At 29.6% G+C, this 112,043-nt stretch overlaps 2 protein-coding genes across 4 annotated transcripts; one reads left to right on the top strand and one right to left on the bottom strand.

The window, feature by feature from the left end:
- Window positions 1–1,945: 1,945 nt before the first annotated feature.
- Window positions 1,946–67,748, bottom strand: Cdk5 (Cyclin-dependent kinase 5). Its single transcript, XM_067282438.1, has 11 exons — window positions 67,610–67,748; window positions 52,461–52,549; window positions 50,573–50,640; window positions 44,229–44,346; window positions 36,990–37,085; window positions 36,833–36,907; window positions 36,654–36,750; window positions 35,268–35,337; window positions 20,008–20,068; window positions 3,711–3,791; window positions 1,946–2,164 (listed from the first exon to the last, which is right to left on the bottom strand). The coding sequence occupies exons 1-11, from the start codon at window positions 67,647–67,649 to the stop codon at window positions 2,066–2,068; spliced, it is 894 nt and encodes a 297-aa protein (XP_067138539.1). The 5' UTR covers window positions 67,650–67,748; the 3' UTR covers window positions 1,946–2,065.
- An 834-nt stretch (window positions 67,749–68,582) lies between these two features.
- Window positions 68,583–98,458, top strand: Bap60 (Brahma-associated protein 60). 3 transcript variants are annotated; one of them, XM_067282451.1, is made up of 13 exons: window positions 68,583–68,955; window positions 83,471–83,742; window positions 88,993–89,228; window positions 89,830–90,052; window positions 90,134–90,259; window positions 90,334–90,444; window positions 96,045–96,146; window positions 96,228–96,389; window positions 97,527–97,624; window positions 97,698–97,752; window positions 97,833–97,913; window positions 97,984–98,106; window positions 98,182–98,458. In XM_067282451.1, exons 2-13 carry the CDS (start codon window positions 83,473–83,475, stop codon window positions 98,335–98,337), a joined length of 1,743 nt encoding a protein of 580 aa, XP_067138552.1. In that variant the 5' UTR covers window positions 68,583–68,955; window positions 83,471–83,472; the 3' UTR covers window positions 98,338–98,458. The 3 variants fall into 3 exon arrangements, with proteins under 3 accessions (XP_067138552.1, XP_067138551.1, XP_067138550.1); XM_067282450.1 differs by having other exon boundaries at window positions 90,334–90,450; window positions 97,698–97,749; XM_067282449.1 differs by having other exon boundaries at window positions 90,334–90,450.
- Window positions 98,459–112,043: the final 13,585 nt, after the last annotated feature.

Below are 112,043 nucleotides of genomic sequence, written 5' to 3'. Positions count from 1 at the left end.
GCTTGGCCATTATCTTAAATAAAACATATTCAAAAATACTGGTGCAGAATTTTAAAGCATTAGTAGAGCTAACATTTTTCTATATTAAACAATACATTTTAAATATTTATTCGTAAATTATAGTTTTTCGTAGATTTTTTAAGAGCTTTTAATAAAACTGTTAATAATTAATTTCATAAATTGGCATAATACATGAACAGGCTTCTGTATAGTCATGAAGTGTATGTACAGTTCATTGTAATAAAAATTTAAAATAAAATAGTTTTTACAGTTATAAAGAAAAAAAAAACTTTAAATTATTTTAACAAATTCTAGCAATTTTTTTTATTTTTTATAAAACTTATTTAAAATGCATTTGCAATTTTTATCTGAAATGATCTTTAAACTATTAAATTTGTATAAAAAATAATTCAAATTTATAATTTAAAAAAAAATCAGTAATAACCTTTTATTGATTTTTATATATAATTATTTTTTTTTCATAATTTTAACAAATAAAATATTTAATAAATCTATTTTTACTAAAAATGATCTTCCTTTTTTTTTCTGTTTTCAATTAGAAAAGTATTCAATGTAAGAATTTTAAAATGGAATTTATATATTTGTTAGTTTCATTACTTATCAAAGTTTAAATCATTCAAAGTGTGCAATAAATTACAAAAAATTTTCATTTTCATATTTATATATTTTTTAAAAAACAAAGATTAATATCTCAAACAAAATCAGAATGGGTAGAATCTTCTCAACTTGTTAAATGTATTTATTTAAAAAAATTTTACATCAAAGAAAATTCTAGGCAATCATTAATTAGTTTCTAGATCTACTCCTTTTGTTTGTGACAGTTAGTTTCTTGATTTCCAATCATTAAACACGGCATAATTATAAATCTGCTATTTGCACGCAGCGTCATGTTATCCTTTAATTTTATTCTCTAACGTTCAGTCTTAACAAGTTCCTTGTTCCAAATATTAAATATTGATGATAGAGGGGATAATTAATGAGAATATTTTTTTAAACATGCTAATTTTAACTGCCTAATTCAAAAATATGCAAATCGAGTGTGTAATTGAGTATCCGATGATTACTTGAAGGGATTGATTGTCAATATAGTCCAACAATTATTTAAATTCCACTAGATATGTTCAAACTTTATTATTAAATAATTTTAGAACAAATTTATTTGCATAATTTTCTTAATTTATAAATTAGCATGTTAATTTATAAATAATTCATCTGTCTTATTAAATAATATAAAAAATTGTAAATAATTTATCATGATTTAATTTCAATTTTCTTCATTTCTTTATCACTTAGCATTTCTTTCTTTCTTTCTTTTTTTTTTGAAACAGGAATCAAAATGCCATAAACATGATAATAAATCACTGTATATTAATTATGAAAATTTGTACACATACAGCATCTTTTAATAATCTGAAAAACATTACCAAATGGGAGAAATATTGATGTTTTAGGATAAAACAATTTAATTATAAATTGTTTAATACCAATTTAATAAGAAATATTTAAAATAAATTCACATTTTAAAAATTAAACTATGAAGAAATACATCTTATCAATTATTTCCACTTTAATTTTTTTCAAACAAATGCAACTTTTTATTAATTTAAATTTTAGATTTTTATTATACTTAGAAAAAACAAATAGTTTTTGACAAAAAGTCGATAATTTATACAGCATAAATCTATATTAAATTATCAAAAAAATAAAAATAAAAAATTTACATTTTACTTTATGCTTTTTTATCCATAACAAATATTTATTATTATGAAAATTTACTTTACTGTTTATTGCTTTATAGGGTTTTGAAAGCTAAATAATAACTGTCAAGCTTTCTTACTTTATGCTCAAATGTTATTTATTTTTTTTAAATCCTAACTAAACAAATTTGTTTTAAAATCAGATCAAGAAAATTAAATCTTCCATATTGAATTCTTGTAAATTGCAAAAGTATGCATAATTTATTTTTGTAGAGTAACAGACAGAAACTAATGGCAAAAATTTACAATTAATATTTACATAATTATAATAATATACAATACTTATATTATCCATTTTTAATAGCTGGTGGGAGATCGTGGAAGTAAGAATGTTGCATGGCTTCGTCGGCAGATATCCTCATGGCTGGATTACACACGAGTAGTTTCTGCAATGGACGATCGACGATTATCGAGCGAAATAATTTAAATGACAAATATTATGCTTTTACTGAACTTAACAGCAAAATACTAAAAGTAGAAATTGCAAATTATATTTGCAAGATAAGTAATATGGTAGAAGTTAATTTTTTTAATTTAAAAATTCATTAAAAACCAAAAATAACAAGCAATTATGAAATTTAATCAATCACTATAATTATATTTATCAGAAAATGAGTCAAAATTACATTAGGACAGGAACATTATCAAATTAGACTGCCTATGATTGACAAGTTGTCTTCAATTTTGTGATATTGTTCCAAAAACATTATAATTTTAATTTATTTTTTGTATGTTTGATGCCAGATTATTTGATGAGTCTTATTTCAATTTTATCATCATTTTAAATAAATGTTTAGTTAAATAATTAATGTTTTCAAGATAAAATTAAATTTTTTAATGTATTTTTAAAATAAACTACGAAATATATACATTTACTATCTATTCCAGATGCTTTACCATATATACTGCGTATTTTTAATAAAAGTAAAACAGATATTTAAAGTTATATTATCAATATATTATTTAATCTCAAAATCCAAAATGTAATTTAAGTATAAATTAATAAATATAATAAATAATAATTAGATTTCTAAAATAAATACAGTATAGCAAGTTCCTTGAAAAAGATTTAAATGTAACTGATACAATTTAATTAATGTATCTAATAATATATAATTTAGAGGAGCAAACATTTTCGCAAGTTGACATTTTATTAAAAATTTATTAGTCAATATAGATACCTCTTTGATTACTAATTTTCCTACATTAAATTCGGCAATAAAATTAATATTTCAATTTACCTTAATTAATAAACACCAATTTAATAAATAATTCTAACCTTCATTATTTCTATTTTATTAACCAAATAATATCTGTTTTAACAGCTGATTTACAGCTACAATTAATAAAATTTTTCTTCTTTTTTACAAATTTAGATATTATTTTGGGGCATGCAATTAATATATAATAATACATTATAAATATATATTTTTTTTTTACTCTTCCCACTCTGTGGGCACTAAGAGGATTTTTCTACAAAAATCTAGCTATTAATTTTAGACTAAAAATTTTTATTATAATAGGTTTGTATACTATAGAGATAGCAGAATGTCTAAATGTTTACAGATTATAATTATAATAATTTTGAGTTTAATAAATAATACAATGAATTTTAAGTACCGGTACATTATATATTTTAATGAAGCCACAAACAATTGTTATGTTTCTAACAGGTGCTGAATGTTTACACTCAAAACCAAGGTCGCATAAATGTAACTTAAAAAGGCAGAAGTGCATTTTGTGCATAAAAAATAACTATTCTAATCATCTTATTCAAATTATTTATTTATTTTAAAAACTAATCTAAATTCATATAATTTTATTAATGTCTCATAAAAACATCTCAATACCAGTAATAAAATTTCATAGGAATTTTTATGATCCTAATACCAAAAATTAATTAATCTTCTAAAATGTATAAACAACTTTTACCTGTAAAAGGTCTCTCCCTTTGGTGTTCAGTTTTGGTACGACTTGAGAAAAACTTGTTGTTGGATGATAAAGTGGAAATGGCTATAAAAAGATAGAATTTAGTTAATTAAAATAATTCATGAACATGTAATTATTTACATTTTTGGAAATATAATAATTTTTGAAATATTTAAAATTTATGATGTAAAAACTATTCTATTTTTTTAAAAATTTCTATAAATAATATTCTTTTATTATGAATTATTAAAACCAAACAAATTTTTAATTCAGATTCTTTCTATTGATTTTTTTTTTCTGAATTATGTACTCCATGTATTCTAAATTATTCAATTTCCTTCGGAGAATATGATTGCTAGAAAGTCTGTAGCATGTAGTAAAAATTTTTCTTTAACTTGTTTGTTAATGCAACAATCTACTCTTGGTAAAAAACAAGTTCCGAGATCGAAACTTTACAGTAAACCTTATCAATCTTATTCCAGATTAAAGTATTTTTATTTTCAATTCTGAAATTCCTAAATAAAATTTTTATGTATAAAAAGTATTATTACTATTGTTATTGTGTTTAAAAACCTGAAAACTATTTTAATTTGTTATGTTCTTAAATTTTCTATTTAATATTTAAAATTAACTGAGTTATAATTTTTAATCTATCATCAACATTTATGTAAAAATAAAAAATAATAATAATAATAGTTTATATATAATATTTAAAATTTAAATGTTTTAATTATTAAAAAATAACTGACAAAATTAAGTTTGATTATCTGAGGTGAATCGGGAAGAGCACTTTGCCAATGAAGACAATAGAATGTAATACAGCATAGTTTGTTTCGTGAAGCTGGGAAATGTATGATATCAAGAGAAATTCTAGTTTTATAAGGATTTTACTCTGATAATTTCTCACAACAATACAAATTTTAAAGATTTAAAAAATTATACTGGTAATCGTAATTGTACATTTACATTTGCTTTAAATTAAAAGTGTTTTATTGTATAATTTAAAAGACATTATATTTAATAAGCAAATTTAACTTAAAAAAATCTAAATATGTTTATTTAATAATTTATCAAACATTCCATGTTATCCAAGATATTGAGAGAATTTTGGATACAAAAAAACTTGGATAACTTTTGATAAATTACTAAATAAATATTTCACAATTCACACAACCCACATTATCTTGGATAATCAAAATTCTAATGTATATGAACAGTTATAAATCATTTTAAGTTTATTAAAAATTTCAGTTAAAATATAAATCTTAACATTCATTAGTATTGAATGATATAATAAATACTCAAACAGTTCAATTAAAATGCATTTTTATATTCTTTAGTATATAATACAACAACAAATTTACTTGTTTATTTATTATTCTGTAAGGTATTTCTAAGGCTAGTAATTACTTTCTCTACTTAAGATTAACTCAATTACTATTAACACAATAACAAACACAACAAATTAAAAGCATAAGCATAAAATATATAAAATCTGATCCATAGACTGATAAAATATTCATTTAAGCATAGAACTTTAACTAATAAATCACAATTATAACTAACTTTAATTTTATATTTCTAAAGATGAATTATAATTAAAAGTTTAAAAAAATAAAATCATTAATTTAGAAATTTCAATGTATAAATGATATAAAGCTGCTGTCAATTTTACTTCAACTTTTAAACAGTTATTATTTATGTTTTTCCAAAACCTACAAATTAGAAACTTTAGATTCAAAATGATTGTAATTATGATTCTGTAAACTGAGTAACAAGCTCATTAATATTTCAATTTTTAGCACTTTTAATAATAATAATATTTAGTTAATTAGTCAGAAATGAATCTATATCATTAACTATTTTTAATGAAAGTATAAAAAAATTTTTTTGTTAAAAAATAATAATTATTCTGATAAAAATGCTGATTCTTTTACTTAAAAAGATTTTCTTATTATAATTACAATGTTTCTATTCTTAAAATAAAACTAAAATCTTTAAATCTACTATATACTGTATTATTAATTTAAAAACTTCTTTTTCAAACCATCCATTTGCCTTTGTACTCAATTTTTAGCTTTGTAATATATACTTAGATGTCATCTCTCTGATAATTCACTAAATTTCTTACTGGGATGAAATTTATTACATAAAAAAATTATCTAATCCAAAGTTTCCATTAAAACGCCATAATTTCCTCCTATCCATCCATCTGCTATCACTTCTGAGTAAATTATCTACCTAATGGGTGTAGGAGAACATAAATAAATACAGCTGACAAATTTTCAGCTGAAACAAACCCCTACTCCTTCAAGATCAATAAGTATCAGGTTACAAATTGTCTCATGTTTCACCTCAGATTGAGTTACAGTTGTAAATTTTGTTTTAAATGAAAGATAGCAGATAACAGTTATCAGAAAAAATGCTTTATATATATCTTTAAACTTTTTACTAAATCTACAATACTGTTCTGAACAATGTTATATTCACTTTAACACTAACAAGCACTTCATTTAATCAATAATAACCTCTTTAAAATGAGATTTTTGAAATAAACAAATTCAAAATAATCAATAAATGAACAATACTTTTTAAAGCTTGAAAAATTAAAGCATCTTTTCAATAACATTTTTATATTTTTAGAAAGAGAATCATTATTCAACAATGATTTAATTATTTTCACTTCTTAATTAAGAATTAACTTTTAAATATAATTAAAGCTAATTTAAAACTGCCTATCTCACAAAAACTGTACTCATTTTTCTGTCCATAATCTAAAAATAACTTTAATTCAGTTGCTATATTTTAATTAAATAATTTTTTTAATATTAATAAAAATAAAATAATTCTGAATTCTTAAGAAAATATTCAAAATTTTAAAATGCTTTTTGTTTTTATATTTTAAAAAATGCATTTAATGCCTTTTTAAAATAAAATAAAAATTAATAATTCAGGTCATACTTAAATATTAAAATATTTATGCAAATATGCTTTAAATTAATTTTAGAACACTGCAATTTTTTTAATAAATATTTTACAATAGAATTTGAATTAAGTTGACAAGTCTAATTAATTTATCACATTAATTTAGTTAAGGTTTCACACTTCTCTACTAGATGCTTTATAGGGCTGCAAACCAAACAAATAGGATATTGGTAAACATTATCAGGAAAGAAGCCTTTAGAACTTGGGCATTTTTAGAAATCTGAACCCAATAAAAATAATGAAATTAACTGAACTTGATTATAGACACTTCTCAAACAAAAATAAATAAAAACATTTTATTCTAAATCAGAAAATAACAATAAAAAATCTTAAAATGAAATATTATAAAATTATGTCCATACAATATTATTACAATACAATCAAACTGAACTATGTAAATATTTAATTAACATTATTTTTTACATTATGAAATATTTTATTTTAAAAATAATACTATAAAATTATTAACTCATTAATTATATATTTTTAATCTTTTTAAAAATATATACAGATCAAATATAATTACAAAAAATTAAAATTAAATATATGTCTTTTATTTTAATTTTATTTCAATTTAGTATCAATGATTCTATAATATCATTAAAAATAAATCATTCATAGATTATTATATTAAATTTTAACTGTCAGCAGATTGATAGCTTTTAACAATTAATTTTTATATCTTTCAATTCTTTAATATTATAATAGTAATATTGAAGAATTGTCAAATTTTATACAATTGAGAATTGCCAATATTGTGTTATACAAATTATATAAAAAAATAATATCAAACCCAACAGCATTCTTTCATTAGTAACTTTAGTTAAATTTCTATCATTGATAACTCCTTCTTTAATATAAATTATCTCAATAAATAATGTCCATAAATAAATTTTCTGTCATAATATAGTTTCTCATTCATAAAATTTCTGTAATTCAGCATTAATTTGTATTTGTCTTAAAAGAAAAAAATTCAGCATCATTTATATTGTTAATTAGTTTTAGAATTATAGAATTAATTTAAAAAAAAATGCTTTACATTGTCATGAAGCAATTAATGTCAGATGATTTCTAATAAAAAAAATTATTAAACTTATTATATATTTTGGAATCTCTCAAATATTAATGTAAAAGAATATATAAATAAAAATTAGTTTTCTTTATTAAACATTTCTAAAGAAGAACAAAATCTCAAGTGGGAAAACATCTAAAATTGGTGTGATTCAACCTGATTGGTTGAGTTTACTGTCATAAAGTTTACAACTAGAAATGAAATAATGGTATATGCTATCTTTTCTACAGAATATGAAAAATTTTCTTGAAATATTAATTTGTTACTGATGTATTATATATTACTGATTAGTAATAAACTTTGCAAAGTTTTTAAAAAAAATTATATAATAAGTCTTTCTTGGATAGAAATAGATTAACAACATAAATTAAAAATTCAGTTTAAACATATATTTAAATTACAAAACTGTAATCAATGGCAATCATTTCTCTTAATATTTTTAAATTTACATTTAAATTTATTTGAATTGAAGAGACATATACTTGTAAATTTAAAGTTACAAATATATGTTTCTTCAAAAATTTACATTGAAGGATGTAAGAAAACTACATTATCAAATTTTATATTAACATTTTCAAAAATTAGTTTCTAAAGATTACAGCAGAAAGGTTTCTGCTAAATTCATATTTCAATAATAATGTTAAAAATAATTTAATTTCGAAAAACCTTTAAAAAATTTAATATACATCAATTATTATTTGTGTAATGTATAAAAGTATTATATTAATTTAATTTTAATTCAGCTAAAATACTAACACTGAATTGTTTCTTTGACAATCTTAGATGGCTTCTGTTGTTTTTGTTAATATATTGGTATTTATTTTCTCTTAGCATAAAAGATTAATCTAAACAAATATTAAAAAATGTCTATGTAATATATTTTCTTATGAGTCACAACTGAAAATATTTCCACTAGACAGGCATTTTTTAACTTTCAAATAAAGAAATGATCTTTAGCTAAACCATGATGTTTTGTATGAATGTGAGTAATAATAATAATATAAAAAAAATCACTACTTACAATTGATTCATAAATATATTAAATAAACAAGCATATAAATATTTAAAATATTATTATTAAATTGTATTTTGGAGTAACTTTCAGAGTAACCATTTCATCTAAGAATAAATATATTTCATTGTGTCATTCTCCAGTTTAAAAAATGATAAAATGATGATTCTTCATAAGATGAGACTTTGGACTAGAATCTGGATAACAGTTTGCATTTGCAAATACTTAGAATTACTTCAGAAGAATGGAATGAATAATGATAAGAACTATTCACCAAGAGATTTAAACAGGAAACATATGCAAAAAAGGTTAAATCAAACATGTAATATAAAGTATATTTAGTTCATGATAATATTAATATAAAAATGCTTATAAATATAACAAGAAGTGAAATGAATGAATGATTTTAATCATTTTTATTTTACTAAAAAATAAATAAATTCAATTCATACTATTCTTCAGTTTGTGCAATTGGGAATTTTAAATTTAATGTTTATGTCAATGTTATATTTATAAGGATAGGTATGTTTTAATTAAATCATTTATAAAAAAATATTTGAAAAGTTAAATAATATCACTTTAACATCTATGCATATACATTAAATTGGAAAAGAATTTTTCAATTATCAATTGCAACTAATTAAATAAATCCAGAATTTGAAATTTCCAATTTCTTAATCCTATTTGGAATATAGGTATTCTGTTTAAATTAATTTTCATATTTTATATAAACTCTACTTATATATTTTATTTTTTCCTTATATATATATAATTAACATACTTTTTCATTTTTGTACAAATTGAAAAGATTAAATTCATATAATAAATTTTTCAACCAAGTGCATTAATAAAAACTAAACTACTACTAAATATTTCAAAGTTTCAAGATATAAATTATATATTATTCATAAGGTTGCATCTTAATTATTTAACCAAAAATACATTAACTTTTATTGAAATGTATAATCACAATTATTATTATTATTATCATGTCTTCTATAATTATAAATGTTTATAAAAAATTAGTACTAGTTGAATAAATAAAAACTAATGTTTCTCTCATTGCATTTAACTAATCAAATTCAAATTCTTTAAATGGGATTGATTATTATTAAATGAAAAATTTATATTTATTTATATTTTTCCAATGTATTACATAGAAAGAGAAGAAAAAAATTGTTTTAACTGAATTTACATAATAATCAAATCATTTATGAGCAGTAAGTTAAGAAAACTGTTACAAGGGGAATATACATCAGTTATTAAGAATTTTTAATAAAACTATTATCTCATTTGTTCAGATTATTTATTGTATTCAGATTATTTATCATTCATATTATGTACTCAATATATATATGTAATTAATTTACAAAACAAAATATTCATTTATTGAACTTTCATCTGTGATTAATTCAAATGCAAAAGTGAAATAAATATCAACTCTCAGACAAGTGAATACATCATTTAGAATCATGTGACTAACATCTCTATGAATTTTTATTCCAAAATATATAATCCATTGATTTCTGTTAAATGTTTCTATTTAAAAAAAAAAAAAAAAAATTCAAAATAAAAGAAAATTAAAAATGATGTATTATAATTAATTTTTTAATATGTAGCTAAAATACATCAACATTAATGACTGAAGCAAAATCTGATTTAATTATTTTGTTTTTATATTTATATTGTATTTTATATTATATTTAATTATTATGTTTTATCATCCATGATTTTATTTTCATTCTTTCATAATTTACCAAGTTTTTAAAATAAATTTTAAATTTACATTTAAATTTATTTGAATTGAAGAGACATATACTTGTAAATTTATTTACAAGTATTAAGTATTTTTAATATCTGCTTTTACACAAATGATTACTCTAGATATGGGCAAAGAAATTTATTGGTAAAATTTTAATTTTTGATATAACTACAAATAGTTTACAAAAAATAAGGATAGATATGAAAATGCTTCTTGACTAGAAAATAGAAAATATGTTTTATAGAATATAAGAATGTATAGCAAAAAGAGAGGAGGGGAGAAAAAAACAAAGTAAGAAGTCTCTTAGCTCAAATTGAATCCCAAGGTTATAATAAAATTTCAAAGTTTGAAAAAACTTTTGAGCTTTTCAGAAAGATAGCTACATATTTGACAACATACTTTATCTTTAATAAATATGAGAATATAATTTTATAATAAAAAAAATGAATAAATATGTTTTAAACATTGAACAGAAATGTACTCAGCAAATTAATTAATCAAGTAACCAACACCTTATTCGTTGCTGAGAAAGTTTATTAAAAAAACGAACCATAAGACAAAAAACACCTTGATGCTGAGAACGTTTAAATTTAATCAAAAACAAACGTTTTCGGCCCACTCCATGAGCCATCGTCAGGCTAACTACATTCGAATACAATTTCGAACAAGCAATTTCAAATTGAAATAAACTACAAAAGAACTCACGCGCTACGCTGGATAACGTAAACTAAAACTAATATAAACAACATAGAAAATAATAAAATAAAATATGTCAATGTTACATGTGTACATTGTAAAAATCTATAGTCTATAGTTCTCTAGGCAATCCTTTTGCCGTATCTAATGTATTCCTGTGACTTTTTTAATTAAAAACTTCCAAGCTGATGGTAAAATCGCCGCATCCTTGTAATTTAAGCATTTTTTGGTTAAGCCGGACTTATAAATTTCACATTTTTCGGTTGTAGCCGCAAGTGTCGGCGAATGTATCGGTGTTAAGATCCTGGCTTCATCCCATTTCACCACGGACCCCTCAGTCTGCGCCATTTTTGCTAACGTTGTTGTGCATTTACCCTTCGCCACGTCATATCTGTGTTCCTTAATCCTTTTACTTAGGCTTCTCGTCGTGACCCCGATGTATTCTTTATCAATCTTTAACTGGTCGTTGCTGTACGGTATCGAGTACACACCTGGTTGTTCACTCGGTCTAATTGCATCTTTGTCGTTCCTTAGTAGCCTATATATCGAGGGAGCTCTTTTGTATACAATAGTGCTGTTCATGCGGCCCGCAATACCTTCCATGACCGATGATAGACGTTTATTATACGTGAATTTCGTGATACCGTTTGTCAGATCCCGTTTTTTCTTGTTTACTTTAGGATTCCTGTAAGCGGCAATCAAACGTTCAACAGTTCTTGGACCAAATCCCAACACCTTAGCCACTTGCCTGATTCTATCCAGCTCTCGCATCGTATCGAGTATGTTAGAGCAATACTGAAACGCTCTTCTAATTAAAGCTCTAAACGCTGAGAGCTTATAAGTAATAGGATCATTCGATGTTGACGTATATACAGCGGGTTGTGTTTGACATTAGTATTGCATTTAGGAACGGGTCAATAGATACGAAGGTGTATATCAAACCTACACACGACCCGCTGTATATACCGTCAACATCGAATGATCCTATTACTTATAAGCTCTCAGCGTTTAGAGCTTTAATTAGAAGAGCGTTTCAGTATTGCTCTAACATACTCGATACGATGCGAGAGCTGGATAGAATCAGGCAAGTGGCTAAGGTGTTGGGATTTGGTCCAAGAACTGTTGAACGTTTGATTGCCGCTTACAGGAATCCTAAAGTAAACAAGAAAAAACGGGATCTGACAAACGGTATCACGAAATTCACGTATAATAAACGTCTATCATCGGTCATGGAAGGTATTGCGGGCCGCATGAACAGCACTATTGTATACAAAAGAGCTCCCTCGATATATAGGCTACTAAGGAACGACAAAGATGCAATTAGACCGAGTGAACAACCAGGTGTGTACTCGATACCGTACAGCAACGACCAGTTAAAGATTGATAAAGAATACATCGGGGTCACGACGAGAAGCCTAAGTAAAAGGATTAAGGAACACAGATATGACGTGGCGAAGGGTAAATGCACAACAACGTTAGCAAAAATGGCGCAGACTGAGGGGTCCGTGGTGAAATGGGATGAAGCCAGGATCTTAACACCGATACATTCGCCGACACTTGCGGCTACAACCGAAAAATGTGAAATTTATAAGTCCGGCTTAACCAAAAAATGCTTAAATTACAAGGATGCGGCGATTTTACCATCAGCTTGGAAGTTTTTAATTAAAAAAGTCACAGGAATACATTAGATACGGCAAAAGGATTGCCTAGAGAACTATAGACTATAGATTTTTACAATGTACACATGTAACATTGACATATTTTATTTTATTATTTTCTATGTTGTTTATATTAGTTTTAGTTTACGTTATCCAGCGTAGCGCGTGAGTTCTTTTTTGTAGTTTATTTCAATTTGAAATTGCTTGTTCGAAATTGTATTCGAATGTAGTTAGCCTGACGATGGCTCATGGAGTGGGCCGAAAACGTTTGTTTTTGATTAAATTTAAACGTTCTCAGCATCAAGGTGTTTTTTGTCTTATGATTTAATAGAGTCTGAGTGAAGTTAGACGAATAAAAAAACGAACATTTTCGATCTACTCCATAGATCATCTTCAGGTTGAAACGAATATGGAATAACTACCATTTGGTAGTTAATTGAATATGGAATAATGGAAGTTATTCCATATTTAATTATTATGCCTTTGTGTCCTTTTTTAACTTAATTTAAAATTTATTTTGTATATAGAAAGTACTAGTATATAAAATAAATTTTAAATTATTCCATATTCGTTTCAACCTGAAGATGATCTATGGAGTAGATCGAAAACGTTCGTTTTTTAATAAACTCCCTCGGCAACAAATAAGGTGTTGGTTACTTGATTATGTTTTAAACATAAATCTAGTTGTTTGAAAAGTTAGCGAAAAGCTTCGTCAAGTCTTGAAATTTAATAATTTTCAGTGTTTCAATTTAGAATTAGAATTTGATATTATGGACAATATAAATCTTTAAAGTATAATTTTCAAGATTATTACATAATAAATAATAACAATTATAATAAAATAAATAAGCTATAATAGTATAAAAAATTACATTTTAAAAAAATCTTTAAAATGAGATGTTCATTTTTTCAGCTCATAAGAATTTTTTTTTCCATCCAGTATTTAAAATCATGAATTAATATGACAAAAACAGTGAAGAAAGATTTTATATTTTTTAAATCATACATTTAAAAACTTCATTATACAGTAATGGTTATGTTACTAATCAAATTATAAAAATTTTTAAAAATAACTTTGATATTGAATATTTGAATATGATATTCTATTCTATATATACTATTTCACTTGAGTTTCATTTAATATTAAATTACAATTATCTTTAATAACTTTCTCAAAACAAAAATTTCTTCTTTTTTTAACTTAAATATTTACTTGTAAAATTTTTTTAAAGTTTTCTGAGAAATCTTAAATTTTTAATTATGTATACAAATTAATTATCAAAATATCTATCCAAGAACTATTAGTCTTTCTATAAATAAAACATTACTTTTTCTTAATATATTTACTTATGTATGGTTTGATTTACATAATATTTCTAGAAATAAGTTAAACTACAAAAATCTCTGTTCCAATTATTTTTCATTTTATTGTTAATATTAATTCAATAATTTCATTTTATTAAAAAGAAATTTGCATTTAAATTCTTTATCATACTGTAAATTACAATTCCTTTTTATAAAATTATAAGAATTTTTTTCTTTGAAATTATATATTGAATAAACATCATTTTTATCCCAGAAACACGTTACAAAATACTTATTACATATAATGGAATTTCAAAATTAAACAATCAAAATTACCAAATATATTTATCTGTTAAATTTCTTAAAAAATAAAAATTTTTCTCCTGATATTTTAAAAATAACTACCATACATATTAACATTGGAATGAAGCTGATTGAATGACAAAATGATAATATAAAATAATTCTAAAAAATAGTGCAATTTCATTTATAACATAAGCATTATAACAACAAAAGTCTGCTCTGAAACATATGAAATATAATCTATGAAAAAAAAAAAGAAATCCATTGTTTTCGTCATTATATATACAAGGTATTAAGTAAAAAAAAAAAAAAAAAAAAAAAATATATATATATATATATATACACAAATAAAGACTAACAAATCTAAAAATGATATTAAAAATTTTCAAATTCAAATTTATATCAAGCTGCTGTAAGTTACAAATAAATTTTCCATATAAAATCATAAGTTAGTTATGTATGTGTGGCTTTATATAAAACTATTATTAACTTTCTTATATTATCTGGTTTTGATGATAATGTAGAACATCTCAATTAGATCACTTCTCTTGATAATTACAGATATATACATATAAAGAATTTACAGATTTGTAACTATAAACAAAACACTATGAAAGAATGCATAAAAAAGGAAAAACTAATACAGTAGAGCGCCGATAAGTGGAACGTCGGTAAGTGGAATGGCCGGAAAGTGGAACGATATTCAGTCGGAACTGTGTCGTGCTGAATCGAATGTTTTTGATACTAAATTTACTTCTAAAGTATAATTTTCATGTTTTTTATATTCTTTAATATATTTATTTTGTTTGTACAAAAATGCAGAAATAATTTTTAACGATACGATAGCCTCGATGATTATTATAAAAATTTTCGTTAGGCTTAAAATCGACGAAAATTCAACACGAAGCGACACGCAACGGAGAAAAATTCAACAGAAGCGATACGCAACGGAGAAAAATTTGAACATCGGACAGGTTAATGTATTTTTTCGTACAAAGTCGGAAACTGGAACAAATCATTAACTGGAAGGACCCCAGTCCCCAATTGGTTCCACTTTTCGACGCTCTACTGTAATATTCATTGTGTATTGTGTATAATATTCATTGTATTTTCTATATTGAGATGACAATATGAATGAGAAATTATGATTTAAAACTTCCTGTGAAAAAATCCAAATGTCTGAACAAGATCTTTATGGAATCTTCATACTACAACTAATAGTCTCTTTACAAAGCATTAAAGAATTCTACTTGAAAAGATATTTTACATAAAACAGTCTTTGTAAGAATATGACAGTTTCATTAATATACAAATAAAATAGCTGTTTCTTAACAATATAAAATGTTTTTAAGTTGTACACATATAAACATCTCAATACCCGATGTTATTAGTTAATTCCAAACAATACTGTAATGCATTGGGCTATTAAATTTAATAAGAGATGGCACCTAAAGTCTACCTCTTGTAACAAATTACTTAAAATTAATTAATAATGTAGCTGAAAAATAGCCTGATGCATTATGATATTGTTTAACAAGTTTTTAAGTTTATTACAATACTTGCAACAAGATCATTAAGTAATCAAAGTAAAGATAAAAAAAACTGATTTTTGTTTTGTAGCCAATCTTCATGCAATTACTGATCTTGTCCAATCTCACAGATAATCACAAACTACCTATTATAATGAAAGTGTGTGGAAAGTTTTTTTTTAAAAGAATGCAGAGCATATTGTTAGACTAACTGACTAAACATTAACTAAAATATTTTAATTAAATTCAAACAGATTTATTTGTGTATATGCAGTGCATGTACACCAGCTAAGTGAAAGATGTAAGTACATATGTATACGTACACACACACACACACACACACACACACAAGAGTTTTTGCAGTTATGATAGTTAAATTAAAGATTGGGAGACAAAAAATAAGTTTTTGATATTAATGTCAATTGCAGTGTAACATAAAATCAAAATCTTATAAATAGGGCAAGGTTGATTTTGATTGTAAGTGTCAATTAAGTTATTTACTGATATAAAAAGTAACTAATATAAAATGAGATAAGTAAACATGTAAGTTAGCAGAAATTTCTTTATTTAATGATAAAAACAAAAATCAATTGAGACAGTAAAGCAAGCAGAATATAAGTAAAATAGAGTAAAATAAAACTGTTTTCTAAGTAATGTAATTGTAATCATCAATAGAAGGATTTGTAATGTAGAAATAAAAGTTTATTAAACTGCACAATTGTGTTAGAACAAATAACACTACACCTAGAGAATGAAGGCATAATGTGAATGAAACAAAGAAAAATACAGACTGGAATCCACAAGCCATCTAATCAGAGCATGTGAGAATTTCAATCTGGTCACATCTGTGATTAAAATATTTTGTTCTCTTAAAATAGCAGTTAGCACTCATTGTATGAAGTACTTCATCTAATAAATTGGAGATAAAAGATAACAGCTCACTGTTTCAAATTCTCACAAATCAAGTCATACTGCACTTTTTTTCCATGTACTTTTACCATTAGACAATATAATGGCTCTAACATTAAAGAATACGCATTACTATTTATTATTGGTGTTAGAATTAGCTGTTGAATACTAATTTAGTTTTAAACTTGATTGAAACAACTTTCTGTGGTTTAATTTTGTAGTATTTGCATTTACTGTAATATTTTCAAACTTTTCCCATTCAGTTACAAACTTTTAAAATTTAATTGCTTCAGTTTTCTCCTTAAGCTAGTTTTTGCTGGTCAAATGACCAGCTAAATATTTTTTTACTTTATTTCATTTTATTTACTATTACCATTTTTGAAGAAAACCATACTATGGTGTGTTATATAGTACAAATATAGTTTTGTTGTCATTAACTGAGATTTGTAAGGAAATTTGTAGATAATAATAGCCAGCTAACATATAAATCAATGATCTATAATTTTTTCCTGGAAATAACAATATGTACTATTAGTATAAACTGTTATTTACAGTAATAGTTTTAAAGGTAGATTTTTTTAAATAATTTCTGTTTGTATTAATTAGTTACAACAATGAGATAATTTGATAATAGCTGTTTTAAACTTAAAAACTACAATGAAATTATTAAAAGAAATCAATAATAAAAAAATTAATATAAAAATATTAATTAGAAGAGACATGCATTCAAAAAAAAGAGAAATCCTTTATTTCTTTTGGCTAAAGATTAAGTTTTTACTTATAGAAATTTATTCATTTTATCATAATATCCATAAAGAAATAAATATTCTAAACTCTTTTTTTTATTTCTATTAAAGAAGTCCCCAAAGATCAAAGTAATGGAAGTATTGATAAGGAAGTAATTCTTCAGAACAATCCCAGCACATGAGCTTATTTGACTATGGAAATTATCTGTAAATTTAAATAGAATAATTTATCACACTCCCAGTAGCCTTGATTTATCATCCTGTTATTTTAAATTCTTCAGTAAAGTTTAAAAGGGTGCTATTTTTAATCAAAGAGACTATACAAGCATCATAGATATGGTTTTGTAATCAATTTTGCATTTTCTTTCAAAACGATATAATTTTTTTATTTAATTGCTTTGAAAAAGTTTTTTAAAATATTGTTTTTGTTGTTTTCATTGATTTTTCTTTATATATATATATATATATATATTTATCTTTAAATGTTATAATTTATTAAAATATTAAGTAAATGCTATTATTTAACTTGAAAGATAGTTATGGTAATATAATAGACAACTATAAATACAAAATCATGAGTTCCCAGCATTAGAAATTATAAAATTCATAATGGAAATATTATTACTAATTTTAATTATCATAGAATACCATTTGAATTTGACTGCATTTGCCATAATTACTAATAATAAGTTTGTAATCTGTTCTTGCTTATGTTTGCCTTGTAAAGTATGAAATAAAAAAATTATAACAAATTTTGTATTTCCATAAATATATAAGAAAAAGACAATGATGAATTTCTTTTATGTATTATTTTACCAAAAGAACTGAAACTATAAATTGAGATATACATGATTGACAACTGAATGAATTATGAATTACAAGTCTATATTTATAAACAAATGTCATCTTGCAGATCTTATAAAAAAAAGCAAATCATTTTTAATAAACAAATATTTTAAAACATATGGGCTTCATCATCAGATATATAGTTTATATAGTCCAGAGTTTTCAATCACTATAGATTTTTTACAGTTTCTATGGGAAGCTGTGTGTAAATTACAGACTTACTGATAACTCTCTAAAAACTATGGAATGATTCTGTACATTCTCAAATAAGCATGCTAATGCAACAAGCCACAGCAAGGCATGTAGGCGTTAGTTAATACTTTGTCCACACTGAATCACTAGTATGCCATATCTCAAACTAATCAGCACATAACAACAATGTACAGTGAATGCTTCCAGTTTGACATTAACTAATCAAGAATCTGTCTAAAAATTGTCCCTACGATTGATGTATATGATTGAGCCATACAGTTGCACTAAAACCTGTCCAAAAATGGCTTACGCTAATGTCTAAAAATGATGCATTGCTTTTCTAACACCACAATCAGGCATTCCAAAAAAGCCCAAGCAAAGAAAGAGATCATGTATGTGCATGATGTAGAGAAAAATGGCAGATTCTGTCAATTTTATAAGAATTTATTCTATTAAATGAGAAATATCAATTTGAATTTATTTTTAAAATCTATTATAAAATAATTTATTAATAAATATTCAAAATTGTAAGAATTTTACATAAAGTGGATTTTTTATTTATGTATTACTTAATATAACTAAATTTATAAAATTTAATTATACAGTATTAAGTAGCATTATAATTGTATAATTTTTTTCAGATGATAATTTGAAAACATTCAAACTTATTTTAGAGTAAAACTAAGATAGTTTATGAATATCTTAAAGTTGAAGCAATGACATCACATTGGAAGCAGGTGCATGGTGGAATTCTCCTCCATCCACCTCAGTTTCCAACCATGTCATGTCAACCATATGATCCTGTGATACTGATGGCCCTCTTCTCAGGTTGGTATCTCTGTATAGTCTGTATATATATTTTATCTTTTATTGCATATTTTATTCCTAAATATATTTTTAGAAGAAACTTAAATACAGAAATAAATTATTATTTTAAGATTAAATATAAAACTAACCATTCCTTATTAATATATACTATGAATAAGTAATACGATAGTGTTTAAAAAATCATTTTCAAAAATTCAATTCATCTTAATAAAGAAAAAAAAAAAGTGCTTAAAGATAAACTAAATCCCAGTTATCATAATCATGAAAAATTAATCAAGAAATCAATTTCTAAATTCTTTCTTATTTAAAATTTAAGACTGCAGATAAAGGTAATTCCAAATTTATCTGCATTCTTCATAATTTAAGATTGTATTTATCTGTAAATTATATATGAAATTTTTGAAAACTAGCTGATAAGTGAATAATCAAAATATGAATAAATAAGTTTTTTATTTACCTTATAATCTGGAAGCTGTGTCATTCCTGTCCATGTTTCCTCTGTTGGTGTTCCCAATAATGTAATTAATATTAAAGAATTATAAAAAAAACAAAATATTTCTTGATAAAACTAGATATAGAACTATGCAAATATAAATAAATAAACTTATTATCTACAAAGTATAATTATTTTATACATTTTACTTATAATTAGATGTAAATTACTATACAAATTATAATTTGAGTTAATCACACACTACAATTATAAACTTGATTCTATAAAAAAAAATAATTGAAACAAGTTTAAAATGTAAATAACACTATGTAATCTTTTATTAATATTATAATTATTAATATTTATTAAAAAAGTTAATATAAACAATATATATCATAGGTGTATATTACTGAATAAAATTAATAAATTAGAATTAATTTAATTAAGTATTAAAATTTAAATTAAGATATTCTGAATTCTAATAAATAAATAAATCAATTTATAGAGAAGTTCTTCCAAGACTGCAAAATTACTAAGTTGGAGCTATAAAATCATTCATTAAAAATATTACAATGTAGTATCTTCATTGATATATATATATCAATGAAGATACTTTATTAGATAGTTTATTTTAATATATATATATATTTTAAAATAAACTAAATATATTGTAAAATATTTTAAAAATTAGTTGAAGAAAGTATGATATCATTTCAATTACAATTAATTTATAATTATATAATAACCATGACATGCTTTGACATTAATGGCTTGAATACTTAAAATATCTTTTTGATAAATGAAGATACAACAAAGAGTCAATAACAAAAACTAGATGAATAACATTCCAAGAGTGAGTTTTTGTATAACATAGTATTCTTTATTATTTCCTTTAAGATATCCTTGAAATGAACAATTATAAATACCTGTAAATCCAGTTTATTAGGTCAGAAACACTTTCAGCTACTGCTAGGTTTAATCATCACCATTTATACAGAGTAACTATGAAAGGTTAAATTAAGAGGACAGAAGTGATTTCAAAATAACACTTTAAAATAAATTTAAATCAGAGCTTTCTTTCAATTTTAAATATTTACCTTTATTTGTAATTTTATATGTGAATTTAAACAGAATTATTATTTTAAAATATTTGAGAAATTTCAAAATGTTCTCAATTTATATAATTGTTCCTTTTTTTTTTTATAAATAACATAATTCTGATTATGTTGCATTTATAATTTCATTTTGTCAGAAAATTATATATAATTTATCAGAGTACATTAAATTATTCCTCTTTAATTATTTTATTATTATTTATATTCAATAAATAATACAAAAAATTAAAATGTAGGAAATTTTTGGAAAAATATATTAAAATATATGGTGAAGCTTTTTGTCCTAAAATTTATTTCTTTATATCCAATAATAATGTGGTTATATTTAAAGGACAATCAAATCACTGGTCGCCGGTTGACAGAGGAGAAATTAGAAGAATAAAATAAGATATATCACCAGCAACCTGTAATTTGATTGTTCTTTAACCACATTATTATTGAATATTAAAATATATTAAAAACTTAAAGAAAAAAGAAAAGGAGAGAGAGAAAGAGATATTTCAACAGAAATTACAAAAATATATTTATTCAAAAATCTTCAATAAAACTACATAACACATAATATTTGTAAAAAATGTAATAATGTAAGTAAAATCTCCTAATTAAATTATATTCTTGTGTTATTTAATATATAATTTTATTAATAATTATTTTAAAAAAGTAATTCCAAGAGAATTATTAAGAAAATATTTAATATAAACTAGAATTATAAGGAATAATATTTATTATAACACAAAAACTGATAGAACTTTATCACACAATTTGTGAAAATGTGCTTCATGCTTTAAACCTATCAGTTTTTGTTTTTCCTTTCATTTTGGAATTTCATTTTATTCGTTTAACTTTACATATTCTGAATTACAGTAAAAAAATACAGAATTGAAGAAAATTATATCTTTCTATATCAGATTAAAAAAATATATAATTTCAAGAAATTTATTGAAAATTAATAAAGTGAACTTTTTAGGAATGTTTCAATAAAAAGAATTTATTAAAACAAAATTATTCTTAAAACTGGAACTACAAAATAAGTGACAACAAACTGACTTTTTGTGTGTTTCCAACAGTGACAGCATTGTAAAAAATAATGCAAATATTCAGGAGCCAGAAACACTGCTGTCAATTGCTGAAAATGTATGAAAGGTTAGTTTGTCATTACTTATTTATTAAAACATAAATAAAAAGCAGATTAACAAAATGCTTTTCAAAATATCAGTGTATGAATCAAAGAATATCATCAAAACAAACAGTATCAATCTTCAACAATTAACTAAAAGGTGAGAGTGCACATCGTTAACAGGTAGAGCATTTTAGTTAATACAATCTGGTGTTGAGTCAGTGATATGTAGCTTCAACAATTATCTATTTATTAGAGGAGGCAAAATGATTAGAAATTTCTGTGTCAACATTCACTTATTAGCTTTGTTTTCATCTACTATATCCAAAAATATGTACAACTTGACATTATTATTAAACCTATCTATATATCAGATTGCATCTCTCACCACCTGGCTGCCCCATTGTGGACCAATATGCAATGGCTGGATGGCCGAGCGGATCAAGGTGATGCCTACCATTCTGGGGACCTGGGTTCGAATCCAGATGGGTCAATAAATCCCCAGGAATTTTTCGGGGTGGTCCATCCGAATATGTCAGGCCCCATCCCTTACAATCCAGTCACTCCATTGTGCCTGGCCAAACCCATAATAAGTATGCTAAAAGAGGCCCTCTTACAGTGCCGTCTTTAGAACGTAAGGAGCCCTGGGCCAGAAGAATGTTGGGGGCCCCCATGAAGAAACAGAATTAATACTAGATTACAGACCTAGGGGTCACTGGTGTAGCTAGCACGGGCGAGACCAGTTACGGATATTGTGCTATCACCCTTTTAACAAATCCCAGAAAATCTGTTGACCTTTTTTTTCTTTTTTACCCAGTGAGATTTTTCACCCTGTACTCAACATTTCACACTACGTGTTGGAGAAGTAATTTCAATCATATTATTAATGGTTTCTTCATTTCAAGTAACCTATCTGTTTTCTTTGCAACTTTATTACTTTCAGATTCAGGGGCCCCTATGACCTCAGGGCCTAGGCCCGGGCCCCACAGGCCCTCCCCTAAAGACGGCACTGCCCTCTTAGCAGTGCCGTAACTAGCCATTCCTGTGCCCTGTGCAAGAATTTGCATTTAGGCCCCTTAACTAATTAGGTTTGGGAAATTAATAAAACAAATACAGTCAAACCTGTTTTTATGCGGCGGATAGAGACCGCATAAAAAAATGCATTAAAAAAAAATTGCACGAAACTTCACGAGTGGCTATAAAAAATAGTTTTTGCAACAGAATTAAAAACCTGTTTCATCTGCCTAGTTACGGCACTGCCTCTTAGTACCCACAGGGCAGAAAGAGTAAAAAAAAAAACCCATGATATGCTGGAAAAACACCTTTTTAGTGTCTACAAGGCAGAAAACATGAAAGACTAAAACAAAAAACTAATAATATTGTTTGATGTGATCTTAAGATATCTTTTAATGATAGAAGACAGTCTCTGTTTATGTTATATAGTCAAATTTTGATACTGTGTTTATCAATATAATGGTAAATTCCTCTAAAACAATAAGAAATATAAATTCCTGCACAGTTTGTATTAGTTTAATGTAAACCTTCTCTTTACTGAATGATATCTTCTACTGCATTAAATATCTGTTTGGCAATGCATTTTTTTTAATCATACCCATAAAATACATATTATTTTCCTTTCTTTACAATGATAATAATGCATTAAATTAAATTTTAATTAATTTTGGTCATTAGGCACCAGTACAGATGAGAGCAATTTGCCAGATTTAGTATTTTTGGTATTTTAGTGCCTTAACTCATTTAACATAATAAAATTCTCTTAGAAAGTATACATGGATGTTTTAGTATTTCAAATTACATTTATTAAAAATAATTAAACAAAGCATTATCCTTAAAAAATTATATTTTATAGCTAGTTTTACTTAGATCATTTTTGAGAAGGAAGATTCAGGTTATGATTGATTTTGGATTTTGATATTTAATATATACTATAGAAATTATGTGCAATAAAATCAGTTAAATCTTGTACTGGAAGAGACTAATAATACTACACTGTTTTCTGTTCTAGCAATAACTAACTTTGTACAAATGACCCTAATTTGCAGTCTGAAAAAATTAAACAAGGAAAGAATACTTTTTAAAATCTCTCATTGTAACATTAAATCTCTACAATAATATTATTTTCCCAGTTCTGTTATATATAACATAGGGAAAGTACGGTGATCAGTCAGAAAATGATCCCTCCAAGATTTTTACATTTTTGGACTCAGAACCTTGAAACATGGAAAAATGCAAAAATTTTGGATTTTTTTCCATATGTATGGATGTTATTTTACTGTGCGTAGAGCACAAATTTGTTCACCCTCTTTGACGCTTAATAAGTCCTGTGCTTTTTGTCAAAAATTTCTGAAATTTTAGGGGAGATTTGTGTATTAGGGAATTGATGCTATTAAATTTGGTGGTTAAAGGTCAATGGGGTGGAGAGATAAAGGGAGGTCATGTGTCATATCTCAAGTAGGATCTGACTTAGTAACAATTTTACTAGTTATAAGCATTTACAATTTTTTATAAAACCCATCTCTACCCTCAAAATTAACCTTTCTGCTATTTTATAATAATTAAAAACATGTAAAAAGGTTATTTTAGTAAAATATCACAACAGATGGAGCCATCAAAATTTTAAATGTTGCTGGATTTTTTTTTTCCTGTTCCACTAAATATCACTGCAGAGAAATTTGATTGTATATAATAATAATAAAATATGTAATTTTAAATTTTAATGTAATTTAAAAATAATGGAACTATAGGATATTTGATGTTAAATTTTTAAAATTCATAAAATATGATTTTAATCAAAGCCAAACAATTGCTGTAATGCATAAGGCTATTTTTTGCTACTATTAATAATTATATTTAAAATAATTCAATATTAGAGGTACAAATTAAATGCCATCTCTTATTGAAATTAATAATTATAATAGTTTAATATACTACATAATATATAATTATAATATATTACCAATATGTTACAGCAATCATTTGACTTTGATTAATAGCATCAGGTTTTGAGATGTTTATATGATACAATTTTTCATTATCTCCAAACACTTATGAAGCACATTTCTCACTATACATTTTATAATAATAATTATAATTATATTTAAAATTAAGGTATATGCATATTGATAGGCAAATATACAATGATATAGACAATAACTATATTTGTGTAAAATGCTTTTGTGTACTATTCTTTTTATTATGTAAAACTAATTTAAAAAATGTTATAAAGTACAGGATATTGATACAAATTTAATTATTATTTCTAGAACATGATTATCATAAATTAAAATATATTTAATGTTTGATATAAGACTGAAAATATATTTAAATTCTATTATAAACATTTAGAAAGCTGTAATGATAAAAAAATAGGCTGTGATGACAAAGTAAATTACAAAAGAAATAAGGAATATGCAACATACTAAATCTTCAACAAACAGGATAAGAAAAACATAAAAAATGGATCATTATGAATAGCAAAAAAATAATTATCTTTAATAGATTATTCAAGATTAATTCATTATTATGATTCCATCCTTCTATTCATTACCGTGACTATTTTATAATGTTTAAATTTTAATTCTTTAAATCTTTAACTTAATATTCCAAGTTTAATTTTTTCAAAAAGCTTGTTATTTTTTATGTTGATGACTCTAACAACAGTTTACAACTGAAATGAAACTGTAAACATTAGTTATTAAAATAAAAATATTTGTTAACACAGCTTTAATTCTATAAAAATATTTACATTTTCTACAAATTCCTACAAAAAAATAATTCTGATTATTAAAATTGGGAAAATCAATTTTAAAATATAAAAAAGTTTTTCAAGGAGAATGATCTAAAAAATTTAAATGATAAAAATAATTAAAAGAAATAATGCTACAAATTTATGGCAATATCAGAAACTTTGTTCAATTTCTGACTATTAGATGTATTAGAATAATTTGTTATTTCTTTTCTCAGTTTAGAATTAAATATTCAAACAGCTTTTAAAGTTGATACAGCAGTGAAGAAAAATATACTACCAAAAATTGAAAAATAAACAAAATAGACATAACAGTGATTTTATAAAAGTTTATAATTTGTCTATTAATTGCTGGACCCTATACTTTATATTAGCATTTAAAAAAGTATTGAAAACTAATTCTTTGCATACGTTTAATGCAAGCAAAAGATTAGCTTGCAATTTTTTAAAATGCATTCTTAATCAGTTTTTAGATTTCTGTTAGTGTAATGTAATAATATAAGTTATGTTTGCTTTATAAGATAAAGCAATGCTATACAAGGGCAATCTCTCAAGAAAATATGAACAGGACTTACTATGGGGAAACTGAGATTTATTTAGATCTTAAACACAATGAAAACACAGAAAACTAAACACAATCATCCCACTGGTCAGATGTAAACCCAGGGACAACCAATGTTCAACAGTTTTATCCACTCAACTAGTGGTGAGCACAATAATGTAATGAGAGAGATATTATAACCCCCCTTTGTATTATTATTTTCTTATGCCAAAACAGAAATCAGTTTAAAAACAGGAATTATTTACATCCATTTTATTAATATTTTATTTTTGCAAATACTAGTCATCATATCATTTAAACATTAAGCAATCATTCTCATAATTTAATAAATTAATAAAAGGAATTAATAAATTCAAATTATTATTACCTCTTACGTACAGAACAGTCATTGATTTTCATTGTGCATAGTGATACTTTAAATATAATGTTAATTGTAATTTTTATCATATATTAAAGATTCTGTAAAATTCTAAATATCATTTCTTTTTTAGATATTAAAATCCAAGAGCAGAAAAAAATAAAACGAAAAAATATGCTAATATACAATAAAATATAAGGAAGTATTAATTAGCATTCAATTGCAATTATTAAACAAACTGAAATACATAATGATTATCTAAGTTATCAGAGGTGACACAACTCAAGCCACATGCAGTATTTTGACATATAATTTGTGGCTCTGGAAATACATTGGCTGAGCTCATGTTTTGCATCATAACTAATATAAAAGGTGGACTTAACAACATATCAGTTGGATTTTCAACATCTCACAACACAGATGGAGATTCACATGAACTCTACTAGTAGTAAAAAGCATGACATTTGTAGCAATGTCTGTGTAATAAAAATATTGTAACAGCACTATAATTTTGTCAGGTAGTATCTGATTAAAATATCTGTAATTTTATTGGTTTACATGTTGTCTTCCACGTTTTGATCAGATATTTACTAAGACAAATAAATAATATTAAAAAATCTGTTTTGATTCCTTTTCTTTTTCTTTTTGATAGTCTGATTCAATGTTAATAAAATATAAATTTGTATGTTTTTATTGTTCATTAGTGTATTAAATATGCTCAATATAGTTAAAACAATAATCAATAAGGATTTTGAAAATATTGGATATAGTGTGTAAAGTTTTGATTTTTGCAATTTTTGAAACTAATACAAGTTATTCATATTTGAAACTAATATAAGTTAGCAGTTTAAAAACTGCTAACTTATATTAGTTTCAAATATGAATAAATAATATTAGATACACGAACAGGTGTTAATATTTATATAAAATTTTTGTAACAAAATATGCATATAACAATAAAAACATGTAAGTAATATTTATTTATGTCTTGTGACTCTCAAACATCTGAAGTTTATCATGTGATTTTTACATTAAGGAAGTTTGGCCACTCTTCTGTTGTAATTCAGGTATATAAGTATATAATTTAGAATAAAACACTTGAAAGTAAATATTTAAAATATCTGCCTGTTAAACAGTATAGCTTTAGTCATACACTGCTGATAGATCTGTAAAGATAAAATATATTTATTACTTTTACTTTAATAATAAAGTTATTATATGAAATCACATGATTTGATACAAAAATATCAATTTCTGTATCTTCATTGCTATAACAGATTATTATACAACATTTTTATATACAAATTTTTTATAGTTATCAGAACATGCTAATAAATTATGTATTTGTGTTTGTTTACATGTATACACATATTAAAAAAATTCATTAATTTATTTTATTATGGCAAACACAATTTAAGTATTGTCATGTCACAATGGGTTAAGTTTTTTAAATCAGCAGCCACAGCATTTTAGCTAAAATGTATTCATGTAGCTATTAAAGAAATATTTGTATAGAAATTCAACAATACAAAATTATTTTTAAATTCAAATATATATTATATTTAAAGTGTTATTTTAAAATGCTTTTTTTATATATTTATTTTCTACTTTTTACTTACACTATATGTATGTAACACTGAACTATTGAAATTCTTCTTAATTTAGCATTTAATTTTATGTATATTGTTCTCTGTGAGATTGGTTTCAATTCAAAAAACAGCTTTAAGTTGTTTAAATTTGATGTAGTGAGTGATTAGTCCTCTCAATTACTTTGGTGATAGAATGCTACCTTGAACTTGACAGTGTCCATGGCCTGCAAAATTGCTGATAAGGTGGTTAACATAGTGAAGACTAATATCTTTTATGTATATTTTTTATATTTTCTTAAAGATTAAAGATGTACTTTAGCTATTTGGCAGGATAACCATACTTTTTATCTTCACATTTGTTTCCACTTGTAAGATGGCAAATAACAGTCATGTGTTGTAGTGCCATCTGTTATTCAGATTTTATTTACAAATTTTAATTATTCACTAATTTTTTGCTAATTGTTAAAAATGTTTGCAAACTATTAAAAAATGTACTGTCATTGGCAATACACATGTGCAAAATTTCAACTAGATCAGAAATTGGGAAGTAGATGAATTGCAACTTTTTACCTGGACAGATGGACAGAGTAAGTTAATAAAAAGCTTTAAAAACAAAATTTTATACCTTTAAAAATGAGTTGGACCTCCTTTTGCCCTGATTACAGCTCCTAAATGACTAGGAATTGATTCAACCAAATTTTTGTAATACTTTTGTGTATTAAATTCCAAATGCCAATGATGACGTTTTTAAGATCAGTTTTATTTGTAACTAAACTTTACCAACCTTCAATATGCAGTCTATTTTATTAATGTAATCTAACATTTTCTGAATTTTTACCTTTGTTTTAATTTGGATGTTTTATTGTGTTTTTTTTAAAGGAACTATTTTAACCCGGCGGCCTAGCAGCCTCGAAGGAAAGGTCCGGTCGTCAAAGGGTGTTCTAGAACACAGTTAAGAAATAAATGGTGGACCCAAAAATTACTTTTTGAACAGACTACGTCTTCTTGAATCGACTAAAAAATTATCTAACGACGAAATTTAATAATCAAAAATTTTAAAGTTAATTCGTCACCAGAGGGACACCAGAAATCTGCATTAAACAGCGCTTCTCAAGTGGATATAAAAGTCTGGAAATCTGCCACTGGATAGATTAAAATTGAAGATGTCTGTAAGATCCGCCAATTTCTGAATTTTTACCTTTGTTTTAATTTGGATGTTTTATTGTGTTTTTTTTAAAGGAACTATTTTAACCCGGCGGCCTAGCAGCCTCGAAGGAAAGGTCCGGTCGTCAAAGGGTGTTCTAGAACACAGTTAAGAAATAAATGGTGGACCCAAAAATTACTTTTTGAACAGACTACGTCTTCTTGAATCGACTAACATTTTCAGTCAATTAATTGACCTTCATCAGGATCGAACAGTTTCTCGATTTATGACAAACGAAACCGATTATAGAACATTTTTAACTTTCTATAATCTTTTTATAATTCTAACTTAAATTTTATTTGTTAGTGATTGTTCTGATGGTCTGTTCAATGTGATCTCATAAATGCTCAATCGGATTGAGGTCGGGTGACTGTGAAGGTCAGGGAAGTACTTTTATACAGTGCACATTAAGACTCTCTTTGACTAATTTCAAAGTATGCTTCAGATTGCTGTCATACTAAAAAACAAACCCTCACCCTAACTTTAATTTTCTTACTGATTTCTAAACATTTTCATTTAAAATCTGTTTATAACACATGTTGAATCATTATTCCATCAACAGATTCCCAAGTTCCAGCACCATTTGAAGACATACAATCCCAAACTAGCACTTCCATATTTCACTGTAGGATTCAGATTTTTCATTTTAAAAGATTCTCCAGATTTTCTCCATACTTTTAGAAAATCATCTGAATCAAAGACATTGAATTTGGATTTGTCCAACCATAAAAATGAGTTCCAAAATATTATTGGTTTTGCATAAAAGTCTTTTGCACACTTTAACCTTTGCTGATTTTTTTTTTTTTTGCTAATAAATGGCTTTTTTCTTAGCTACACAACTCTTATAATCACTATTTCTTAAAATTCGTCTCACAGATTTTGCAGATGTTTGTATTCCAAATTATACAGAAGTCTCAGAAGCAAGCTTAAGAGACCTTATTTGTGGATTTTTCTTCACTTTCTTGATGATGGCACATTTCTGTCTCAAGTAAATATTTCAGGAGATCCAGTTTAAGCCTTATTTACCACACTGCTTGTTGTTCTAAATTTCATAATTATATCTTGTATTGTGGACTTTGGAATGTGGAACTGTTTTGACAGATTTCATACAGATTTTCCCTTTTGCCATTCCTTAATAATGAGTTCTTTAACAAGATTGGTTAACTTTTTTGTTTTCATTATTTACAACAAGAAAAGAAAATAGTTGAAGTATCAAATGAATACTTTAACTAACTTGCTGACACAAATTGTTGAAGTCACGGTTTTATGCAAATGATGTGACACTTTCTATCATTTATTTCCTCTGTCCAGATAATTGTGGGATGTGAAAATTTTTTTCAGTTGGAAAAAAATTATATTTCTCTTTTTGATTAACATTTTTTATATATTTAAATATTTTTTCTAGGGTAAAAAGGTCTGAGGATTTTAAATCTCTCATTATTTTTTTTATCCTACTTCATATGAAAAATGAGTTATAACTAAAAACTCTTACATTTTATAGGTGTCTGGATACTTTTGTGACCTAGTGTATATTCAAGCTAAATCCCACAGAGAGAACAAAGTGATCATATATATATATATATATATATATATAGTCTGTAAGTTGCATGGCCTAATATAATACCATACACCTTTCATTACACAATTAAACAAATTGTATAACAAACACTCATTTATAACTTCTGAGGATCCAAGATCACTTATTACTGTATCTTCAAATATTCACATGGTGATTTGAATTAAAATTTCTATCTCTTTCTACAGCACACCAAATGCCCTAGAACATTTGGCTGAATTGAAAATGGGCATTTCATCAAAACAACAAGCCAAATGATGATGATAACAGAAAAAAAATTCAATTACACTGGAAAATACACACAGTCATTTTACTGTATTCCATTACTGTTTCATTAAGAAAGTTAAACAAACACAATAAATGAACAATAATTGACAACAATTATATTTTATCAACTCAAGTTACACTTGTATTTATACAATTCAACTGTTGTCAATTATTGTTTCACTCTACCAAATCATTTACTTATTTAAGTTAGATATCATTTGTGTTTTTGCTTTATAATAAATATTTATAAAGTTATATTAATCATAAACACTGATAGATAGTTTAAAATAATATATTTGACAATACTGTTAACAATTCATGTTTGTAAAATAATGTACCTATATCTAAAACAACAACAATAATAATAATAGACAGAATCTTCTAAAGCTGAAACTTCTACATATTAACATGCAATAACTTTATATATTTTTTAAGCAGGAAAATGTTTTTAATTTCAAATATACAATAGCAAATGTTTTTGGCCTCTTTCAGGCTTACATGGAAAAAAACAAAAATGCATGCTGATATTCTAATTTTAGAATGTTTTTCTTCTAAAATTAGAATATAAGGTTGCATTTTTTCCCCTAGGTAAGCCTGAAGCAGGTCCCTAAAAAAAGCCAAAAACATTTGCTATTGTTTTTTTGAAATTAAAAACATTCTGCTGGAAAAGTGTATAAGGTTATTATATGTTAATATTAGAGAGATGATTCATTTATCTTTCCATTTAAGCTAATAATCATACTCATTTATTAATAATACTAACTATTATAATAAGCAATGTTGCTTGAGTAGCATAGAAAGGATTGAGAGAAGTGATAAGAACTAGATAATCACAGAGAAGTTTTACTAGCAATGTATGAGGCCAGAAGATAAGTGGCAAAATTAAACCAATAAATTTGTAATGATTTACATCTAGAACATATAAATAAAATTTTGTAATGATATTATTAAAAATATTAAGCTTAACAAAAAGACTAATAGTAAGGGGCTGTCCATAAATTATGTAAAGGCGATTTCAGCCATTCTAGACCCCCACTCACCCGTGTAAGAAACCGTAATACTTTCTTTGATCCCCCTTCCTTATCTTGCGTAATATTTAGGCATGATTTTATAGAAAGATTTAAAAAAAAAAATTTTTTTTATGAAACCCTAAAAACCTTAGATCCAAAATATATAATTATTAATTAGTTAATTAATATGTACTATTATTTATAAAAGACTATGTGAACAAATTTAAAAATATAAAAATTTGATAAATTCAAATGAACAATTTATTTTAAGAACTTTATTTTTTAATTATTAACAATCTTTTTATTATAATCATCATTAATCAACGTCATAACATTCATTTTTATATTAATTTTCACAAAAGAACAGAAAAAACTTTGACAGATTGATTAGCTAGTGCATGTGTAAACAAAAACGTCATACGAAATAAAACAAGAGAGAATAGAGAGAAACAACATCCGTTACCATATTGATTACATCTTGGCTAAGGCCAAGAAAATAAACTACATGCTGCTAAAATGTACTAGGTGCACCTGGGGACTAAATCATAAAGCTTGTAAAACTCTATATAATGGGGCAATACAACCAATGCTACTTTATGCAGCCTCTAGCTGGGATCATGTAACTAGTAAAAATTCAGTAGTAAGTAAATTACTCTCTTTTCAAAGACAGTTTGCCATCAGAATTTCAAAGTGCTGCAGAACTGTTTCTACTAATGCCTCTCTGATACTAGCAGAGCTCTTTCCTTTGCCACATGTATTATAGAAAGGTTCTAAACTACTACATCAGAACTATAAACATCAAGGCTCAACAACAGTCTCTACTCCTATCTATGGCTGTTCATATGCTACCACATTGCAATTACACTACTATCTCTGATTATCACCCTGTAAACAAGGTTATCCCCAGGGTACATTTGGTGTCATCTGATTCCTCCATGGATAACCATGCAGACATTAATATCTACACAGACATATCTACATCTGTGTAGATATTAAGCCCCCTTCATGTCGGCTCAAATATCTGTATCTTCCTCCAAACTGACATATTTTACCCAAAATATGTTAGAAGATACAGATACCCCCCTACATACCTCCATCTATAAAGCTGAAGATGCTGTCTACCGCTGTTCAATGGGCCACTTCACTACCAAACAAAACTCTGCCTATCAACATTTACAGTGATTCTTAGTCCATCCTAAAAGCTCTATTAAATCTCAATTACAATAGCAATAAAATCACATATATCCAGCATCATATTAAAAATCTTGTAAATAAGATAATTTTTATGTTTGTTCATGGCCATACTGGCATACTAGGAAATGAAAAAGCTGACTTTGAGGCTAAGCCAGCTGAAAAGGACACTGACTTGGACTATACTCTCATCCCTCTCTCACATAGCAGCCTTAAAAATTATATTCATGTCAACGCTATGCAGAAGTGGAACCAACAATGGTTGAGCAGTAAAACTGGTAGAATAACAAGACTTTATTTTCCTAGTGTTGATAGCAGATTCTCATCACCCCTTAGAGATTTAACGTTTGCTACTGCTCAACTATTTACTGAGCATGGTAATTTTAGAAGCTATGTGGCGATGTATAACCGGGCAGAAACTGCCTCTTGCTTTTGCTCTACAGAAAACCTAGACACCATCAACCATATGATCTATCATTGTCCAATTTACAATCAAGATAGACTTATTCTGAAATTAGAAATTTTCATGCATGGTTTCAGATGGCCATGTTCACTCGACGTCCTTGTTCAGAAGCCACTGTTTGATGCTTTTTACAATTAAGTTCAAAATATATGGAAGAAAAGACTATAATTTCTAATTTCTAGTTTTACATTTTAGTTTTCACTAAAAGCCAAATACTAATTTTATGTTTACTTTGTATCATGTATTTTGGTTTATGTATTCTTAGTGTTATACACCCATAGAAGTGGTTTACTTATTCTAATAAAAAAAAAAGAGAGAGAGAGAGAGAAACCACCACACGACCTTTCTCCCATGATAAAAAATGTGTAGAGCATGAGTCTGCTAGCATTATTATTCTAGCATGTCACATGAGATGGCATTAGTACAATGAGCATTCTTAATAGAAAATGCCATATTACAGCCAAATTCAAAATTCCACCACTCAACGAGATTAAAAAATAAAAGTAAGAATTCTGCGTAAGAAATCCTTGATCCCCACCCACCCCAAAATACCTTACATAATTTATGGATGGCCCCTAATATATGTTTGAGAGTGATAGAACTTTTCCACATATTTCAATATAAGATAATTATACATTTGTACTTGTTATTTTTAAAATCCATCCAATGAATGATAAATTTAAGAACTTGTAAATTCAATAGATATTTATATACATGATTTTTTAAAATAAAATTTAAAGAAATGGACATATTCATCCTAGTTTCATTAATTTATAATTAAAAGTAAATATTCTGTAGTAAAATATTGTAACATAGACAAAATAATATTAATTCTTTACAATGGAAATATTGGTTTAATTGATATAAACATTACATATTAATGAAAGAGTATGAATTATTTCACATTCATACTAGACAGATCAAGTTATAAACAATTCAATTAATCTAGTTTTAAAACTTTATCAATTATAAAATATTTCATCTTAACAATTAACATTACATTTAAAAGTGAAAATATCCAAATTAAAATATTTATTAGCTATACTAATATTTATTTAAAGGATATTTGAATATTCTTTTTAATTGATCATCAACATCACTTCCAGGAAATAGTGGTCTACCAGCATTTGCCAATTCTGAAATATATAAATACTGTATTCAAAATCTCCATAAAAAGTCTGAAGAAACCATTAAAGTTAAATTATATAGAAATTAATTTAAGAATAGGAGAGTGACTTCCACATCTAATTAAAACTGTATTTACACTTCAAAAATTGCTTGCTAAACACTAACTGAAGCATCCTGTATTTGTGACTTTATGTGAAAATATAAATAAAAATTAACTTTTACATTTATCCATTTTATATACAGTCAAACCTGTTTTTATGCGCTCTTTTTATGTGCGATTTTTTTAATGCAAATTTTTAATTTGTGCGGTATAGTTGGCGACTAGTCTCGTGCGATTCGTCATGTCTTACGTGGACTTATTATAGCTAAATAAACTTATTATAGCATAAATGCACTTATTATAGTAATATTATTGCATGAATATGCGAAAAATGAAATAATTTACTTTTTAAGTCAACAAAACACCACCTGGACAAAAATATGTAAAACAGACGATAGACCAGACGATGCAGTCAAGTGCTGACATCTGTTGTCAATAAATTCTATTTCGTACGGTTTTGAGTTATTTTCTATGTGAGACTTTTTTTATGCGGTCCCTGTTGACCGCATAAAAAAAAAATATTTTTTAATTGTGTCGCGAAAACTATTATTTACAGCCATTCGTGAAGTTTCGTGAGATTTTTTTATGCGTTTTTTTTAATGCGGTCCCTATCCCCGCATAAAAACAGGTTTGACTGTATTTTATAATTACTTTTATCTTAATTAAAATTTTTTCTAACATTTTCTAATTTTGTAAAAAATAACTTTAAGAAAGAAAGCAAATAAAAATTTTATCATCAGTTACATTTTCAATTAAGTATTATATATATTTTTTTGCACAGTTATTATATATTACAGTTAAATTTTTAAAATAACTTTTTAAATAAATATACAATATCATATACTAAAACTTTAAAGTTAACTATTATATTATTAATGCTAGATTTTGCTAAACTTTATTATCTTATTTAGACAGTTAAAAAACTCAATAAAAAGCTACAATATCTTATAATAATAAATGTAAAATTACTACTAACATTTTAATATATTATCAATTTCAAAGATATTAAAACTTGTGAAATTGATGATGATTAAGTAAGAGTTAAATCAATTTATTTTTTTTACGACTAATAATGGAATATGTTTAAAAAAACAAAATCAATGTCATAATTCTGCTCTCTTTTAAATAATTCATCAGAAAAATTAATTTTTCTTAATAAGTATAGACATTGATATTTCAGTCCTTTAATTAATATATTAGAAACTTACATTCATTAATACTAACCAGCAAATATACATCCTGCTGACCACATATCAATCGAAGTTGTATAAAGTTTTGCTCCAAATAAAACATCAGGCGGGCGATACCAAAGAGTTACTACCTATAAAATTTAACTGATTTAAACATATATTTTAATAATACTAATAATATAAATGTTAACATTTATTTATGTGAAATGTTACCTCAGCAGAATAACAACGAACAGGAATACCAAAAGCTCGGGCAAGACCAAAATCTGCTAATTTCAATTCTCCATTCTAGTTAAAAAATATATTTTAAAATCCACATTAAGTGTATATTTAAAACAAGTTTTATATTTTGTTACAAAATCATCATTACCTTATTTATCAGGAGATTTTGAGGTTTGAGATCACGATGCAGGACATTATGATTGTGACAAAATGCAAGCCCTCTCAGTAATTGGAACATGAATGACTAAAAACATTATAATAAAGAGGTATATACAGTACACAGCATTTTCTGTAACAAAGTTCAAAGTATATAATTCTGTAATAAAATTCAAACTATAACAAATAAAGTGTGATTCGAAATTAATGTAATTGAAACTATTATATGTAGAACCTGACATGATAATTTGTAATTAAATTAATCAATACTGAGGACAGTTTGAATAAAATAAGCATATATTGTTAAAGATTTCACAAATACAATTTAATTTTTACATTAATGTTTGATGCTTTAATGTTTTTAATTCTATTGTTAATAATTTTGTTGTACTGATGATAATATTTTCATTCTAGTATGTCAATTTAAATACATGAAACTGTAATTTTCATTGAATACTGTATTTAAAAAGGGTTTGAAGATCAACTAAACTGCTACTTTATGTGAAAAGTTTATAATGATTTAAATTTTAAAAAATATAATTAGAAAATAATTTATCAAATTCATTCTATTAAAACAATATTTAATTTGAATGTCTTTTTTGATTTTTGAAAACTAAAATTGAATATTAATTGCATATTACTCAACAAAAATTAATTGATATTGTTTCAAATTATTTATGATATGTGCTATTTTTTAAATAGTAGAATGCATATACATCAGAGTTAGAAACATATTTAGAGCCCAGAAAAAGTAACAAAAATATCTAACTATTGAGAAAAGTCACATAAAATGAATAAAAGCAGTAAAAAATTAGCCATAGTAAAGAAAGAAAATCTTGATTTTTGTACACTTCTATTGATTTTTAAAAAGAATTTCTTATCATCGAGACTGTTAATTTAAAATTTAATATCAGAAAAAGATAGTACTATCATTGAAAAAAATCACTGACTCAAAAATTTTTAATTAGATGGGATTTGGCCAATACCCATTTCCACATTTCTGGATTATATTTCCACACATAATAAATAATGTATAGACTAATACATATTTTAACTGGATGAAAATAACTATAGACTATTACTATAGAAAACACCTATCACAAACTTTTCACAAAATAATTTAAGCCTAACATAAATCCTACATGATCATGAATACTGATTGTTATCACATGTACTGATTATTTTTTTATTCAGTCATATACTGTTCATTATGAAAGCTGATACAAACAAAACACAGACTACTTTTATTTATTGCTTAGGAATTTTGGTAAAGAATAATGACATTAATGTAGATTTACAATGTTCTGCTTGTTTTTGGCACTTGTCAACTTCTTTCTTCTGAATTTTTTCTTCATTTATTGCACATTTTGCTCCTTCAAGCACAGCATGTGCAAGGTTTGCAAGATCAAGGTAATATGTAACTGTTTTAGCTTATCAATTGCTGCCATTCTTGTTTTTTTCTTCTCCTTGACATCTTTTTCTATTGAATAATGTTTTTCTTTTCTTGGAACAGTACATCCTCATTCTTTTTCTGTTCTTTTCTGTGAATTATTCTTTCTTACTCTTCTTGTTACTGCAACTGTTTTTTTTCTCTCTCACGCTTCCAAGTAATTGCAATTTTTATAAGCAATAACATTATACAATGTTTGCTAATCAACTTCCTAGTAATTGGAACCAAATATGGACAATTATATATTTTTAATGAATCTTTAACAAAAATGTAGCATTTAATGTCTTCTCCAACATAAAAGATCTGTAATTCTACAATGTATGCAATGAAACAAAGAATGCCATTCTATGTCAAAAATGCACAGAAATCAGACATTTCTGTGCGATAAACTCAGTGATGACTAGCCATCTTTAAGTACCTTGAAATAACAGTGTCTTTCATGTCTAACCAAAATTGAATATAAATCTGAAAACAGTCTTTATAGTAGAGATTAGCTCTGTAATTGTAGATTTATCCTTTCCTGAATACTATTGGATGGTGTTCATTTTTTCAAATTTATCTGATGTAGTCTGCAATTCAACAATGTCACAAGATGTATATACAGTTTAAGTTAAATGTATTTGACACAGATGAAATAAATCCTTGAACTTTTGTTTATGCTTCCATGTTTCAAAAAGGTATGTTAGAGACTGACAACCTTGATGACAGATTGATATACTTTGCAAAATGTTTCTTCTTGTGATTTCTGGAGACACCACAGCTCAATAATATCTCTATTTCCATCCTTCTTTAATAAGTCCTTCTTAACCTTACACTTTCCTGTGTTCATAAAAAATGTTGCCTCAGTTCACACACTAAGGAAAAAAAGGAAACAAGAGTATGTTAAAATGTTAAAATCTAATGTAAGCAAACTATTGTAATGCAGCATTTGAAGCAACAAGAAGCTAATAAACCAAAACTTGTATCAAACATTATATTAGCTTACACTACACATTACTTCATTCTGTATCTAAATTTCATCATTATTTGTGCCAGCAATGACAGATCAGATTTTTTGCATTCTTCATCAAAATTACCTATACAACACAACATATTGGGCATTGGTTTTTAGCATTTTATTATTATTTTAAATATATTGTAAAATTTATAGAGGTTTGTGTGAGTGTTGTAACATTATTAAGTAATCTCTGACTTATATGAGGGTGATTCAAAAAGTAAGGTAACAAGAGCTCTCCTGTACAAATTTTATTTCACAGGCAGATATAGTGATACAGATTATTATTGTACTGGTACATATTATTTTTCAACATAGTCACCATGGTTGTCCAAACATTTATTCCAACAATATACAAAGGCATCAATGCCAGCAGAGAAGAAATCTGCATCAAATCCCTTCAGCCATGCCATGATGGCTTGCTGAACTTCCATATCAGTTTGGAATCACCTACCACCCAGATGCTTCTTCAATGATTTGAATAGATGGAAAGCACAGGGTGCTAGGTTGGGGCTATAGGGAGGATGTTCCAGTACCTTCCACTTGAGGCACCATAACAATTCAGTTTGCTCAGTTTGCACATCTGTCCTGCCTTTATTGAACTCAGTGCACCAAACCCACTCCTGTTTTTGTGACATTACATTACCACTGTACACCTCAACAAGTTGACGATGAATTTCTACTGGCGAGTTGTCCTTCAGACCGAATCACACTATGCACTTTCACGTTTGACCATGTTTCCATGAGTGCAGCCATCTTCAAAATGATATTGCAAGAGTCTGACGGAACATTTTCACCATCTAATGCATGGGTGATAAAGCTGTGGTCTTCTGCTACTGCCCTAATGGGAAATTCAAACAACAGAAGGAATATGACACCCGTGAGAGCTCTTGTTACCTTAATTTTTGAATCACCCTCATATATTTTATATGATTACCTAACTGATGAAGACCATTTAACACCAGGGGCCAAAATACATTTTAGGCCGCATATAAGGCAGTAACAATTTCAATTGCGTGATAACCCTTCAATAAAATTATTTACTACATATTTGTATAAAGTATATTGCATTAAATATAAAGGAATTAAAAGCTAATTAAATTAAATATATGAGGGTGTTATTTTTCAAGCTTTTATGGTCCATAAAACAAAGACAATTGTAAATAACAAAATGAATTTATTACCAAAAGTTAGGTACAAACATGGTAGGTACTTTTTGACATAATCACTGTGAAGATCAAGGAATTTGTCTATCTGTGGACAAGCTTTGAAATCCCCTCTTTGTAGAATGTTGCCGTCAAAGACTCAAGATGGGCCTTAACGTTGTTTTGAAGATCGTTATTAGTCTCAAACCTCTACCCTCCTAGCCACGTTTTCAGTTCAGGAAAGAGGTGGAAGTCTTCACACATTAAAAACTTTCAAGCTGGATGGAAGTCTTCACCACCTTTAAACATCCAGTGCATGGCCCCAATTTAGCACCAAGCAACTTCCACCTCTTTCCTAAACAGAAAAAGTGGCTAGAAGGGCAGAGATTCGAGACTAATGATGATCTTCAAAATAACGTTAAGGCCCATTTGGAGTCATCGGCGGCAACATTCTATGACAAGGGGATGGAAAAGCTTATCCACAGATATGACAAATGCTTCAATCTTCATGGTGGTTATGTTGAAAAGTAACCATGTTTGTACCTAACTTTTAGTTTGTTTGTTTGTTTAGTCATAGCAATGCAACACTTGGGTGATCTGTCTAAGGGGGTACCTTCCAGGAGGTCTTTTTAAGGGAAACTGGCCCCTATTTAGACGTTATGGACGTGGAGAAAACCCAGAAAACTCCACTTGGCCAGCCCATCCGAACAAGGCGTGAACTCACAACAGAACTCCCAGTGTTCAGGGAATGAAGACCGCTTGGCCACTGATGAGCCCCTAACTTTTGGTAATAAATTCATTTTATTATTTACACTTGTCTTTTTTTTATGGACCATCAGAGCTTGAGAAAAAAAGCCTACATAATTTAAAGGTAATAATCTTTTATATTGCATTTTAAATAATAAAAATATTAGGAAAGAATTAAAAATTATTTTTCAATTTTTTAGTTTTAAACAGAAAATCACATGCAATTGTACACACAACTAATTTGTAATATAATACATACATCAGAAAACTTTAATTTTTTAATCTATTACATAAGGATTTTCTGATATAATTAAACTCTAATGTGTAATTATTTATTTATGCTTTGATTAGTTATTCTATTGCATTGAGGATTTTTTACTCTCATTTTTGTTTAAAATAAATTAAAGCATTAAAGCTGATCATTTTAATTTAATAGTATTTGACAATTTTATAGAATTTTCAATCTATCATTTTTGGTATCAAGTAATAGTTTCATAGCAGCAAATTAATTGAATTTATGCATTACAAACAATCAATCAAAATATAGTATATGACTTTACTCTGCTTTAATTATGAAAGTATTATCAAAATTTTAAGATTAAAAAATTGTAGTAACTGAATAAGAAAAAATAACTGTAAAACTAATTATATAAAGTTCCTAGTTTACACTAGTAACTTTTCATAACTAATGCAAGGAAAAAAACTATTTACTAAAGAATGACTATGATTTGAGCTTCCATCCATAATAATAATTCCTATGGTCACAATTATTTGAATATATACAAAAGTACAATCAACTTCTAAAGTCTCCTATTTTATTTCTCAAAAAATGGTAAACATAAAGACATGAAACATGAATCATTTTTCAATGAGTCCCTTTGCAACATCACAGGTTTTTCACTCTGGAATGCTGCTACAAAGGATTCTTCAAAGGTATACATACTGAAAGACAGTGGATGCTATTGCAGTACAAGATAAAAATGTTTGTCCACAAATGGTATCCTTCAGATTTAGAAATAGCCAAAAATCACTCAGAGAATGGTTAGGAGAGTAGGCAGCATGAGAAATTACTTCGATTTTATTCCTTTTGAATAAGTTCTGCAACAAGTAGGAACAATGGGCTGCTGCATTGTCCTGATAAAAGCAAGGCTTTTTGGAGATGTTTTTGATGCATATAAAGCAGAAATTTTTTCTCTAGGACATTTTTGTGTGTCCTTTCTGTTAATTGTCATACCCTTTGAAACACAACATAAGAATAATCTCTTCATCATCTTAATAAACAGAAATCAACACTTTTTCAGTACAGACCAGTGCATAAAATTTTTTGATGGGAAAGAGCCGTTGTTTTCATTGGGATGATTGTCACTTAATCTATGGATTGAAGAATGAGATAAATGTTTCATCCATGGTCACAATGGATGGAAGAAATTCACCATTCATTGCAGTGCTTGACAAACAGTCACATGATTATCTCCAAGCTCTGGAATCTACTGTCAAGTTAGCCCACCAAGATGATACCATTGCTATTTTCAAATCAGTACATAGAATGTGTTAGAAAAAACCCAAATAGATACTAACCGTATCTGCAAAGTATTCAAATAGTTATAATCAATCATTTTAACCACTATTTCCACTTGAGCAGCTCTGTCCTTGGACTGGCTGTTTCAAAATATTTTCACATAAAAAATGCCCTTCTTATAACTTTCTCACTCATAAACATAAATTTTTCACATCCATAATGCTATTTCCACATGTCTCTCTCATCTGGTGATGAATCTGAATGGGTTTTAGACCACAAAAAGAAGAAACTTGATGATTATATGCTGTTCTTGGAGTGTGAATGCCATCATGTCCAAAACACACATATAAACTAGTAGTGCTACATTACACTGCTGTAATTGGTTTGTTACGGCAGCAGTTATTTTTACTATCATTAACCATTCTTGAGAAATATAATAGAAGACACAACTTAAACAGGAAACTTAAACATGAAAAGCTTTTCCATTCCCTTGTCATAGAATGTTGCTGCTAATGACTTGAGATGGGCTTTAACATTGTTTTGAAAATCATCATTAGTCTCGACATTAACTTAGTACATAACAGGGAAAAAATTTTCCTGTTATGTACAATTTGGTATCCTTGCAAGTGTATCCTTGAGTATCCTTGTCTTTGGTTTTTTTTCCCCTTCTTGTTTTGAAGTTGTTATAGATTGCATCATTACTTGGATTTACTAGCTTAAGAATTATGTTTTTTATTTTAATGTTGTTGTTATAATATGTAATAAATTTGTAAGTTTAGTTTTGAATAAACTGAGATGCTTAAATTCAGTAACAAAAATAAAATTGTATGAGATAAAATGCCATCAATAATAAAAAATTTTTAAGATATAAAATGAGATATGTTGATGAATACTTCATTAATCCTTTAAAGCTGCATATCTTGTATGATGTGTATCTTAGGAAGCCATAACCAATTTATTGTTAACAGTAAAAATAATCCAAAGACCATCTAACTACAGTTAATAACACACATTATGAAAAAAGTAAAGATAATAGTGCTTACATATTAAATGTCTAAATTTTCTTCAAAAGTTGTTTATGTTAGTTTAATAAAATTTGATGTTTTAAAAAATTTATTTTGTTACAAATTTTCATGATTTTCAGAATTTATGATTTAACTTTTAGAACTATTAGAAAATAATAATAAATAATTGTGTTTTTAGTACAGAAAGAACAAGTTTATAAAGACATGAATGAAATAAATAATGAAATGTGATGTAAAACCAACAAATTATTTGAAATAAATACACTATATAAAGTAAACAAGCACTTTAATTTTAAAAATTAATAAAATAAGATGTAATCTATAAAAATATTTTTCTTGTTAAAAACTTACTTTAACAACATCAGGATCAATTTCTCCATTCAAGCTATCAAAGTACTTTTTAAGGTCTTGATCACAATGTTCAAACACTAATGTTAATTTCTTTTCACTATGTAAAACATCATGTAATCTAAATTGAAAAAATATTAATTTACATAAAATTATTGTTTCCACTTTAAAAATTTTAAAAAAATATTAAAGGAAAATGAATAGAATATTAATTAATGCTTTTCTTTCTAGTAAATAAACATTGCTTAAAACCCACAAAATTTCTTAGTAAAATAAAAATATTTTCAATACAAATATTAAAATCACAAACCTGAAAGAGTTATAATTATAATTACATTAATTTTTAAAAATAATTTCAAAACAAAGTACAGTAAAATCTGTGCAAACTAGAATTGCATGGTACCAAGTATTTTTTCTGGTTTGGCAGGTATTCATTTTTAGCAGGTTTCAGTGTTCGTATTATTTTTAATCTATAAACTACATCAGATAAATGTCATACATTTACATTCACTGGGCTCCAATTTTCAAATTGCAGACCTGTCCATCCACCTGCCTGTCCTTCGTTAATCTAGAGAATGAAGTTAGATTGATAAAAATCGAGATCAAATATGAAACGTATAAGGATTTGAGACCCCAATTAATTACATGAACTTATGATCGGGACCAGAAGTCACATGATTTCAATTCAAAATCTTCTCAAGAACAGAGTTAGATAGGTGACCAGCATGACTCAGTTGTTATCAGGAAAAGTATGATGTACAGGGGCAAGATTACTAAAATCAAAACAAGATTTGGAAGGCTTAGGGGGCCAGAGACCCCAATTAACTACATACTAACTTCCAGCTTGACTGGAAGTCACATAATTTTTTTAAATTAAAAGATTTTTAAAAAATTGCAGCTCAGCATCGTGGCAATGCCACAATAAATAACTTCTCATTTTTTTTAATAGTAAAATCACTTTTACATATGTAAGAACATTTTATCACTAGGCTTAATTCAAAGTGATTCCAACTAAAGATGGATGTATTCTAATGCAAGAATCAAGAACTATTCAACTGAAAAAGTTTTCAGTTTCCAAGAAATTGTTTTAAGTACTCAAATACTTCTTGGATGTGATCCTTATGAGCTCACACAACTTGAACTTTTTGGTACTTGAACAAGCCAATTCAAGTACCAAAAACTAGCATCTTGCTTTGCCATCACAACTTCATCATTATAGTAATACAAGTTATTCTGTGATCTGGCTTCTTGAAAAATTTTAATAGTCTAATTAATTGTATACTTCAATCTCTGTAATAACCAATATGTTAATCAACTTTTTTTAAATATTTGGTACTAGTTAGTTACCAATTAATCCATAAAAGACAAATTGGTAGCATTGGGTTACCTTGTTTTCATTATTTTTAAGAATCACATTCATTATTTGTTCTTGAGAACTTAATTCTTAGAAAGTCATTCCATTCTCAGTAATATTTGATTTCACCCCCTGGTTAATTTCAGCAAAAACAAATATTAACAAAAACCTTGTGTCCATATGTCTCCTTGTCATGTAATCTTCATTTCTGACAACATTTGAAATTGTTCTTAGAACATAATTTGTCATATGGTAACTGTTATACCTTGAAGGTGTGATTTTACTTATTTGTCTACAAGTGGAATCTTATATTCTACTACTTTATTCACATAATATTAGGTTCTTCATACCCATTTCTACAATAAGCCATAAACCTGTCCATTGTGGAAATGGGTATGAAGAACCTAACATTATGTGTATAAAGTAGTAGAATATAAGATTCCACTTGTAGACAAATAAGTAGATAATTAAACAGTTTTAACATTTTTAATACTTATTCGAGTCACTTAACTGATAGGATGATAATTAAATATCGTAACTTATCCAAAACAGAACCTGAATGAAATGGGAAACCTGCCTGAATGGAAAAAATTTCTTTGTTCCAAAGAATTTTTCCATTTAAACAACATAAAAAACTACAGTTAATGAATGAAAATTTCAAGTAATAATTGCCAATTTGAATAATTTTCATTAAATTTCTGAAAATACATAAATGATTCCAAAGCCAAATAACAATTTTCTAAAATGAAATATACAGTGGAACCTCGCTTAACGAGCAAAATAAATTGTGAAAAAATGACTCGCTTAATAAGCAGATTTTCTCATAATGAGTGGCTAGGAGAGAGGAAGTCCCTGATTGTGCTCCCGCATGCTCCATGTAGCACTCGTTCAGCTAGCATCTTAGTGTTGCTTATGATCACACATTTTTCCAAACTTTTTCCAACACATATTACGTATAAACACCAACAACCATAGCCCGTTATATAATAAACATGCCAGACAATATGCCAAATTCTTGGGCTACATAAAGGCTATAATTAAATATTAGAAATTAATTAATTTGACTAGAAGTAGGCTGTTATACTGCCATCTCGTATTAAATTTAATGACCAATTCCAAATTAAATTTTAGAAACGTCTGAATTAAAAATTATTTATTTATAATTATTAAATTTAATATGAGATGGAAGCATAACTGCCTACCTGTAGTCAGATTAATTAATTTCTATTATTTAAGTATAGCCTTTACAAAGCCCAAGAATTTGGCATATCATTTGGTGTGTTTATCAAACATATTATCTGTGATTTTTTTCGTTTTCTGCAAATTGAATTTGCATTTCAGATTGGTTCATTCCGCGCTAGAAGAAAAGATGATGATTCATGCTCCTTAATAATGTTTATTGTATAATTTTCTTTGAATAAACATTATACATAAAATATTTGAGTATATTTTTCAGCGTGGAATGCATTATTGTATTTTACATTAATTTCTATGGGAAAAATTGTTTCACTTAACAAGTGTTTCGCATTAAGAGTAAGACTCTGGAACGAATTATGCTCGTTAAGCGAAGTTCCACTGCATAATAATCATGAAAATTCTATTTTAATATATGAATAAAAATTTAAACATTGAATAATTTGAAAAAGACAAATAAGAAAAATTTCTTTTTCTTTTACAGTCTATAGTAAGAATATAATTAGTTTTTGACTTATATAAACTAAGTTATGTAATTTCAGAATTTTATAAAAATATCATTGATTTGGATCAGCATATTAAAATAATAAGCATTTACAAAAACAGTCAAATGTTAACAATAGACTTTCTTTTCTTATGTGCTACTCTGCTTCGCTACTATCTCTAAGATTTTTAACTTTTATGATATATAGCTATTTTTTATATTAAACAACCCAAAACCCGATATATATATATAGATACATAGCCAAACGATCGCCTTAAATACTTGGGCTATAAATCTGCTAAGCTTAGCAGATTTATAGCCCAAGTATTTAAGGCAATCGTTTGGCTATGTAGCTATTTTTCTTCCTTTTTTTTCCAGGACATTATGTAGTTTTTGTAATTTTGAAGTATCAGAGATACATATGTAGAAGCAACATTTTATTAGTTATTTCCAACTTGCATCAAAAGTTATCTTGCAGAAGTCTGAAAGGTATCTCTTGCATTTGTCAGGGAATGACTATATGCATTTCTATTAAATACAAGAAAAAAAATTATTCTGATATTCAAAATGTGGTTTGTTTAATTCCAGCTAAAACAATTTACATAAAAACTATATAACATGCTATAATTTGCTTAAAATAGCAATGATAAAATTATACATAATTAATATTGTAATTTTGGCAATAAATAGAATTTAACCATTCAAATTGTGAGAAATTATGATGTTTAGTCCTAATTTGTAGAGTTGAAATCAATCACACATCTAAATTTGTGTATTAGTAAGTTAATATTTAATGTATACATCTAGTGTTAAGTCATATAATTTAGTTTGTAAAAATGAGCAAAAGAATCTCATCAATTTAGAAAAGGAACAAATTTTGGCTAGGCATAAAGAAGGTATCAATTTTATGAAAAATGAAAGGTGATTAAGTCATAACAGATACATTATAGTATAGTTCATAAAATAGATTTGAAATGAGACTGAAAGACAGAAGTAAAAAAACAGAAAAATTTGACATCACACTCAGAACAAGATTTTTCATTTGGATACAAATGAAAACTTGTCACAGAAAAATAAAAGTAATGCTAAGACTCCCTTCTAGAAAAACAGACTTAAAACTCATAACAAGAATGAAAATATCAACTATACAAATACAAGAGTTAGCCTCAGCTTAAACAAAAGTATATTAGTAAGTGTTGAGATGGGCTAAGGGCAAGGCAAACTTAGGATTCAGACTAGAGTAAAACTTTTTTTTTTTTTTTGGACCAAAGAAGAATTTAATTTGGATCTAACATCTAAACCCTAATAATCATTTCATGCCCTCTAATAATCTAATAATCATTTCATACCATCAATGTCTAAAACCATTTGGATGGATAATCCAAATGGTTTTAGACGTTGATGGTATGAAATGATTATTGAAACACTTTCAAAGTATAATAATTTGTAATGCAATTAGTGTTAAAGAAAAGTAACATAACATTTTTCCACCATGTATGAAGTCTAAAGAATACCAAGAAATATTCAAAGTTAATTTGGAACAATTAGCATAATTTAAAAATAGCAGAAACAATCTTTCAACAAGCTAAAATATCCACTCACATCAAGATCATTGAAAACTTGGTTCACAGAAGAAATATTATGTTTGTAAACTGAGAAACTAATAGTCTGAACTTAAATATTGGCTTTACGGTATGCTCCATCTATACAAATGGAAGGCAAATATCTTTGATGGAAAAGCTTAAGTACAATCATCTAAATATGGAAAAATCTTAATCTAGACAATCTTCAAAAACTGATATTTTCAATGAAACAGAATTTATTAGATAACTAAACACTAGAGTGGTTAAGCAATTAGTTTTCTTTTTTAAAATAAATTTCTTAATACCAGGATAATTTTTTTGCTTCATTTTTTCATGAAAATATCTAAACTCTTTTTAGATGTAATACTGATAAATTTTTGTATACATTTATTTTTTTTATTTTTAGCAAAATTAGTATTAGTATACTCTTAGGCTATCAGTAAAAATTTAAGATGCAAATTCTTAAAAATTCTAACTAGAATAAATTTTTGTCTTATATCTTAGTGTTAATTTTATGGAATGCATTAATAAGTGGACAGCATTATATTATTAAAGATTTTAAGTGTTTTCATTTTTAGCTTATTATAAAATTAATAATTTAAAATTTTTACAATATAAATATATTTAAAACATATTTAAAATATTTTTATAATTTTTATACATTACACTTTAAGATTTAAATTAATAACATTTCTTCTTAATTCTTTCAATGATTAACAATAAGAGCTTAAAGTAATTTTCTCATCTTGTTAAAAGTTACAATCCTATTTGAAAATACAGTGGAATCTGGTTAATATTATCAATTGGCTATTGTTATCATAAACAGTCATTAAAAAATCATTTACATAAACAGTCAGTCCCAAGACATTTTATATAAAATTAGTTAAAAATAATCCTCCTATTATAATCAAACTTCAGCTATTGTTATCAATTGTGATAATTATACTTGGGGCAAAGAAAATTCATAATAAGGTTAATGTTACCTTAGGTAGCCAAGATGGTGGCTCGTCTCTAATTCCAGCAAGGAAGCAGTGGGATGCACGTTCTAACCTAACCTAACCTATTCTAATAATTTGGTTGCTAATAATTATGGTAATTTATTAGAATAGGTTAGGTTAGGTTAGAACATGCATCCCACTGTTTCCTTGCTGGAATTAGAAACAAACTGCCATCTTGGCTACCTAAGGTAACATTAACCCATAATAAATAGATCTTTTCTTTAAAACTGACTTTTAACTAAAGCATACCTTTTATCATACATACTAAGCTGTAAGGACAAGACATTAATCCTCAGAAAATACACATATTGTAGATTTTTACTTACAGTGTATCTTTCAGGATGAATACTTTTGCAATTTCTGTAGTTTAATTTTGTAATCTGTTATGACAAAAACAGTTGTTTATAAGAAATATAGCACACATGAATGTGTAATGTTGTAATAAGTGTACAGTTTGTGATGAATATAAATTGTACACATTTATACTATAATTGTAATAAATTTAGTTCAATAAAATTTTTTATCCTCTGTTTAATGTTATCAGCTAGTTATTGTTATAAAGCTGCAAGTCCCAAATAATTATAATAAGCAGATTCCATTGTATTTCTATTAATACATTAAAAATTATTTTTATGACAAATATTATGTCATTGTACTTCATAAAAACTTACAGAATATAGATTTTTAAAATTAATAGTTAGATAAAATAATATTGGATAAAGTAAATTTTTTACCTCACAATATTCTTGTGTTTTAACTCCTTCAGCAAACATATTTCTCTTAATGCAGAACTTGGAACTCCCTGAACAGAATAATAAATATTTTTTATAAAACTATTTATTTTGCTTTGACTGCTAAGAATTTTTTCAGAAAAGCTTTAAAAATTATTAAAAGTATATAACATATTATAATAAGATTTTGAAGATCAATCAGAATGTAAAATAAATAAAATCATGTACAAAGTGAACATCTATTCCTCACTATTTACCATATTTACTTGTGTATAAGACAATCTCACATATAGGATAAGGTGCGACTTTAAAGATCAAAATAAAGAAAATTAAATTTATTAACACAATTCTAATTTTATTTTGTTTAATCACAAATAAAATATCAAATGCACGTAAATGCACACATTATCTCGCAAAAGTTATTGCCATTTAAACTTTAATAAGAAAAAATCTTGTAAAATCGACAACATAATTTGTTCACGTAAAGCTGGATAATCGGGAACCTTTTTTGCCAATCCTTAACAGTTAAATCCACTCTCTGTTGATTGCACTTATGAGTTTCTCCAAATTCTGATTTCTGAATAATCATCTGTTTTCACACGGGAATGGATTAAAATGTATATTGGGCTCCCATGTGATTTTGGAATTTCAATTTGTCATTCAATTCAAAAGCTTTGCTTTTCCTATTACTATTCGTCTTTACTCCTAACAACACACAAAAATGATTCAAACGACCCAGATAAAATACTTTTGTTTTTAGACACCAGAGGGTGAGCATTAGGTAAAAACTGCAAATACATGGTTCACTAAACTTATTGTAAAAACGCAAAGAATCCTTCATTTGCATGTATAGGATGACCTAGGTTTTTGAAGCAGTGAGAAATGAATAAAAACCTCATCTTATATGTGAGTAAATATGGTAAGTAGAAAATCAAAATGTATTTAGATCTGATTATTAAATATTTCACTCTTTTCAATCCTTTTTAATCAGTCAACATCAAAATTTATTTACCGTTACCTTTAGCAATTCATGTGGACTTTGATATATATATATATATATATAATATTATCTAAATAAACATTTATATTTATAAAACAATCTCTGAATAAATAATGTATCAAAAAACACTTGTAAAATGCTCTAATGGAACAAATATCTTTTTTAATTGTACAAAGCTTTTAGGTTATTTTTTGAATATACATCACCTACTATTTAAATAAATAATTCTACACAAATCATAAACAAAATATCTTTTTTTTTTTATTCTTTCCATCCTGTGGGCACTTAGCAAGCCCATTATGGGTTCAGCCAGGCTCACAATGGGGAAGCTGGGTAGTGAAAGACAGGGCCTGACATATCCAGTCAAACCACATCCCGAAAAATTCCTGGGGATTTTTCAACCCATCTGGATTCAATCCCAGGTCCCCCAGAGCAGTAGGCTGCCACCTTGACTGCTCAGTCATCCAGCCGTAAAACAGAATATCAAAAGAAAGTATATCAAATAATTCAAACCCTTACTAACCAGTGTAAATTTTAATGTAAAACCTTTCAAAAGGCCATTGCCAAGTTTTCATGTTTTAATCTGTATGGATTTGTATAAATTTGTATTTTAGTAAAAGTTTTGATTATTTAAATATAATTTTCTACTTTTAGAACAGTATAAGCATTTCTGAAGGAGATAAAATTGCCTAAAATAAAACTACTTTTAATTTTAAAAATTAAAAGTGTTTTCATTTTTTTATTGAAATATTATATATATATATATATATATATGTATTAGAAAAATGTATAAAATATCAACCAAAATTATACTTATGGAAAATTTTAAAATTTATAAAAATATAAAAAGTTATAATTTTAACCAGGTAAGAAAAAAAAATTGCTATTTACCTCATCATCATCATCTAGTCTAACTCTCTTCAATGCCACGATTTCTTGTGTTTCTCTATTTTTAGCTTTGAAGACGGTTCCATAAGTTCCTTAAAGAAAAAAAAAAACATTTTTTTAAAAAATACTATTAATGAAATTATTTTATTTGTAAACAAGAAATTTGTAACTGTTATTTATACTTCTTATTCAATATTTATTGTTTAAAAAGTAAACTATAACATAATTTTGGAAATCTATCTTTAAATTCCTTTAAGTTAATACTTAGACAATAGATTATTAATCATTAATTCATAAACATTTTGGAGAATTTTTCTCAAACTTCAGATAATAATTTTTATAAAAAGTTTTTGATTGAAATGTTTTGAACATTTCAATCAAAAACTTTGTCTGCTGTCATGATGATAGTTTGATGCATACATGCAAATTTTGACAAGTATATTGGTTTAAAGTGTATATTATTAAATTAACTTTGTTCTTGAATAATATATTGCTTTATTGTTATTATTATGCATTAAAACAAATTCTTTTTTGATTTGTATAATATGTTCTTTCAAAAATGTTTATAAATTGAAAATTCTCTCTATAAAAAAAGATATAGTTTGTTTTGTCTTAATAGTCATTAATTAGCTAATAACTGAAATTACTTTTATATCTTTTCATCTTTGAAAACTTTTTCTATAGATACATCAAAAGGAGACAGAAAATATTTTCTCAGAGCCGTGGTGTAAACAAAAGCATCTGTCATAGTCTGGAAGTAAAAGCTGAATGCATACTCCCAAACATATGCAACAACATATAGATTACAGGATTTGGATGCAGTCATAGACATATGGCATCTACCGTCTTGACCAAACACTCATTCTGCATTACATTCTAAATGGAAACAAACATACACAGAAATAATTATAATATATTTTGCATGCAGTTATTTCAGCAATGAGGACATTCAGAGATGGATGATATGGAGAGTCTGTTAGGAGGAAATGGCAGAAATTGAACAATGTAAAACCAGGGCAAAGTATCACATACAACAACCCAATGAGTGAAGATATTAGAATCAATATCACCAGAAAAGATAAAAATGAAGAATTTCACAGAATCCTGTAGAAAGTGTTGCTGAAAATGACAATGTTGATACCACTAGTACCATGAATGATGAAGAACATGCTTAATCACTCCCAGTACTAGTAATATCAGCCCACCACCAATGCTTCTGATGAAGACCCGGAAGTGGGTGGAAGAGAAATACCAGTACCAAATATGAGAGAATAAACAAATGAAGCTAGTATTGATGACTGAATCATCATCTGACTCTTCAGAAAATGGGTTGTCTGTCATTTCATTGGGAAGGTGACATCTGTGAATCCACAAAATAGGTACAGTACAATTTAAGTTATACAGAAACTACTTTTTCTTTCAGAAAATTAATATGGATTCTTGTAATAAAATATACTTACATTTGCCAAAAAAGTCACTATATTGCATTCAGAAGATGAATAATGTAATAAAGCAAAGTATTTGGCAGAGGTAAAAGGCAATGAAACTTTTTAAAAGCTGGATTTGATCAAATAAGTCCCTATAAATGTATTTCATTGGGCCATAAGCAAAAACAACATGGTGATCTAAGTAGCCTCTCTTCTAGGGGCTACTTTGATCACCAAGATGGACAGTTCTGTTGTTTATTTGAGCAAGGCTAAGGCCATTAGAAATATACAAGATATCCAATCCATGCAAATATAACAAAAAAAGGAGTATTTAGAAGTAGAATTTAGTAGGAAATGTCTAAACATCAGAAACTGTAATTCTCTTCTATTATCTTGGAGATTCATCTTGCAATCTAAAATACTGCACAGTACAAACTCAATTTAATATTTTTCAAGGAACCAATGAAAAACATGTTAAATTGCAAAATGCCTAAAATCCAAACATTCTTAAAAAACATCCCAGAACGTATAAATTCATGTGTATATGCATTCAGAATGAAGAAAAAACACATATTACCATTATAAATGCTTCCCTGAAAGCCTTTATTTCATAAGTTACAATATAATGTAAAACAATTAAACTTCTAGACATCTTTTACATGTCTATAATAAACTGTTAAGTTAGTTTTTGAAAGTAACATATTTGTTTCCTGTTGACGATTTAGTGTGTCTTTATTACTGCAGTTTCTAAGATTGAAACATAAAAAACAAACTTTTGTTAATATCATCTCCACAATTGTGGCAAACACACTAAAAAGCATTGACAGCATCACTGAATTGCAGAACTGGCAATCCATCATTCTCTACTTTTTCAACATCTACATGAGTTGTCATGATTTACTCCATTATTTTGTACGTCCTCAATTTCTTACAATTCACATGTATGTTATCTAAAAATATTGTATAATATGAAAGTGCAATTGCATTTTCACTAGTGGCAATTTTCCAATCTTCATCATCATCTTCAATGTCTTTATTGTTGACAACTAATTCAATGCCAGATACTGAGATTATGTGTTGAAAAATCCTACCTTCTTGAGTTTTCAATGATTTAAGCATCATAAAATTCCATGCATCTTGGAGAATACAAACAGTATTGAAGATATTTAATTTCAAGTTATCAGCAACAATGATCCACGCTAGTTCAATAAGTGTTACTAATTCCTTCACAATTCATTTTCTATATCATTGTTTGAAAGAATAGATATTGCCTAAATCCAAGGGCTGTAGTTCTCTTGTGCAATTTAGAGAGAAAAATTCCATTTATATGCTTTTCAATTGAGCAAAATTCAGATGTGCAGGACACTGATCAATGAACAGCAAAATTTCCCTGTTCTTGTGACTTATTTTTACATCAAGAACAAATAATTCTAGAATAATTCCAAGTTCACTTTTCATTCATGCTTTCCAGTTAAAAGTGTAATTTGTCAGCAATGCATGGATATTTTTGAAGCATCAGGTCTTCTTGTTCTTTCCTATGAACAAGAGCAGTCAGTAATTTCATCTTTCTTGCTTCTCTTACCACCATGACTCTTTTCATTGCAATGTGCAATGGTTTTGCTTGGAAGTATGTTGTAAAACAGTCTTGTTTCATCTCTATTAAGAATATCTTTTTTATTTTCATATCCTGCAATGAATCATAGCAAAACATTTTCCTTCCAATGTTAAACTGTTTCTGGAGAAACACTAATCATTTCTCCAGCTGTACAATTGATAATAATATTATGTCACAGTTTACACTTTGTGAGGATTATATTTCATATAAATTAATTATCCCCAAATTGTTCTTCAAGTGTAGGAAGTAATTTATTGTTTAAAATATCAATGTATGCTTCAGCATTTACTGTTCCATTATAGATGGACATTTTTCCTCTCATATATGACAAGCACCCCCATATTATCACAGATAATGCAAATTTCATACCCTTCCAGAGACATTCATTTTTAAATTTCATGTCACAGATGTGGCAGTGTAACATCCTGGATGCATGCTAATCATATTTCGTGTTTGGACTGACCTACAAATAGCCCTGACCTTAACCCAATTGAAAACCTACAGGGTATTTTGAAGAAAAAGAGTCAGAAAAGCTGCTGCTGTACTAAAAAGGAATTGAAAAATGAATTTAATAATACTGGTCTGAAATATCTCCTGAAATATGCCAACATTTAATTCAACAAACGCCACTACAGATCAAGGCTGTTTTGAAAGCAAAAGGAAGTCCAACCAGATTTTAGACAAGATGGTTTAATAATTAAATCTTTACTTAGGAAGATCTAATAACTGTCTTTGATTTGTTTTTGCTTTTCATTTTTTTGTAAGGAAACATGCAACAAGCAATGCATTAAAATATTGAAAAAATCTCTGTAGACATTATTGAATCATTGTGTATTATATTTTTTTTTTACTTGTTTTCACTTAGTGTATTTAGGCTTAAAAAAAATTGTGTGTTACATTTCAATTGGGGATGGTTTAATACTTTTGTCTTGGTGTTGTAGAATAGGAATATAGTTGGCCATTTATCAGGATGAGGATTGCACACTGTTAATCAAACCATTGCATCAAACATTCTTCCAGTTCCAAATATAAACTTGCTTTGATTTGTTTTCAGTTCTTCACACCAATTCTGCACTCTCTTGCTGTCTTTTCAATGCTATCCCTGCTTATTACTATACTATGTAGAGTTGTTACTTTAATGTTGAGTTTCTTTGCCAAGTTGACACAAGATCCAATATCATTGTTGACTTCATAGAGAATCTCTTTTAATTCCTTGAGAGATAAAGATTTTCTATTGATTTTTTTATATATGTTGCCATAATATCCAATATGGTTTCCAAGTACAGAAATAGCTGCCAAGGAGTAAAAACTTTAAAAAATGTTCTCTTACTATCATAAGGTAGTCAAATGAGCTCAATAATTCACTGAATTATTAAAACATTCCTGACCATCCGAATTATGAAATACATATTTAAAAAAAAAAAAACATTTGAGGTAAAACTTTATATCTGGAGATTAAGTTTTTGAAACATTAAACCCCAAAAATATGCAAAATTGAAAGATACTAAATGCAATTGCAATAACATTTGAAGGAACCAGTAAAAAATACATTAAATGTAAAAATATTTTAAATTGGAAAATGTTAAATCAAGTTTCTACTGTAGTCTGAAAATGTTTCTTGACTATTAAAGTTTTTGGTTACCCTTAATTTAGCTATACTTTTATATTTCATGACAAGTTTAAGATATGGTGCCAACTTTTAAAGAATTTCATGATATACAGTGTAACCCTGATTTATGAACACACTTCATTCCTGAAAACTTCATATAAATCAAAATATCATAAATAGGGATAAACTTTTCCATTATTTTTTATGGTCAAAATCTGCACTTCAACCCACCATAATCAAGTCATCCTACCCAAGTTTCCCAAATAACATTAAAAAAATAACTCTACAAAAAGATATCAATCATATAAACAATTCATTTTAATTACTAAACCTTTTAATAAACCCTATCAAAACAAAAGTATGTTTTTTAGCCTTGTAAGAAATCCTCTCAGTAATAAATTTTTTCTTAATAACCAGTGCCTGTGATCTCGGTATCATACTCGATAACAAACTTTCTTTTAACCTATATATAGAAAACCTAATCAAAAAGATATCCATCTGTTATGAAATGTTTCAGCAAAACTTTAAAAACATTTCAAATAAAAACACATTCTGTACTATTTTTTCACTAATATTCAATCTTTAATTGATTATCCATTACCCTTATGGGCTTTGGCTCCTGCATCTGCATTAAATAAACTTAATCTAGAGCTAAACAATATTTTTTTTTACCCTCAATAAATATGATATTTGCATCTGCCATCTACTAACTCATCTGATGTTGTCCAAATCCATCTCAGCCTTCCAATGTATATATTATTTCAATCGTATCTATACATACATCCCGTCCCAAAGGTCCCACCGCCACCCCTTGCTGTACCTGCGTGAGCGTACCAGCAAGTCCCTTAGACTTATAACACCATCTGCTATCTACTAGTCCTATGCACCATACACATAAGGTCACCTATGTAGATTTTTATTGGCATAGTATGGTCATGCCAACACCATGTATGCACCATATAAGTAGTTAGAAGTGCAGCAGGATGTTTATGGACACCACTGCTGGTACCATACCACGTGCCTTCCCCGAGCAGGAGGGGAACCCTTTTCCATTCTACTACCTGTAAATAACCTGTAAATAACCATTCCAACTACCTGTAAATAAAATATATATATATAAAAGCATAAAAACAATATAAATAAAAACTATATATAATAAAATACCACTTATATACTAATATAAAACCTTAAAATACCCCATATAACATATATAAACCCCGATAAAATATATATATATACATGTATCTATACATACAAATATTTTAACAGTCTTCTTCCTGCTCATCATACCGTTATTCATATTCTTACATTCAATAGCAGATTATCAACCTTTATTCATATGCCCTACTGCCGCCTCAATGTAACAATTAGATCTTTCTTCTACTGCTAACAAAAAACTGCTATCAAAATTGAAGACAAATGTTCCTTGACTTTTATAAATTTAAAACGATTGTAAAAAAATACTATACTCCAAATAATTTTTTAAAATATTTGTTTTATTATTCTCACATTTTTTTTTTTCACTTTGGTTTTACCACATATTGTTTTTTTAATTAATTGAGATTGTAATAGGGGTGGCAAATATTGTCCGTGAGACATCACCAAATTTAATGTAATAAATAAATAAATAAAATAGAGTGTATCTGAGAGACTTGGCAGCTACACAACGCCAGTAGTGTCTTTATCGCCGAAGCAATTGGCATTCAGAGAGTGATCAAGTTCAGCGCCCCAAAAGACAGGCCAACTGCCATTTTTACGGATAGCTGAGCAATGTTGCTGGCCAATGCCAACGTATCACTCACATCATTGGAGATCATCTTGGACTTAGCGGCAGCAGGCAGTACATTCCCAGTCCCACTGGAACTCATTTGGACCCCCGATCACTCGGGCATCCCGATCAATGAGGAAGCCGACAAGACCGCTAGTCATACCCAACTCACAGGCTCATGGAGACAGTCCTTAACGCCGAAAGAGATTCATCACCTCTATCGGGATAACCTAATTCACACCATCACGGAATCCTGGTCAGAATCCCACAGGCTTAAGGGGAGAGCCTATCTCCGCCCATTTGCACCCTGGCCATACCACCTTGCTTCTTCGCGAAGTGTGAAGCCACTGCTGGCCAGGCCGAGAACAAACACGGCCCCACTGAACTTCTTTTTGCACTCTTGGAACCTACTCCAATCGCCGGACTGCCAACACTGCGGTGCAGAGGAGACTACTGTCCACTTTTGGCTGGTATGCCCAGCGTTCGCAGTGGCTCGCAGGGACTTGAATCGCACCCTTTCACTAGACCTAAATCTGGTACATACTCTGGACCAACTACACTGGCTGAATGCAGGGATCAACCCTCACACCCACATCTCACTCTTGAAAAATACATACATAACACTAGATGTTTTGCCTAGTCACCAGGCGGTGCTCTTCGAAGGAAAAGCCGAGTTGCAGCTGCAACCTCCATAAACCCCATAAACAGAAGAAGAAGAATAAAATAGAGTAAAATAAAATCGTAAACAGTGATAGAATTTATGATATAGAGATGTGCTAAACTATACAACTAATACTAACAAATTAATACATAACATGAATGAAACAGTGAAAATGGAGCAAGAACTTATGAACTAGCCAATTGGAATATGTCAGAATTTCAATCTTGTAATATTCATGATTAGAATGTTTTATTCTTGTAAGTATTAATTAGCACTCATTATATCAAATATTTCATCTCATAAATAGAAAGGAAAGATAAAATAACACAGTTTGTTGTATCAAGTTCTTGTATAGAGTATTCATAAAATGGATTCCCACTGTATTATTATAACACATTCTTAACTCTCAATTTACACAGTACATTGGTTTCAAGTAAATAAACATAATGTAAATTGAGACTGACATTTATATAGTAAATGAATAAATATAGCCTATTCTAAACTTTTAGTTTTGATTAATCTATATAAAATAAAGAATTTAATTTTATCATTTATATATAATTTATGTGTATGGAGCAGTCTAAAGCTTTATTAACACAAAAACATATAATATAAAATTAATAAAAACAAAATTTTTTAAATCTGCAATTGTTGATAAAAAATTCTCTGCACTCAAAGCTAGAACTACTTAAAATCAGTAACACAAAAAACCTTTCACACTTTGTTTCTAGCGGTTTAATCACTAAGTACAAATGTTTTCGGCCGTTTTGATTGGCCTTCTTCAGGTACAATAAGGTCGGTTGAAACATCAGTTAGCAGATATTTAAATGACGTCACTGTTTATAAAGGTTTCTTCTTACTAGTGACTTCATTGTTTGTACTTAGTGATTAAACCGCTAGAAACAAAGTGTGAAAGGTTTTTTGTGTTACTGGTTGATAAAAAAACTTTTTTAAGTTAAAAAATCTTACATCACTTTTATTACTAACGTCTACAGTCCCAGTTTGTTTTTAAATTCATTTATCAATGTGAAGCCAAGATAAGTAAAAAATGGGGAATCTTATCTTTCTGAACACAAGTTAAAAACAGTTGCAATGCAACTGCAATGTTAAAATAGTATGCTTAGATCTAAACATTAATTTTATCAATGAAAATACTTAATTTTAAAATAAAATACTGAAAAATATTTTAAAATATTTGTTAATTTTCGTCCGATGGCGATAATTATGTTTAATTAATTTTCTGAAGACAAAGTCCTTTCCCGGAACATGGGACCACCATTTTTAAGTTCCAAACATTACACTTTTGGCGACTGACCTTTCCTTTTAGGCTACTGGCCGCCAAACAGTCCTTTAAAAACACAAACATATATCTAATTAAAAATATTAACATTTGTAAAGAAGCAGGAACTGGTAAAGTACGGACGTCTTCTATTCTCCATCATGCCTTCTTGCAGTTGGTTCGGCTTTTATCTACAACGAAACAGGCGCTGGTAAAATGTAGATGAAAAAAGCTACCCCCTGGCGACGATATTTTAAAATTATATTTGTTAATTTTCGTCTGATGGCGATAATTATGTTTAATTAATTTTCTGAAGACAAAGTGGTGGTCCCATGTTCCGGGAAAGACTTTATCTTCAGAAAATTAATTAAAATTTTAAAATATGTTAAACGAAAGCTTATTTCTATATATACATATATAATGCAAAATAAAATTTTTTCATATTTTTTCAATTATATTAAATTGAAATCATGTTATTGAAGTATGGTGTAAATTAAAGATTAAGTACATCTTATAACTTATAATAATTAATTAACTTGAAATTTGTTATAGATATTATATTATAGCTATCAAAATTTAATTTTAAAATCTTGTAAATGAGAAGTGAGTGACCTATATACATCACATTTGCAGTTTTTGTTTTTTAATAAAAACGTCTGAAAATTTTGTTTATGCTATCAAAAGAAACAAAAATATGTAAATTTATATATGATAATAGAAAAGTTTAGCTGATTACGTTGAAAATAATCTGTTTTATTGTTTCGAATTAGTGGTTTCAATCGAGATAAAAATAAAATTAAAAAATCTGCAAATTAAGTCTATTTACAAGAAAAAACAATGCAAAAATATGTTTTAAAGAAGAATTCTCTAGTAAAGCATATTTTGGTATAATTAAAACTTATAAACTGCAAGTAAATAAAAATAAAATAAATTATCTCATACTAAAAATTAGTAATAAAAAAAATTGAAAATATTCTTAAAAATTGCTCCAATGTTACAGGAAATACTGTAACATAAAAGACTTTTTTAAGGTAATGAAGAAAAATAAATTGCATAAAAATCTATATAATTCAATAAAAAACTAATTATCTAACATACTTCATACTTAATTTTAATGTTGCAAGTATTTTGTTAAACCAATAAAATAAATATCTATTTATTAGTAAAATAACAAATCATATATCAATAAATAATTATTATACTTTTAGTTCTTTTACCATAGAAAATTTTTGCTAATCGACATCCTGATGAAAGTACAGATTAATGGTTATATTCCTACTTTGCTGAAAGAAGAGGGATTACTTGGCTAAGTTCAAGGTCTATAAAGCTAATGTATCAAGATGCAAAAAAGGTTCCAAGTACATATGTATGTATGCATATAAAAAGCTGTAGCAGATTGAAAAATTATCAAAGAAATTGTTTAGCAGAAAAATGAAATTAGACTGTACAAATGTAAATAAAGTATTCTGGCAGGCCATCTGTGACTTTCATGGGAGAAAAAAGAATACTTCTCACTCAACAAAAAAGTGTTCCTTACTCATGATAAAGACATTATCAACAGATGGAAAGATTAATGATCTCTTAAACCCAGTAGAAGCTTCAGTGACTGACATGGGTAGAGCATGTTTTGGTATGGAGTCTTACCATGATAGACATCAGAAAGGCAATAAAATCACTTATATCTGGGAAGAAAAAGTGATAATGAAATCCAATCTATAATGTTAAAATCAAAAGCCTTGAATGCTGATGGCATGCATATCTTGGTTAACTTGTATATCTTGTCAGATAGCATTGGCTTCTAGAAAAACATCAAAGAAATGATAGACTGGGATTATAAACCTCACCTTAAAGAAAAAAAATGAGTGAATGCTTTAACCATTGAAAATCTCTGCTCAGTCTCTGTAGAAAGATCTATACTAACAAGTAAGTGCTTAAAAAGGAGATACAGATAGATAGTCAAGGCATCATTCTAATATGAGCAATGTGGTTTTTGATTTGTCAAAAGTAATACAAACAAAATCTTTATTCTCCAACAAGTGTTTTAGAAATCTTGGGAATATAAAAAAAAAAATGATGATCATATGCCTTTTCAAGATATGTGAAGCTTGCTTCACATATCTTCAGAAGGTATATGACATGATCCTTAGGGTGCATCCTACATGGCAGCATCCAGCGATCGTGAGCATGAATGTACTTCCAAGCAGAGCAAACAAACTGGTTCAAGCAAATGTGTGTGTCCGGAGTAACCGTGTTTAGCATGCAGCGACCACCAGATGACGCTTCTACATGTAGCGTCATCTTGTGTAGCCACCTGTTGTGTAGAAGTAGGAGAACGCACTGGTAACAGGTTTGAAGAGTTTGTTAATGATTCCTATATTAGTTAAGATCATGTTATGCTAGTCTGCAAATTGGATAAAGTTAACTGGCCAAGTCTTTGGTTAGAGAAAGAAACAATCCAATAATTTGAACTTTATCCATGTAGAGCATGTTTTATCCAGATCACAAGTAATCCAAAAATGTATGGATGAAACAAGAACAAAACTTAAAATTCAGACTTTACCTACCTTATTCTGGTTAAAACAAACAAAAAAAAATTTAATTTTACTGGAATTTGAAGTATAAGCAATATTCTTATTTCTTTCTTGATTCGTAAACCAAAAAAACTTTTGGTATAATATTCTATGCCAAATTTCAATTGTATGGAATAGCAGTGACTAAATTAACAATGCAAGTATTTGTAACAATATTTATTCATACTGTAGTTATACTTATAGTGTGAGTAAATAATGTTACAAATGTTAGACAACTGAAATTCAGCATAGAATATTGCACCAAAAATTTTTTGGTTTATGAATCATGAAAAAAGTAAGATGAAAAAATTTAGGTTTCATCTAGTTGGATAATCTGCAATAATTCCAATTCAGATTGGATGAAAAAAGAAAAAAATTTGTTTTTTAAATCTGCTAGAAATTCCTTCTCTAGGTAGAAAAAATGAAGCAAATGAAAAAATTTTGGCAATTATTTCACCAAAATAACACCAGATTTAGCTAAAAAGATGATATCTTTAAAGCTAAAAATTGTAGATATAGCTTTAAAGTAATAAAAAGAAATATTTTAATTTATAGATAGAATACTGATATATACAATAGATGTTAAATGGCATATGTCAGGGGTTAATTACAGAAATAAATACAATTAAAAAAGAATAAAAAAATCTGGTGAAGTTTTTAACATTTTTACATTTTTTGTAGCACTTAGCCTCAAATAAAGATAGTGTCACAGCATGTTTTTACATGATCTTGTGTGTTTGAAAAAACTTTTAAGACAGTTTTTGCTTGTCTTCAATTCATATATTTTGAACTAACTGGAGAGATAAATCACAAAAAAATCACACCTTTAAACTACAGCAATGAATTTGATAAAATAAGAATGTTTTCGATCAGTTTCATTGACCACTTTCAGTTACAATACAATTGTAACTGAAAGTAGTTTTTGTATAAAATATTTTGTCTTCAATTCTATTTATTAATATAATGCAGCGCTGAAAGATTGACAAGTGTTTTTTAAGTTTATCAAATGCGTGGAAAAAATCACCAGATTCAAAAATTGTCACCAATTGCCAACTGGCTCAAAATCTGGTGATAAATTGTTAGACCTGGTAACATTGCCGTTCCCACTATCCACATAGTGGCTAGAAAACAAAATGTCCATGTTTATAAAAATGCAGCATCTATATTCAACTCTACATTTGACATTATTTGGATGAAGCCTGAATTTTAAATTCTGTTCTTGCTTCATCCATCTATTTATTTTTGGATAATGTCAGCTTTATACACCTGTGACATGGATAAAAATGTGCTTATATAGATAAAGTTTGAAATAAATACATTGTTATTTGTTTAAGCAGGTAACAATGTATTCAAGCTTTATCCAATTCACAAGCTTTAGCCATAACAATTATGTTAGTCAAACATTAATTTTTATAATATAAATAAAAGACCATATTATTAATACAATATGGTATTAATCAACCAATTAACAAATTCAGTAAACTCATCATCTACTTATATGAAAGCAATAAGTAATTTCCAATTTTATTTCTATTGAGCTTGACAATTTTTATAGATCAGTTATTCAACTTTAGTTTTAAACTCTATTTTGATTTTATTGAATAAAAATTGAATTCACTTGAAGATTCTTCATGTAATTTTTCACGAATTATTCAAATTATATCTATTTATATATGTAATCAATCAAATAATACCTATGTAAATGATAGTTTATATCAGTGATACTCAAACTTTTCCGATCCACCGCCCCCTTTATTCCATAAAGTTATTCCCAACGCCCCCTAACTCATTTTCTCTTGTGTGAGAAAGGATTGGAAATATTCTTAGGAAAACTTTTCTATGAATCTCACACTTTGTGCCCTTACCGTACATTGTTCTCAACATCTGGAAACCATTAAACGTAATGTTTCCTCTTATTCGTTTAACAGAGGAAAGGGAACGGCTGTCAGTGATCCCAACTTTTGCCTTTGGTCACCGTTCAGTACCCTGCTTCCAGCGCCCCCTAGATTTACTCACTGCCCACAAGGGGGCATTATCGCCCACTTTGAGAAACGCTGGTTTATATCATGCTAAATATATTTAAATTATTTGTCAAACTTTATTGACTAAAATTGCAATTCTTATCTAGTTTGTTTATTCCATTAACTCAACCAAGTAATATTTGAAACAAAACTAAATGCATTCTTATGTGGATGAATTATGTGAAAATAAAACCTCTTAAATATTAATAATCTAAAATTATTTAAAAATAACTGATATAAATAATTTATGGGGATACTGTAGATTACCACCTATGGAATTTCAAGTCTTTGGGTGTATATCTGAACTCAGGAGACCGAGACGAGTTCAACGATACCCTACTTTTAGACTGGAGACAAAAAATAATAAAGTTATCATACTTTTTTCCAGCGATCGCGCGATGATAGGGAGTTGCGTCGCTCTCTCCACTAAGTAGGCCTCGCTATCACAATCGGGAGTCACGTTGCTTGCCGTTAAAGTTGCCTTTAGTAGACGTTTCCCCCCCTTTTTTACTTTGTTCAAGAACTACCGTAAATCAATAACTACTGACGTTTAGCACATGGCGGCCTGCCAGTGGCTCCCCTCCAGGAGGTCAGTCGGGAGCACGAACAGTGAGAATGGCCGCCATGTTTGCTGCCATAAGTAACATTAACCGAAATGGCAATCACGCGATGATCGGAAGTCGCATTGCTCTCTCCACTCTCGTATCGCATGTTTAACCCTACTGGAGATGACCGTAGTCTGATGTCGTGGTTTGCAGACTTTACCGCAAGATGGCAGTACTAGCAACTATGGTGCCATCTTCATGAGAGCATTAAAAAAGTATGGTAACTTAAAAAGTATGATAACTTTTTTATTATTCGTCTCCGGTCCAAAAATAGGGTACCGTTGAACTCGTCTCGGTCCCGAGTTCAAATATATAATCAGTCATGAAATTCCATAGGTGATAATCTATAGTACACCCTAATTTATTGATAAAACATTAATATGATTTATTTACATTTTATAAGAATACTTCATAAAGGCTCCTGCTTTAATATGAAATTGGAATTAAAATGTGACAAATATTACTTTGTGCAAATAACACTAGCACAAAGGAATATAAATAATAACATATAATTTTAATTTCTATTATAATTTAAAATAAGAATTTACATAATTTTCATTTGCTTACTTTAATCTAAATTTAAAACTCCAAAAACTGAATGTAATTATAAATATTAATTCCGAAAAGGATTTACTGGATTTTTTTATTGAATTTTTTGGTTTTTTGGGAGTTAATATTTATTTTAATCTATTTTAAGATATAACCTAATTATTATATAAATACAAAATAGAAAATTCTTTGTTACTGCAGTTGTTGTTTTTTCAACAAAGATTTTTGATTTGATGAAACACCTATATTGCCCTTGAATTTGCAAAAATACTAATTGTTAAGATTAGCAAATTTAGATATGAAATCAAATGTCATATCACAAAACAAGTTTAATACAATGAAGAACACAAAAAAAAAATCACTCAAAATTTCTTTCTTTTTTTATATACAAGGAAGAAATTTTAGTACAAATAATATCAAATACAGATTAACAAAACAATTTAAGTTTTGACAGCAAGAATGATCGTATTAATACTTTGAATTAAATAATTATTGGGATTATTTAGAAACTATTTAAAGAATAAAGATCAAATGAGAATCCAATTATAAGAAATGGATGTTTCAAAGAATGTTGTAACTATATATTGTATTGCATAAATAATAATCCAGTACAAATCTAATAAAAATAACAACAATCACACAAGTTATAAGTTAATGTAATAATTAATATATATATATATATATATATATATATTTATTTATAATATATAAATATATATATATATTTATAGTTATTAAATCAATAATATCATTTATTGATCATTTAATAATCCAAAAAGTGATGCTAAATGTCAATCAAAAATTTCTATTATTTATTCCAATAAATTCATTCATTTATTATAATTTACTGTTCCAGTTTTGAAAGAAATTTTGATATAATTCAATATTTGCTTAATCAAAACCCCTAATTGCTTTATACATAAACATTCTCAGCATCTCTAATTCAAATGTTTATATTATGATATGGGTCAAATGATGTTTTCCAAAGATCATATGTCTTTGATAGTTATTTATCAAAAAAACTTTCTACGTCAATCTAAACATTTACCTTCTCCAATTTTTTCTAACTTTTCATATTTCTGCATCATATATGCCGTAATTAATACATCAATACTAATTGAACTTCTCTGTCCACTCTACGCTTCCATTGCCATCAATTCTTAGCTTCTGAATGCTGCCAATAGGGGGAGATGACCCTTTGATATTTAAAAAATAAATATTAAAAATATTAACGTTAATATTCTTTTAAATTTTATTTCGGATTAAGAGTGGAAACTTTCGAGTTAATAAATATCAATGATTTTCTTCCTAGCAATGATCTAAAATACCGAAGCTTCTTGCTTCAAGAATGATTTATTTTACGAAAATTTATTAGTTATGGTTTGTATCTATTATTATAGTGGCTTTTCTTATCACTCTGGGCTCGTATTTTTATGCAGCGAAAATGTAACGAAGAAATAAAATTACAATCGCATTTAACATTTACTGTTTAATTTAAGTTTACAAAGCATTCATTGATAACACTTAAATATAGACGACCGGATGGCCGAACGGTCAGGGTGTCGGCCGAGCAATCAGGGTGCCGGCCGAGCGGTCAGGGTGCCAGCCTACCACTCTGGGGGACCCGGAATCGAATCCGGACGGCTCAAAAAATCCACAAGAATTTTTCGGGGATAATCTTTTCGGGGATGGTCCGACCGGATATGTTGACATCTGGCCGAACTCAAAATGGGCTGCTTAAAGAGGCCCTCTTAGTGCCCACAAGACGGAAAGATATAAAAAAAAACCCTTAAATATAAATGAGACAAACGGCTTTCTTTACAAAAAAGCAAAAAAAAAAAGTAATAATAATAATTACAAAATTGATTATTAGTTTTGATATTTTATTATTTTAAACAAATAAAATTTATATACAATATATATATTATCTCCTCAGAAAATGATTTTAATATTTTATATTAAACTAAAATTTAAAATGAATTTTCATCACTATCCTCGTCGGTCGAAAGAGGGAAAGAGGGCGCTGAAGACTTAACAAACAAAAAAAATGGTCCGGCGTCATAAAAGGTTTGGCTCCATATTTATATTTTAAATTTTTTTATATTATTTTCAAGTTACCGACGTAAACTGAATACATACGCCGGACGAAGAGATACTTTATCCATCAACAATAAGAGTTTGGGATCTGTCTCTTTTGTTTACGAGTTTTAATTGGAAACATCATGTACTGACGTCAAGAGTCCATCTTTGTACCTACAAAAACCACTTTAAGTCCTTAATGCCTTCGTTTATGCCTTTTCATTTTTTTTAGAAGAATAGCTTGATCAAGAATATCTTCCAATTAAAAACTATCATCTATAATCCTTCTTCAGTTCATTAATTAAAGGTTTTCAGGTATGTTTAACATATTTTTTTTTTGCTTTGAAGATTAAATATGTTGTAGGGAAAGAATGTATCGATATTGTAGATGTTATAGAAATATAAAATGTAAATAAGTAATATATTTGAATAAATTAAAATCAGATGCATCATAAAACAATTACTAAATAACTATTTTAAATTTCATAGTAAATGAGTTTATGAAGTACACTAATTTGTTAATAAATCTTAGTTTATTTAGTGATATTTGAAAATGTATTAGGCTGTTTCTTTTTCAACCTCCGATGGTTCATAAAACAAAGACAAGTGTAAATAACAAACTGAATTTATTACCAAAAGTTAGGTACACATGGGGTTACTTTTCGACATAATCATTGTGAAGATCGAGGCATTTGTCTGTCTGTGGACGAGCTTTGAAATCCCCTCTTCGTAGAATGTTGCCGCCAATGACTTGAGACAGGCCCTAACATTGTTTTGAAGATCATCATTAGTCTTGAACCTCTGCCCTCCTAGCCACGTTTTCAGTTCAGGAAAGAGATGGAAGTCTTCACACCAGTGGTGTAGCTAGGGGGGTGTGGTAGGTGCAGTCTGCACTGGGCCCCTGGAAAACGATAGGCCCATGGGGGCCCCAAAATCACAAAAGAAAGACCTGAAAAATTTTTTCGGGCCCACAAATCTGGTTCCGCACCAGGCCTGGAGAATCCTAGCTACGCCACTGCTTTACACATTAAAAAGTTCCAAGCAGGGTGGAAGTCTTCACCATCTTTAAACACCCAGCATATAGCCCCGATTTTCACCTCTTTCCTGAACTAAAAATGTGGCTAGGAGGGCAGAGGTTTTGACTAATGACGATCTTCAAAATGATGTTAGGGTTCGTCTCGAGTCATTGGCGGCAACATTCTACAAAGAGGGGATTTCAAAGCTCGTCCACAGACAGACAAATTCCTCGATCTTCACAATGATTATGTCGAAAAGTAACCATGTTTCTACCTGACTTTTAGTAATAAATTCATTTTGTTATTTACACTTGTCTTTGTTTTATGGACTGTCGGAGGTTGAAAAAGAAACAGCTCTCGTATATACTGTATTGTAAGTATTAAAATATTCATATTTATATTTATAGCAATAATATATATAAATTTGAATAAGTTGCTTTTTTATGTTTTTTACAAGAAATGTTACCAGTTAAATCTCCTTTAATATTAGTTATGGAATCATAGAGTCATTATATATAAGCAAATCCTAAAGTAATTATAAATCCATTAATGTTTCTTTAACAGCAACATATCCTACAGTACAGTGCAAATGAGTTGATATTGAAGCAGATTGGTTTCCTTCAACATCAAAGCAAATTTGCTTGCAACTGAACAAGCAATTGTAGATCACCTGATGGACTCAAGGTCTTTTTGACAGAATGTAGGTGGTCTGTTCAATAAAGAGCATATTCAACTCATTGGATATTTTCATTCAGTGACTAACAATGCCATGTGCAATTGATGATCAATCTGTGGCAATTATCATCAATAGTACAAGCTATGTGATAAAAAAAAAAAACTAGTTTTTGTCTCTCTGTTGAAGGAACCATATCAACTTATTTGCATAAGAGTTAAGAGTTCTGCTTATTCTGTCCAGTTAAGGTGGTGCATATAAGTGGCAAAATTAAGATTATATTAACAAGGGGGTATCAATATTAGACTTAACCAATTATAAATGCAAGTCAATTATTGAAATCAAAAGAAACAATTGTTGAGACTCATTGAAAAAATCATTTCTAAAGGGGATCACACATGTTAAGGAATAATTGTGCAGGCCTGGTCTTGAGGAAATTCGGAATTTCCTATCGCCCACACACGAGCAGGAAAATCTGTTAGTCAGTCAGCCATGGCATCTGATGACGACATACTGGCTGTTCTTGGATGTTTATTGGTAACAAACTGTATTAAAAATCGCAGGAAAAAACATGCGTAGAAGTCTATGTGTAAAGAGTAGTAGTAGTGGTTTGGGTAGCACTGATCACAAAATTAATTTTTCAGAAGAAATCTTGGGCTATAGATTCTGTTAAAAAGCATCAATTACCAGCGAAAGATCAATGGCAAGCCGATTTTACTACCAAAAAAATTCATGGGTTAAATTTTATAGATGAAAAATCATTGGATATAACTGGCTGGATTGAACATAAGGTTTAAAATTTTTATACCTGTACTAGCATAACATAGTTGTGTGAAGCAAAACATATTGAATAATAAAATGCTTAAATGTGGAAAGAAATTTATAATTTTATCCACTGCTGTAACTTGCTTTTCTTTTCCTGTGCAAGATTTTATTTTTTGCTCTCTTTTCTTGAAAATAAAATAAAACAAATACAATTGAAATGGTACTGAAAAATTTGATTGAAATTGCAAATAAAGCTTGTGAAAGCACATACTAACATAAAGTCTCCTTTTTTTTTTAAACTCTTTGTTTTTAACCTTCATGTAGACTGGGAGACCTAAAGGCAGTCATGGCTGATATATGATAAAAATAATACAGTAAGTTGAAGTTTAAGGGGTAAAAATATCCTAACTTCAAGTTAATGAATTTAATATTAATTTTCCCAAATTTTTTGTGGCTGTAAATTTCTCATTATCAAGTCATTTCTCAAGAATCTGTTCACAGTACGATTAAAAATTTGTATTAAGTTTATAGCAATTTTAAGTGTATTGTCAAGCTGCCTTTTCATGTCCCAATCAGAATGCTGTTAATATGTTGTTTCAGTGAAGGGAAATCTATGCAAGGTTATGATGGCATGATAATGTTTTCACCATGGTGCCTTAGTCACACAGAATATAAGAGATGAAAATCATGGACCTATCAAAGAGTGGAGGGTATACGGAAAAATAGGTTTGGATTAAAAGTATTGGCAATTTTGATTTAATGAGACTATTATGGTCTATATGGAAAACCCTACACACTGTGCTCAGGACCTGTGGACAGCTTTGAGTTAATGCAATTTGACATAATGAGGTTTTACTATAATAATAAAAAATAGATGTAGATTTATTTTAAACTAGCAATGAGTTAAGTATGAATGTAATACAGAGCGGTTATAATTAAAGAGTAGGTATTTATAGATCTGTATAGAAAAAACTAATGGACCAAATGTGACCAAATTTGGTATGCATACTTTCTTGATCATGAAATTTCAATTTCATTAATAAAAAGTGTAGTTTCAGAATTTTCCGGTGGGAAATTTGGTGCTAATGTTACTGCAATTTGCATATTAGATACATTGATAAACAAGTCTCTTCAAATATCTCCATAACAAAATACCAAAGGAGTTATAAATCTGGTGATATAGTCGTTGTACTGTTGGAAATAATTGGTTCACTCTTTCTATTATGAAGTACTGATGGAATAACTGTTGCACATTGATGCTCCATCTTGCATAAAGGTATCCAAACAATTTCATTGCTGAAGTGCAAGGATGACAGAATTTTGAAGTGTTGCCATATCTATTGACAGAACATGTCACTGGCTCGGATGCAGTGTTTTCTTAAAAAAAAAGAAAATATGGTCCAGTGATGAAGGAATGTTATGAACCTCTACAATACTGTGATTTTCAGTTGATGCAAGTGAGTTTGTTGACAAATGTGGCTTTTCTCCAAGTTAAACACAGCAGTTGCAAGTGTTTGCCACATCTAGTAAAAATAGGATTCATCAATTCATAGAGTTTACCAGGGTCATGAATCTGATAAACAAAGCTGGAATTATTAAGATGAAAAATCTTAATGTTAGTGTTCTTCATAAATGTGTTTGCTGGAAATGCAAGAATGGTGTTGAGATTTTCATATTAAGTTATGAATGACATGGCAAATGATTTCTACTGAGCATAATTAGCAGAAAACAATTCATGATATTCTGAGAGAATAGAACTGCAATATACACCACAAAATTTTCCATACTAGGATAGGGAATGCCCAATCACAGTGATATCAGACATGCACTACGACTGAAAATTTTGGATGTAAACTTTTCATTTGAGAAATTAAAAGCCCATGATCAAGAAAGTATGCACAGCAAATTTGGTCCAATAGTTCTTTCTATACAGAGGTCTAAACACCTTGTTTAATTATAATCATCCTGTATTTAAATGCTGTTTATTCATTTTTCTGTGCTTGGATCTGGAACTTTCTACTTACTGTCAAAAACTATTCTGCATGCCATTGTGACTGTAGGGTTGGCACCACGTCAGGATGACACCAGTATGTCGGAGTCGACATATGATCGTGATAACCACCTTGTTCTCGCACGAGTGGTTACATATTAAAGGTGGTCGGATCCGGATAGAGATGACATGAGAGACAACGCGGTTAGGAAAATGCACCAAACATCCATTAAACAATAACAATTATCTGTTTATTTAACTAATTATACAAAAGATTAATATTCTATAGTAAAGGTTATGTCTACAATTTAACAAATTTGCATTCTAGGTTGAGAGAGAGAGTTTACATCTAGATAAGTTGTTTAGATACTTTAAATTGCCAGATTGATGGAGTTCACTGGAAGTCTTTTTTTTTCTCTTCTTCTGCAAGTTGCTTTTTAGGAGTCCTCTTTTCGAATGTGTCACTTTAAAGGAGTTTACTTAGAAAGTTCACGTGGAAGAAGTCCGCTTTTACAAGTATATTTTTTTTTTGTAGATGTTCACTCTAGATAGAGGAGGGTTACGGAGGTATCCGAGCGAGGAGCAAGGTGAGGACAAACTAGTTGTGATGACGATCGTCGTCATCTGACCCTCCCTTTTATTGGGGGGTCTATTTTGTGTTTCCTATTGTCCTTTTTTGGAAATGTTATAGGTCATGGCCAATTGATGAATTTTGGTGAAAGTTTTGGGTGACACATTCAGATGTGTCACTTTTGGAAGGAAGTGAATCCAGGTGGAAACACAATCACATCTTTCTATCTTTTATTAATTGTTGGGAAAAAATTTTTTTATAAAATTTTCTTTGTGTTTAATATAACTTTTAAACGTTAAAGTTTTTGTTTTTGATTTTATATAAAAGGTTATAATCGATAATAAAATCTGGGCTCTCATACCATAGATTGATGATCCTGGTCTAGAGCAGGGGTGGCCAACAAGTCGATCGGGATCGACCGGTCGATTGCGAAGCCAATTTTGGTTGATTGCTAGCGATGTCTTGACTTAATGTATTATATTTGTAACCGAACGCAACTGTATGCGTGCAGTTATGACTCGACTCATAAGCAGTGAGTGCACTTCTTACTGAAACTGTGTATAAACATAGTATGTATTTCACACTTCCCCCTCCCCACTTAGACTATGCCTATGACAACAAGTCGATCGTGACACATTTTTACGATAAAAAGTAGATCTTATGTGCACAAAAGTTGGCCACCCCTGGTCTAGAGTATACACAAATGTTTTATTTCTGATAATTTTTTTTGCTTTCATTTTTATTTCATTCTTGATGATAATGTTGAATTGTAGGTTATGGCCAGAAAAAACTTTGTAAGTCTGGATGACAAAATGAAAACATTTTTGATATCAAAATTCCCAATATCATATTAATACATCAAAATATTGCCACCAAGTGGGTTTTGTTGGCTGAAAGAAAACCATTTGGAAAGAAAACCATATGAACTTTTCAAAAACTGTTTGAATGGACTAAACATTCATGGAACAATTCTAGTTTAGAAATCTCTGCACACAAAGCTAGAACTAATTTAAAATCATAGGCACAAAAAACCTTTCACACTCTGTTTCTAGCAAACAAATTAATGAGCACAAACGTTTTCGGCCGTTTTAAAAGGCCTTCTTCAGGTGCACTGAGGACGGTTGGAAAGTCGGATAGCCAATGTTTACGTGACGTCATTGTTTATGAGGGGTTTCCTCTTACAAGTGACGTCTTAGCAGAGAAGGTTTAAATGAAATTGACCTTGGAAAATATTTTAAGATTAGCCAAGATGCGTGAACTATTGTCGAAGATATGCGAATCGTGAGAGGCGGAAAAAAGGAAATAGAAAGAAAAAGGAAAAAGAAACCTGATAAATTTAGAAACTGCACGAGAGAACGAAACGGACAAGGAGAGGGTGGACTGGCCTATTTAATTAAGGGGGTTATCGAGGAGTGACTGCCAGGCAGGGGAAAGCGAATCTGCATCCCTGCTGTTAATGCAGTTTCCTTTGAGGGATTCAGTAAAGATTTCTATAGCTTCGATTGTTCTAAGTTTGCTAGAGTCAAGAATAGGAACGGTAATCCTAGCATCTTCCCATTCGGCTGTTATACTGGGTTCGCTTGCGTACTGGGCTAGGGTGGAATTAAATTTTTTGTTGCATGCGTCGTACCTATGCTCAGCTATCCTTTTGGTAAGCGATCTGTTGGTTGAGCCTATGTAGGTTAATTTATTGCTTGGCTTAACTCTATTGTCCACCAGCGGAACAGAGTAGACCCCTGGAATCCTGGCTTCGCTGCATTTATCCTTGTTATTTGTTAGAAGCTTATAAATCGAAGGGCTGCGCTTGTACGTAAGACCAACTTTGGCTTTTTTGGATAAGATTTTATACGCTTGGCTCAACCTAGGGTCGAAATCAACAACAACTTGCTTACTTCGCAGGTTACGAGGACTGGAACTAACGGCTTTGTTAACAACGCGATCATGTATTCTCTGAGCCAGCACATCTATAAATTTACCGTTGTAACCGTGGGCTACGGCGATGCGTTTGATGTGCTGGATTTCACGAAACGCGTCATTAGTGTTAGAGCAATGGGTATAGGCCCTACGGATCAGGGCCCTGCAGGCGGAAATTTTATAGGTAAAGGGGTCGTTCGAGGCTGAGGGGATGAAGAAAGGTAGAAGATTAGGCTTATGGAATACACTAGTGGTTATACAACCGCGGTCTAGGAAAATACTGAGGTCAAGGAAATGGGCCAACCTATCATCCTGCTGATCAAGCTTTAACTTAAGCCCAAATGGATTGTTATTAACAGTCTGCAGCAGCTTACCAATGTCCGGTTCGGATCTCCAGATAATAAGAATATTATCAACATACCGCGTGTAGAGTACAATGTCTGCATTGAAGGTTTGTAGGACTTCGCTATCTAATTTTCTAACCACTAACTCACAGAGGTCTCCAGACAGGGGGCTACCCAGGGGGACCCCTCTTCTTTGAAGGTAGACTCGCTGGTTGAAGGTGAAAAAGGAGTTGTAGCATACTAGGTGGGCCAGCTCCAAAATCTGCTTGTGGTGCTTAGGTCCGGGTGGAACGGCTTGGAAGAGGAAGTCTCTAAGGGCACAGTACGCAAGCGAACCCAGTATAACGGCCGAATGGGAAGATGCTAGGATTACCGTTCCTATTCTTGACTCTAGCAAACTTAAAACAATCGAAGCTATAGAAATCTTTACTGAATCCCTCAAAGGAAACTGCATTAACAGCAGGGATGCAGATTCGCTTTCCCCTGCCTAGCGGTCACTCCTCGATAACCCCCTTAATTAAATAGGCCAGTCCACCCTCTCCTTGTCCGTTTCGTTCTCTCGTGCAGTTTCTAAATTTATCAGGTTTCTTTTTCCTTTTTCTTTCTATTTCCTTTTTTCCGCCTCTCACGATTCGCATATCTTCGACAATAGTTCACGCATCTTGGCTAATCTTAAAATATTTTCCAAGGTGAATTTCGTTTAAACCTTCTCTGCTAAGACGTCACTTGTAAGAGGAAACCCCTCATAAACAATGACGTCACGTAAACATTGGCTATCCGACTTTCCAACCGTCCTCAGTGCACCTGAAGAAGGTCTTTTAAAACGGCCGAAAACGTTTGTGCTCATTAATTTGTTTGCTAGAAACAGTGTGTGAAAGGTTTTTTGTGCCTACGATTCTAGTTTAGAACTTATGAGAGAGCAATTTCAATTTTGTTTTTCTTCAGTTTAGTTTTTTCATCTTTTTGAATATGATTAAATATTTAGCTAGTTTTCCTAATAAGTTAGTTTTATGTTTGAGAAGATTGTTAATTATTTTTCCATGATGATACTTATTTAATAAGATAAAGCTACACCAACTGCCATATAAGATTGGGCTATAAGTTGATGTAGCTTTATATTGGGTTGTTTGGAAAGTAATATCGTTTTTTTCATGGGAAAAAACAATTTTCTTATAATATATAAATATTTTATTGAATTATATATTGAACATTTTGGTCTAATACCTTTTGTCATCTTTCTGGTAGTAGATGATTCTACACTCATAAAAGTTCTGATCTTTGCTTACAGAAAACTGATCCAAGTGATTTTTGACATCATCATTTGAAGTACATATTTTACTGTTTAAAAAAAATTTGTAAAGACCAGAACAAGTAATAATACTAGGGTGCCAGATCTGGCAAATATGGTGGGTGTAGTAGCATATTCCATCCAGCTGTAAAAGCTTGTGTGAGATCTGGCATTATCATAGTGAAACACTACACTTTTTCTGTTAATCAATTCTGATCTTTTTTGTTTGTTGATATCACTCAATTTGTCCAGTTGATGGCAGTACACTTCCAAATCAATTGTGGAATTGTCTGGTAAAAGCTAAAAAAAAAAAAAAACAATTCCCTCAAAATCTCACCAAATGGAGCATCACTTTTTTTTATTATTATGAATATTGGCTTTCGAAGTACTTTGAGCCAGCTCATTTCATCTACTCCATGATTGCTTGCATTTGACATTGTTATAAACAAGCCATTTTTCATTGTCAGTTATGATTTGCTTCAAAACGGATCATTTTCTTGTTGTTTGAGAAGCAAATCTCTTTTTTTTAGAAGTATGTGGAACCCCATATATCAAGCTTTGAAATGAAACCAAGTTGTTTTAAGTAATCATAAACAGTTGGATTTGACAAATTTCATCTCTGCAATTTTTTGTGTTGTTATTTGGTAGTTTGTTTCAATTAATACCTTTATTTTGTCTTTATCAGCTTCAGCTGGCCTTCCGGAACGTGGTGCATCTTCAGTATCAAAATTGCCGGAACAAAATTTTGTGAACTAGTTTTGGCATTGCCATTCTATCAATACATCTTCTCCATACACGTCTCACACATTTTTTCTTGCTTGAACAGCATTCTTACCTTTTTGGTAATAAAAAGCAAAATATGCTGAAAATGATGCTTTTGATTTTCCATATTTGATGGGACACCAAAAAAAAAAAAAAAACAATTGCAAATAATCAAACAAAAAAGTTTTCACAAATAAACCTTGAAATGTCAGCTATCAAAATATATAATGTCAATACGATTTAGAATGAAATTGTCGGTAAAAAGTGAAATTACTTTTCAAACAACCCAATACTAATGAATTGTGTTTTGAGAGATGTTGATATATGTTTATTTAATAAGATTTATTAATTTGGAATAATACAGTTCTAAGAATAGTTTAGTATCCAGTTGTAATAAGTTATATTGAGTCATTTTATGTTTTGTTTGCATTTACATTTTTCCTATATAATAATAATTTAGAAATATCTTTTAACATTTGAATATTATTTTAAACTACTTGATTGCCCGTCACAAATGACGGAAAATGTAAAATACTGTTGCAAAGTCATACTTATAAAGCTCAATTATTTATTTCAATATAATTACAAGGTTTTTTCTATTTCTGTCAGATTTTTTGCTCTGTAGGCACTAAGAAGACCTTTTTATCAAGCCCATTATATCAGGCTTACAATGGGACAACCTGGTGGTATGGGATGGGCTCAAAATATCTGGGACAGACCTCCAAAAATTTCTGGGTTTTCTTACCTATCCAGATTTATTTCCAGGTTTTCAAGAGTAGTAGTTTGACAGCTTAGCTACTTGGATATCTGGCCATCTATTTTTGTTCATTAGAAATTTTGTCATGCATAATACAACTATGAAAATAAAGTTCATTTAAATAGAATCAAATAAGGCTTAAAGTATTAAGGCTTGTATTAAATAAAGTAAACATTAAATAAGAATGTAGGCATATATTAAGAAAGCAATAAAAATTTGGTACCAATTATGATAAAATTCAAGTTGAAGCAATGTTAGCAAATAGAAATTTTGGTTGAAAAAAATTAACATTCCCACTCGCTACTCACTAAGCCAATTAAGAAGTGCCATCATATGAGTTAATATTTATCTAACATAAATCTAAAATATAAAAAGTAGGTAAATTTAATTAATGATGTTAAAATGATAATATAATACAAATGTTTGATGGAAAAAGTTAACTCTCTTCCTAATAACTGTTTATAATAAGAAGATAGAAGTGGCATCATATAACAAATGCTGGCAGTGTTACACAGTGTATGGCACTTGGAAACTATATACTACTCCATTTGCAATTATTTGTACAATTACTTAACTGATAGTTAACATGGACTTCAGTAGGCAATACAGATTAATTTTTATAGTTGATGAAAAAGTGCTTGTTCATCTGAAACATAAGGAATAGACCATTCTTTCTAAATCAGCGGTTCCCGACCTTTTGTTGACCAGGGACCACTTTGATTTCATTGTTGTTAGCAGGGACCACAAGGTTTAAGAAAAATAAACTGTGTCAATCTAAAAATAAACTTTAATCAAAACTTTTAACATACATAATCGTTAAACTCAAGAGTAACATGCTTTAACAGTACTATTATAATAGAAAACAACATTTTTAGTAAAAATTAAATTCAGTTTGTATCAATGTGGGAATAATAATTTAAAACGAATAAAAGTTTTAAATCTTTCGTGGACCATATTTTAGCTCTTACGGACCACTGGTTGGAAACCACTGTTCTAAATAATGCAATGTAATGAAAACATTATATGGTTTAGTAGATGTCGCAATATGTTACTTATTGATATTTAGAAAACATTGTATATGCTGAAAACCATTCAGAAAAATTTGCACATTTTTTATTAAAATGTCCATTATTGTCCAGGTTGTATCATGTTAGAAATTTCAGAACCACAATCAAGCAGAAAAGTCAAACAACAGTGAATAAAATTGCAGTTACAATTTCTTAATGGCACAAAGGAAATAACAAATAAGAGATTGGACTGATTTGCACATATTTACGTAAAATCAGAAGAGAGAGAATTCATGTGAAGTTTGGTCCAGACAACTCGCCTGACTAGAATCAAGCCAGATGTTGACTAAATGAACTGGTACACCTGGTACTATGGCATAAAGATAGGTCAAAGTCAACCCCAGTACGACTGAGGACAAAAATTACAGAATTGGTGTGTAAAATACTTTTAAAAAGTACATTAAAAAAATGCAAAATATACAAATAAACAGTGGGATAGAAGAATTCACACGAAGAAAGGATCAGGCTAGATGTTTAGCTGGGATCTAGTTGCTAGTTGGTTGATTGAATTGTTACTTCTTGTGCAAGAATCAAAATGCAGCTATTCAGTACAAGTAGGAGGAAGAACAGGAATGTATCAGAAGATAGTATCAAGAGGCATCCAAAACAATCAGGTGATTTTCCAAATCAGAGTAGTCATTTGATGAACACTCATTGTTGCAGTAGACAGTTCTGGGAGTGAACTCAAGATGTTAGTTGAGACTGTTGTAAAGTCATTGTACAGTACCTATGCACCATGTGTAGAAAGATATTGAATATGTTTTCATATTTAAGATCTTTGAAATCAGAGGGCCAGCTGCAACATTTTCTTCAATAGTAAGCTTAAGTTGCCACCATTCTTTTTCCAACATAGATAACATGAATGCTACCATGCTCCATACTGTAGAGAGGACAAAGATTAATATTTCTGTTGGCAAATCTGGCAAGGTAGCACCCAAATTTACCATGGTAAAAATTAGATGAGATAATGGTTTGGTGTGTATCATTTGTAAGTGAACATCATCTTGATTTTATTATCAATAGGTGTCAGAATTGTTGTGTCCCCCCCACTCACTTTGCCAAGCAGAAAGGAGATCATCTCAATAAATTAGGCTAGACTAATCTTGCAGTTTACTGCAGGCAAGGACAAGTTGTTTGCAGCAGCTTTTGCAAGGCTATGTGCCCTCTCATTGCTGGTGGTTTTCTGATGTACCCATGCTTAATTATTGTTGAATTTGACAGTGGTGTTCATTATATCATGAATGATTGGATGGAGTTTCATCTGCAGAAAAGAACAATTGCTGATCACTGCTTGTTATGATGGTAATTTTGGATTATCTCATGTTCTCCATAGCCCACTGAGTTGCTGTCTTGATTGCTAGCAGTTCTGCTTGAAAAACAGAACTATGTTCCCTCAGTCAGAACTGTCTGTGTAAAATTACATTGTTTTGAAATACAATAAAGCTGCATCCAATGTTGTCACTGATCTTGGAGCCATCTGTAAAGATATTGATGTCAGTGTGGTCTGGTGTGTGAATTGTAGATGTTTACTGGAATACCAAGATTTGTGATAAGATATCTGCCACTCAAAGTTGTTGGTGTATAAGGTCCAGAGCTGATTTTAACATCCTGATCCCATTTGATGTTCCAAACTTTGGAATAAAAGTCAGTAGTTTTATCTATTGGCAGCTTTTTGCAATGATCTGTAAGATGATGATTGGTGTTGTGTGGTATGTTCTTGAGATATGAACATCTCCTTGACTTCAGATATGAATTGATAGGTGACAGAATGATTGTGTATGTCCCATTCACTTTGACAAGTGGAACGGAAATCTTTATATTTGTGATATTTTCTGGGGTACATACAGTTCTTGCTGCACCAGGAGTCTATTTATTCAACAAATACAAAATATAAAAGTGTAGATGTCTTGATTATATCTCACACATCTAATTTTCAAGGACTACAATAGATGTAACTGAAATTATGAACCAGTGGACAGGTGCATTATATGTATTTTGAATGGATGAAAATGTAAGTCTTTATGCAAAGTGCATTGCACAACTGTTTGAAATGTTTAACAAATCTGCAAGCTGGTGTATACAGAGCCACGGGCTATGTTCAGTAACAACCCTCATATTTGCAATATTTTCTGGAGTACGTACAGTTTTTACTGCACCTGAAGGCTGCTGCTTTAATTAGAATTAGTTTTCTGAATGTTCTTAATTCATATCATAATGGCATGTCTGGATGGCACTGGATTATTTCAATGAATGTTGAACTGGCAATAAAATGACAGTTACAAAGATATAATCATTATTTTCATAATATGCCTTAATGGTAAATATTGTGCACCTGTCTACTGGTTCATGATTACTAAATGCTATATTCTTGACAACACATTGTCTGTGAGCAAGCTAGTGCCTTCCCACAAGTGCCTGATACAATTGACTTTGAAAATCTCTCATTTATCTGCCCATCCTGTATTTATTTAGATCAATATTTTCTGTATAAGTACAAATATAGAAAAAGAATAATATGATAAAATTATTAATTATTATGCCTTTGTGTCCTTTTTAACTCTATTTAAAATTTATTTTGTATACTAGTACTTTCTATATATTAACAGGACTTATTATACTGTATAATAAGTCCTGTTAATATATAGAAAGTACTAGTATACAAAATAAATTTTAAATAGTGATAAAATTATTGTTTATTAAAATTAATTCTTAAGTACAAATTTCCAAAGTACCTTGACTATTGTTTATATCTAATGTAGTCCTTCAAAATTAGATTATCAGATATCTACACTTTGATACTTTGTATCTGTTGAACAAATATCTAACACAATGCTAGAAGATTTTTTAATAATTCAAATGCTTGAATTTCTCATATTTCTTGAAATAAATTGTTAGAGTTGTAAAAATTTTCAAAAAGGCAAGCTGTGCATAGATTAAAGAATAAGTATATCTTTAAATTTATCTGCTCTTTACAGTAATGTGAATTTCTAACCAGTTAAACAGTAATCAGTAGTTTGCATTCAGTGTATAAATGTCTCTAAGCTCAATAGTTATATTAAAGTCAAATGATTTGCTAGATTAAATTGGACTATATTACCGCTACTATTAATAATTAAATACTGAGTAATTTGGCCTAGAGATAGGCATTAAGTTCCAAAGCTTATTAATTTTAAAATTATTAAATAATATTAAATTAATATTTATTAAATAATTTAGAAAATTCTAGAAGAAAAAATTGGCCTAGAGTGGTATTTGCACCCATAACTACCACTTACCATCCAGATGCGTTGCCAGTTATGCTACCCAGACCTCCATCTGATCCTCCACTTCCAGACGTATTTAATTTAGATATAAGTCTCAGTACCCATGGCCTGTAATTACACACTATGGCACTCAGCTGGCTATCACTTTACCCTGGCATGGAGTAAAGCAAGTGGGCTTAGAGATGTATGCTGGGGTAAAGCAATAGCAAAAAAAAAAAAGTAAATTTTAAGAAAGAAAAAACAACAGAATGAATACATTTAAGTAAAAAATAGTAAAAAACATGGATGACTGTATTTCTACAATGACAGTGAATACATGTTTTATATCAAAATAAAAAAATTTTTTTTGCTAAATTTGATAAATTAATATAATTTTATTTTTTATAATTTACATTAATTTTTTTAACTTTTTATATACAGTTATGGCAAATAATATGAATCGAGTGTATCCTGTCCCCCCTCCACCACCGGGCCCAGTAAATCCATCAGGTCCTGTTCCTGTACCAGTTCCTGTTCCACCACCACCTAATCAAGTTCCACCTACACCTCAAGTACCACCAGCGACTGCTCCAATTGCAATGGGACCTGCACCACCTGGGCCTGGCATGAGACCTCCTGATAGACCTCCAATGCAAGTACAGCATGGCCCTCCAACAGGAAGACCATATGGTGCACCAACTCAAACTTATCAGGTTTGTAATAATGTCTATTTGTTTAATAGATTAATCTACACTGTAATATGGTTGGTGTTTATTGGGTCTTGTATGTGAACATCACTTTAATCCAAAACTAGGTCTCTTAAATCCAAAGCTTTATTCCAAGGTTCAGTAGACTATCTCACAGCATGATTAATGCTGTGAGATAGTCTAGCAAAACAGTTTCCTCAAAAATGTAATTAGATTAATCTAATTATATTTTTGAGGAAACTGTAGCTGTCAAAATTACGTTTCATTTCTTGAAACACTAAAGAAATAAATGACATACTTAAGATATATGGGACTTCTATCAGTTATCTTCATTCTACTTGGTTTGGAAAAATGATTAAAATCATCAACAGAGCGGTTGCGGCCGAAGTTCAAACATTAAACTTGTACAGCAAGCCAGAAGTACACGTTTGATGTTTGAACTCCAAGTAAAATGCGTTGCGGCGCACGTTCACAACAATATCCCATGAGTCATTGTGCGACGTGAACATCGCGCACTGACTCATGGATATTGTTGAAAAATGGCGGAAACATTTAACGACGAGGAATGTTACCAGCAAAGGTAAATAAACAAATTAAACTATTTTAAAGTGTTTATAGGATGTTTAATAACACTAAATAATTATTTTTAATTAGTGTCATGTCTCCTACTGTACGATAGTACAATAAAACTACCTCATACTTTTGTTGAGGGAAGTAGTGGCTTATGTAAATCCGAAAACAGTGTGGAAAATTATTTTTAGAAAATTTACGAACGTATTATGTTGTTGTTGGTAGAAGGTGCCATGAAAAAACAAACTCCTACAGAATTATGATAAGCTATCACGAAGACAAATTTATGTAAATTCTATCAGGCACTTCACATCACTTGCAAAAAAAATTGAATAATTAAATAATTTCTGGATTAAAGTCATCTGTTCTTTTACAATATTATTCATAAATGCTTAAATAATAATTATTTTAATAAAATACACCATAATTTTAACCCCAAACACAAAAAAAATGAAGAAGTTTAAGCTGATCTTCTACTCGCCATGCTAGACGTAGCGAATGCCATTATCAACCTTCTAGAATTGCCAGATGGTGGCACTCAAACATTCGACATACATGATTTGGGCTGAAAACAACGGCCGCATCCTCTCTAATAAATAAATTTTGTTCTACAAAACTTAAACAAAATTATGAATAACTATATTTTTGCATCAAATCAAAAATATAGTATCAGTTCTATCCACAAATTATTCTATTTGCTCTATAGTTGTAAAATGTCAGTTTTATGAATGACGTTTCTATTTACTGATAAATTTAAATACTGAGTAATTTGGAAGTTATGCTTTTATGCAGATACAGACTAAAAATTTATGTTTAAAGTAATTAGATAGTGAATTAAGTACAGTCAAACCTGTTTTTATGCGGGGGATAGGGACCGCATTAAAAAAAACGCATTAAAAAAAATCTCACGAAACTTCACGAATGGCTGTAAAAAATAGTTTTCGCAACACAATTAAAAAATATTTTTTTTATGCGGTCAACAGGGACCGCACAAAAAAAGTCTCACATAGAAAATAACTCAAAACCGTACGAAATAGAATTTATTGACAACAGATGTCAGCACTTGACTGCATCGTCTGGTCTATCGTCTGTTTTACATATTTTTGTCCAGGTGGTGTTTTGTTGACTTAAAAAGTAAATTATTTCATTTTTCGCATATTCATGCAATAATATTACTATAATAAGTGCATTTATGCTATAATAAGTTTATTTAGCTATAATAAGTCAACGTAAGACATGACGAATCGCACGAGACTAGTCGCCAACTATACCGCACAAATTAAAAATTCACATTAAAAAAATCGCACATAAAAAGAGCGCATAAAAACAGGTTTGACTGTATATATGATGAATGTTTTTACTTATTTATGCAGTTGGTTAAATTCTGGATTAATGCAGTGTGTGGTTCTCAGACCCTTTACGTAATTTTCTTTTATTTCATTTTATAAAATAAGAACAGATATTATTTCTTAAGAAGTCAATTTGCTTTTTACAGAAATTAAATAATAAAAAGACTATATTATATTTAAATAGAACTACTTAGTTAAGGCAACTGATTATATATTTATTAAATAAACATTTTCAGTTTTATTACAGCTAGCTTCTGCTTTACAAATGTTTAAAGAATAGTTAAAATTAATTTTGTATATAAAATGTGAAATTATAAGAAGAATTTGTTCTAATTTAAACAAATTATTTCTTATAATATCCAATTATAAAACAAAAATTTTATTGCAATCATAAAAACGTAGTTTAAAAATAGTAAACTATATTAGCTTTGTTGGTATGTGCTTCTTGACTTTAATTACTTATTTATACTTTGTCTACTTAGGATGTTCTTGTGCACTAGAACTTGTTAAACTGAGGGAAGAAAAAAACACAATTTCCAATTAAAATATATTTATTATAATGTAATCTTGATTATGTTACAATAAATATATTTTAATTGGAAATTCTGTTTTTTTCTTTCCTCAGTATAACAAGTCTTAGTGCACAAGAATGTCCAAAGTGGACAAAAGTATAATATATATTAGCTTTGATTTTTTTTAGTTGTGATAAAATTGAATCTGAATGATTAATGTTAATGACCATGGATTGTGAAGTCATCTCCTGGTAGGTCTTACTGTATTTTAAATTTTGAAGTTTGAGATCACAGAAAAAGACTGCAATGTAGACTTTAAATCAGTACAGAAGTTAAAAGGGCATTTCATTTATAATCATTCACAATTGATATAAGATTATTTAGAAATGAGAAAATCAGTAAAATATTGAACATTAAAGTTGATATCATTTTATGTTTTGACAATAAGCAATAACTTGGAACTTTTTATAAAGAATAAAAAATTAGTCTATTATTTCTGATTATATCTTATAATCAAAAACAGAAATGCTGATGTAAATCTTGCACATCTGAGATGTAAAAAATTACGCCAAGTAAAAATTTGACAATTTGATCAAACTTTGTTTTGCAACTTGAACACCAACTATATAGTGTATACTCGCACATGGCAAATTTCATCATTAATTTTTATTCAGTTGATATGCGTACTTAATGCTTGTACACATTTCGGGCTGTTCACGCCCCTCCTCAGCCAACTTCAAATCACAGATCTTTGTAAACTTAAAACTGTTAAAACTTCTCTATACATTCAACTTATACCGTTAATCAATTCTTGTTATCTTGCACTTTGTTCCTATATCTGTTGTCTTGATATTGACTCTTATGCATCTTCTTCTGATGAATATTGCCATTTCTGTTTTCTTAATTCTATTCTAGTATTTATGAAACCATGCCGGTACTTGTTTTGCAACTTGACTTTCATAAATACTATACTAAATTTGATCAAAATTTTTCTTAGTAGTTTTTCTTCAGTAAAAATAAGCTTGGTGCTTAAAGATGAAATGTAAGGTAAATACAGGGTAAAAATCTTGTGGGTACTGTTTCCAAGCACCAAGCTTATCAATATTCATTTCAGTGCCAACTGATTGAATACTGCTTTTGATATGCCATTTAGAAAAATTATTATAAAAAGTTTTAATTGGCATAAATTTGAGCTTCTGTAATTCTGAGTAACATTTTGGATAAAATTCATTTGTTTCCATGCAATTTTATCCTTATAAGCATAAAATTAAGTTGTAAAATTGAATTAGCTCTATGGGAAACACCCATAAACTTTGACCTATTGACTTGGAAGTTTCATGAGCACCTCACTGAAAATGTGAAAGGCTTAAGTTTAAAATTTGAGCTTTCTAGACCCAATAATTTTTTTTCTACGAGCATCTGCTGTACCGGATGAAGAAAAAGGAGGAGAGGAGAAAATACAGCTTTTTGGTGATTTTTGCACTTTTCAATTGCTTACATTTTGACAACTACTTTACAGAAAATCTTGAAATTTTGCACACTATCTAAGAAAACAATTTTCTTTTGAGCGAGATATTCGGAATTACTATAGGTGTTTGGGGTGGAGAAATCTACTCCCAAAAATCGGCAACTCTGATTCCTGTACATATAGTCAGTCAGCAATTTTTTTTTTACAAAGGCTGAGTGATGGCAATGTCAGGAGTCATGGCAGTAACTCCTGACATCAGCTTTTGTTTTGAATTAGTGATTTGTTTTGAATTAGTTTTGAATTAGTGATTGCATTACTGGTATATGGTAAATTAGGAAAATTATACCCTGGTAAATTTACCAGTAATTAATTTTTTACTGGTATTTTGGTAAAAAACCTCTTAATTAACCCAATATTTATTTTCCTAAAATTCTCTTTTCTCTCACCCCATATCATAGTGCAGGTGGTGATGGATTATTCCATTTGTAATTTAAGGTTACCAACCAAAAGGAATTTTCTAGTCTGTTTATAACTTGATTTCCTGTATTATACTCCAAAAACAGGTTTTGTTTTTGCTTTCGAGATAGTTGGGATGCGAAGGGAAAGTTCTTACTAAGTGTTGATTGAGAATAGTTCATAAATATGTACTGACTGAAAACACGACTTACATAGTAAATAATATTCTTTTCAGTTTCTTTACAAACATTATCAATGTTTGTCATAATGGAATGATAATTGTAATTAAACTGGATTAAGTGCAAGACTCTTAGAAGCTTGTTTTTAACTTTGTGTTTTTCTTGTTAATTGGTTTGTGCTTTATTGACTCTGGAGTCAGATTTTGTAACATTGAGATATCGGAATCTTTATTGTGAGATTAATTGAAACAGAAACAAAAGAACACATTAATAAAAACATAAAGATAGTTATAGACAAAAACATAAATAAAAATAGAAAAGATCATTTGCCCTAATACAGTATGTTTTACATTTATTGTAGTAATGAGTTGTCTAAACTGATAGAAAACTTGAAAGTAAATGGTTGTTCAATAATTCTGTCAGTAATTCAGTTTTGTTTTAAATCATTTGTTAATACAAATTTACCAATAAACCAGTAATTCCAAATATAATTACCAAATTACTGGTAATGCAATACCCAATAAATTTGCAATCACTATTTTGAATATTTCAATTTTATAATTTAGAATTTTGAAAATGAAATTGTTTTATTAAATTTTTTAGGTCAAATAGTAGATTAACTATGTTTTTTATTATTATATTGGATTATAAATTGATTTTTAAATGGGAAGCATTATTTTGGTTCTTTAATTATTGTTTTTAGAAATTATGTGTTATTTCAGAGACCTGCTTATCAGCCTGGTCCAGGAGTTGGAATGCAAGGAACTCCACCACCACCCCCACAGGGTATGCATGCTAGAGTAGGTCAGGGTATGCCTCCACCACCAAATGCTTATCCACCTAGTCGCATGCCTCCTCAAGGTCCGATGGGATCGATGGGGATGGATTCTTCACGTAAACGCCCTGTACCTGACCGTGTTTCAGATGGACGTAGTCAAGGTCCTCCACCTCCTAAAGGGTAATCTAATATCAGAATAAAATCTGATGTTTTGTTCACAGAATATAAACCATTCTTTAATTGAAAGATTCTATTTCTCTATTTTAAGGCACAATGTGATTTTTAAATGCAATTTTAAGATTTTTCTTTTAAAGAAGGAAAAAAAAAATTAAATAATAAATTTTATTAAGTTTTATTAAGTAACAAGAAGTTAGAAAAACAATACAAATGCCATGAAATAGATAAATGCTAGTTTCATTTATAAATCGCAGAGAAGAATTTTTATCGTTTCTCATTATGTCTGAAAATAAATGAATATTTTCATAAAACATTGATCTTTTTAAATTAATAATTGTAGGATCTGAAATTGCTTTTGAATTTTAGTAATTATTTTAAGTTTCTATTTTCCTGTTTAAACAAAATAAATTTTATACATGATTTAATAGTTTGTTACTTATACATGATTAAGATGCCTATAAAAATTTTTTATTTATATTTTTGTTGTAAAATTATTATTTAAAAATGTAATCTTATAATGTATAATTGATTTTTGAAGTAATTGACTTATCAAATTACGAATGCTTGATATCTGTGTTAACATTATTTGTTTTTTAATAAATAGTGCCCCTCCGGGAGGACCCCAAGTTGGAACAGCCACTTCAGGAGGTGGTGGAAGTAATAAAAAGAAAAAGAAATTATCTGATAAAATTCTTCCTCAGAAAGTAAGAGATCTAGTACCGGAATCCCAAGCTTATATGGATTTATTGGCATTTGAACGGAAATTAGATTTCACTATTATGAGGAAAAGATTGGATATACAAGAAGCATTAAAGCGGCCAATGAAAGTAAGAATGAATGTTTTGAATTTCTTTTTTTATTGATTTTCTGGTGTTAATTATTATTTATTTATTATTATTTCTAACTAGCAAAAAAGAAAACTTAGAATTTTTATATCTAATACCTTTTATCCGGGAAAACCTGAAGGAGATACTGCAGAGGAACCAACAGTGCCCTCGTGGGAATTGCGTGTAGAAGGAAGATTGTTAGATGATGTAAGATATTATAAAAATGAGATTTTTTTTTAAATTATGACTTTGTCTTAGATATTTTATATTTAATTTCACAGCCAAATGCTCCAAAGTCAGATCAGAACAAAGTTAAACGAAAATTTTCATCGTTTTTTAAGAGTCTAGTTATTGAACTAGACAAGGATCTATATGGACCAGATAATCATTTGGTAGAGGTAAATTAATGTAAATTTTTAATTATAAGATTTATATAAATTTAAAAATACCTAAAAGCCTTTTAATCATAATTTTTAATTGCGATTTCTTAAACCACATAATTTTAAAAATTTTATTTTGTTACTATTATATTTCTGTTTAAAATTTCAAGTGTCACAGAATATTTTATAACAACTACTGTTCTTGCAAGTTCAAATACAAAAAAATTGTTAAATATAGAAATTAGAGTATTTTAATGTAATTGAAAAATTATATAATTAATTTTTATGTGTGTTATATATTTATTGCCAAACGATTACTGGATTATTTATCAAGCTACATTAAGACTAATTTAACATAGTCTGATAAATAATCCAGAAGATCATTTGGCAATACTAATTAAATCAGATTGTTAATCTTTGTTATAATGAACAATCTTTGATCTTTCTGTACTGCTGATGTGCATTTGTTTCCTTGTAATACTTATTGATAAGTCCTTGAATCAAGCTATCTGGATAACCATGTTGCCAAGTACAGAGACATCAAAGATCATTCATTACAATAAAAGTTTAAAGTCTTATGATGAAATGGCTGGAGCTATTGGTCTTAGGATCTCATACAGAAGAAATTTCCATGATTTTCAAACTGTTCAGAAATGATAAGGACCACTTAAACACATTATGCATTCAGGGATTTATAGAGAGCCAGTTAAAGATGACCAGTTTGATACTCCTGGATACTGCATGTATGATTATATGGAAAAAAACAATAAGTCTGCACTTGGGTATCTACTGTAAATTTTGTCACTAGATAGATGTATCTACTGTTTCTGTAAAGGAATGAGAATTGGAAAATGTCACACAACCAATCAAAATTAGGGTTTATCACATGTTCTATAGATCATGTGCCATAAATAAAATCTGATATAAGGCTAACATCACATACCAGAAAACTGGAATTACCACCATTATTTCTTTCTCACTTAAATGTTTTCAAGAATTCATAACAGATTTTGATTTAAAAGTCATTGAAATTTGCTTATATGTTGATAGTAGTTATCAATATATATTTATTAAATACTTTTTAATTACTTTTTTATTTATACTTGTTTGAGATGAAAATGATTCCTGTTCAGATAATAATAGTGGCACATTTAGTTCTGTCAGTATGGTTCTATTTTAACTTTTAAAATTTGCCTTAATTAAAATGTTCATGTTCTATAAACCTTTTATTTAAATATCCAACTCATGCATATTCAATCAACACCACTTATAAATATACAGTATACAAAAATTTGTATATGTAATTCATACATTTAATTGTATAATACATGTGTAAGTAACAAGAATAGCTTTACGATAACTTAGATCTAATGTTACATATTACAATAATTTTATTTTGTATGTTTAGCAATGCTGACAACTCATTTCCAATTAATTGTGCTTTAAGATTGGTTTGTAAGTTAACTTAGTGTTAGACAAAGTAACTGTTACTCTACTAGTGTTGTGCAATGACTTCAAACCATTGATGGTTTTGTGTAATCCTTGGTGATTGATTACATTTGGTCAAAGAGAGGTACCCATAAATTATGTAATGCAATGGGGTGTTTATACTACTACTACTTGAAAAGTTTAGAAGGCTGTACTTGTTGGCTTAGCTTTTGAAGAGAAGTAAAAAGAGTAAGGTAGGGAATGAAGAAGGGGTAAGGAAAATAGGAAAGTGTGATGAGAGGTCTCATGAGCAACCAGCATTGAGTCCTGTTAATTAAAACAATGAGAACAATGTATACAAAAAGTGGGTTGCAGCCCAAATAAAACATTGAGAATACTCCAAACAAATTTGTGAAACATAACATAAAATATCCCGGTAAGAAAATAACAAAAGTAAAATTATTAAAACACGCAAAACATAGAATGCTATACCTGACAATAACTATGTACAAGTGACAAAGTAGCATGTTTGCAACAAAGAACAAACGATGAGACAACAGACACCGTGGGCTTCCCAATGTTTGGGAGCTTATACTAGCAGCCTATACAGCTGCCAAGCCACTTTGCCCAAATAAGGAGTGACTACCCCCTCTTACAAAGCAAACCAGAAGCCAAAGCTCTGTAAACTGTGAAGAAAAAACACCGTGACCCAACACGGGCCATGAAAAGACAAGGAAATCCTCTACAAGAGATGGGATGCGCCACACAAAGGATGAGGCAAAGGGCACAACCTGAGTGCTGCAGGACAAAACACGAGTCATGACAATACACAAAGCCCAGGACAAAAGAGAAATGTTGGCTGGCCCTGTCTGCCCCAAGGGTTCCATAAATGTGGACCTTTTACAGCTTCTTTGTTACAAGGTCCGCAACATGAGAGAAAAGTGGGGCTTTGTTTATCCCTACAAAATTTGCCAAGAACAAGATACACCTAATATGTAATTGCAATATTAACAATTGCAATTGCAATAACAATTGCATATTAGGCAAGTTCCTATTAGGGCTTTACTACTGCTGGCTTGGAGATGGTTGTGAAAAGTCAGGTGTTGTAATCCCTATCTGGCCTATGAACACCTTGAAGCAGTGTAATTGTTCATGTTACACATAAAGTCTTGACACCTGCGTGGCCAGGGATATCCTTTGTATATTGCTTGGACCAGGAGTTTCTGTGCCTGGGGCAGTGGAATAGTACATGGTTCGGAGTTTCTTCTTCCATGCCACACTCACAAATGCCATTCCCTTTTTGTAAGAATCTTTTGAGGTAATTTTTAAATTACTGTGTCTGGTAATGAATTGCGTTATATGGAAGTCAGGAAAATAGTACATCATTTTTCCTCTCCTTTTAATGTCAGGAAAGAAGTGTAAGTGACCCTGCCTGTTGTGTCTGTGCACCATCTGTCTTGCCACTTGCTGATAGTGAAGTTATGAAGTTGGATCTTAACCTAGCTGAATTAAACAAACCTGAATCATGTGTTGATCTGGTGTTTTGCTTGCTTTCTTCATGAAAAAGTCAGCTTTTTCATAACCAACTTCTCCTGAATGTCTTTTTATCCATTAGAACTTAATTTTAAACCAGTTTAAAATTAAGTTTATTTTAAAATGGGTTGTATCCTTGATGATTTTCAGTTTGGTATTTAAAGATTTAATTTGAAGTAGAGCCACTTTTCTATCACTGAATATTGTGATTTGTTGGGGTAGCTTTCAGCTTGGTTAATAGTGCAAAAAGTTTCCAGTTTGAAGTAGGCTTGATGCACTACTCTGTTATTTTTTCCAAGTACCACCGTTGATGCTCCTACTCTATGTGGTCCTTTGGACCTGTTGGTGAAAATGCTGATTCCTTCCCATTGGTTCTGGGGTCGGTTTGACCTCCAGGGGTTCAGTAGCTGGGTGTACCAGGTTGTATTCCCTGTAGTGGTCTAGCCCTTGCCTGTTGACTTCCTCTGCAATGTTCTTAATCTGATCTGGGGTGTTTTTAGCTGTCATTAATTGATCTGAGTGGCATGTACTTTGATATGACCAGTGTCTTTCATATGCTTTTAAGTCCAAGGAGTCAGAGTTGGCCATTACTTGGAGCGCACTGGAGGGGGGTTATCCTATATGCCCTAATCACAGAGATGAGGCAGCAGCACTGAATTGATATTAGTTTTCTGCAGATCTGTTGTCTGTATGCCGCTGATCCCCAGACCTTGGTCCCAGACAAGACCGGGGATGTTTATACTAGTAGTACAAGACTATATGAGATGGGGTGTTCTTTATACAGTGTTACATAACTCTGTATAATGTCAGAGATTACTTTCCTACCAAAAAAATTTGTAAAGACCTTTCCTATAAAATAATCATTTTGTCTCATGGTTAAGTAACTGTTAAAAAAGGATTTTTGCTGAATAAAGATGCATCCACAATATAAATGTGTCAGAAAAAGCATTGGTTACAAGACCTTTATTATATAAATACATAAAGGATCATATTGTTCATGCTAGTGGTATCACAAACACCATTGTAAGAAAGGAATCATTGACTTTAGCCTATTTTACAAGCCAGAGGTATCACACAAATTAGATGGACAGAAAGCAAATCAAAAAGTGAAAGAAAAGGCAAAAAAGAGAAAGTCGCAGGAAGTAGAAATTTCAGAGCTAAGAAAGAAGGCTGCTGGAATCATATATTAGAATGTTTTATAAAGATTCAGAAAAATTTGCTTTGAAGGCAGCAGAATCAAGAAAAATAGAATACATTGTAAAATGAAACAGATCAAGAAAAACTGCAAAATATAAAGAAGCAGAACTTGCAAAGTTGAGAAACAAATAGTGAAAAATGAAATGCTCTTATGAATTGTACACAAGTAACATTAAAAATTTTGAAACCTTGTCCTTGAAAGGCTCTTTGAAAAATCCTTGAATCCAATTTTGCCAAAGTTGTGGGAACCCTGCAGTGAGCCAGTACAGTTTGTGTTTTTCGTGATTTGTTTTCTTTTTTCCTTTTATTGGTTATAACCTGTTGACTTTAATCTATTATGTTTTCCAGATCTCAGCAATACCACATAGTGAAGACAAAGAAGACACAACTACACACACACATATCACAATACCAAACTAAATTTTTATTGTTTCAGGTTGCCAGACATTCTCCAGGGCCAAGATTGCAATGCATCGATCAAATATTGCAACAATACTGTGTTTTTATGGTTTTAATTAATATAACAAGTCACATATGAGCCATTGATTTTGAAAGTGGGGCAAGTCCATGTTATGTTATTGCTAGATATTTAATGTTTGCATTTGAATGGATTTTAAAATATTTGTAAACAGCAATAGACTTATTTTATATTTTTTTTGGTCTTATTTCAAGTAAATTTAATATGCAATAATGATTATTTGTATTAGGTGAAAAAAATCATGGTTTTGGTATGTGCCAATGGACTTGCCTCACTTTCAAAAGCAATGATTTGTTGAAAATGTTGATTTTTTTTAATGGAATGTAATTATAATAACAAAAAATTGAATATTTTATTTATTTACTTATTTATTTTATTTCAACATTTCATACTTCTTTCGAAAAGCTACAATAAAACAAAAAGTAAGTTTAATTTTATAGGAAAATTGGATAAAATAAGAAAAAATATTTAGTAATAAGTTCATATATTCAGGCATATAATTATATTTTTTAGTTTAGATGGTGCAGATTTTTAAAGTATTCATAATGAATGGGTAGTACATAGGATAATAAATCCATCATGTCTTTATATTTTTCTTTAGAGTGGACTTGCCTCATTTTCAAAATCAACACACAATAAATATCATTGATGGTATAAATTACTAGTAACAAATTTATACTGATATTAAAAGATAATTATTGTGAATTGATAAAAAACATAAATTTTATGTCAATTTGTAATAAAAATTAACCTTAACTATTTTTTCACAAAATGGACTTGCCTCACTTTCAAAATCAATGGCTCATATGTATATATAAATTGTATAATTTAAGTATTTCATTAATTTCTAGTGGATTTTTTTTTATTAATCTTAGTAAATAGTTAGTTAAATGCCAGAATAATAAATTTTTAAAATTTCAAAATCTTTTTTAAAAGAATAAAAAAAAAAATGATTGTGTATTTTCTTTTTTGTTAGTGGCATCGCACACCAACAACAACAGAAACAGATGGATTTCAAGTGAAAAGACCTGGAGACAAAAATGTTCGATGTACCATCTTATTGTTGTTAGATTATCAGGTAATAAAAGACAATTTTTAAAATTTGAGATATTTATTAAAAAGTTGTAATTTTTTATTCACAAAATTTGATTATTTTCAGCCACTGCAGTTCAAATTAGATCCTCGACTAGCTCGTCTTTTGGGAATCCATACACAGACTCGACCCATGATAATTAATGCTCTTTGGCAGTACATTAAAACTCATAAACTGCAAGATGCCCACGAGAGAGAATACATCAACTGTGACAAATATCTTGAACAGGTAAGTAAAATGCATTGCTTTAATAGTTGAAATTTAAACATTTTAAATTGGTGTTCTTTGTGTACAGTACATAAATAATTGTAGAGAAACTTTAATTTTTCAATATCTAGTTTCAATTTATTAATTATTCAAAAATTAAATTTTTTTAATGGATTTTAAACTAAACAATATACATTTTGAACATCAAAATTACAAAAAGATATATTTTAGGTAAACAAGTTTATTCTGAAAGATTATATATATATAATATACTGTATAAAATTTTCATGATTCTGCATATCACTTGTTGTTTTGCATAGATGCTACAGAACCAGAAATAATTTAGTTTAGAAATATTTTAGTAGTAATAATAAAATGGATATTTTTAACAAAGTCTTCAAAGTGATACACATATCATTATCTCAAATTTTTTTAATGTCAAATTACTGTATATTTTAGATAGTCAACACATTTTGTGAAACAGAAAACATTCAGAATGATGTAGAACATACATAAGCTAGCTGTAGACAGCTATTTGATTTAAAATGTTTTTTTCGTTTAATCCAAAAATTGGCTATCCAAAATTGGTTTGATTTTATTTTATTTATTTGTAAACATGGTGCCAAGTTTTGTGAACTTTCATGATAATATTTAAAACTGATCATTTGGATCAATTTTAAATATCATTATTTCAAAAACAATAAATTCTGATAGAAGATTAATGATATTATTTTTAACAAAATACTTCCACACAAAAACACTTTATTTTAGTATTTATGTGGATAAAGTTTTGATTAATAATCAAATATTTGTATTTATCTACAGTACTTTATATAATAGCTTAAAATCATCACAATACTTTATCCCATCATGAAAAAATAGTAATGATTGCATTGAGAATCAATGAATCATCATGAAATTTTTGAATAAGTGAGCAAAGCCCTCTAATTTATAAAGTTTTTTAAAAATTATTTATGAAAAATTAATATGACATATTTTTTTTGCAAAAGCTTAAAGCCATTCATTAAATTTTAAATTGAAAACTTTTTCAAAAATACTTAGGGGTTTAGTTGTACTAAGATTGTTAATTAAAAATTTTAACATGTTTATCACTTTGTTTGTATGATAATATAAATTATTCTCATTTTTTAATTTTAGATATTTCAGTGTCCTCGTATGAAATTTGCAGAGATTCCACAACGTTTACATCAGTTACTGCATCCAGCAGATCCCATTGTTATCAATCATGTCATCAGGTAATTCTAATATTCATGTCAAGTCACATTATATCTGTCTTTTAAATAACTTAAACGGAAATTTCTTTTCTAGCGTGGAAGGTCCCGATACTAAAAAGACTGCATGCTATGATATTGATGTGGAGGTGGTAAGAACTGACTTAATAAACCTGTAGTTTAGATATGAATTTGATGTAACTTTTAGCAACTGTTTATTTTTGCCATACAGGATGATCCTTTAAAGGCCCAGATGAATAATTTTCTTCTGTCTACAGCCAGTCAGCAAGAAATTCAAGGATTAGATAATAAGGTAAATGATGGTGATTTTACAGATACAAAGTCTTTAGAGAGTCTATCTGACAGACATTTATATTTTTCAGATTCATGAGACAGTGGAGACAATTAATCAGTTGAAGACAAATAGAGAATTTTTCCTTAGTTTTGCTAAAGATCCCCAACAATTCATCAATAAATGGCTTATATCTCAAATGAGAGATTTAAAAGTAAGTTTTAAAAAAAATATATTTTGAAATCTTATCAATTTAGAATGTAATATAACCGAAAAATTTCCATCCAAGACGATGACAGACGTTGTCGGAAATTCCGAAGAAGAAAGAAAATCGGACTTCTACTACCAACCCTGGGCACAGGAGGCAGTGTGTCGTTATTTTTATGGAAAGGTCCAGCAGCGTCGGGCCGAGCTCGAACAGGCCCTCGGCATCCGAAACACTTAAATCTAGATCTGACGATTTTTTCCATTCATTTACTATAGTGTTTACACATAAATCATTAATTAATGTAGAATTTGTTTTTTTGCACAAGAAACAACTTGTAATAAACTATCATAAAAAAATATTTGTCATATTCTTTTTAATTATTTGGTATATTAGAAAAAATTTTTAGATAAGGTGTTAAAGGAGAAATATTGAAAACTTAAATTTATAAACTGCAATTTATTGTGAAGTTTATTTAAGCCCGAAAAAATCTTCAAATATATACAATTGATAAAAATACAGAATACCACAGTAGTGAATCTAGAAGAACCCAAAAGAGGGCTAACTCAAAAATGAAAAGTATTTGACTATCTATCTATCTCCTTCTCATCACTATTTAAATCAATTAATAAGTAAACACACCTGATTTATATTCGCTGAGCTTATTGTTTTATTCCGAACGTTTTCAGCCTACTATAATAGGCTGAAAATGTTCGGAATAAAACAATAAGCTCAGCGAATATAAATCAGATGTGTTTATTTATTAATTAAAAGTATTTGAATAATTAATAAGTACCTTTTTAACGTGTGCAAGACTTTTTTTGCAGATGGTCCGATAAATCATATTTGTCATCATAAATGTTTTAAAAATAACATTTTTCAGTCAATGGAGAGAAGGATTAAAATGCTCTTTATTACTTTTAACAATTCTCTTAATCTACAGAATTATAGTTCATAAGCAATATCCGTATGATGTATCCTGCCCGTATCATATAGACACAGTACGGCCGGCCGTGGTTACAGACATCTGGTGTCATCACCATATCATGGTGGTTAAGGCAACATTGAATATCAATGACTGCTGTCATCAATTACGTCTCTTGACCTTGACAATTAGAATGTGATTGAACCTGTTGTCAATGTTTGATATTGCCTTAATTTTGCTCCCATATGCATCCACCTCTATTGTATCTTAGTGTGACCTTATGTATATTTGAATTGATTGTTTACTTTTTTAATTAATTGACTTTCAAGGGAGATGGTATTTTAATAAGTTTGCACAAAAGGAAGCTCATATATATCCAGAGGCCCTGATTGTATCTAAATTCCAGTTCTAGTCTACCACATTTTGGAGATTGACTTATATGGCAAGTTATCTAAATATTTTATTTTAATATATTCTGAAAATTTTATACCTGGTTCCAAAAATTGACAAGAAAGGGGAATGTTTTTAATACATAACTGTTCATCTTTATAAAGTTCTCAGGCTGTTTTCTATTCATAGAGATACAAAAGTGTATTTTTGTACAAAATCAAGTGCTGCTTGTATTTTTAATTTTGTTTAAATTGGCATTTTCATTTGTTAGTCACGGAAATTATCATTTCTAAGTTAAATATACCGTGTCGGTATGTTTGTAGATGCACAATAAAATTTATTTTAATGCTTACAATACTGTATTGCTAAAAAGATAAATTATTGGAAATTAACTGAAATGATGATCAAGAACAATATTTATGCATAAGTTGGAGAAAATACATCTAATTTGATATAATTATTGATATAAAGTAGGGTGTGTGTAATCCGGCACATATCGGACTGGCAAGTGTCGATTACTGGATTTTGTATGTACAGTAAAAAATGCACTTTGTTCAGTTTATCGTATTATTCACGATTGCGGCTCTTTTGCGGACCATACTTACAATAAACTAGCGACAGACAGTATACATGTGCGGTACATTAAATGGTAACCTCGAAAATTTCATGTGCGCTCCCCTGCAGCGGAGCGACGGACTATAGAGAGATTTCAAGTAGCCGTCACGAGTTACGTTATGAGCACGCGCAATTGTCCGGCGGCATCTTTGTACATTTCCTTTTTTGTGTGTGTTTATGCGCGCTTTAACTGGAGTTCTGGTGTCGTTTATTCGTTTTCGAATGGCGAATTGGGTGTAATGCTAGTTCACTCAAGAACAAAGGAACGTGATTTTTGTTTTTAATTCCCGGCATTATTTATCATCATGGACCCCAAAACGAGGAGCTTTCATGACGTAGGCAATTTGCATGGCTCTGGAGAATTAACCAGAAAAATTTAAAAAGAGAAAATGAATATCAATATAAGAGTTTGTCAGAAACATTTAATTTCAGATAAGCAATAACATTTGATTACTGGTTATCAATAAATGATTAGATAAAAACTTTCGCATGAGTATCATAAAGTGTGTACAAGACAGTTGCATAAATCTTTTTGTTAATACCGACAAAATGAAGTTAAATAATTTTAACAACCGCAGAATTTAGTTCGAATCTATATATATAATCGAGACGAGTTAATAATAATAATCAGTGCGGAGCCCAAACGGTTAGGAGTTGAAAGTGGAAATTTGGTACACAGTTACCGATTTTCGGGAATCGGTTTTTCCGCCCCCAAACACCTATGGTAATTTCGAATATCTCGTGTCGTTCGAAGGAAAATTATTCTCTTAGGTAATGTGCAAAATTTCAAGAATTCGTGTAAAGCGGTTGCTGCAATATAAGCATTCGAAATCTGCAAAAAAGCGGTATTTTCTTCTCATTTTTCTTCATCCGGTACTGCAGATGCTCGTAGAGAGAAACCACTGGGTCCAGAAAGCACAAATTTTAAACTTAAGCTTTTCTTGTTACCACTGGCCAAACTTCCGGGTCGATAGGTCAAAGTTCACGGGGTTTCCCATGGAGCTATTTCGGTTTTAGGGATTAATTTTATGCTTATAAGAATAAAATTGCATGGAAACAAATGAATTTTATTCAAAATGTTACTCAAAATTACAAAAGCTGAAATTTATGCCAATTAAAACTTTTTATAACGAGTTTACTAAACGGCGTTCAGTAACGTGATGATAATTTAAAATATATTTTGATATATCGTAGATGACGTCATCGTTTCGTTACATTATTGTTTATAACATCAAAGTTGACGGCAATTTCCTCTACAGCGATTTAGCTAAATTGTATGATTATAGGTCTACAGTAACATATAAATGGACTATCTATTAATATATTTATCCCGACCGGTTTGTAGATATCTAGCCTTTCCGAATATTCAACCGAGGCAATTCTATCACACGGTGTGGTAGTTACATACCGCAAGGACCTCCGTTCCATCTATAAGGAGATAGCCTAAGCACAGAATTCTAAGGAGTGACGAAATTGTAGGGTTTTAGAAGAACCCTACAATTTCGTCACTCCTTAGAAATTGAAAAAGACTCCATCGAGAGAAAATAGTGCCTCGGCCGAAACAACTCGAAAGGTTAGAAATGTGCAAAGGCTTCGGGAAAAGGACGGTAGTTAACTTCGAGGAGACAGACTCTATTTCGTCAGGCTGGAGAACGTATAAAAAGTTATAAGTGAAGGTTTCTTCTTCCAATAGTGAGGCTAGTAATATTTATCACGTCTTTCTTAATTATGCACAACTAGCAGAGACCGAGATTTAAAAAGTTCTCTTTATTTCGCCTATTTAAGAATGCATTTCGGATTGGTAATTTTCTAATCCCTATTCGGGCTCACGGCTTCAGTGTCTCCAACATAACGAACAAAAGGTTAGTTCGTCTTAATATACTTGTGTTATACACAATGATGGATATAGTGCACATCTTAATGGCACAATGATGGATATAGTGCACATCTTAATGGCGTAGTTTCTACATATCAGTCTCTCGCACTTACTGGCATGCTTTCTTCGTCTATTTTTGATGGGCAAATGCAACGCTTCTTCCATTTCCCACTCCTTATTACCTCTTAGGATTTTAACTTCAATATTGTGGTTTATAACACGACAAAGGTCAAAATGTGCTTATTCGTTCTAAATATTTTCACAAGATGAAACCAGTTTTCACAAACTATAAGTACGAACAATTATTTATTGTGACATGGTCACAATGCCGGGCTGCAATTTTTAATCGTATTTTTAAATCATTTAATTTAAAATACATGCTCTCCACCTCAAATTAGTAGTGGCTTGCCCCTGTACATCATACTTTTTCTTTAACAATAGATTCGTGCCGGTCATCTATTAACTGCTTTCGGGGAGGGGGAGTTTTGGATTGAAAAACCATTACTTCCGGTTTGCATCGGACGTTCTTATATAGTTAATTGGGCCTCCCGTTTCTGAGGTTTCCATATCTGGTCTCGGATTTCATCTAACTCCGTTCTCGAGATTAAGACAGATGGACAGAGGACTGCGGGAATTTAGACGTTACAATTTTTTCCAATTGGAGCCCCCTGAGGTCACGGGTCGACGCGAACTAACGGTGTGCAACGCCGATGGGAAAAATCTAGCTTTGACTCTGACTCTCGAAGACTTGACAAAATTTCTGAATAAATGTAGCATTCCTTTAAAGGCGAAATTGTCGCGTTGTAAGTAATGAAGGCAAAAAAAAAAAAAAAAAAAAAATCCTAGCCGTCAGAAAATAAAATATCACGGCGTGAGAGATACGAGCGAAAGTTTCAAAGTTGGATCAACACTCGCGGACCAAGTCGAACGGAAGTGTCCAATTGATTAACCTATCAAATTAAGAATTTAGGGGACAGATCCTTTAAAAAGCCAAATATTTCAAGGAGAAAGAATGGTGGCTTCTCCCCCGGCTCGGTCTGTTTTCCTCCGCGACGGTTTCCCCTTTGTCTCCGACCCGACTTCATTTTAGTTCGGGCGTATTATATAGGTTTTTCGGTATTTTTAATATTAACTTTATCCAGTTTGATGTCGCACTAATACGCGAAACCCGCAACCCCGACGGCGACCGATGAATCTTTCCGTAAACGGCGTAAATCGAAATCCTAAGAATTTGATTTATTTCATCCGATGGACGAAAAAGATATTTATCAAACGAATTTCGGGCAATTTTCGGAGATAATCAAGCCTCAAAACGTAGAATTTAAAACGATCGTCTTTTACCTGTCCACGGTGGACATTCTGCACCACGTAAATGCAGAAAATAATTTATTTATCAAATTCCGAACACAAGAAAATGATCGAAGCAAAATTTAAAAAAGAAAAAAACATTAAAAATTAATTTAAAAAAATAAAATTGATTATTTTTAATTCTTATTTTTACGTAATTCGAACATCTTTTAACGTTTGTTCGAAATTCGTCACGCATGACGATTCGCAGTTCGATTGTGTTTCTTGTTGTGCTCTTGGATTGCGTTGCTTTTTTTGCTGTTTGAAGACTTTTGCAGAGAAGATTAAAGATTTTTCAGGTAAGTCTTAGTCCATATTGACCCTAGACGTAAGAATTTATTTAATACTAGCTGACCCGGCCACGCGTTGTTGTGGCTCAAAATGTATCTATTATAAATGTGTAACACTTCCCCATGGGGGGAATTTCAAAAAATCCCTTTTTAGTGTATATTCTGTTGACGTCACCTATTAAACTTAGTTTGGATATTAGTAGTGCCTTCAATGCCGCTTGGTGGCCGCTAATTCTTCTGCGGCTGCGGCAGGCCTGCTGTCCTGCTAATATCTACCATGCTTTCTCAGACTACCTTAATAACAGGTATGTTACTTTTATCTCAGGTAACACTTAAATCAAAAAAAAGACTTTTAGAGGCTGCCCTCAGGGTTCCGTTTGTGGCCCTATGTTCTGGAATCTCCTCTTTAATAATTTCCTTTCCGATATCCAGGACTGTGACGACATTTTTGCCTATGCAGATGATGCTCTGATTCTAGTGGCAGCCTCTTCTCGCTTTAAATTGGAGTGTAAGGCTAAAAAAGTCATGGACAATGTCTCTGAGTGGGGCAAGAAACACAAGTTAACGTTCAATGCCAACAAAACCAAAAGCATCGTCTTTACGAACCACGGTAAGCCTCATCTCTATCGTAGGCCCCCTACTATTAAAATGGATGGGGTCTCCATAAAAACTACTACTTCTATCAAGTATTTAGGGGTCATCATTGACCACAAGTTAAATTGGGCTGACCATATTGCTTACATAACCGACAGGACAAACCGTTTTTTCAACACTGTCTCCAGGGTGGCAAAGTCAAAATGGGGTCTTTCCCCAGCTATTCTTTCTACAATCTATGACAGCGTCTTTCTACCGATGATCTGTTATGCCGCTCCAGTTTGGGCTGGCTGTTTAGGCCGTGTGCACATTGTACGGAAACTCCGTAGTGCACAACGCAGGACTCTTCTCCGTATTTGCCGTGCCTTCTCTACTTCCTCCACAGCTGCCTTGCAGGTCATTTCTGGTAAAATGCCAATTGACCTGGCTATCTCATTAGCTTCCAAGGGTTGGCACCTTTGCAAGGGTCACAGCATTCGTCTAGCCAACCAATCTTTCACTTCTTACGAGACTATTTGCCACCCATCGGATTTGCTTCCTCCCTTCCTGCGGCCCCAAATCCAGACTCAGCCTCTGGATCATGAAGATCTGACCATCTATACCGATGGTTCTAAGTCTGCCAACAATGTCGGTAGCGCGTTTGTGGTTTACCAAGATGGTGTGGAATATCATAACAGGTCTGGTCATCTTGCCTCCAACTGCTCAGCATATCAGGCCGAGCTTACAGCCATCTTGATGGCCATTGAGTGGTGCAATAACCACAAAAACAACAGTAGGATCAATATCTTCACAGACTGTAGGTCTACTGTTGACGCCATTAATTGTCACCTGCCAAAAATCTCCATTGTCATCAAAATCCAGGCCTGCATCGTATTCTCCACAAACACCTTTGCTATCTCATGGATAAGAGGACACACAGGCCTGCTCGGCAATGAGAGGGCTGACTTCCTGGCCAGGGAAGCTGCCAGTCTCTCTTTGAATGAGTGCCTTTACTCTCTCATTCCTGCCTCCCACATTAAATCTCTCCTCAAAACTGAAGCAATCAACACCTGGCAAGAACGGTGGGACAACTGTCAGGAGGGTAGGACAACATGGAACTTTTTACCCAGAGTCCCAACCAGCAAACCAATCATTTACAGCCATGACACCCACCAGCTCACACAATTCCTGACCGGCCATGGTAGGTTTAACAGCTACCTCCATAGGTTTGGTCATTCTGATAATAACCTGTGCCATCTCTGTGGTGTTCCGGATGGAATCCGGCACTACATTTTCTACTGCCCAATGCTGGAGGACTTCAGGGAACCTATTCGTCGTCTTCTTCCTTTGGGCAGCAGCTGGCCCTGCCAAGAAAGCCTTCTTCTTCAGGATAAAAATCTGACTTCAGCCCTCGTGGACCTTGTGAAAAACTATTTACACCGCACTTCTATCAACTGAATAGTGCTTCAAGAACTCCAATGCTTCCCTGGTTCTGTACGGTTCAAGGTGTTCATTGGTGTGTCTAGGTTCTTACTCATGTATATTTTATTTTATTTTATTTTATTTTATTTATTATTTTATTTCTATTTTTGTTTTTCTCTTAACTCTATTATTCAATTTGTACTGTTTGATCTGTAACATGTAATTCTCATATTCTCTATGTATTCTGTCACCGTCCCGGTTGTGCATATGCGCTACTGGGTTTGTGTACTTATCTCTGTACATAATAAAGAAAAAGATTGATTGATTGTCACCTATTAAAACGCAATTAAAAACGCAAAAAACCGCATGTAAAATAGTATAAATAGAAGCCGAGTTCTTCACGGTAAGCCTTAATCCTGTCCCTTTCCCCGCTGGGGAATATCGAAAAATCCCTTTTTAGTGTATATTCTGTTGACGTAGCTTATTAAAACGCAATTAAAAACGCAAAAAACTGCATGCAAAATAGTATAAATAGAAGCCTGTGTAATAGTGTATATTCTGTTGACATCACCTATTAAAACGCAAAAAACCGTATGTAAAATAGTATAAATAGAAGCCGAGTTCTTCACAGTAAGCCTTAATCCAGTCCCTCTCTCCCCAGTGGGGGGGAATTTCGACATGTATATTATATAAAAACACGTGCGTATTCGAATGCAACGTGGTGTCAAAATTTCAAAGGAATCGGCAGGAACAAACGAACGTTATATTTTATTTATATAGATAGATAGAAAATGATCTGCTTTAGTCAATTCTCACAGCAAAACATAATGCCTCACAGAAAAGCAAACTTAGGTCGTCGGAAGTTAGCGCCATCTATTGGACATAAAAGCCTTAATCCATATATAAATATATTTTTGAAAGGGGGGAAATGGTGGTCTTCACATATGCCAGAAACCTTCGCGGGAATGTATTAAACAACTCCCAAAGTTTCATGGCAATCGGATAAATGGTATGGTAATGCATGAAGGACGGACAGACAGACAGACGGACAGACGGACAGACGGACGGACAGACGGACAGACGGACAGACAGACGGACAGACGGACGGACAGACGGACAGACAGACGGACATTCGTTTTTATATATATAGATTACTTGCAGAATCGGTCCCAGAAGACATTTCGGCGCACCGTTCGATGGTCGGATTCGAATCTTTTAGGTTTAAAAAGGCAACTGCCTATGCTCAAGCAAACTTACGCGTTTGCTTGAGCATAGGCTTAGGCAGCTAATTCGAAATTCTTTTAAAGATCTTCGTGCTCATCGTATATTTCATCACCTCGTAACTAAACTATAACACGCATATTTCATATAACCAACGTCCGAAGACGTCAGGTAATCGCTTTTAAAATGGCGTCGGATAAACGAAATACAGTAGAGACTCGTAAATCGGAACCCCGGTAATTGGAATCGCCGGTAATCGGCACGATTTTCAGTCGGACTGTGTTGTGCTGAATCGAACGTTTTTGATACTAAATTTACTTCTAAAGTATAATTTTCATGTTTTTTATATTCTTCAATATATTTATTTTGTTTGTACAAAATGCAGAAATAATTTTTAACGATACGATAGCCTCGATTATTATTATAAAAATTTTCGTTAGGCTTAAAATCGACGAAAATTCAACACGAAGCGACACGCAACGGAGAAAAATTTGAACATCGGACAGGTTAATGTATTTTTTCGTACATAATCGGTAATCGGAACAAATCCCTAATCTGAACAACCCCAGTCCCCAATTGATTCCGATTTTCGGTTCACTACTGTATTACGAAATTTAGTAAAAATTGCAATCGGAGAATACGGGACGAACGAGAGGAATGATTTGTTCTAGTTTTGGGGGTGGAGACGTTCGATTATAGAAAATCTTGCTTCTAACCCCTTGTGGAGAATGGAAACCGAAGGCGTAGGGTGGTAGGGAGTCTCTCGATCCCAATCCGTCGTAATTCGGAGGATAGAAACGTAAATAATGCAGATATTTAGCCTTAAAATTCAAAAAGAATCCATTACGTCAATCGCATTCGAATTCGTTAGGCGCTTTCTAATCTCCACAGAAACGGCAACAATTGCCGTTTCTATTGTTGCAACACGATTTTGCGTCACTTTGCACGTTTTTCGCTTGCCGGACGGACGTGTGCGCTCTGTGCTCTTGTTTTCGCTGTGTTTTTTGCTACCGGAACGTGGTTTTAAGAAGACTTTTGGACGCCTACATTATACCAAGTAAGATTTTAATTAGAATTTAGCTAGCTGTAAGATTTTATTTTCGTTTCGTTTAGTCCAACTTTCAAAGACGACATCGGCCGGCGTATTTGCGTTTAAATGTGCCGTCGCTTGTGAATTCTTCTTCTTCTTCTTCCTGGTTTATATGGAGATATTAGCCTTGTATGCTCTTTCTCCGAACAGACGTCGCTTGTGAATCAGGATCCGAAATGACTTTTAAAACGTGCGACTAAATATCCAGATGGCACAACGCACTGATTGGTTAGCTGAATGACGTCAACCCACCGAAATAGGAAATGCTGGTCGATTATATTTTGTGGTCGTCGGAACGACGTCATGCCGAAATAGATATTTTTTTTTTTTAGTTGTAATATTGTAAAGTGAAAATACGGTATAAGATTTAGCTTGCTTGTTTTCTTAAATTTGTAGGAATAATTTTAAAACGGTTTACTTTTACTTATAAATTACTAAGATTATTTATTTTTTTTGAACGAATTTTAACTTCATACTTTCAATTCAACCAAATCATACACATTAGATAATTTTAATAGTGTGATTAGTGTTTTAAATTTAAATATACGTGCACAGATAATGAATAACAGAAAATTTATACTTTGTTACAGATATTATTCATTAAAAGTTCAAGAAAGGATGAAATTTATGGTTGAGACAGGTCAGAATATTTTTGAATTTGTCATATGCATTTAATATAGTTAGATGAAACAATAAAATCAACTGTGTTTTCTATACCTGTGAAAGAGAAATTTTCACAAATCTTGCTTAACAAATTATAAAGTTTAAATGTAAAACTTATTCAACAATTTTGAATAAAGAATATTCTTCACAGATTACTCTCATCAGAAAAAAAATTTTTTTAATGCTTTAGTTAGGATTGACAGTTCTTTCTGCCAATAGACATTTTGTGCTTTTGAATGTCAGTTCGAAATCTGTGTGTTAAGAAACAACACTTTTCAAATTTACAGAAATTTCTTGTATCCTGTTTCATAATAGATATATCTGTAAATATATTTAATCAAATTTGTATGACCATTTTTCAAATTAAAAGTATAGAATTCTTGTATAAATTATTTATCAATCAATAATACTGTAAGTATTTAAATTTTTTTGAATATAATAGTTATATATGTTTTAAATAAGAATTTCCATACATTTCATCATGGAAATTGTTTATTAATATAAGTGTCAGGAAAAAGTAATGTTGCATTTGTACTGTAATGCTGTAATGTTTTTATAGTAAGCCATTTTTTAATCCTTTTTTATTTTTTGTTAAAATAATATTACCATACTAATGAATAATTATTTCTAGATGCCTTGTATGTGCTGTATACCTGGTTGCATAGGAAAATATAAAGTGAAGTTATATCCATTGTCAATATTTAAGTTTCCACAGATTTGATTTGAAAAGCAAACCAATGGATTAGAGAATTTGTAGAAAAAATGAATTATTATTTAAAATGTTTTAACAATTATGCATTAAAAAGGATGAATTATGTGTAGGTGAAAATATATATTAAATTGTTAACTAATCTGCATTTCCACTTAGCATTGTCTGTTGTATTTAATTTTTTATATATATATTACAAGTTTCTGTAAGGTTAAGGATACAGTACTGTATTGTCTAATAAAGAATATAAAAAAAAATTAATTTGCAATTTATATTTGTTTTTGATTATTTTATTACTATAGCAAATATACAAAATAGCTTACAAAAATACAAAACAGATAAAAGTTACTTCTTGATGTTTAAAACTGTCTCAACATTAAAATCCTTGATATCACGTAATTTAGTTTAATTGAAAATTTTGCAATAATTTTAACATTAATGTCAATACACACAAGAGCTATTGAAATTATAAATAAGTGCGTTTTATCAAGTTTTAGATGAAATGGCTATAAATGTAATATCTATCCGCTCTCACAACAACAACAACAACAACAATACAAAGTTTAGGCTAATCCAGTGGTTCTTAACCTTGCTGGAGGTACCGAACCCCATCAGTTTCATATAAGCATTCACCGAACCCCTTTTAATTGGAAAAATAAAATATAATTTTTCAAATTCAAAACATAGATATAATAGGTGTTCTATTGGGAAATATAGGCATATTTCCCGATAGAACACATGTTATGTAGCATTAGTTTTCGAAACCAATACGGTTTCTACGTCACGATGACGTCAGGTGGTTGACCTCCGCCGAACCCCTGAGACTGACTCGCCGAACCCAGGTTAAGAACCACTGGGCTAATCGATCAACATTTCCGATTTCAGTAGGTTGACGTCATTCAGCCGACCAATCAGCGCGTTGTGCCATCTGGATGTTTAGTCGCACGTCTTTTAAACGAGCCGCCACATTGGAAAGCGACCGAAGCGCCGAAAACGGATTAAATATTTGCTCATTGGTTTATTTTCGTAATTAATTCATTTATATTTTATAAACACTGTCAAAGAATAAGGATTATTTATAGAAATTCAATTAAAAATTATTTAATACTAACTTTAAATACGAATTCCATCGTAATTTTAACTAAAATATACTCTGGTAACATTGATGGACGGAGACCGTATTCCGAAGCATGTTCCTTGGACAGGTCAAAACTTTCGCCCTTTGACCTCCGACTTCACCATGCAATTTATGTACTACTTACAACGCTTTTCAATGGCTTATTTTGTCAGAATTAAATTGTCTGCAAACACATCTAATACTAATACACTTAACAGTTATCTATACAGGCTGGTCACAAAGAATTCTTTTCCTTAGGCTCTTTGTGTCTTTCCACGAGGTGGTCTCTTCTGAGTGCAGTCGATCTGCCAAAGCTTTGTGCCGGTTAAACGTTCGTGTCCGGAAAGGCGAGTTGGGATGTGGGCGGGTTTCGCTTCTTCGTACGTTTGTCTTGTGTTTTGGTCGACTCGTTGGCAATTTCTTTGCACGAAACTCTTTTAAATGCCGTCGTTGCGTTTATGTGACGTACACGTTAGGTAAATTGCTCTAGAACGAAACACTTGTTACGACTCGGGCTCGAGTGCCTTTTCCTCATGGCTACGTGCGGCGTGTCTTTAATTTACTGTCGTACAAATACAAATTACACGTAAGAGAGTTTCTTCGTTCCGGGTCGGTCGTCTCTACCAGGGCCGGATTTACCAATCCAGGGGCCCTGGGCACAAATTCGGTGGGGGTCCCCCCTTTAAGAGTAGGCAAATTTGATGATTTAGAAAGTTTACACAAAATACTGTACTTTCAATTAGATTTGAACTAGGAAGTTGTAAATTTCATTTAAAAATAAGGTTATTGTAAACATAAATATATTTTATAGCGTAAAACTAATTATTTTAATTTAACTGAAAAATACCTATGTGAAATTTTTTCCCGAAATTTTCCGATGTTTCATAGGTTTTTTTCCCGGGTTTGGTTTACTCTGCCTGTTGCCCTTGTGATTAGGCCACACTAGGCTGTAGCGGTAATAGAAAAAAAATTATGTTTAAACATAATTTTTTTAGTTTTGTGGGGGCCCTGGGCACAGGCCCCAAATGCCCTTATGTAAATCCGGCCCTGGTCTCTACTGCAATACAGTAGGAACGTTCTAGCAATTTCCGGTAGGATCTAACGCGAGCTATTCGAATTCCGATTCGTGAGTATAATCTTAAACTTTTTCTGCGTTAATCGGTCCCAGAAGACATCTCGTCACGTCGTTCGATGGTCGGATTCGAATCTTTTAGATTTAAAAAGGCAGCTGCGGTGAGCATTCTGCTTATTCTCGGAAGAATTTAGACATTAATTTAAGCTTTTGTTTTAATCGACTAATTGCAATTTTTTTTTTTTTTCAGAATGAAGATGTTGGAGTGGTTTCGCCGGAGGTTCCGACGGAAGAATGCGGTGGCGCCGGCGCCGGAGGGAGGGGGTTCCTCGGACGGCTCCGATGAGACGTTCGAGGAGCCGGGAGTGGACTTGGTCTCTGCCGAATGTTCGGTGTCGTTGGAGACCGTCGAGCGAGAGGCAGCGGGTGGTGACGACCTTCCCCCAGTGCGTGTGGCGTGGGACTCTCCCGGAGGCGGGAGAGTTCTGAGTCCATTCCACTTGGCCAAGGTCGTCAGGGATCAGCCGGCCACAGGCCTTGTTGTGGAAGACGTAGGGAGTGACAGCACCTCCGGGTCCTTATCTTGAAGTTCGTTGCCACCTCCTATTTTCGCGACGCCTGCCTCTTCGTCCTCGC

Source organism: Centruroides vittatus, unplaced genomic scaffold (genome assembly GCF_030686945.1).
Source record: "Centruroides vittatus isolate TY-2023 unplaced genomic scaffold, ASM3068694v2 contig_955, whole genome shotgun sequence".
Classification (NCBI taxonomy): domain Eukaryota; kingdom Metazoa; phylum Arthropoda; class Arachnida; order Scorpiones; family Buthidae; genus Centruroides; species Centruroides vittatus.
Note: the sequence above shows the minus strand (reverse complement) of the source record. Positions and strands in the feature narration are given on the sequence as shown.

What these genes read in the sequence shown, in the direction of transcription:
- Cdk5 (XM_067282438.1), bottom strand. Translation starts at nt 67,649, where the DNA reads ATGATGCAGAAATATGAAAAGTTAGAAAAAATTGGAGAAG. An exon ending in TTGATCCTGATGTTGTTAAA is followed by an intron (nt 37,086 to 44,228) that starts GTAAGTTTTTAA and finishes TAATGTTTTTAG; the next exon opens with TCATTCATGTTCCAATTACT. An exon ending in AAAATCTCCTGATAAATAAG is followed by an intron (nt 36,908 to 36,989) that starts GTAATGATGATT and finishes TTTTTTAACTAG; the next exon opens with AATGGAGAATTGAAATTAGC.
- Bap60 (XM_067282449.1), top strand. Translation starts at nt 83,473, where the DNA reads ATGGCAAATAATATGAATCGAGTGTATCCTGTCCCCCCTCCACCACCG. An exon ending in CAGATAATCATTTGGTAGAG is followed by an intron (nt 90,451 to 96,044) that starts GTAAATTAATGT and finishes CTTTTTTGTTAG; the next exon opens with TGGCATCGCACACCAACAAC. An exon ending in TATTGTTGTTAGATTATCAG is followed by an intron (nt 96,147 to 96,227) that starts GTAATAAAAGAC and finishes GATTATTTTCAG; the next exon opens with CCACTGCAGTTCAAATTAGA.